This window comes from Melopsittacus undulatus, chromosome 9 (assembly GCF_012275295.1).
Source record: "Melopsittacus undulatus isolate bMelUnd1 chromosome 9, bMelUnd1.mat.Z, whole genome shotgun sequence".
Lineage (NCBI taxonomy): Eukaryota > Metazoa > Chordata > Aves > Psittaciformes > Psittaculidae > Melopsittacus > Melopsittacus undulatus.
Genome location: NC_047535.1, coordinates 33,753,842 through 33,898,020, shown reverse-complemented (window position 1 = coordinate 33,898,020; position 144,179 = coordinate 33,753,842).

The window sequence follows — 144,179 nt, the reverse complement described above, 5'->3', positions numbered from 1 at the left end:
CAAATACACCATTTGTACTTGACTTTGTTACTTCTAAGGCAGCAAGAGCAATATTGCAGCAGACAGTGTCCCAATGCAAGAGCATTTAGCATGATAGAGTGACTCCATACGGGACTCTGTCACTCATGCTTTAACTCCAAAATAATTGCTTTATTAGGCTTGATTAGCTGGTGTTGGTGATTAGAGAATACTCTGCAAGTATTGCTTAAATCTGGATGATCCAGTGACTGAAACAGAAGGAACGTGCCAAGGCAGGAGCTGATGCTGACAGGCATGGTGCAGATGAGATGCTGTGGGCAGTGGGACCTGGCAGTGATGGCACAACGCAACCAGAGGGAACACACAGTTGCCCAGAAAAGCAACATTCAAACTTCCCTGGGAAATTCTGAGCAATTGGCTTTTTTTTCTTTTTGGCATTCATATTTTATTACACTGAGCCACAGCCCCAGATACATGCACTGAAAACTGCATGCATCTATTATCTCTATTTATTACACAAAACCACAATGATGCTTTAACAGTCCCTTTCATTGCGCTTCCATTAGCAAAATACTGGCATGACTTCCTCTCCCACTCCCCCAATGACAATTATAAAATATACCCCCTAACTACTTCTGTTTTTCAAAAGTACATTTTCCTAATATTTAATTTATAAATCATTTCCCACATGTATTAGTAATAAATGTTTAAAGGCAGCAGACAGGAATACAACAGGAAAGCATAATGCTTGCTGTTTACTAGGATGCCTCATTAAAAAGGCATCAAGAGCAAGGAAAATAAAAACCTTGTGAAACTTTGTAATCGGTCTCAAAAGAAATGTCACACTGAAGACATCAAGGCAGAAATGTCCCAGCCCATTCTAGTGCCAGAGATTAGAAAAAAAAACCAAATCAGATCACTGTACCTTTTGCACTCCTCAGCTCTCACACTTCTTACCAGGCTCCCAGACACAGTTACAAAATGCTTCAGACGCCAGATTCTACACGAAAGTTGCAAAAACTTTACTCAGCCAAACCGTAGATCTGGTAAAGCTAAAATGCAACACGAAAAATCACCACCCTGTACTCAATTTGAAAGCACACGGATTAAATGAGTCTTTGCACTATTACTACTGAGCAACTCCATTCCATGTGAAAAAAAGCGTGGGTGCTTCTCCAGAACCTGTGTTCAGTGTAACACCCAAGATCTGGTGCTTGCATCATTTTTTCCAGTGAGCTGTGGCCAGCAGCTCCAAGAAGCAACCAAAGCCGAGTTTCAAGGATCTCTGTGAATGTTTTCAGGGAACATCCATCAAACGTATTATTACCATCACTGCCATCACAACCTAACTAAACTCAGTAAGAACAGTAGGCATGGCAGCAGGGATGTCTGTGCAACACATGCCCATACCCAGGGCCCCAGCATCTCTGAGCCCACAACAAGAACAGCACCTAGTGACTTTGCTTTGGTAGTCACTGAGTCAGCTGTATTAATATGAGCTGAGGCACAGCCATCCACTGTGTGATAGCATCCTCACACACAGCATAGGCATACCCTCGAAGCTGGACCACACATATACATATGTGTATGCACATTAGACTTTTCCACCCCCTCGTAGTTCTTGAAGGCATTCATTTTGGAAACGATAAGGCCACAGAGATGGCAGATGGCTGCCACACATGCATGACCCTAACAGAGCCATGCAATGGCAGCAGCTCCAAGCCACTCATAGCACAGACCTCATCTATCACCAGCTCGCCTCTTCTCCATGGTGTTAAAGCCCAGCAACTGCTATGGCATGTGAGAGGTGTCTGAACATATCTTAAATTCACAGCTCTTTGAGGGAAGAAAAAAATTGCACCCCTAAAAGCCCTGATGAGAAGCTGCCATCCAAATCTGTTTTCATCCATTTAAAAGCCTATAAACTTTAGTGTTGTTTATTGGCAGATCAGCCTGCTGCGAGCTAACACTTTGCTAAAGGCTGGCCGGCGCACATGTCGGTATGCTTTCACAGGGCGCTCCCACAGAGCCACACACAGCCCTGAGTAGGCTTCAACTGCATTTTAACAACCTTTTTGGCACATTCCTGGTTGGCTTTGCCATGCCATTTTTTGTGCAAACTATAGGTTCCAAGATTAAGAAATACATCTTCCACCTCCTACCTATCCTTCTCCTTCCTCCCCACCCACAAAGCACTTCTACAATTTCTTGCATGAGAGACCCCAGTTCTGGTAAGCACCCACGGCAGTGGGAGAACAGGCACAAGCACTGCTTTCCAGGTGAGCTGCTGCTTGCAAAGCATCCTCGCTCCCAGCCGCTGCAATGCCAGCCTGCAAGCTGCCTCTGCTGCAAACACCAGCTCCTCCTCTCCCACTCCCTGTGCTCTCTTATCCTGTTTTGCACAAACCTATGCTAGCTTAGAAATGGACATAGTGAAAATTGTTTAAATTAATCAGAAAGAATAATTCCTAATGGCCTTTGTCACATCAACTTGGGTAATCTGCTGCATACAAGCACAGCTCACCTGGAAGGACTGTGTAATTAATACAATCCCTCTCTCCACTGGCCAGAGATCAAGAAAGCGCCATAATTACTTTCACATGTTAGGTGTCATCAGAGCATGATCATGCAGTTAGTAACGAAGGAAAACCTATTTCCCATACCAAATGAAATAAACTCTGCTACCTCTTCTCCTCTGCTTTCCCAAGTAACCTCTTGCCCACAGCAGAAATGAGCTCCCATGACTCCCCCAAGCACCACAATTACCATCACAGCCCCTGGTCTAGACCTCCCCATAAGCTCAATAAATAGCTGTAAAAATTCACTAATTACCCTGAATAGGAAATTGGGACAGGAAAGTTGTAATAGATCAGCTCCCCACGCAAGCTCCGTCCTCACTCATGATTCTTTAGACCAAGTTATTAAATCTGCTGATGTGTGGGTGTATTTAGCTTAATAGAAACATGCAAGAGATATGGTTATTAACAATTTCTCACAGGAAATGTGTGGTTTTCATAGATATTGTACCCCCAAATCAGGTAAAATCTACAACAAAAGGGAGTAAGAAAATTAAAGGAAGATTACCAGCTTCATTTTGCAGTATCGCCTACCAATTTCTTCACCTTCGTCATTAAAAAAAGAGAACGGGGTAGGAACTTACATAATTCATTTGAATTTATGTAGACTAATTACTTTCCTGCAACCAATGTTGCACAGGCTCTTTGGCGCTGATGAACTGCTCTTTACTAACCCTGCCTGGTCTGTCTGCAGCAACAGATGGGAGCAAAATGGCTTCTGTAAATCAGAAACAAGTGACAGCAACTAGATTATTTCACAGTCCTGTGAAACAATCTCAGGTAAAACTCACATTAGAATGTCATTAGGATTTCTGCCTGAAATATTGTTTTACATAAATTTTGTAGTATAATGGTTATTAAAAACCTCAATACAAAAAAGAGACCTAATCAGTTCAGTAATACCCTCCCCTAATTTGCTTATAAGTTAAATCATATTTTTAAAAATAGATTATGATATATTGCAAGAGAGACTCCCTATTTTAATAACTTATCTTTAGATATGGAGAACAGCATTGCTAAAATACTAAAAATGTTAAAATGAAATTTCAGAATTATGAAAGCGCTGAAGTATTTCAATTTTCCATTACATGCACTTCAATTTTGCAAGATGGGTTTCAATTAAATCAGTCACTGCACTCAACTTTACAGCTGCCAAAGGCAAGTTATATCTGAGAAGGACAAAGTTTTAAAAAGAACCTTTAGGACTACACCAAATAAAGTCATTTAAGGAATAAAAATATCCTGGGTTTTTTTGGCCAGACCAGTTAAATCAGAAGACAACCTGAGGGTCCCCTAGTACTACTACTGGGACAGAAAATTAACACCAGACTTACAGAGTACCGCAGTATTAAACTGGAGAGCTACATTACCTAGGAAGGAAACCTTTACTTACAATACCAGATGCCCTTGTATTTGGTAAATGCTACCTTTTATCCATTTTAGCTTAATTTCAAGCCTCCGTGGAGTTATTCTTTTCTTCTAACCAATACAAGCGGCTAAAGCCTTTCCTTTTCAAGCATGCTCTGAGCTGCTGGTCTCCCTTGCAGTGATGCTTTACAAATGGAACAGCTTCAACATCTCCACCAGTCTAAACCCCTGAGAAATCCATGTGTATTCATTTCTTTGAAATTATTTCAGAAGAAAAAAAAAAGGCACTTCCTTACTTTGTGTTGTATTTCAGAAAGTTTAAATGGTCTAATATCCTATTCCTTTTCAACGTACCACAAAGTGCTAAATGGTAAGAATTACATTACTGCCACTGCTTAGATCTTGGCTGATAAGGTGAGCCTTTTACATTTATACTGACTTCTGAAAAAAGCTGTTGCTATACTGGTCTAATAATTAATAATTCATGGAGCCAAATTACAGCTCTAGGAGGATACAGCCATTTTTACTAGTTCTTTCACGTTCCTCTGATTTATGTATGACTAAGTAGGAGACTGAGCAAAGGGAAAAAAAAATAAAACTTAACATTTCAGGTTTAAAATTAAATTGCTATTCCATATTCAGAAAGGATGGATGGAGCGAGATATAACAATGCTTCTTTTGAGACAAGCACGTGCACAAGATCTCTGAACATACATTATTTTATATAAAAATAGCTCTTGCCACTACTAAAATTGTAGATATGTAAAACTGGAAATATTTATAATTAATGGGACTTCTAGTGTCATGGGAGTGCAACAGAACACACTAATATTTGTGATATTTTCACACCAGTCCTTCTTTTATATTGTTCTTGATGAATGGACTAATTTTTCTGCACCCTGTATCTATCCTCTCATTGTTAGACACATTTTTATTGATCCATGTAGAGAACAAGATCCTAAAAGACAAGAATCAGTAAAGGAATCAATTTTGTCATTTTATTTTTCTTCAGAAAAAAACCCAAACATGATTCTTAAAATAATTTCTTTCTCAAATCTACCAAGCACACCGTAGCTGACATTTTCAAAAGTGCCTAAAAGTGTTCTAGAGGGTAAGGACACAAACTATGATAAAAACAAAACAAACAAAAAAGAGTAGTCATCTAAAGACACGGGCATTTACTGGGGCTTTCAGAAGCTCTTAGTCCAATGCAGTTTTTTATTTACATGTTTTCCAACATTTCATCCTGAGACACTCACACTGAAGAAATGCTGTTTTGGATCTTGGGAGAACAAGACTTTTTTATGCAGATATACCAAGTTCATGTTAAAAGCATCCAAAGCAGCATCTACTTAGAATACCTATGTCGATCTTGGTCAAAACAGTATTTCAGCTTTGCTAAATAGGAAATTTTGAAGGGCTTTTTAAAGTTTTTATTATTACCAATTCAAAGATGAATTATTGTTACTTAATGGTTTGAGAAACTATTACCTCTACACAGCTACTACAGACTGTAGAAACACAACTCTGTTACAGAGATGGTCTAAAAGATCAGTATTGCCTCTCCAGCCCTCTGGTTCATTGCTTTATCCTCCTCAGCACACTTAGCCCTCAGGCTTTTTGATGGTTTATCTCAGTAGATGCAAATTCACAACAGAACCACTACTCTGATGCTCCCATGGCCGTTGTTGTGACACACAAGCTAACATTGAAGTCTTAAAAAGCTAAAGCTGCCTTCTTCATTTTGGCCAAGCTGCTGAAAGCCTGCAAGAAGCATCTGTTTTTATTAAAGCCTAAGGCCAAACTAATCCCATAAAGTTTCTGATTAGCACATGTTTTAGAGCTGCAAAATATGTTTGAACAATCATATATCTTCAATGGAAACAACTGGAAGTCCCCTTGTCTAAGGGATTCAGCTGAGATGCAATGCTTGGCAGTGCAGTGAGAAAACTTCTAATTTCTGAAATATGTCTCATTGTTCATTTGGGCTGCTGAATTCCTGGCTATTTGCTCAGCCTTTGGTTTCTGCATCACAAACAAAAATCTCAGAAAACTTAATTACTGCAGCTAGACTGTTTAACCTTTCCAACAAGAAAATAAATAATAATTTAAAAAAATGCCAAGAATAAAGAAACTTATTATCTTGTTTTCTCTGAAAATGTGTAAGGGCAAAATTTTCATAACTGTTGAAACAGTTAAGTCGTAATTTGATACTTAGCTTCCTAAAAGCCCAAGTTACTTTGAAAGTTGTTAATTCCATATCATACACGATAATCTAGCAGTTTTAAATTACCGCTATCTATTTATATCTTACTCATTTTGAGCTTCAGTATCTAGTGATATGAAGTTATTTAAGCAGAGAATACACAATTTTGGAGCTGCTGCCCATGTTTGGCCAAATTGCACAGAAGTATTTACATCCACAATTATGCTTTAATGTAAACAGCAGCAAAATAAGCTAGAAGGTATTGCAACAGATTGTTCTTCTGGAAAACAAAATGATCCAAAGTAACCCAAAACAAATCCTTCACCAACCCTTCAGAACAGAAATAATACTTATCTACCAGAGATAATTGCTAAATGTGTTAATTCTAACATTAATTTATTTAATTTTATACTAAAGATGAGAGCACAAGAACATTATTGTGAGCCCTTGTGTATCCCTTCAGAGATTGGCTAATTACTTCTGCTAGCCTGATTAAGAATTTTACTCACTGCACATTCACAGTAAAATACTGCAATGGGTTGTCCATAGAGTAGTGGAGTTCTTGGAGATGCTCAACACTCAAATAGTCAAATGGAAAAGTCCCTGAGCAACCTGACCTAACCAGACGTGCCTGGAACAGGCGGCTGAAGTAAATGACCGCTGGATCCCACCCAACCCACATTATTCTATGATTTTAACAGCAAAATAGACACAAAAACTCCCGGGTGTCAAGACACTGAAACTGGGAATGAGCAAAGAAAAACTGGATACACACAGGCACGCCTGTGTATTAAAAAAACCCCATCACACACCAATACTTATTGGGAGAAGTTCACTCAAAGAACTTGAGTTACTTATTAAATCTATTATTCTGATATAAAATTACTTGTTTTGTTACAAAGACTAAAAGATACATTTAAAATGAAAAGTGTTTGTTAACACCAACAGGAGTCAATGATGTTCAGCACATGGAAATATTCAGCACCCAGGGGCACTTTCCCAAATTTCAACGAAGCTTTTAAATTAAATCCTGACATTGTATTTGGCCAATAAGTGACTGATCTGATCATGCTAGAGAGCAACTAGAGTGGTGGTGGGTTAGCGTTAATTTACCACAATTCAGTTTTAAAATCAGTTCCGTTTACGTTAATTCCTGAGGAACCTGAAACCTTGTTTTTGTCTCCTGGAAAGGCTCAAAGTGCAATATAATCGAAGAGCCACCGTAGCTAATAGAGAAAAATAGCAGGAGATACCTCAGGGAAGTATTACATTGTTTTGTAAAGCAGAAACATCACAGAAAAACCTCTTAGGAGAAACAGTAACCTTATGCTCAAAGAATCTAATTCAAGGTGAATATAGATGCAGATTTTTATCAAATACTATTTCTTTTCACTAGCAATTTTGTTTATATCTTTCCCACCCCCTGACAGTTTTAACAACAGCCACTCCTCAATGTGAGCTGTATCTAGTATGTGCAGAGGGCAGCCTTGCTTCTCAGTTTATACATACCAATAATTAGAAGCTTTGCAACTGTACTTAGCTCCACTTACTGCAATGAAAGATGCAGATGTCTGTTTTAAGAGCCTCTGATAAGCACCCAATTTGATCTGCCTGTACAAATACCCTGCAACTTACACTGTGCAAAATTCCTTAAGCCACTATTCACATACAACTACACACTCCCAGCATTTAGACTTCTAAAGTGGGATTTTTAGCCCATGCAGAAGATCTGGGTGTACACCATAACCATCTCAGTAGCTAAAGCACATTTTCCAAAGCCATTTAGGGCCCCAGCAAGCTTCCAAGAAGAAACTCAAGTAGGCCAGCAATTGCTGACAGTAACCTACCTTGTGCTGAAGGACCTCTGAATACCTCTGCTGTTAATTTGTTTAAATTTATCCCAAAGTCCTAAAAGCCAGCATAAATGAGTTAGGCTCCCAACATGAAAAAAGTACATCCTAAATGTACATATACGATGTATGTAAGCTAGTCACCTGAAATAAGATAGTTGGCTTAAAGGTATTGCATCAATTACACCACCATTACAGTTGCAGATTTAAAAGCTATTAGAAGAGCTTTGTAGTTTCTGGAAGTGTTATGACAAATTTCTGATTATTTTAATAAGAATGATTATTTAAGCTTCCTTACATTGTTGAAAATCTTATACTGACAATGGAATTGTCTTTTGTATTGGCTAAATAAATCAGTGCAGTAAACAAGGGCAATAATATTTGGTTTTGGTCAGAAGATGAAAGTAAAGTCACAGTGGAGAAAACAGAAAATAATCACGGACATTTTAAAACACATATGTGTTCCCCAAACCAATTAAGCATGTGGTTTTGTCTTAGTTTTAAGCTGCTGCTGTAGTTTTCTAGCTATGAAACCATTGCAGTGGAGAAAACACTGGGAGGAGAGAAAAGAGCCCATACAGCTCATTAACCTTCACACACAACAAGTTTATACAAGTGCACAACAGGAACGTATTACCACCATCTCTGGTATCCTTATACACACATGTACTCATAACACTGGGAAAATTGTTTTCCACCACAAAGGTAAAGGACTAAGTCCACTCAGAACTGGGATAGCAGACATAGGGGTGCAGGAAATCAAGCATCCTTGTGATTAAACATATTTTAAGTTAGTCCAATGCATTCATTATGTTGGAAATGCCAAAGGATGCTCAGAGTATGTAAGTGTTCATTCATAAATTTCCACTGATGTGCAAGTTACATTTGACAGTAAAAGAATAAAAGAAGAAAGTCTCATGCTCAAATAAAGTTTATCCATTTTAGACTAAGGATGTGCAATGGGCACATCTACTAAAGTTATAGGGTAGGTCAGAGGTACAGCTGCACAGTTTTACCTTCTCTTCATAAACTCAAGTTTTTTGTATGGGCAAAAATCTTTCTTTTTTATTTCCTTTGATACAAGCCTAAGAAGAAAACTATAGAAACATCTCCAGTATCAACTCTAAAAGTCTAGGTAGAGCTGTCTGTCAGCTGACCATAATATCACTAAGAGAGCATTAGGCAGACTGGCAAAAAGCCACATCCAGTTTGAAATGTGTACTGAAAGTTTCCTTTGTCAGATGAATCTTTAATCTATTTATAATCTACCATGTTTCCTCTAAACAGCACTCCATGTCTTACCTTGTATCATTTTTCCACATAAATGCCATGCCACAAAGCTAAAACTTATGTCCAAATAGAAAAGTAGATTTTCTTTTTTTAAAGTGAAATGTTTAAGAGATTGACCTTATTATAATTTGATCTACAGCTATTATTACCAGAACAACTCAAAAGCAATTCCTGTCATCTTCCCTGCTGCAGTGTTTTAGAAGCCAAACCCCTGCTGCAATAGAAAAAAAAAAACCCAACAAAACGCAACCCAGTTATTTCCTTTTTACACGTCTTTTGATTTGAAAAAACAAAATACTGACAAAAACTATTGCATATCTTCTGACACATCTCTGCAGGAGTAAGGGTCTTCAAGCCATGCTCTTGTGAAATTTGTTTAGGTAATTAATCTCATATTTTGCCAGCTCTTCAGACAAGAAGAATTTATCTGAATCTAAAGAAGCCAGTTCTCATCTTCCTTTCTTGTGCCATTACAGATAGCCCTCTGTTCTGCTCCCCAGATTTCACCCTTCACTCAAGAGACAGAGGAACTGGAGCGTCATTGTCCGGTAAAGGGATTTTAGGTTATATGTCATAACAAGAGTAATAGTTAAAAGCTTTTTAGCATCAGGGGGAAGAAAATACACTGTTGTGGATGCAAATGTAAATATTAGGGCTATTCCCACTCACATACCTTGCTAACAGCCCACTAAAATAGCAGACACACAGAAATTAGGTTTCCTTGCATACACCTTCAGCATGTCTGGCTGTATAGAACAGAAGTAAATTAGCATCAAGCAAGTTACCAACTACAAAGAGCTTTTCAATTGCTATTTTACTCTTGCACTACAATTTGCACTGTACTTATTTTCCTTCAGAAGCTACGGAAACTAACAAAGAAAACTTGTGCTGAGGTTTCACTATCATTATTGATGACTTTTTTATGCATCTGATTACGCACCATTCACAGTAGCCAAATTTAAGCCAAGCTTCTTATGCTGCATGCTCATTCAGCAAAGAAATATGGTTTCAGCTCTCATCTCTCCGAGCTGCACATGATAGTAGCTAGCTTCTGGAGTTGAATTCTGAGTTGCTGGTAGCACTCACAAGTGTCACCTGAGACAGAGACCACCCACCCATGGCACTGCATGAACCACAGTCCTTGAACCAAAGCTTAGAACATAAGCTAAGAGAAATGAGAAAAAGTCCAGCTGTGACCAAGTCCCCACATGATGTACATTGTATGTTGAAAAGGGGTCTGGTTAAAAGATATTGATTGTACTATTCACTCATTAGACAAGAGTTTTTATCTCAAAACCTCAAAGGCCTGACCTTTCCTGGACACAAGGCATCCAGGTGAGGAGGAAAACTGCAGCTCCACACAGCATTACTACATAGGGAAGGCCATGGATATGGAGCATGACCAAGAGAAACAGACACTGCCTAGCATCCCATTAACGTCCTCTGCATTACAGCACAACCCGATACTGATGTCCCTGATATACAGATAGAGAGGACCCTGATCCATTTGGTGCCTATCAGATAGCAGGGATATCAGGGGAAATCTTTATCTGCTTTGTGTAATGTTGGTGGATAAAGTATATTTGGAATTCAAGCATTATGCTGGTACTTTTGCTATTTTAGTTACTCCGGTGATGCATCGGCCCTCTATCTGCATCTCACAGTTGAGAAACAGAGGAAGGCAGCAACTCAGCAGCTATGTAGGACAACAGTAGAGTGAGACATTTCATGCTGAAAACAGCAAACCAGGAAATGCAGCAATCCTGGCAACAACACTGTACATAAACTCACTCCAACAGTAAAAAGACTTTAGAGAGTCTGGTTATTTTAGTTGTATATACTTGAAATACTCATGTCTGAGACAACATGATGCTGAATATTTCCATTCACATCTGTGATAATTATGCCTGACTGATACAGTAATTATTTGTTATGATGCTGCTAAAACATTACATTTTACTGTGCATATTTAAGCAAGAACATCTTCACTACTTTTCTTATGATTGACAAAAACACACACTCATAAGAAAAAAAAATCACCCTCTCTCTTTATGCTTCTCTGGTTCAACCAAGTTTCAAACCAGTGCTATGATTCCTCAGATCTTCTGGAGTCAGACACCAGTAAGGAACAGAGGAAAGGATACAGTCCTTAGTTTTTGTTTCATTCCAAACTTTAAGACTACTTTTTCCTTGAAGTTCATAATTTTTAATCTCAGGTACAGATATGTGGATATTTCTTTAATATCTTCCTTTTTGTAAGTCATATTCACATAATATTTAAATATTTTCTCTAAAATATACTGAATGAGAGCTTATTACTGGACAGTTATTCAGATGTTTGGGGATCAGCGTGTCATGACACACAAACAGGCTGGCAGAGAAGATTGGCAAGGTACTGGGAGAGGGGAATTGTAGCTAGGTAGGACAAACTGCTCCTCTTCAACAGAAATACAAGCTAGATGAATATCTGGAACAAACTCAAAGCATGTAATTTGTCCAAGAAATTCAGTTATCCAAAAGAGATTTTTCTTTTGTTTTACAGTGTGTCATCTCATTTTATGACTTTGCAGAATTCAGATGACAACATCTTTTACAGTTTCACACTAGGAAAACTGTTAAATACTACTAGAAAGAAAAGTCAAGTAAAGAGAAAACCCTGCTGCTAGCAGCATAAGTTTTGATTCAGAGAGAAGTCTCTCTGATTGGCGGAGCCAGACACTGTTCCTGGAGCTTCTGGTTTACTCGTCGACAGGAATGCTTTGGACTTGGCGCTAAGCTCTTGGATAACAAGACAGCCATTCAAAATGAAGCAGTCGGCAGAACAATGCTAATTATGCCCTCCCTGTCCCTTCCCTCAATTTAATATCTTTTAAAGATTATAAAGTTTAGGACAATAAAGACTGTAAGGACTGAACTTTCCCTCACAGTCAGGAAAATCTGAGACCAGCAGGCTTGTCTGTAGGAAGCACAAGGGCAGCAGGGAGAACTACTCAAATATGAAAAAGAAACTAAAAGAAAAACTGATTTACTTCTCACTTTCATATTCTCATGGAGACACACAAATAGATCTCAATTTTTATAGCTCTTAAGGGCAACACATCATGAAACTTATTCTTTCAAACTGAGTTTAAAGTCATCCTTAAATTATAGAAAAAAGGTTTTTGTTCCCATAAGACAGCAATCAGAAACAGAGTCGACAAATGTGGCTGGTTTGAGTCTAGGCAATTTTACTTTCAATACAAAAGAAACCTCCTTACGCAAAGTCTTTGATTAATTATTATGCATGAGGAAGAATGAATATTTTTTTAATTGTACCAAAAAATTCTTTATTGATTGAAATGTCATTTAAAGGAAGACATCTGAAACCAAAATCATTTGTGTTCTTTCCAAATTAAGCATACAAAACTAAAATTTAAGTTGCACATAAAATGCCATGTATTGCATGAAATGAATTTCCAATAATAGTAACTACTTTATATTGGTACAAACAAACTTTGTCTTAATTAGATTGACCTTTAAAAAGCTTCTCAGGCATTTGAGGACTGTAAATACTTTAAGTATGTATGATTCAATCACATTTCTGTTTGTCCAGACAACTCTAAAAGCTTTGAAGCACAGAGCTGGGGCCAGTTCCACCCATCCTACAACACACCTGGGTCAGTCCAGCCAGGCCTGGATGAGTTTCAACCCTTCTGACTGTACAGATTTGGAGTGATTTCAACCTTGCCCCCACATCCACATGGATGCAAAATACAGTAGGAGCTGCAGTTACTTGTAAGATGAGCAAATGTTTCATAGGGTTGCAGATGAATTGGCTTTGCTGTACTCAAGAGGTACAGTTCAATTATTCACCTGCAGATAATGAACTTTCTTAAGACAGGTGCTTTTAAGCATGAGCATAGAGACTAGAGAATATAGACGTACATACACAAATGTCTCTTCCCATGGAGACAGTCCATATAGATTATCCCTCAGTTTATGTATGTTAACTCCTGAAACATCCCACATCCACATGGGTGACTTGCAGATTCCACCTCAGAGCAATTTTCTTTTATAGATACTGAGCTCATGCTTACTAGATTGAGGAAGTGAATTGGATATAAGGGAATTTATTTCACTAGTTTATGATGCTGTTTCACAGTGTGTGGACCCTACACATCAGAGGATAACAGAGCTCATGTTTCATCGCTCAGACTTGTCATCTCCCTCTTTCCACCTCTTCCTCTGATGGACCACTGCACAGACCTTGCAACCAGCATAATAGAAAATAATAGATTATCTTACTCAGTGAGTGAGGGCAGTAGAATTTGGAATAAGCCCAACAAATTTAGTAACAATCCCCAGACTTTACCCCAAATGGAGAACAGAGATGGATGTATATTTTACCAAGGTCTAAAAAAACTAGAGTCTGATCCTTAAAATTACTGTTTGTATACATAACTACATCAACTACAACCCTGCCCAGGCTGCCTGCAATGTATAGGTATGTGCAACCTTCCCTTCAAAGGCTGTTTGCATCCTAAGGATTCATCCCTGCCAGAAGAGCAAACATCAGCTGTTGCAACTCGCTTTTACCTGCATCCACAGAAAGCCTATTCCACCTCACCACTGCACACACACCCGATTGTTCACTTGAAACTGTCAATTTAAAACATTTCACTTACGAACTTTAGCTCTAACTAGACTAAAAAGACTGTGAGTATTCCTGGCAATAAGGGAAGATTAAGGCCGGAAAGGACAAGAAAGTATCATAAAAATAACAGTGTATAATTGGGTAGCCTGCCATAGCCAGTGAAGAGAAATGAACAGGTCAAGCAATTGAGAACCAGGAGAAATGACCTTAAAAAGTTCTGTCTGGGGACAGACTGCTGATGGTCTCATCAGCATTCAGCTCCACCGCCACAGTCTGGAGGAGGAAACATAATGCAGAAAATGGAAAGGTGGGAGATAGAAGAGGAGTGGGGAGAAAAACATCTTTCTTAATTCGGCCAGGGAGGAGATGGAAACCAGCTGTCTGCAGCCTCTTTTGTTCTTTATATGAGTCCTCTGGTCTGTGACCCACCCACTAATATATTTTCAGTATCACATATAATCTTTAATAACAAAGATTAGTGACTTACAAAGAAAACAGTTGGTAGAAAGGTGCTGCCAGACCTTTAACTGCATAGACCTATTTTTTCATGCAAAGCAAGAGGGGCTTTGGGAGGGATTTCCAACAATGCTCAGCAGATTGCGGTGCTCAGTGATTTTCAGCAAGAGCCAGACACCAATCTACCTTTTATGTCTTCGAAAATCTCCTTTTACTTGTAAGCTTTTCAAGATAGATTGTTGTTTTTCAGGTGTTTATATAGCTCCTTCAGCATCTGGGGGTTACAGCAACATAAAGTGATATTGAGAATTGGTTATTTTCTGTCATCTAGCTTTTCCATCAGCTCTTACAGCTTTTATAATGAAAAAGATTTTTTTTAAAAGACAATTTTGTAAATGAGTATATATATACAATTTTCATATGTGCTTGCAGATTAGCAGCAAGAAACTGAAAAACTCCAGATTTTTTTTGTTTTCTTCAGGAATCCATATTTCAACCATGATGCTTTTGCCTGAGTATTTTCAATGAGGAGTTATCTTTCTCAATTTTAGTTCTAAGCTTTTCCAACAACAGAGAAAATAAACTGCTGGCTTAACAAAGCAAGAAAAATCCCACCCAGCTAGCAGTCCCTACATACAGGGAGGATGGATGCTCTGAGATCGTGGATTGTACAGGAGCAGCTTCTTCGACATGAGCTGAAGTCCTGATGATACCCATTACACATACACGGCAGCTTACATTACCTAAAAGAGATTCAGGTGTAATTACACCTTCTAAAGCAGCATCTGCCCAGCAGCCACAGAGATTCCATTTCCAATTTCCCTTACCTCACTGCAATGAGTTCACCATTAGGCAATGATCTTAATCTGACTAAAGATAAAAGATAAGAACTTCCTCATAACTTTGTTCTCTGCACAAGGGGTGAACAGGGATGGAAACACTGGCAGAGCTGCTTGCCTTCAAACGTATTTAACTTTCTTATGCTCTGGCATGAGTTTTGATTCAAAACTTCAGATAACAAACAGTGTAGGCTTCCTGCACACACATAGTTATTAATACATTAAGATTTATTCCCCCTTCTGTTGCTTCACTGACATAAAAAATTATTCATTTTCAGCAGGGATAAGAACTCCTTTAAGAAAATGCCATCCCCAGATGAAATAAATATGCAAAAAGACAATCAAATATTCCCACCAAGCAGGTTCCCTTCTACTCTGCTCAGGTCAAACATGAAGACAAGCAGTAGGAGGTAAACCCATATCTGCTTTGCCATATGTCACCCTATCATACTTATCCTCAGACTAGGTATCTCTTTCAAATGTCATTAAAAATAACCATATTGAGAAACACCTTAAGATCACAGCATCTGTGGTGCTTCTGACCCATGGTATTTAGGTTTATAAAAGATTTTCACCACTATGCTATAAAAGAGCAGGTACACGCTCCATCCATAGATATGCACGACTTGGTCCTGCAAGGTGATGACAGCCCTCAGGTCTCATCAGCCTTAAAGCGATGAAGAAACTCAGCAACCCATAAGATCTGCCCTGCACTAAATAAAAAGTTACATGTTTAGCTCCAGATGCTGCACAAGTCTCTCCTACACAACTTGTCTAGCTTCTCGCTGCACCTAATGAAAATGTGAGACACATTACCACTGTAGACTTTTCATATTAATAAACAACAATTAAGTGAAGCATTCACAGTGCACTATAATTGCATTTATATTTTCACAGGGCTTTTAAACAAGTCTGTGGGCTGAAACCTGTGCAAAACCTAAAATTAAAACCAGCTGGGCTATTTCTTCTATGGAAAATTGCATGAAATCCATGCTGGACTTGCTGCTTCCTAAATCATCTTGAATTCACCTATCTCTGCTCCATGTGACGTATCTGCTATGGTGGGTACTTCATCTCACAGGTCCCTTACTTTGCAGGCCAGGAGCCTGGAGTTTTCCCTGAAAGGTCACCAAACCTCATCCTGACCTTTCTTTCCTTCCACCCCCACAGCTCACTGGTCTTCTGGAAGTTTGGCTGAGATTTACAAGGCATGAGATCTGAGGGGCTTTAGAAATGTGAGGAAATCCATGTGATCATTCTTATATAAGTTGATTATTCAGTGCTCATTTTCACATAGGGATTACTTCAGAAAGGACTAACAATCACATTAATAAATAGCTCTGGCATTTCTAAATTTCTAAATAACTCTAGCACCTTGAGTGTTTGACAAGTCTTCTTTTGCAAATGGAAACCAATAAATGTCAAGAAATATTGGTTTTGATGAAAGAATCATTGTATATTTCATATACATAATTCATTTTAGATATTATCAACTCCAATTAATAAGCATGATGCTGGGGGAGAGGCCACCAACTTGAGTGCATTACACTCCTGCAAATCACATCCTACAACTTCATGGTGCTCTAAAAGCAGTGTTTACAATTAAAACCTATATTCAGTTCATTCTAGTGAGGAAAACACTGAACACTGACAGAAAACCTGCCGCATCAGAGCAGCACAATGAAAAGTAGAGATGCTGGTAAGCTTATGGTTCATTTTAAGCATGCCAGCCCCTGCTCTGCATTACTGACAATGCCTCATGTAGACGATAAAACCATTGAGAGTGAGACATGGATGTTATGTTTATGGCAGAGATTTGTTCTCTGGATTTCCAGGGATACCCTCAGTCTCAGCCGGATGGCACAAGCTGGAGCCCATCTCCTTCAGCTACTGCTTCCCCACTGCACTGCCATCCACACACATCAATAGCTGCTGTCTGGGTGTTACACCAGATTTAGGAGATGACTGCCTAATGAAAACAACAAGATGAAGAGTTACATTCCCAAGAGGATTTGCCTATCTGCAGTGGAATTTAGGTGAAATGAATCAGTTTAAAATCCAGCACAATGCTGAAAATAGTTACAAAGACCATTCAGAGATTGTTTTCTATAAACTGTATAAAGCATCTCAGAACAGGTGTGGAATTTGGGTCTAGTTCCCTAAAGTGACTAATATTTCAAGTTCACCTTTTATGAAAATGAATGGTTCTTTATAAAGCATTTGCACCTGCCATCTCCAACCAAGGACTATGTTGTCATTATGTTCTAGACTACTAGATATGCTTGTACAAAATAACATGAGAATTTACCTCTGTTTAGTAATGTGCAAGAGGCACACTGTTGACAACAATCTCCTTGGGCTAACATGGAATGACAAAGACTGCTCCTACGCTCAGGTTCATACAGCCTAATTTAAAATAAGTCTAGGAATACTTCTGCAACAGACCTATTACAAAGCAGGAAGTTCGTTAATTTTTAAGTACTAGGGGAAAAAAAATACAATCTTTGTGCAATTTGTTATGTCTCCTTAAATCTTTAAAAAAATAATAATTCTGTAATGCTAGATTTAAGAGATATGAACAAAACTAGAAAGAAGGCATGCCATACAGATGCCCTCAGCTCCCCACAGCAGGAGTAGTTTTCATCTGCCCCACAGAATTTTGGCTAGAGGAGCTGTGTTCTTTTTCATCTACTGGAAAAGAGTTGCACTAAAAGTCTTTCTGCTTCTCTTGCAACTTGTACAAAGCATCATCTTGAGTATCTGCTTTGGCCTATACATTAGAAATGTGCACATCTCAATTACTTGTTTGCTCCAGAGACTTCTCCAAAGGGAATGTAAAGGCTGGCTGAACATTACCTCTCCAAGGGCCACGTAACTCATTCAAGCAATACACAGGGGCTCTACAACATGGGATGAATCCATAAGCCATCAGCTACACAAGAAGCATGGAGTGATGTAGTTCATTAGATCCATATCCTGCTGGATTATTACTGCTCCAAGAAATAATAATTCCTGCATATATTACTCACTTCAAAAAACCCAGATAAAGGGAATTGTCCAAGGAGAATAAAGAGTGACCTTTATTCTCCTCATCTCACTGGTCCTGAGGATAGTCCAGTGATCAGCTTCTAATACTCCAGCTCTTTAACTCTTTGCTCTTCCACTCTCCTGCTGCCAGAAGTAATTACACAGCAATATTTCCTCTAACAGGCTCTCCCCAAGGCTTCTATCAGCACAACTACAGGGACCTGCTGCTGAACGAATCCAGCTGGAAACAATCCAGCTACTTTATTCACATCTTTCTCCTAGCCACTCCATAATCCCAGTCCAGCAAGCACTTACACACATGATTTTTTTAGAGCATGTAGCAAGTACTCTTGAGTCTCATGGGACTACTCAGATACTTACTTGTGTTTTACAGTAAGATGTGGGAGGACAAAATTATTTTATTCTAAACTACTCACAACAAGGCAGTTGCTTTCTGTTGAGCAACATGACTACAACACTGGAATTTGAGCTGTTTCTTCTTTTCTGTACTGTACCCACTAGAATATTTTTACAAGGCAATACAAGAAATATACCGTGTGTTTTTAATGTTCTGGGAAATCACAGAATGGTTTGTGTTAAAGGGACATTTTACCATTCCTTTCTACCCCCCTGCCATGGCCAGGAACACCTTCTGCTAAACCAGATTACCTAAAATCCCATCCAACCTGGCCCTGAACACTGCCAGGGATGGGGCAGCCCCAGCTTCTCTGGGCAACTTGTCCCAGTGCCTCACCACCCTTACTATAAAGAATTTCTTCCCCATTTCTAATCTAAATTTGTGAGTTTAAAGCCATTCCCCTTTATCCTATCGCTACATGCCCTTGTAAAATGTTTTCATCTATACAGGTGGCGGGTTAAGTAGATATTTCTAAGGCTTCTCCATTTGCTCCTGAAGACCTCCAAACACCCTATCACTTTTTGGAAGAGCCCTAAGCTCAAATGGTTAGGGAAGCAGAACAGTTCTCTAAATTTAAAAAAAAAAATATGACATTGCCAAGCATGGAAAAAAAAACAAACGATTGCTTTATTTTAAATATGAAAACATTATGGTCTGAAAGGTTTTGTATTACTAAGTTCTGCTTCAGTTGTACCAAAAACATTAATTCAGGCTGGATTTTCAGCCAGTGCAAACAAGTAGGGGAAAGAAAAACTTAAACCACAAATAAGGCCAGATTTAACTCCTCATTGCCATGAAGTGAAGTCCACAGGTAAAATTCATACAATCTAAATGCATAACAAGATTATTCAAAACATGTCACATATACATAGTAGATTTTGTCCATAAGCTTTCTAGGGAGCTTGATAAGCAATATATGACACATAAAACATGCATGATTTTTAACTTTGGACCAGACTAAGAAAAAAGCCATAGTAAGTTCATTAGCATCCTCTTATCCCCACCAATACATAGTAGACACTTGACTCCATAGGTGGAACAGTAAAACTATCACCAGTGACCTTCCTAAATTCAGGCAGAAGAGACTACATTTCATCAGCATGCCTATTGAGACATTAGAGCCTTGCTTGCTGTAAATTACTGGTTATTACCAAATTAAATGGTACAGAACAGATTGCTTTTGTGTGCAGCATCAGACTTAACTCCACTGCTCAGCCTCACTCTCCTGCTTGTCAGGATGGGCTGCAATGAACTGATCACACAGTGCTGGAAATAATTAGTAAGTTGTGGCGTTACTGAGCTTGAAATATCAAAGACAGAAGTAAGAGCAAGTACATTTGCTGCTCCAAATGATGATGTTCATTGTGATGTGCTCACCATCAGTTCTGCTACTTCACTTTGACATGTTGAGCAAGCAGCACACAGCTGATGTCATTAATTATTGCTAATTGTTCTGGTCATCTTCCTATGGGAGAAGCTTGAACAGCTCTGCAAGAACAAAACTATGAGGTCAGGGGCATTGCTGCTTGCTGCTCAGGGCACTGTAACTCATGGAAGTTACAAACCAGAAGACTGGCAGACCAGGAAGCCATGATGAACCCTAGTCATGAAACCATAAAAATTAGAAACAAGTCAGGGGTTTTAGACCTAGAAAGCAAATACCCCTCCATGGATTGCAAAGGCAACCTACAAACTGCCAAGGTGGCTTGGTGAAAGTTGAGAGCTACAAGAGAACACCAAGTTAGGGGGATGATACTGTTAGACTCCTTATCTTACTCAATATTTTGTTTGAGCTGTGGACCTTCCAGTTTCACTTACGCTAATCACCTCAAAACAATTTGTCTGTGTGATACTCCCAAACACACTGCATGGCATTTCATGTTTGTTAACTCTCTATACATGACTCATGGCCATGGACCAGGACAAAGGGGAAAATCATCTCATCTTGTTAAGAATTCCCTGGATTTCCCATTCATCAAATTAAAAAAAGTAAAAAAAATACCACCAATCCCACCACAGTCCTGGTAAGTAAAACCTCCCTTTTCACACAGCAGATTTCAGAGGGGAACCATAGATGTTCGAATATTTTTACTGATAGCATTATTTCCCTCACTCACTTTTCCCTTCAGATACATTTTTTTTATCTAGTCTTGGTCCTTTATAATAGAATAAAGATTAATTTTGAATTTCTGCTGATTGTATGATCTTGGACTTCATGAACAAAAGCCTCTTTTATGGGAGACATTAATATTCACAGTCACAGCCTTGAACTTCCACTTTCAGAAAGGTTTAATAATTTTCTAAAACCTCTTGATTTTGTCACAATGAGCTGTATTCAGGCTACCTTTTCTACTTGTCTTGGGCTATGTCATTTACCTTGAGCCTTGTCTGGGTGTTAAGCACTAGTGAAGTCCCTTATTCATTATGTTACTAATTGCAATTTCCTTTCCTATTATTTATAACAGGTAATTTCTGTGCAGAGCAGAAACTTGGAAAAGAAGGGGTATGCAAGTACCTTTCCTTTTCAGGGACCGTCCATGCCTTTCCATGCCTTTCATACAAAAATGAACTTTAGAAGCAAAAAAGGTGAATTAGGAGCCTGTCATTCCAGACTTTTCCCATCTTGGGATTACACCCACTCCAGAGGCAGCCGGTTACTCCTCTGTAAATAGGGCATCAGTGATGGGGAATAAAACTCAGCTATGAGCATAAATCAAGTAGCTGCCTTTGAAATACGTTTCCTTTGCCAGAACAGAAGCTTCTTCCCCCCAGGAACCTGGGGGCAGGTTACCCCACTCCTAGAAAAGATTCCTCAAAGCAGGAGCCCAAGGTTAAAAATATTAGTAAGGAGCTTTAGATTAAAATGTCCCATTTAGCAGATCATAAGTTTTTGAAGGAAGATAAAAAGCCAATGAGAATACATATTTTTGAGATCACCCGGTGAATTTGGAAAAGATATTTTTGTTTTTCTTGAGCTGAAATAATCTGCACTGAAATACTTTTGATTAGAAAAAAAAAAATTAATTTGGGCTTGGAGAAAAAAAAACTTGCACATACCTGAAGTGTCCTATATTTAGTAACACTAGCTTAAAAATACGTATTTATTTGGCTGGCCTGCACCTTTATTGCATGATACAGAATTGGGATGAGGATCTCCTGCCTTGAGATAAAGTTAGTGGTGCATCCAGCCAGGGAAAACAGTATGAGCTGCAGCAGGAGGAGAGCACGGATCACCTGTGTGTTGTGCATCATCCAGCAGCTCTTCCCCAACTGATCCAAAAGGGTCATCTGGATAATGATACAAAGCTCCACAGACTACACCCAGTTCTTTTCCAAGCCATCTTTTTTTCTGGGTGTCTATCACATGCAATGAGCAGCAACAAAATTAAGCTCAGCTCCTCTCTAGATGACACACCACACTCTGAAACATCAAGTCTCAGACAATTCCATACTGATAAAAATGCTTTGAACACAGACTAAATATTTTGTTCCTTAAAATATTTAACAATCCACTCATTTACTATTCTGTACTGATAAAGAGATTTCAGAGAACCACACAGTAAATTTCTGTAACAAAGATGTTAGCACTGGGCACAGATAACTTTCAGCAGCGCTGTTCTGGTGGCTTTGATCTCCCTTTTTTTTTTTCATTGCCATTAGCAATACAGGCTCTCTCCCCCCTTCCTCCCTCATTTTTGCCCTGGTTGAGTATTGATGAGGTTAAAAGGATTATTCATTAGCTGCATCGTACCACCTGCTCTTCTGATCCTTGGCTTTCAGGGCTTTGAATACATTGTACACATACCTTGGGCTTAGTTAATACAAACACTGATAATTTTCTACTTCCTCAAGGCTTGTTTCTATCTTATTTGAAGACAGCTGTAATTAATAATCTCCTTTTAAGGTCTAATTTCTTTTTAGTCAAAGTCAACTTTCATCTCATTACTTATCTTCCTTTTATTTCAAAGGAAACTCTAAAATTAGAAAGTGAGCAATGACATCTGTAGGAAATAATGACATCTGTGAAAAAATATTTAATTGCATTTTTTTAGAGAAGTTTTAGTCTGACTTACAAATAACTATAGCTCTATTCTGATATTAATGCTCAGCAGACCCTTCATTCCTTCCCCATCATTTCTCTGTGCTTGCTAACAAGAAAACCACTATATCCTAGTACTGAAAGACTTTTTTCATATCTTTTTGCAGTTTTGTTTCACTTGGATTTTTTCCTACCACTCTCTCATATGCTGTTGCAGATCAATGACAGGTTCAGTCTGCAATATCTGTGGTATTGGAACAGGAACTTTTTGGCTGAATCTATGTTTGGAAGACAGTATCAGGTGGTAATTAATCTTCTATATTTGCAATAAAAGCCTCAATAAAATATCATTCCTCATGTCCACATCTAAATGAGATGTATTTAAAAAAGAAAAAAAAAAAGGATTTTAGTGCATTTGCGCTCTTTAAACAAAGAGCTTTCACATGGCAAATCAACTCAATTTATGGCCAAAGGGCATCCCTTCTGGCAACAGAAAACCTTCCCTATTCCTACTTTTTCATCTAGTTAAATTCTCTAGAGATGCAGTTGAGATTTGCTAGCTGCTTTTCTCCATCATGTTCTCTTTAATGTCTCTACATTATCTGGGTCCACCTTGGTGAAATAGGAAAATACCACATTTGCTCTCTTTTTCATATAGTGCAAATAATAAGCTATAGAATATATGCAGATTAACTACACCATATAAATATTATATATTTGTAAATCATAGAGATAATTCGATAATTTTAACTTAAAGAACAGATTGACTTTAAGAGGAGACTTACTGTGCAGACTCTTATTGTGTACACTGCCTAAACACCATTTTCCATCCCAAAAATTAATCCTTAGGAGCAAAGGTATGAAATAACAGTGTTAAAAGCAGTAAGAAAACCATCTGATCCACATACAGAGCAAGACAACTTGATAAACTAAAAATACAATATTCTATATTATGAAAGTCCTGGACTGAATTTCAAATCTCTCTTTCCCCTGTTCCACCGTCTTAGTGAAGCTGTATGATATTTCACCAGGAAGAGAGGCAGCAATCAGTTACTTGTGTAATTTCTTACATTTCAGTCTTCTGTAAGATTAAATGTGTCATACCAAGAATTGTCACTGACCTGAAGCTGACTGGTTATCTGCTATGAAGGTGGTATTTTAATTACCAAAGTTAATTACCATCTCCATGGAATGCAATTTCCTAACTTCATGCCATTGTAAAATAGGAAATGGAAAGTACAAGCGGTGCAGAATCCACAGAAGGTCTACACAAAGGCTTCTGTATGACTAATTGGTCTGAAATTTAATCAGTTAAATTTCTGTTTCATGTTCCTTTGATAAGATTATCTTAATTACATTTTACAGCATCTAAGTAGGAGGAATAAAGAAAAAAACAATCTGCTGAAGGGGAAAACTAATGCGTAAGTCTAAAGGGAGAAAAGAAAATAACGGGAGGGGGAATACACATCTGTACATCAGGCTACATAAAGCTCAAATTTCGTACTTCCAGCACTCCTTGTTTCCAAATAGTCATGAATATACTGAACTGTTCACAAACTTTAACTTAGACATGATCAACTTCCACAGTTTTTTTATTTAGTCTTCATCATCTCTAAAAGACTTCATGTGTAAACTGATGATATATAAATATGGCAAAATAAGCACAAGGAGCTCCAACATTGCCTTTGTGATGAACTAATATTGCTCTCACATTTTATATGGTGGCTATACCATAAAAAGAAAATATACATTACCTCTACCATATATACATTATCTCTATACATTATCTCTACCATAAAAAGAAAAATACAAAATTTGAGGCACAAAGATTTAAGATGGAGAGATTTTGTCTGTGCTATCAAAGGTCTCACAGGGACTAAATATCCCACTGGTGGAGAATCCAGGGGTACATTCATTTTTACCCTGTCTCAGCCTAAAACATGAGTCATGCTAAGGATGCCTACACTGCCAAAAGCCAAAGTCAAACCCAGACTAATCTCAGGAAATGTATTTTTGGATTTTTCTCAAAAAATTGTTTATATATTCAAAGTGTCACATCAATTCACATAATTCCAAAAAACAAGCAGCAAGAACAGAGCAGTGCCATGAAGCAGGGGTGCCGGAAGCCGCCATGGAGGCTACAGTCAGGGCTTCCAAGGCTGCGTGCAAGGTGAAGCCAAAACCATCCCTATGAACTGCTGCGCCAGTAATAACTCAATCACACTGCCCCATGGGGAACAGCAAGGACACGGATTTATTTTCACCTATCACTGCTAATATCTCTTCTCTTCATCATTTCCCCGCTCAGTACCAAGGTGACAGATTTGGGCTCCTCTGTCTTCATAATGCTCCTCAGAAAAAGGACAAACTCCCCAAGCACTCCTTACTCGATTCTCATGACATTCAGCTCAAAAGCAAGCCTGTGTGGCTCAAGGAGCAGAGCTTTACTTACACCTGGCCCTGGAAAGTCTCTGAGCAGGGGAACAGTCCAGGAAGTCCAGGTAAACATCTATTTATGTGAAACAAAAAATCCAAACCTACATTGAGAACAGTTTAGAGCTCACAGTCTTGAGCAACCTGTATTGTGAGCGTGTGTGTATAGAACCCACTGGATCAGGACTGGAGCTCTGCCCTGGCAGACCATCATAGTCTTCCTGCAGTAAAAGCCCTTGGATGGTATTCTGGGGGAAACCAACAAACATGATCTCATTTCATTATTTCAGTACTATTTTAGAAGAGACTTGGGATTGTTTCTTCAAACTCAACACAACAAACTGCAGAGTTGCTACTAGGACATGGTCTAAGCCAGGCACCAGTTCACTGTGCTCGTAGAAGACCTCTGCAGATTAAATTCCCCTCTCCTGAGAAATGTAACTGCTCTACAAGCTTCAGGTTTTAAAAACATGTTTTCTTCTCTATTCAGATATGAGCTCTTGTGTTGGAGCCAAATCAAGTTACTTATTGCTATGTAAAAGCTGTTATTTTTAATTTGATAGAAGAGGTTTAGTGTTTCCGAATGCAAGTTTTTGATAAATGTGATTTCCCTGAAATTAAAACAGAGTAAAATTAATGTCTGTACTTATTTTGTTTCAATTATGTCAACATTTCATTTGCATAAAATATTGTTTTCATTCCCCTTTAGTGCAATGCATAATAAAGCTTTGTATTTTTAATTTATCTAGATGAAAAAATATGAAAGTTCTGCAACAGTGTGGAGAATTTTAAGTAATTTCAGACAGAAGTCTGATTTTTTTCAGTTAACATGTTATTTTAAGTGTACCTTTTTACATAAACAGTCACTTTAAGTCTATCTATTCAATACTGTTTAAGGTCTCATCCTATTACTGTTTCATTTCTGCAGTAGAAATAATCCTTTAAACTATTAGCAGTAAGATACGTTTCCATTAAAAAAATTAGGCAAAAATAAAACCCCAAAGACACCTTATCAAATCCACTGAACTCAAAGGGCTGTTTTCATGTGTATTCATAGGTAATGAGCAAGCCCTCCCTTTCTGAAATTAAATGAAGACCCTGAATTAATTGAGGTTTAATTACACTGCAGATGTGTCCACAAGTGCAGACTAGAAATGACAAGAGATACTTTGCAATCCCAAACTTTTGCTCCTTCAGTCCTAGAAGTTATGATAAGAGACCTTTAAAATGTGACATTATAGTATTTATTTTAAAAAAAGAAATAAATAAACTGGGTCCTGGAGATGTTTAAGCTTTGTCATCCACATGGCATTTCTGGTTCCTGTCATAATTAACTAAGAGAGATGAACTTAAATGGAAGACACCTTTTTCATTGCTGTCCACATGCAATTTGTGAATAGGATAAAATCACTACAGCCAAATGCTTCAAAGTGGCAATCCACTGTTTTCTGGCACTGCTCTCAGCTATTTTGATTCTCTAGACACGTAAAAGACAGGAGTTATGCATTAATTATCATCCGATATTCTTAATCAACATCAACTATAAAATTTTCAGTCAAGCTCTTGATCACAAACTTAATCATGCCTAGCGCAAACTGATTCACCCTGCTAAGTGGGATTCATTAAAAAGGCTCTGCTATCACATCATCAGACACTTTTCGAATATGATACTTTTTTAGTGACAAACAACATTCAGTTGAAGCAACCACTATAGAGACAAAGACTGCATTTAATTAAATAGGATGGACATTTGGTTTTGCATGAGCTGAACAGCTGTACAAGAAGAAAATCTAATGGTCCAGCTCCATCATATGTGTATTATGAGCTATTTCTGAGGATCTTGGTGATAGCTACTGGTCTAGCAAAGAGCAGGAACCTGATGAAGGAGTAATGAAAAAAAAAAGTATATTTTTTGCAGTTGTAAAAGGTTAACAAGTCATTCTCAGGGTAAGCAATAACTGGAAAAGTAATTATAGCTCCCTTATAGTGTTTATGTACATCTCACTCCAGCTAGCATAAACACTAAGCTTCATCTGTAACACTTCTCATTTAGCTGAACAACAGCTTCCAGTAACAGTAAGGGTGGCTGGGATCTCCTGGGACAGCCCTCCACTGCCTACAAAGCTGTGATAATGTTTTCTGCTACTGGAATAGTCACTGGTCCTACTTTACATTGCTGTTGAACACCCTGGATCAAAATACGAGACTACCCATCACCCAGGATCAGTGGAATGTGCACAATCTAGAAGAATTTGCTAAGAAATAAGTTTTTGTCCCATTCCTCTCCCCCTCCCAAGTTTTATGTAGGCACAGGGAAAAGGACAGGAAGAAGCATTACTTTTAATCTCTTGGCATCTGACAGTATGAATTCAGTATTATTAATGTAAGGTCTATAAAAATGCACAGCTAGATAGTCAAAATACACATTGGAAGTAGGAAGAAAATCAGGCATTCTATCAAAAGTGATAGAATAAGTGAGATAAGTGAGTAGGTAAGTCTTCCTGATGGACAGTTTGGAAATCCAGATTGACTGTTCTGTAAATTGAGCCTATAAAACAGCACTAGAATAAAGTACCTATTATGACAAATAAATATTTAATAAAACTTTGAACTGTTTTTTTCTACATCTCAGGAAAAGACAAAGGAACCTGAAAAAAAAATCCCCATATGTTGACAACTGAAATTTCCGTTCATCCAACACAAGATATGTTCTAAATACAAGTGAATTCTTTGGACAATTATGAATGACTTGTTACTATCTGAGAAACAATCCCTTTAACATTCATTAAAAGATTTATGTCACTCAGAAGTTGTAGAACAAACGGAATTTGCAGTCTTTGAAAATTAAATGCAAGCTTGTACCTGATTTATTGCAGAGATGTTGTAATCAATAATAGAATTGAAGTTTAAAAGCACAAGGTCTCATCTGACAGTACAGCATCTTCTTCATCTGCCCTCCTTGCAGCAGCTAACGTCTGATCCAAGGCATCTTTGGTAATAAGAACCACTCTCTGCAAAAGAAGTGATACCTTTTCCTACCTTTTCTTGCTTTTTCATATCAAGTACCTAGGCAGATTTAATACTGCTCTTTCACCCTGTGTTGTATGTGCACAGAATTTAATCTCACTTTCCAAGATACCTTTTATCAAAACAAAATGGGTTACAGCTGGTACTCAGGAAGCGTTATCTTCAAAGATCATCGATTGGTTACCATGGTTAATTAACTAATGCATAACCTTTCTTTATCAACGACAAAGCCTGGTGACTTTGATCTTCAAGGTCCCAATAAGATGGATATTCACTATTTTTATCATTAAGGCTTCCTACTTGATAGGGCCTCATAGGATCTACAAGCTAAAATTCACTTTTCTTGGTATTAGGCCATTTGACTTGCCTGGTTGTGCTTTACTTCCACACCTTCCAGCACCAGCACAGGAGTTTCCTTTCCAGCACTGCACAGATATGTTTGCCTGCTACATCCTGTAAGCCTGTTTTCCACCTCATGCTCTCTACTATAACTCCGTGCAGTACAATAATGTTATCTGGAGCACAGGGTCTTCAAGCAGCAAGTCCCTGTCTCTGCGGGAATGTCCCCAGAGGAAGAAGTAGATGACGTTTTCCTATCGGATAACTAGGCAGGTTACATGTACAACATTTTCCACTTGTGAGCTGACCTTCAACAACGACTCAAGGGCCAGTTTTGTATCTCAGATCAATGACTCTGCAGGTACCATGCTGCATTAACGAAAAGGTCTGATTAACCACAAAAATGTTCCATGGAAGAGTTAACCTCTGCTTCCTGGACTATGTGACAAAAGCCACAGCTACCTTTCTGTCTAAAGATCTGGATATCAAACCTCATGTTAAAAGAAAAAGGAAGATGACATTTAAAATATAATACTTAAGGGGAGATTTTGAAACCATGCACAGAATGCTTCTTATGAAATGAGTATGAAAATTTTTCTTGGAGTAATGAGCAAAATTAAATTACTGCTGCACTTTTCTCCTTCAAAAGAAATTCTTTAACAGATAAGTCCTGTGATTGAAATGCCATTATTTCAGTCATTTGTATTGTTTAAATACACCTCATACCTACTGTAGGGTTAACCTTTGTCTTGCCTCTACACATTATATCTATATAGAATCATAGAATAGTTAGGATTGGAAAGGACCTCAAGATCATCTAGTTCCAACCCCCCTGCCATGGACAGGGACACCTCACACTAAACCATATCACCCAAGGCTCTGTCCAAACTGGTCTTGAGCACTGCCAGGGATGGAGCACTCACAACCTCCCTGGGCAACCCATTCCAGTACCTCACCACCCTAACAGTAAAGAATTTCTTCTTTATATCCAGTCTAAACCTCTGCTGTTTAAGTTTCAACCTGTTGCCCCTTGTCCTATCACTACAGTCCCGAATGAACAGTCCCTCCCCAGCATCCCTATAGGCCCCCTTCAGACACTGGAAGGCTGCTATGAGGTCTCCACGCAGCCTTCTCTTCTCCAGGTTGAACAGCCCCAACTTCCTCAGCCTGTCTTCATATGGGAGGTGCTCCAGTCCCCTGATCATCCTCGTGGCCTCCTCTGGACTTGTTCTAACAGTACCATGTCCTTTTTATGTTGAGGACACCAGAACTTGCAGTATTGCACACAATACTCCAAGTGAGGTCTCACAAGAGCAGAGTAGAGGGGCAGGATCACCTCCTTCGACCTGCTGGTCATGCTCCTTTTGATGCAGCCCAGGATACGGTTGGCTTTCTGGTCTGTGAGTGCACACTGCTGGCTCATGTTCATTTTCTCATTGACTAACACCCCCAAGTCCTTCTCCGCAGGACTACCATGACAGAACAGATATATACGAGAATCTCACACATTGAAACTTTCTGCACTAAAACCTCACTGACAACCCTCCAAACCCAAGCAGTACATTAGCATACGATGTATTAGTCTGCAGCACTAGCATATTTATTGTTATTCAAAAGCAGCCATAATATACTGTATCAATACAACAGTGCTGCTTTCTATACATTTCTAGATATACAGGTATACACACTGCATTTTATGCTTAACCAGGAAGCTTACTTTTACTAATAACTACAGAAATTTGAGAACTTTTCATATCTTTTTTTCCCAAAAAATACTTTGACCTTCCTCCATATCTCCAAAATACACCCATATTTTTACACTGCTAGCCACTGTGTTCTTGTGTTCTGCCAAGAACTGTGCATCATTGCTGCTGTGCAATCGTGTGGTTGGACACTGGTTCCCATGATAGGCAGGATGGCTCACCAGGAGCATGTTGGCTCCTCTGCTCCAGATGGACACCCACCTCCACCACAACCCCTTGGGAACTCTAAGACTGGACCAAAAATAGGGCAAGGTTTTCTTTCAGTACAGCTTTCTCAGGTGGTTGGCAGCTCAAGTAATAGGGTAACAAAGCATACAATTAAAAACAGCAATAGGAAGCTGGGTTAATTTCTCATTCCCTGTAAATTCAGTTCATACAAAAGCAGAATTGACCTCACATAATTGAGTGTGCCAGCAAATACAGTGCCTAGAAAGGTATTTCTAAAATAAGAACTATTCTTTCAAGGATTTTTAAAGTTAAAACTCGGCGACGCTCAAACTTAACTCATTAATAACAAAACTGAAAAGAAAAAGAATTTGCTAGAGTAATTAAGAGACTGCCATTAGTCACAACCTTCTTAGTGACACCTATATTTTCTTAAAGATACCTGGAAATGCAATTAGTTACTTAGACAGTAGCACTTACCAGATCCTCAGCAATGCCAGACCTGACAAGTATTGCATTATAACAGCAGGATAAGACACATGCTCAAGATCTCTTTCTACAAAGTTTTTTACAAAATGTGAACACATGAACCTTTTTCTTCTATAGTTCTTAGAACCCCCTGACTGATGGAATGCCCGTGCAGCAGATTAGAAGCCTAGGACACTGAAAAGACCTGCACAGTACAACAGTAAAAGAGAGTAGAATAAATTTCTCTCTGCTTAGAAATACAAGCAGAAGGAGAAGCCATTTGAATACATTCACTTTTCTTCAATACCTAGTTTAATATGTTTTGGACTTCAATCTGTGTGCCTGATACCAGCAAACAAATGGTCACTTTATTCCTATCATTACTGCAATGAATAAAATCAATCTGAGAAACTACAAATGCTTTCTCCACTGTAAGTAAACAACAAAGCTTAAAAGCCTAGAGAGATATCAGGAGATAATCGCATCTTTGGGATATTTAACAGGCATGATAAGTACCGCTGCCAGAATATGATTATCTTCTGATAACAAGAAACCCTGGAGTTTTCACACTGCTGCAGAAAACTCATTACTGGGCTGAAACCCTGTATTTATGGTTCCTGAATATGGAGCTGGCAGCCGAGAGCTATGCACAGCAGTTGCAGCAGAGTGGTTCATTTTGCTGCACGAGCTCTTGAGGTGACTAACCAGACACTGAATTGACCCCCTTGATTATCCTGAGCTGCGACTGCACAGGACACAGAGAATTGAGCTTGCACAGCATTTAATTTCCTCCCATGAGTTCCACTGATTGATATGCATCCACTTCCAGGGAGAATAAAGTTGTATCTGACCATCAAAAAAAAATCCACAGTCATTATAAAAATATAGGATGGCCTTGTGGATAAGAGGGAAGAAAAAAAAAAGAAATCCTCATAAATTCTATCACTATATTTGCCCCAGAGATATTTGGAAGTGTCATTTCTCAACCTTCTTAGAGCAAGGATTTAAATAATAAGCCTGTATTTGGAAAAGGGTCTCCTCTCCTGCCAGTGCAGCCTTAGTTCCAGAATAAGCCCAACTCCTGCCATGCACCCTCTGCTCCAAAAATAAAATGTCTGGTTTGGGACAACCTCCTCCTCTAGGAAACTTTCTGCAAGTGAATGAAGGTCATCTGCTCCAGAACAGCCATTCCATAGATGCTTTAAACTACATTAAAGTAGGTTTTAGTATTGATTAACTTTAAAAACACTTGGCATGGATGGTATTTCTGTGATGCCTCATCCCCCATGCTCAGTTCTGGGTCCCCAGTACCGGAGGGACAGATACAGAAGCAAGTTGAGCAAAGGGCCATGAAGACAGATGCGGGTTTGGAGCATTTCGTATGAGGAGAGGTTGAGAGAGTTGGATCTGTTCTCTTCAGACTTATTTTTCTGAATGAAAACCAAAATGTATGTTTGCGCATGAGGGAGGAAAGTAGGTTTGATGGATATGTTTTTTTTCAATTAAAAAAAACTGTCAAAGAATTGCCAATCACAGACATTTAAGCATAGCTTGAGGAATTCAGACAGGGCTTCTCTTTCCTGCTACTTGCTACCAAGCTCACCACATACAGACACAGACAAAAGGATGACCTAATTCAGTGCCTTTAGTTTTTTGCAAGAATCAAAATCAAATTTAAGGACTTGTTAACTTCCGCATAGACAGTACTGTTTTGTCCTACCAACTGTATTTCATTCAGCAAAATGTGAAGTGTATATATCTGGACAAGAGGTTTTTGCAACATGATTTTCTCTCATAAGTATGTGGAAGCACTCAGACTCCCAACTCCCTGTGCACTAAAGGCATGAATTTGCTCACAGAGAAATGCCTACTCTCCTCTTCTCTTTGAGGATGTTATCCCCTTCCTAGAATATGACTGAAGTGGTTTTATTTTTAAGGCTATATTTTATTTGTATTTGGGTTTTCCAATAGTAAACTCATCAATCTGAAAGACACCCCCTTTGCAGCTGCAGGGAATGAGCTTTTCTCCTAAAACCAGAGAAGAAATAAAAGCAAACCAGGCTTCATACACCAGGAGGGCAGAATGCCTCTAGTAAGTCCCCATCAGTACACATCCTATTTTCTTCCACACCTTTGTGTCACACCACTGTTTTCTGAGGCATTGCTTCACACAATATGGAGATACTGCAAGTTGGGATCATTGTTAATTCCATAGGTACGTACCTGCTCTCTCACATAACAAAGATCCAGCTTGAATCTCCCCCAGGTAACAAGTAAATTTAGGTAAAGCCCAAATTTCTTGTAAGGACCACCAGCCAGATTATCATTCTGAACAAGATAATTCAGTCCTCCATTATTACAGGTTACTTCTTTTACTCAAATTTATACTTGCACAGATTAAGTCCTAAAAACCCAAACCAAGGGATTTGGTAAACAAATCCAATAAAACTTTAAGATTCTTTTTTTCCTTCTTTTCCTGACCCAAGAGCAATGCTTTTCTCATCCTAGAACTTCATCTACAGCAGTTCCACCACTCAAAAAAACAAAGTACGGTGTGCTGTTCTGGTGTCCTCAACATAAGAATGACATGGACCTGGTGCAGCAAGTCCAGAGCAGGGCCACAAGAATGATCACGGGGATGGAGCACCTTTCATATGAAGACAGGCTGAGAAAGGTGGGATTGCTCAGTCTGGAAAAGAGAAGGCTGCATGGAGACCTCATGGAAGCCTTCCAGTACCTGAAGGGGGCCTACAAAGGTGTCAGAGAGGAACTCTTCATCAGAGACTGTAGTTATAAGACATGGGGTTGGAAATAGATGATCTTAAGGTCCTTTCTAACCCTAACTATTCTATGACTCTATGTTTTAGAATTGGGACATTATTTACATTTCAGGCATGATTAGCCAGAACATTTCTATAAATTCATATGATATACAAAATGGACTTGACACTCTTTATACAGAAGGTACACTGTCTACTAAAGCTTCCTTCCTGATTGCTAGAACAAGCAGCCCAATTTCTGTCATGCTACGTATTATATTCAAGACATTACTGCCGATATTATAGTCTAGACCATGTTGAAAATATGCCCACCATGTATGAACCTTGGCAACTCAATTAGGAGAACATAAAATACTCTTCAGAACCAGCAAATGACAAAAAGCTCTAGTTAAGATTTGAGATACATCCATGTGGGACAGTGATTTCAAGAGCAGAAGTGGAAGAAGTTGGATTGTTCACTATTCTTGCAAAATGTTTTTCTGATTCCAAGTGAATTACTGCTAATTACTGCCATGAAGAACACAGATAGGCAGATCTCTCTGCCTATGTTTACAGAAAGCTCACTGCACTAATCCAAATGACAAATGAAAGTTTTCCACAATATTTTAGAAAGATAATTGTGCCATCTGGGAAGCTGTGTTGCAGCTGTATGAGAGTGAACAGGCCCCAAGATGTGTAACAACTCCTTCTGTGATGAATTAATTTCAGCTAATGTATTAATCTTGGAGTTTTTTCAATTTATTTTTTTTGTGGAGAGAATATCTTGGGACTTGTAGCATTTTAACAGGGCTGTCTGAATGCATATCAAATGAATCCTCTCAAACAGGAAGACACAAACATAGACTCATAGAATAGTTAGGGTTGGAAAGGACCTTAAGATCATCTAGTTCCAACCCCCCTGCCATGTCCAGGGACACCCCACACTAAACTGTATCACCCAAGGCTCTGTCCAACCTGGCCTTGAACACCACCAGGGATGGAGCATTCACAACTTCCTTGAGCAACCCATTCCAGTGCCTCACCACCTTAACAGGAAAGAATTTCTTCCTTATATCCAATCTAAACTTCCCCTGTTTAAGTTTTAACTCATCACCCCTTGTGCTATCACTACAGCCCCTAATGAAGAGCCCATCCTCAGCATCCCCTGTAGGCCCCCTTCAGATACTGGAAGGCTGCTATGAGGTCTCCATGCAGCCTTCTCTTCTCCAGGTTGAGCAGCCCCAACTTTCTCAGCCTGTCTTCATATGGGAGGTGCTCCAGTCCCCTAATCATCCTTGTGGCCCTCCTCTGGACTTGTTCTAACAGTTCCATGTCCTTTTTATGTTGAAGACACCAGAACTGCACACAATACTCCAAGTGAGGTCTCACTTGGTCCCTCTGGATGGCATTCCTTCCCTTCAGCGTATCAACGGAACCACACAGCTTGGTGTCATCGGCAAACTTGCTGAGGGTGCACTCAATCCCACTGTCCATGTCACCATCAAAGATCTTGAACAAGACCACTTAAGGGACACCACTCGTTACTGGTCTCCAGCTGGACCACAACTCTTTGCATGAGGCCATCCAGCCAGTTCTTTATCCACCGAGTGGTCCATCTATCAAATTGATGTCTCTCCAATTTAGACACAAGGATGTCGTGTGGGACAGTGTTGAATGCTTTGCACAAGTCCAGGTAGATGATGTCAACTGCTCTACCCCTGTCCCTCAGTTGCATAGCCTCATCACAGAAGGCCACCACATTGGCCAGGCAGGCTTTCCCCTTAGTAAAGCCATGCTGGCTGTCACCAAGCACCTTGTTGTTTTTCATGTGCCTCAGCATGCCTTCCAGGAGAATCTGCTCCCAGATTTTGCCAGGCACAGAGGTGAGACTGACTGGTCTGTAATTCCCCGGGTCATCCATTTTCCCCTTCTTAAAAATGGGGGTTATATTTCCCTTTTTCCGGTCATCAGGAGCTTCACCTGTCTGCCATGATTTTTCAAATATGATGGCCAGTGGCTTAGCAACTTCATTTGCCAGCTCCTTCAGGACCCATGGATGGATTTCATCAGGTCCCATGGACTTATGCATGTTCAAGTTCTTAAGATGGTCTTGAACCAGATCCTTTCCTAACATGATTTCTATAAGCACAAATGTCCGTAACATGCATTTGTATGCACTATTTGGGAAACTGAAAAAAGAATCAACTGATTGACAAAAGAAACACAGCAGGGAAGGATCTCCTTAATACTGTGGTCAGGTGATTTTTTTTGAATTTTTTTATAGATACTATACCATAAGTAAATCTGTGTGTCTTCACAAGCTCATTATCAGAGACTACAAATAAAACTCATCAGTAGAAGTTTCTTTATTCCTGCAGCCCCATGCAATTCTTTTGTTGCTTTATAACACTGGGATAAGAAGAGAACTGAAGAACATACAGCATTTTCCAAATATATGGACTGTAGGTAGGGACAGCTATATTATCAAAAGAAATGCAGATTCTCACTGATACGTTTGGATAGACCTCAAAAAATGCACTAATTTTCTCCAGTTTATTCAAGTGTACAGTAGTCACCAGAGAGCCCAAGTAGACTCTATGCTGAGCTTTTATTTTTAATTTCTTTTCTGGTAATTCCCCTACTTTAATATCTTTATCATTGACTACAACTATCACTCTATCTGAATATACTCCTTTTTAATGCCTGCATGCCTGCATTTTCAGCCCCAGCACCAGCAAAAACACCTGCTTCTTCTCAGAGCACTTCTTAAGGTCCAAACACCTGAATATCTTTCTAACTGAACATTAATAGCTTCCACAATCACCACTGTGATTTTTTTTTATTATTTTCAAATAGCATCAGATATCCTCCAAATGTAAAGCTGCGAATAAAATAAATAGGAAGAAATGCTGGAAGACACTGACTTTAACATGGACATCACTGCCTGAATCTGCAAAGTCAGCTACAAAAAATATTAGTCAAAGAAATCTTGTCAGAATGTGCTCCTGGATCAACAAACCAATCTAGTGCCATATTGAAAGGGTAGAGTGAGCTTCATACAGCCAGTGTTTATCCAAGGGAGATGGGAGAAATGGGAAACAAACCATTTTGATTCATATAACTCATATGAGAGATACCTTCCAAATGAGGAAGGACTCCAAGGCAGAACGAAACGCATAGCATGTCTACAGCTATCTTCATTATACCTGTATCTGGCAAATTCAGACACTTGCAACACTGTCATAAATGTTAGAGCTATCAGATCCAATACTCTCTAAAAGCTGGATGACAGACTGCAGCAGCAGATTTGTTTTTATGAAAAGAAATATACAAAGATTATTGAAGTTAATTACTTTTCCACTTACACAGTTTCAGCTTATGTTCTAGAAACGAAAGTTCCTATTTGCAAGCCATGATTAATCTAAAAGTCTCATAACGGATTATAAACCACAATTTATTTCTGAAAGATTCCAGGCATTAGCACAAGATTAAGTAGTGAACATTATCCAGACAATGGCAAGGTATAGAGAGCAATACCAACCTCAAAAAGGCTTTTGCAAAAATCAGTGGAGCCATAAATAGTGCTCTTGGCACAACCTGCACCTGGATTTTCTCCCACAGAAAATACATTGAGAAGATTTCTCAATCTGTGGCACAGAAGCAGCTTAAAATCTAACTAGACCAGCCTTAAAATGGAATCAAGGAATTATATCCAACCAGTCGCTCTTGGCTATTCAGAATTTGGCAGAAAGTCTTAGTGGAAAAGCTTAAAGGGGCCTTTCCCCAAGAGCTGTGGCTCATCATCATGGGTTCTTATTGAAAAAGAGGGAAAGCCCCAGAGCTATTAAAAACCATCAAGAAAGTAGTATTCCATTAAAAGCTACAATGCACAAAAAGCTTCAATGATGCAAGGATCTGATCAGCAGCATTCTGTATAGGAGCTTCTAAGAAACTGGGACCTGAATGTACAAACAGTATAAACTACTATAAGGAGCTTCCCATCTACATCAAGTTATTAGGACAAACCCACAGCAGCTGGGACAAATCAGTACACAACAACAATTTAGTACACATGGGTGTAGGAGGATTCCATGTTGTTCGAGGACCGTGAAATTCCCATAATGGGTCCTTCAGACTTCCTTTTCTACAGCTGTAGTTCATATCGCAACACTCATTTTAATCCATTTTTCGCACAGTGAAATACCAGAGCTATGGCTCCAAAAGACCTTTTAACCCTCAAGCCATTTGATCCTAGCAGGCCAAGTCATCAGAGCACGGTGATCCCTGGAGCCAGCCTTTTACTACCCTCCCACAGCCACCCATGGAAACCCTCACAAATTTTTGAGGTAAATGCTCAAAGGGAACACTGGACAGAAACAGCAGAATCCCTTCACATCTCCTTAGTTACGCTGAGTAACTCATCAGTGTAATGAGACATCACAAGCAGCCTGATTCAGACAGGCTTTATTTGCTTCTGTGCTCATTTTTCCTCTGCATACCCAGATTTGGGGCCAAGCTAGTGCTCATGGGTTTAGTTTCACAGGAATAATCAGAATTCGATGTGTGCTCAGGAAATCAAAAATGGAAAGACTGATTTCTTTGGCACACGCCTGCTTTTTTTTTTGACAAGCACTCAGGCTTCCTGCAAGAGCTGCCTTGACCAGTAATAACATCACAACTCATCCACCCCAGGCTCCCACACTCTGGGCAGCCATGTGGCAGCTCCTGACCTGCACAGCAGCGATAGGAGGTGAACCTCAGCAAGACCCAGTGACCCGACACACTCCCCAGCTTTCAGCCTTACTGCCTCCTTTGATTTTAGCACTCTCGCCCAACTCTGCGCCCCTTAAACCAGGTGCAAATAAAATGTGTTGAAACACAAGCAGAATAAAGAAATGTGATGGCTTAGAGGCTTTCTGTCATTGAATTTTTATTGTTTTAAATACAAGTGTACTGAAATACCATCCAAGAAGTGTATTTCTTTTTTTAAAACCACATAGCCATGAAGAGCCGTCACACTTTCCTGCTAAAGCACTTTGCACTTCCATAGCAGAATCGTTTTTGGTTCACTGAGTTTTCTGCAGAAAAAGACCAAGAGATATTCAACCCATTATTGTGAACAGAACAGGCAAAAGAGACACATCAACTAATATACTCCCTACAGGGCTTCTTAATCATGAGGGCTTCAGGAAAAATTGTGGGCTTCCAAAAAAGGCTGGAGTCTAAAAAGTTGGGGTTCAGGACTTTATTCTCAAAAGACGGTGAATATTCGGACTTTCATTTATAACACATACATCAGTGTATCTCATTCTATACTTAAATACCCCTACAGGAAGCCAGACGTGATTACTAGGATAAGACTAAAAACTATCTTTAGACTATATATGGAATATAGAGTATTATATTACAAAAAGGCTCTACCAAAAATAACTGAAATGGTGGCAAAGCCAGATGAAAGAAAATATTTTGGTGAAGTTTTTATACTATCCTTCCCCTAAAGGAGGATATTTCAACTTAGAAAAATAAACTATCATTTCTTATTGCAAAAGCTATCATTAAAAGTAAAGAATGCTCTTCAAGTAAGTCTCGGAGCACACAGTTTCCTCTTAAATGTTAAAGTGACAAATAAGTGAAATTTTCACCCTGTTCTCTTGAACTATTGCAGAAACAAATGAGAATAGTAGAACTAAACAAACAATTATTACACACTACCGTCTTCAAGCACATGTTCAGCCAACTAGCACTGAAAACACCACACACCTCAGTTTTCCCACTTTTTACAATTTCAGCTGCCTGGATATCAGGTCCAAGAGGTGGAAGAGATGCTACACTCCAACAATAAGGAAAGAGAAATATTTTGTTCAAAGCAGTATAGCTATAATACTAAAACACCCAGACAAGTCCATTTTAAGAGCAGTTTCTAGGAAAGCAGTATAGAATTCTCTAGCAGGCAGACCTTGCACTGGGAATACCCTCTTATTTTATGGAGTTTTCCATACCACTGTGAGCAATTCAGAGTATTGTTAAATTCTAAGAACTTCTTTCACTTGCTATGTTTTTGAGATACAAGATGTGAACAGAGGCAACTGCATCCAGTTCATTATATTTAATAGTTACAGACACTGAGAGGCTTTTTTTACAGTAGCTGAATTTACAGTGACTTTACAGGCAGCTTTACAGGCAACCTTTTTACCTTCATGGATGCTGACAGCCTATGCCCACTGCTGTCTGGCCACCAGTATTAGCACTGTGAATCTGAAATCCTCACTGCTAATCTGTTATGAAATCCCTTCAGAATCATGGAACAAAGTGGTTTCTTACCACAGAGCATTTGTTATTACTCGTAAATATTGTAAGGACTAGATCTGAATAAAGAGTTTTTCAAAGACAAATTAGTGCAGTTGCATTTGAGGCTGTGAATGCAGCATTCATACAGAGAGGTTTAACGTACATTATCACAGCCAAATCAGACCAGGTAGAAAAGAGGGAGTCATTAGAAACAAGAAACTGGGTGAAAGCTTCCAAACACTGCAGAGTTTATTTAATAGGCACCACCAACACATAGAAACAAATGAAAATGAGGCATTTAAACAATGCAGTCCTCTTCCATAAGACATGATGACAGCTCCCCAGGATAGGGAATTGCAGTGCTGGAACATCAGCGATTTTAAAGAAATTACTGGCATGCTGTGTGTTGTTTACTGTCTCCAACCTTGCATTTTATAAACTGTATCAAAGCACATAGTATAACGGCTCCAATTTCTTTCACAGCAGCTACACCATGTGAGAAAAATTGACAGATTAAATAGAATGTAACTGCCAAAGCAACTGTGAACTATGGCTGCCCAAGAGAAGAAAATGATGCTCCTGAATATCATGTTAAGAAGCACTTTTGTGATCAAATGCAGCAAGAGTCCATTTCATTATAACAGTCTTGTCAGGGCAGAAGAAAGAAAGAAAGAAGAAAGCAACTCGTCCTTCACCCTCTCAATAGGCACAAAACACTACTGTTGCTCATGTAACCCTCCTGTCTTCTCATTGGAAGAGACTGTCGAGTAGAAGTGCCACATTCAGAAAAGATATTGAATTTTTTGGCTATGTGCACTTTTATTTTGATGAATTCTCAAGTCTGACCTGCTTCAAGTAAGAGGAAAAAAAATAACTACTCCTAACAGAAATTGATGATGCTGTGTTAAATGAACCCCCCAGTTGCTTCACTGATGAGTGGAGTGCTAATCTAGTCAAAACACTGGAAGTTCACTGCTTTAACAACGCTGACATGCACATGCCTAAGTGCCAGTGACATATGCATACATGCATTATTTATCTCGCTCTGCATTCATTAAATGGACAAATTGATATTTTGAACATTTTAAACTCATGCTGTCTTCTCAAAGTATTACGGGCTCAGCAGAACGGGCCACTGCTGCTTCTGAAGCCAGATGTGTTGTTTGCCTTATTGGATAGACAAGATATGAAAAGATAAAGACATTTTATGATACTTTTTATAAAAAAAATACCAGATGATACCCCAACATCAGGGCACCACCCAAATGGGCCACTTCATTCTGTATTATATTGAAGATGAAAAGGGGTGTTTTGGGGATGGTTTTGTTTGTTTTTTAATAGCTCATAATTTAGCTACTGGGATAAAACTTGCAATAATCCATTTCTAGGTCACATTCTTGTTAAATTTACCAATGAGCATGCTTTCTTCAGCCCTTACTTCATAAAGAATGAAGCAAGTAAAGCAGTGGTCTTTTTGGAGCTCTGGAAGAGGCAAGCAAGAAAAAGTTTTAATGTTCTCTGGAGCTGGGTGGAATGAGCCCAGCTCCAGAGCCATTCCACAAACCTGCCTATGCAACACAGCTATGCACTGGCATGCCAGTCTCTAAAAGAAGGAAAAAATGGGTATGATAATGATGCATCTGCTTTTCTAGAATTTCCACCTGAGCCCAGGAATAGCCTTAGTTACTCATGGACTTCTAAATAGACTATCGTCCTTCACTGGCAAAGCAAAATGCTGAAGAGTCAAACTACGTCATTTGTAAGGGAAATAGGTGCTCTAAATCCCTTGGTGATTTGCCATATAGTTGACTTTTACTAGACTGCAGAAAGCAGTAAAACCATCCAAACGTTAGCCACCCAAGCCAGTGGCCAACCTCACCTTCAGATCAGATGCTTTCCTCCCATGCTGCCTCCTGTATTGCTCTGTAGCTTTATATCCATGCGACATAATCTGAATTTGAAACTGAAATCCAACAACTGACTCTCAAGGTTCCCTGTTTTGCCAGGATTTTTTAGATTTCTAACTAATTAGTTTTCTTCATTGTGAATAAAATTCAACTGGCCAGGGTATTAAGCAAAACAGCATTAGGAGGTTAACTAGCATGCTGCATATGCACAGCAACTAGAGGAATGTTAAAATACTTGAATTACACGTTAAGTAGAGCACGCCAGCCAGTACAAACCGAATACTGAAAATAATATTAAGCAGTTGATTTATACATTAGAAGAGCCAGAGTACTTCAAATCAAAACAGACAATTCATCATTAACAAAGCCGTCTGTATCTCTCTCTTCAAGCTACAACAGGGTATGTTTGGAACAGTGTGAAAGCTAGAAGAAATGCCTTGTTTTCATCAATTCCAGTCGGACTTTAATGTTGTTATAAGGGAGGCTTGCTTTCACTCTTAAAATTCAGTACCTTCTCCCGTCTTCAGTTCTCACTATGTCACTGTTCTACATCCCTTCAATACAAACCCTCATATCAGAAGCTGGTCACTCCCCCATGGTCACAGTACCACCAAGTCCCAAACCTGAAGAGCAGGGAGACAATACAGCAACTCCATTTATCCAGACAGTGTTTTAAGAAGTCCTTTGGAGGACTGTAGCAATTATGCAACATCTTTACATGTATTACCTGCTCAACTTCAAACCACCTTATGTCTAATGTCATTCACAACCAAAGTGATTTACAAAGGAGAATAGTAAGTGTACCTGTATGTATTAAATCAAGTCGGATATAAAGCATTCAAATTGCCTGTGTACTAGTCAATAATTTCTGGAAAACCCTATTAAGAGAATGCTGTAATTTGTATTTGTCATCATTTCCTGCTGCATTCAGCTACAGTGCTAACAAACAAATGAAATGGAAGATCAACCAGCTTGCACTGGGCCCAGCATTCAAACCAACAGTGCTACTAATTAGGCTGCAGCTCAATAAATGTTCTATGGATTTAAGGACTAAAGTAACAGCTGTACACTTGTACTCATCTTGGTACAAATTATCTGTTTCAAAACAAATAATTACAGACTGGGGGAGTAGAGAAAGAAGATGTAAGAGCATGATGAATGCTAGAAAAAAATACCAGGAAAGCAATTATTTCTAGCCAAAGTATTTTGGATTAGTCCGAAACATTTTGAAGTATCTGACAGAAGCTAAAAGTTCTAGTATTTATGCACTCAGCTGGTCTGCATAGTAGGATCATGTACTGCAGTCTTCCATAGGTATGCTGGGATCTCTGCCCTCACTAGAGAGATGGGTACACAACTTCATTCCTCCACTTAGTTCGGCTTCCAGTAACAGGTAGTCCAGATAAGCAGCTCACTTTATAGAACGGAAATGATTTAGGATAACAGTTGATCAATGATAAAAAACAGTGACCCAGGGATACAAAGCTACAGTTGATAAAATGCCATCATAGATTATCAGACTTAGAGTACTTCCATTTCAGTTGTTTTGACCTTCAAGTTGAGATTATTTTTTTTCCTTAAGCCCTTTACATCTTGTATTGAAAATACCATGGTGTTGAATGCCATCCTGCAGCAGCATTTACAAGGCTTTGCTCCCTCATAGCTTTAATGCGGGTTAGGCATTGGGATTTCTTCTGCTACACACAGGTATTGAGTTCAGAGTCAAAAGGACTATTTTAAAATAATCTCCAGAGCATCTCATTTCAAGACTAGCATATGCATAGATAAAGTAAGCTTTATTCACACTGGCTCTGCTTTATCTTCCCTTTGAATAAGTACTGGAATATGTAAATGCTCTTAAAATACACTGCTGTTCAGTAAAGTAAGGCCAATGAGTGTCAAGAGAAAGACAAACAGAATGGAAAATGTTAGGTAGGTCTTGCCAGTCATTACTCTGAAAAATAAAACAATAAAAATCAGAGCATGACAAGAAAATGCAGCTGGCATTTGGTTTCTGGGCAATGCAGTAAGCAAGTGGTCAGTGCCAGCTCTTTCACTGAGATAAATGCCCACATAAAAGCATTTTAAATCATAGTGGGCATTACTCACAGTAATACTGAATGATGGACGTTTTACGTTATGACAGAAATGAAGGTTATTTCTTTGCTGAACTAGCCTACTGAGAAGCATAAGAGCTTAAACCAAAAATAAGCTTAGTACAACACTTCCAAGAAGAAATATAAAATAAGACAAGATAAAACATATTTTAGGTTAAGTTCATGTGTGCTCACCAGAAACCAAGGTGACAGATGTGTGTCTCCAGCCAACCTCCTCTTCACACAAAAACATTCCAGGAATAAAACATACATAAACACACCAGTGTTGTTTTCCTGTCACTCCTTACTGCTTACATATTTACAAAAATAATCCATGTTCCAAATGAAACAGTCTTAAGAGTAACCTGTAGCTGATGTATCTGTATGAAATAGGCTGCAAACAGCTTTGACTCCAAGGAAGTTACAGCCCTAAAATAAAGGGTGGGGGGTTGTCTACATTGCTCAGGAAGAAAGCAGTCTCATTACTATCTACACACAGTGCAACTAAGTGGCAATATTATTTGATCACCATCTTAGATCACCCCAAAGCCATACCTTCTGTTTTCACGCTTTCATACCCACACATATGTAACATGAATTTCTTCTGCATTTACTAATATGTAGGTGATTGCTGAAATGTTATCAGATAACAGTTAATTACAAACAGTTATCTGTTTGTAATTAATTTGTAATTTGTATAATTTGTAATTAATACAAATATTAAGAACACGAAACTTTGTATAGTTTACTTTGTATAGTATAAACTTTCGTGTTAAGAACACGAAAATTTGTATAATTTGTAATTAATACAAATATTAAGAACACGAAACTTCTTAATATTTGTTTTTACAAGCTATCTACACAAGATATTGAAAGTACGTGAGCCCTACCACTACTAAACCAAATCTGGCATGGTGGCAGTGTATCACCAACTCCAAGCCTGCAGCAACCCTACAGTCCTTCTGGTCCCCTCCAAAATGTGGGCCAGCGCTGGCTGTGCTCCACCTCCATCATGAGCTCCTTTGCTGTAACAACCACAAAATCATCTTAGACATTTCTGGAAGCTACACAAAGACTTCATATTTTCCATATTATCATGTAAATGCCCTAAATTAGTGTGAAACATTCCTTGAGAAAGGTGTCAGTATTGAGAGCTCTGTACATTTCTAAATAATGGTCTTTATCCAAAGCTGATCTCCAAACACAAACCCTCTCAAGTAGTATTCCACTACAGATTTCTATGCAGTACACATCAAGGTGTCACATGATGTATCATTTTATGGGTCAGGTAATACAACATGCCTGGATTCACCATCTCATTTTTCCTGATTGCTAGGGCCACCCATGCAAGATTTAAATTATGTTGTAATCTGAAGCAATACAAAGTTATTTCCACCCACTTACCCCACCTTGCATTTCAATTAAAATGTAGATAGTTAAAGTACTTAATGCAAGTTAAACTATATCTGTTATTCCCCAGTTTCCACCAAATAGCCTGATGGAATCCCAGACACATTCCTCTTCCAGGACAGAAGATAGTAGCAATATCAATGGCAGCAAGTAAGTGCATCGTTTCTTTCCGATCTGTGGGTACACACGTAATGGATAAGGAAGCATTTATAAATGAATGAGGTGGTCAGTGGCTCCTCAAATGAGGCCTCTAAGTCAATAGAAACAAACGATATGGCCTTTCCCCGATTATGCACTCCAGAGACAGTAAAATAAATAAATAAACAAAATAGATGAAGACATTTTTATTCCAAGACCTTGACTCACATCTTTCTGCCTCCTTAATTGCCTGCAGCTTATACTTGTAACATGCTTTTAAACCAATGGAGTTGTGCTGGTTTATACCAAAATAGCTGCTGCTCCTTGCCATGCCCCAGTCACTAGAGATACCTGTTCTGCCCTGGGGTCTACTTCAATTTTATAGCACACCACCAGGAATGGATTTTACACTAATAACCTCTTAAAGTTTTCACTCTCCACATGTTGGGCCCCACATCATGAGTTCACTTAAATACTTAATTTCAGCCTTATATCTCTTGAGCAGATGCTTGAAGCTAATCTGGTGCTTCAGTAGTACCCTGAGGCTGAGCCATCTCACAGTTTCCATTCCTAACTAGCAGGAACAACGCGTATTTGCTAACTAAACCTGAAAATGCTGCCACTGGAGAGCACATTTATGACATGCAGCTAAGTTTCTGCTCTCAGCTATAGAAAACTCTCCAACTTTATCAGACTGACCCAGAGGTAGGTATTTTGCCCATGTAGCTAGTCCCAAAGAATGATCATGGAACAAAGACATTAATCCAGAATTAAATCAGTGTCTTTACCCAGGAAGATGCTCCACTAATTTTAACTTCAGCTCGGTACTTCATTAGGTACTATAAAGATGAAGTGGTTTTCTGAAATAATGAGGTTCTTCATTAACTGAGAAAAAAAATTAACTGAGTTCATAACAAAAAACACACTGTGAAAAGTCCAGCTTTTCCTTTCTCATACACAAATGATGAGAAAAAAGTTTAAGGAAGTGAACATTACCACTAGCAGCCAAAGGCACACCAGACACGTAAACAAATAGTACAAACTTAATCTTGCAAAGGACCCATAAAAAGCATAATACATAGGAAAAAATGAACTTTTATATAGGCACCTCCAGCAACCAAAGAGCAAACCAGAAATACTTACCTAGTAAAATTTGTTTTGGTGCATCCACCTTACATAGTTCAAATTATGTACTTTATTCTGCAAATGAAGGGGAAAGTTCTCATCTGGAAGAAATTTACCTTTTGGAATCAGATTCAAATACACATTTTGGGAAGCCTAGTACCTATTTTGTGGTTGTGGTTGCAGCCTCAAAAATAGAAGATTCACAACCCAAAGAACAGAACGAAAAGATTTTGTATGCCTTCTGCAAGGTGTCTGTGAAATCAAGGTGGTTACAACTTTGTCCATCATCCTTCAAGCTCTCTACCTTGCAATATGGGAAGGTATTGTGTACCATCCCTTAAATTGCTTCCCTTCTCTTGCTGGGACTGTGACAAGTGCTCAAGGCAGATAATCAAGTTTCTACAGAATTCAAAAGAGTAAGACATAGGTGAAGCTGCTAAAAACCAGCCACCAACAAAAAGGTCAGGGCTTTTGGCAACAAAGGAAAAAGAAATTACTCCTGTAGTCTTCAAACAGATTTATTCTTGATATAAAGCAGGACCATTTACAGCTCAGCAAAATTTTAAAACTGGTAGTAAAGCACATTACAAGCTTTCTTAATTCAATTTTCTCTGGCATTTATTGTGGTTAATAAAATACCTAAATGTCATTGTGACTTATAAAAACGTATTTATAGGTTAATAAATGCATAAATTGGATTATTCACAAAAACAGCTTACAGAAAGCCCAGCATCCTAAATTGATACAGATTTCGGTTTTGTTCCCTGTCAGAGGAATAATTAGTGCTTATTTACAAAGATTTTACTTTACAGCGCTGTAAAGATGCATCTGCTTACTGCCACTGTTTTCAGAGTTCACGCTCAGCTTCACAGGATCTAGGTTATCTTAGCTATGAACTTTTATTCACCTAGATAAGAAAAAAATAAAGGCTCCTCAAAATATCCTTTGTAGCTGATTCTTTCAGGAATACAACCCTACTACCCACCAAAATAGAGGCACACTAAATACCTAAACAGAGGATGAAGATTTGCCTACTCTGGAGTGGCAATAAATAGCTGCTTATTTAGGGCAACGGTCTTTGTTTTGATTTTAAGAAAATAACTTTAAACAAGAAAAAAACCCCACACATTTAAGAGTGATGGAACTAAGAGGAAGCGCTGATGGGAGTGACAGTCTTAGCTTCCACATTACTATAAAGTATTTACAGTAAGTAGCTACTAAGTATTTCTCTCAAGATGCACACAAAACTTAAACTGTTACTTTAGATAGTTCAGGGTGTAGTTTGTGTAGGTGTATATATATATGTTTCTATATATATGTGTGTACATATATTTATACATATATATATATATATGCACACACACACACAAACCAGAATTATTTCTTTTCCTCACCTCGTAAATGGAAATGAAGGCAAACACACTAGTTTGTAAACATTCCTCACTATTCAAACAAAATTGCACTGGAAGATTCTACAAATTCTAAGAGTATAGAGAAAAATAAAATACAAACCTAGACACAACATAATCATCACAAAGATTTTGTCCTTATTGACTCACTTTCTAACTCAGTAGAGACACCTTCCTGAAAAAGTTCCATCCAACATTTAGATTTAGGGTTTTTTCTTTCTCTTTATTCTGAGGATTGTAAGTTCAGCCCTGTCATTTCTGTTCTCAGATATCTTTTTTACCTTGAGTCAGAACTTTCTTGCAATAAATTTTAATGTTCTTTAATAATATTCAAGCTAATGATGATGACTGGGAATGGTCTGGGTTTAACAAGTACTTGAACATTTAGCGTAACCAAAGCTTTTATATGTAATTAGTGCGCTGAGCTGAATTCTGGTACAATACCATTTATATCCAAATTATTTTTAATGAACATTTGGATGCACCAGACTGGAGGACTACAGGTTTAAAAGAAACTATATTAATATTTTATCTTAAAACCATTTAAAACACATTTCTGTAACTAATAAAAACAAAAAAAAAAGCAATTGCTAAGATAATTGACTAAAAATATTGTCTATCTTATGAAGCACTGTACAAAGTTTCTTGCTTATTAATTCACAACAGCAAGATTGACTGATGAATGCAAAGACAGACTTTCAGGAAGAGACCAGGGATGCATATATACAAATAGCATAAAACACATTCCTAACTTATGGGTGCATGCTGAACCTTTTAAGCACTGAAAGGACATTTCAAATGCACTCATCCTTTCTAAAAGGTATTTAATATAATCTAAGAGCATCACATTTCCCAGGAGGCTTTTATGTACAGGTCATCTTTTCTTATACAAATGTTTCCTGAGCCCTCACAAATACAGCAAGTTATAAAAAGTCTTGATAATACATTTCTTGTCCCAGAAGCTGCCATTTTTGAATTGACAATTCTACATTACAGAAATAAAGGGCAGTCCTTCTGGTCCCCCTCTTTTTTATTCTAAATACCCTGCATTTCCCTTGAAACATATCAGAGAATTACAGACATTTCCAGGCATTAGTGTTAAAAGACATTAGCAAAGAAACATTTCAGTCCCTTAATGCCACAAGTTTTAGCAGACATTAAGGTCTGCAAAGCCAAAGTAAAACTCAAAATGGCTAAAAATGTCCTGTATTAACATTAAAACCAAAGCAAACAGTAAAACTAGACCTGTTGGAAATTTTGCTTGTTTTAGCAAATACTCTAGTCCATTAAATCAGCCCAAAACTATCATCAAGGGAAATATTTGTAGTCCTGTGGAGCCCAGCACCATTTCCCAGTAGATAAAAACTTCACCTCATACATAAGAAATTTTTCTTAATGATGGAAAAAGTTGCAGCAAGGATTTTCTAATATTCAAAAAATCTTGACTATTATGGGGATTTACTAGTGTTTAATCAATGTGCAATTACGTTTATTTAATAAAATCTCCAGATATTTAAATATTGAAAAATATTAGACCTTGTTTTTTTTCCATAAAACAAAGGATTAAAGTGACTTCTAAATGCTTCTAAAAAGTAGTAAATGTGTAATGACTGAAAGAACTGATAAAAATCACATCAAGAACTTTGAAAACCAGTCAAATTACAATTCTGTTCTACTACCAGTGGTAAAAAAAATGCAAAAATATACTTGTGTCCCATAATTTACACCTTGGGTGTTGTTGCATTATAAACAACACTTCATAATTTGTCATCCTATTAAGTACCTAAACAAAGACATATGGTACAAATCCCACTGCCCTTTCATCGACTTTGGGATTGTTCCAAACCTCAAAGTTATTTGTTTTCACTAACTCTAAGCAATTTTAAGGAATGCACCATTACTGAATCAAGATTTAACCAAACAGTGCAAACAATAAAGGTGAAAAGGAAAAACTGTAAGATATCAAGCATGCAAACCTGTGTTTTTGCAATTAGGTATCATGTTCTGAATGCTTCTATATCTTTGCAAAACCAGTAAACACCTAGATTCATTAATTTTGTTTCTTCTAGCATCAGTTTATACTATGGGGTTTTTTATTATATGCTTTTTTTTGTGTTTAGCCAATAGTCTGCCAACGCAAGTGCCTCTATTCAACTTGCATAACCTTTCCTTTGGAGAAAACTGATTAACAACTGGTTATTAGTAACACCCTTTGCTATCAGAGCTCAGTATTTCAGTTTCTCATTCACTGATCCTTTGTACTGTGGCACAGTTCTTCAATGAATTTGTGTCAAACTAATTACAGTCTGCCACCATTCGCAATCCAGCTACAACGAATGCAAAACCTATTTCAAATTCCACCACTTATATCCAGCAAATTTCAAATTACAGGACTGATGGCCCATTTTTCAGGATAAACAGCACCTGACAACTTAAAAACCAGAAGTTTTGTGTCTTACTGGAATTCCATCAAGTTAAGAAAAGTTACTTTGATTTTCTATTCCATTTAATCTTAAATTGTGCAGCTCCATGATAAAGTTGCTGCTTCTACTCAATTTGATGGTAAAAGTGTTTAGCAAAATCTATTTTATTATTACATAAACATCTGTTCAGGACTGGAAAAAGCTTCACTTCATTTAAAAAACCTTGCAAGATAGAGTGCATCTCAGCAGTGTCAAGTTTTCCTTTTTCAAGCTAAGAGAGAGCCTGCGGTTACATACAATTACCACCATTACCACATTTCCTAACACAATATTATAATTAGCTACACCCTCCACCTCTGTACCACAGATGCAGGGATGAGAGAGCTCCAGTGGTCACTCCAGCACATCAGCAGACCTTAAACTTTACTGAGGTCACAAGCTACACAAAAAGCTAATTTTTTTTTAGCTTTCTTGATCTCCTCCATCTGTATTCCCAATCTCCAATTAGCTTTAATATAATTCGCATCATGAGCATTTCGTATCTTTTCTCTGGGTGTTCACCCTTCTCTTGAGGAATACACTGCTTTAGTGATAACTAACAAAACAATAAAGATGCATAGATTTGCTCCAGAATAGCTCCCAGAAAATTTGCAGATCTGTCAAAAAAAGGTTACATTTTATTCCAAGCCTTTCTGATACAAAGAAAAACCAAAAACAAAACAGGAAAAAAAAGAGACTGGAGATTCCACAGACTTTTCTTGGCAGTTTCCGGGCCATCTCCCTTTCTGTGTAACATTTTGCCACCAGACTGAATGAGGAACAGCTGAGCACACTGCAAACTGTAGTTTTTTTGAATGGCTTTCAAGGTGTTTTTAGATTGTCTAAGTAACCCAACCATAGCATGGCTATCCTAATTAACCCTGCATGCTCCAAAGCTGTTTGTACATCTGACATGCAGTAGAGCTGGATGCAAAGATATATTTATCTTAAGAAAACTTGGAACACGAAGTTTCATGTCTCCATCCGAAGCCCATTTGGCCCAGTGGAAAAATACCACCATCTTTGAATGAGGTTCTAAGAGCAATTTTTATTATTTTTAGGAAAGATTATCTTAGAACAAAGATTCTGAAACACTCTTCAGAAGTCTGAAGTACCACTCAAGCCCCAGTCACAAAAGCTTTATACAGACAAAATTCTCATTGCAATCAGCAGGGGTTTGCTTTCATAATGAATATTTGAGTCAGCTGATTGGAGTGCTCAATGTCTGAGATGGCTGGTGCACAAGATATTCTTGACTGTGTCCTTTATCTGTAATACACAGCACTGATTTCTTAGAAACAAGCAATTGTGACAGGGCTGAAAGGGGTGCAAACGGGTACAGTTATATCCAAAGTAGCTTGCTTAACTGTTCGGTATTACTTCTCAAAGTTCAAATTGTTAATACTTAGATTATACTATTCAAAGTTCCCATCAAGTGAATGATCCAACTATTGTACCTCGTTGAAGCAGTATAGTTGGGTTGGAATTCTCACCCTCTTGTGCAAATAAATTTTGAGAAAAAGAATTTAAGGAGTAAATCTAAGTTAGTTCACAGGCTGATAACGATGCAAACTGTCACATACACAGCAGCAATAAAAGGGAGTTGACTTACAGTTTGTAATAAACAAATTCCATACTGGAAGTTCTTAACAGTTCATATCACTCTCAATGGATCATAACATCCATCTACCAATTTTAATGAGCTAAGAGCAAATTCCAACTGTCCAATAAAAGCATTTCTAAAATCATGAGTTCATATGTTCATATTTGGCCACCTAAAATCCTCAGCATATAAACCAGTTGCACAGAATGTTACTGCAATTAATTTTATTGGTTGCAATAAACCACTGAACTGTTTTAGGATGATTTTAGAAGCCGATTATGTTTGCATATGAACACCCACCAAAGCTTTTAGGCATGTGCACTTTACCAGTATGACTCCATATAAGGCCATTTACTCCCGTGGAGTTAGAGCAGCGTAAAGCATCAGGATCAAACTCCAGAGGTTCTTAACTATTTTTACACACCACAGATCCCTGTCTGGACCCATGAGGGATACTCTGTGAGTACTCCTCCGAGTTGCTGCTTAACTGTTTCTAGCCCTGACACTCTGAAACTGGCCACCTCTCAACACAAGATTGACATAGTGCTGGAGGAGTTTCTCTGTGGGGTACTGTGAGTGGTACAGAGTTGTTTATTAATTCCACATGGTCATAGAATGGGGGACTTAGTTCATGGAGGAGAAGACACCCTTTTTTGAATCAAGCCTCTAATGCTTCTCCTGTTGACACAGCAAGTGTGGCACTGCCCAGTCACAACCTTGCCAGTGTGGAATGTGAAAGAAGATGTAAACTACTTCTGGCAATAACAACAGAGATAAGACTTACAGAAAAGTAAACCTTCACAGTCCACTCAACTAGCATAGAAAACACTCAGCCGCATTAAGAATAATAAATGTATCAAGGAGGATCATGCTGTATCACAGGTAGTTCCTCTCCTCTTCCTAGACAACAACTTCCTTCTTCTCCTTATAAGTCAAGATTCCTTTCCAGCCCACCCTTCTTTACCTGAGTTTCATAAGCCAGTTTTGCCACCAAATCCACATATTTGATTTCTCTGCCCCATTTCATTCTTCTCCCCATGCTCCAATTTATATCCTGTTTTCCTATAGCTTCCTTGCTGGGCTGTTTCAGCAACCGGATCACAGAAAACAGCATTTTGGCAATTATTTTTAGTTTAGTTTTACTTACTTAAATAGGTTGCTTCACTAGAAAGGTTCCATACTCTCATCTCCTCCACTTTTTCCCGTGGAATGGAAAATATTCCTAGCACATTCTTATATTTAAACAAGGACAGTAGATTAATTAATGAATTTAGTCTCTGGAAAGCTTGTAAATTCTGTCTAGCAGAAAGTGGCTGTGAAGTTTTCTATTTTTTCCATAATTAGACATAATAATTAGCACAATAATGTCCTTCTTAACATTCCTAATTGCATGCAACTAGTACATCAATACCTCCTAGAAAGGAGCCAGTTACCTTTCCCTGTCTCATTTGGGACAGTCTGCATCCCCACATGCACACCAAACCAGCATCCTGCTTACTGAGCAAGGACAGACTGCAGGAACCAGTCTGACATGCAAATCAAAATGGAAAGCTCTTTACTCTAAAACAGACCTAACATAAAGCATACTTATAGAAAAAGTCATAAACCAGTTCCCAGGCAGGCAAAACTTGTTCAATAACCCAAATGCATCAAAAGCACCACCAGGTTCCCTAGTGCTTAAGTTTTGCCACTTGTTCATTTGGACTAGACCTACTCATTAATCAGCTCTAGTACTGGCTGTGGGTTCTGCCTTGGGTCTGACAACATCAGCTCAGGGACCACTTACATTTTTACTGCATATTGCCATGTCACCAAGCTGTTCGGATTAGCTCTTCTGGGAGGCTGTCTCATTCCAGGAATAGAAATTAATTAATCAGAATATTTTCCGCCCCCGTGCCAGGAAAAACATCTCTGATTAAAATGGTGTACTGAAGTTTTTTTTGCAATCACTGCCGGCATGACTATTGATTAAATGGAAAACTTACTCATTTTATAGGTGTATTTATTTCATTCCTCTCAAGCTCCTTTGTTTTAATTAAGGGATATATTCTAGACACAGCATGATTATTATATACTGAGAACACCTTTGTAAACCTAAGGCATCTACTTCTCGAAAGATATTCCATGCATGATGGAAGTACTTAACTCACTAGTTTAGATTCTTAAAACTTCAAGTCTAATGAAGAGCTTACCTTGGAGGTAAATAACCAAAACTTAGTGCTGAAGCTCCAAATACATCTACAACATTGCTTCTAGGCAGAAAAACTGCTTCACATATCACTATGCTCAAGAGCTGGTGCATTCAGAACTAAATCCCATTGAGAGTGCAGACTTGGCAGTGTTTGCATCTTGCTTGGACTGAGCTCCAATTTTCAGGAAGTTTCTAACCAGTAAAGGTTCTTTTAGGTGAACAATGATCACTATTGTCTGCCTTCAAAGATGTTGGCAGGAAAACCATGCTAGCTGAGACTTTATAAAGTCGAGATGGTAAATCACCCAACAAGCTCAGGTGACCCTAAGCCCTTCTGCTCCAAAGGCATTACTGCCCCTACTAGCACACTACAGAGGAATGTCCAGTATTAAATTATTCCATTCCTTCCTGCTGCTGTGACCCAATCAGGCTTCAAGTAAGAAGTTAACTGGTCTGGATCACATACTACTGCCAGGCTACAGCACTTGCTGCCACTGCAATGTCATCAGACCACTCTCCTGAGAACTTGCAAGCTTGGGTTTCCAGTTTGGCTATATTATCTAATATTTTAATGCATATGGAACAGTACATAGAGCTGAGAATAGATACCTAGCTCCCAGAAAGAGACTGCAGCTTGCTTTAAAGGCACCAGACCCCTCTCAAGATTGAAAAAAATTAGAATATCCAAAAGCAACATTTCATACCATTTAAATTGAAATAAAGAAATCTTTTGGCCCCAGTCTCCATTAACACAATCTTTATCACACACATAGTACACTTAAATTCCATGTCATGATTTCTCTACTACAATGCATCTCTGACTGAAACTGAGTCAAGTTGTAAGCACTTCTCAGCCGATTTCTCCATACAGCCCGCTGCCAGAGATGCCATTCCTTCAGAACACAGTCTTGCTCTTGTAAAGTGCTACAGGTGCCATAAAAAGGCAGGAACTTAGATCTCCATTACAAATGCCTGTTATGAAGGCATTCTTGACAGTGACTAACCACCCTGTGCTCAATCCAAAGATAAAGACACGTATATCCTCATGCAGCTAAAGCCTTACCTTATATACATTTATACCTGCATGCTAAACTCTAAGGCCTTCTGCATTTCTAGTGGATCAGAGGTCTAGAAAACACCAACTTTCTCTATTACAGAATGCTACTAACTGATACATGTACTTTGTTAAAATAATATACTAAGCTTGCAATATTTGCCAATCCCTTTGTCACATCTCTGCTTCTTACTTATGAAAGTATGAACTGCGGTTTCTTATCCTGGCTTGTTGCAGAAATGAGCTACTGACCTTCCATCTCTTCTCATGTTTCAGGATTCCAGAATCATTGGATACTCATTTAATTTCAGTGAAGACAAAAGGCTTCTGTGTAACTCAGGGACCATTTCCCCATTATTATAATTAGAAAAAAAAATACGACACAACACTTGCCCATACCTTTTCATGTGTTGGCACTTTCCTCCATATCTTCATGGAGACAAATGTTCACTGATTCATTTGAAAATTGAAGGTATTAATCATGACACATTCTGTTATAAGGAAATCATGCTAAATTAACCCAATAATTACAAGTTGTGAATTATCTGGTCAGGTCTGATAAATGTGTCTTACATACATTATCTATTGCACAACAGCACATGTATGTTTTGGGAGGAAAATTCATATACATTCTTTAGCCATTTTGCATTTTTTTAACTTACTAAAACTGCACATCTTTCCTAAAGATGCCTAGAACATTGTCAAACCTCAGTGTGCATAAATTAGTGGCTCTGCATAAGGCATCCCTAATTTATGCACTCACTACAGACCCAATTAGTTCTTCTGCAACAGAATGCCAAACAGATTTTCTTAATAAAGCAGAATATATCACATCTAATATTTATATTAAATGCAGAGTTTTAACTCTGTCACTTCATATTACTAACCCCAGTCTTTGAGAAGGGAATTCTGCAATTGACTTTTTTTCTCCCCCTCAACACCACTGGGAGAACATGGGGCAGATGATCAGTTTGGACAGATCAGCGTCATTCCAGCACAGCTAATAGTGTGACATGGATTTACATCAGCTGAATGCACAGTATGTCTGCATGATGCACAACAGCTCAGGGAGGTCCCCTGAACCTTGTGAGACAGGAGCAGGCAGAAGCCCATGGTGGGGGCTCTGTGAGCTTACCCCCTCCTACATGGAACAGCCCACTTCACCTCTGCCAGCATGAGGTTATACTTTCATGAGCAGCAGACAGCTGTCAGAGACTCTATATCTTCATTATACTTTTATTAATATTTTAATCTCTTCCAGCCCAGATGGCTTAATTCTTTGGTTAAGGCTAAGACATGCCTGAGTGCTTGCAAGTTGAGGCTCTATCAAGAAAAGTGAGAAGCGACATAGTGAACTGGGAGAAAAAAATGCACAAGACAAGTAGTGATCACATTTATGCCTCTGATATTTCTCACTGAAGTTAGGAACCAGAAATCCTGCCAATCTGTGTGCTGTGTTGATTCTGCATCAACCTATCTGCATCTGTAAACTACTTCAGGTATTTCCCACATATTTTGTCACTTTGAGTTTTGGCTGCCCCCAGTGCAGAGGGCACCACAGAGTGCACAGTGTACAGCATCACACTGGCCAAACTCTGGGCTAAATTATTAGAAGGGGACCCTGGTTTGCACAGTTAAAACTAAACAAAAATATTTATGGGATAAACCCACTGCTATGTAGATAATCTACAAGATCAGTGTCAAACAGGTTTTGTCTATGAAGTGGGTCACAAGCTGAAAGGAAACAAGTCAAGTGAAATGGGGGACTGCTTCTCTACATGATCTCTGAAAATGGTAAAGATACTGCTGTCCCACATGAAATATACTTACAAGTGGCTACAACAAAAAACAACATGCCTGATTGACAGTGGCAGAATCAAGTGCACTAAGTCTCTTCAAATAACAAGCAAGTATTTTTTTATATTCGTATTTCAAGCAGTGAATCAAAATGAGCCACTTTGATTTTCACTGATAGGTAAATTAGCCTCATTCTTTCACCTAACAACCTCTCTAGGCAAGACTCTCATATAAAAAAACCCCTAAAAATTACATAAACATTTTAGAGCAGAACAACAAAAAACTTCACATTATCTTTATAGCCACAAGAATCCCACAACACCAGATGGGTAACAGGATCCACCTGCAATATAGCTGATCTAGTCAGTGCTCACATTTTGCATCCCACAAATACCAAGCATCTAGTCTTCCAAATTAAAATGATCCAAAATCTTGGATAAAAAAACACACACTTTTAGTTCAGGTATATTTTGTTTAAAGTATACAACTAGGCAATGAAGTTTGGAATTCTTTAAGCAGAGGGCAGTATTACATTAGCAAATGGTTATTAAAGTTACCTAATCTACAGTAAGTGAAATAACATTTCTGCAACCTAAGAACACATATTCCAGGTAACTATATAGAGATTAAGTTTCAGAAGCTACAAATATATTCAACTACTGTTGAAAATTATAAATAGGAAAGCATTCCAGTCTCTTCCTCTTCCTCTCCCTCTCTCCACCCAACCCCAACCTGGCTAAGAAAAAAGTCTTCTTGTCAATGTATTGCTTTTCCTTCAGGGAAGTCATTTTCCTCAAATCCTTTCTCAAACTTAATCCCAAATTTATTCTTCTTTCCTCATTGTATGTCACAATTACCAGTTCATTAAATACAAATGTAAGAGCTACTCTTGTCCGTTAAACCCACACATTCTCCTGCTTCTCATGGACCTGGCACTGCAATCCACTAACAAGAATAACTGAGTTTGCCTTTGATTCCGTGATGCTTTGTCCCTTCTGGCTCCTGTAACCCTCTGAGCACTCCGCTGAGGCTGCCCCTCTTAATGGAAGAGTTGGAGCTGGAAAACCTGCTGGGAGATAACATTCACTAGCAAAGTCTCAGCCCTAAAACTTTCCGAGAGCTTTGACATTTCTGTAACTTTCAGAAGCCACTTGCTCACACAGAGACGTTATTCTCTACCAGCGAAGCACTTCGGATGGAAAGCATTATCTATTCCAAACTGACATCTTCTACTAAATGGAACATTTAATTAACTTGGTCCTAGGCCAGTCTGATCTGTTTTGTTTGCATGAAGACAAACACAACTTGTAACTCTTTGGCAGTGTTTCTTTTCCTCCTCCTCCCCCTTAAAAGGGACTTTAGTTGTTTACAGAATAGATACAAGAGAATCCTAGCTGGTACAGGGACACATCATTAGTTAAAAATACACCACAGCATAAAAAGCTTTAGAACCGAGAGAGCATTGGAATGCGGAATTACATTAAAATGGCTTAAGAAGGAAAATGAAAGTCATCTGGAATCTGATGATTTTTTTCTGCTGTGGGCTCTAGAAGAACAAAAAGACTGCAACCACTTTGTGTATTACTACAGAAAGTGAACTTCGTACAATTAACTGAGTTGAAAATACAGTTTAAGGGGTTATAAAAACACTTGAAATGTATCATTAAAATGCAGATGGTAAACACAGGGTATAAGAGGGGAAAAAAGATCTCAAAGGATAAAAAGCAAACCCAAACCTGCAAGAGCATAAGAACTGCATATCCCTGACCTGAGCCAGATTTGCATAACCACCAAAACAATGTGATGTGCAACTTGCAGTAAGCTGCAGAAACCACTACTGACAAAGAAATGAAAATGCAGCAGAGATGACAGCATCTCCTTGGGAGAGTCACTGTACAAAAAACAAAGTTACTTAGCATGTGTGTTACATGTATTGTCTGGCAAATGTACATATAATGAGCTCTGACAGTAACAAAGAGACAGCATAAAATGGGTCTGCTCAGACTTAGTCCAGATCTACAGTTGTCTGAAAACCAAAACAACTTTCAGATCCAAGCAACACTACTGGAGAAAGAAGTAGTGCATCCCTTGTCTGAAGTTATTTGGAATGCTGCACAATGACTTTGAGCTGCTGCAGGCACTGTTTGCAGCTGGAAAAGCAAGTTGAGGTCCATGTTTCTGAGAAGGCAAATATGACCAGAAGTCCTCATAAAAAAGATCCTTTATACCTTGTTTAAAAATACAAAGTTCAGTCTAATTCAATTAACTGTGAAAACCAGCAGATTAATTTTAATAAGACAACACCCATTTGCACTACATGCGCCACAGGCAAAAGCCCGTCTGCTTTAATACGCAATATCATACATATAGTCCAGGATTCTCTCCATATGTGCAGCTGAGACTCCATTTAAGTACATCCATCCCCAATGTGTGTGAAAATTAAGTGGCAACTATATCACAGAATGGTTTTGGTTGGATGGGACCTTAAAGCTCATCCAGTTCCAACCCTCTGCTATGAGCAGGGATACCTTCCATTGGACCAGGTTGCTCAGAATCCCATCCAACCTGACCTTTAACACTTTCAGGGATGGGGCAGCCACAGCTTCTCCAGGCAACCTGTGTCAGTGTCTCACCATCCTCACAGGGAAGAACTTCTTCCTAATACCTAATCTAAATCTCCCCTCTGTCAGTTTAAAGCCATTCCCCCTTGTCTTGTAGCTGGCTATAAAATGGTATGCAATGAAGTACAACCAAAGTCAATGATAAGGCAAAAACAATAATAGAGAAAACTAGGATGGGTATTCATATGTGCTGGTGGGAACAAGAACACATTTACTGATCTCAGAGCAAGGTTGTGTTGGGTCAGAACTAGCTCACATCTGTTCTAAGAGCATGCAAGCCATTTAGGATGCTTGAATGTTAAAGATCAGAAAGTTTAAATCTTCACGTATAAAAATAAATTACGAACAATACATTCTTGTAGCAATATCAAAAAGAATTACTACTATGAGATTGTCAGCAGTGAAAGCTAAAGCTCATATTCAAGTGGCATAACCTAACACACAGCCTACTGCAGCTACAGTACTGCATACCTGTCGAAAGAAGTCATCAAGAAAAAGCTAAAAAGATGCTACAGTGACATTCTGCAGAGGGAAAAGAGAGGTAGCTGTAATCATCAGCCTCTCAAGGGGTGCTTTAATTCTAGGATAACAGACTGTGGCAAAACCTAAGCAAAAAAACAAAGAAAATGTTCAGCATGAAAACAGTTTTTCCTTCTGCTTCCTGTGGAAGCAGAGAAGACTTCAAGGACTGTGCTGAAGATAACCTCTCATGTATCAAAGCAGGAGATATAGTAGAACTGTGATAATTCTTGTGGAATGAGAGGAACAAAGATTAAAACAAGGAAATAAGAGATATTTGAACTACTTTGAAGTAGGGCACTACAAAACTGATCCAAATGCCCGTTAACTTTAGTAGTGTGTGAAATACAGTTTACTAGCTGTACAGCTCCATATTCAGGAAAGACTAATATTGAGCAGTTAGCCTACTGAAATAAGTATATTACAGTAATCAGCAACTAACATACATTGTGGCATGCTCCTAACTGGTAATCAGGCAAAAGTACAAAGGAAAATACAGACCTAATAGTAAGAGTACTACAGGAAAGAACTGATGGAAAGGAGTTGTTTTATGTGGCTGTGAGACTAAAGCAGTAATTTCTAAAGCACTTAAAAGTGGCAAAGGGAACCAAGTAATGAAAAAAGACCAGAAGGAACTACATACTAAAGCCAAGAAATTATTCTGATTCCTTCTTTATGACACATGGTCTATTGAGGACAGCTGCCACTCAGTAAGTACTGAAATAACATTTTATTGGAAGACTGAGCAGGGCAGTTGCACTACAGCTTCTCTACAGATCCTTTCTAAACTCAACTACTCTAAGAAAGCAAAATGTGCAACAACTTACACAAGTTTTCTTATTTAAAAAGAGAAAGATTATAAGAAATTTAAAAAAATACCTGTTGCCAAGTAAGGAGGCAAAGATGTTCTTCCTAAAATGGCATAAGGAAGTACAAAGGTCAGGTTCAACAAATTAAGCAAAAAGATCTTATTTTCCTTCTCAGTAAGTACTAACTGCAACTGTGATCCTAAGTAAAAGAAACAAAAAAATCAAAATTCAAAATAAACTTCATAATTTGCACCAAGAATATGAGCAAAGAACTCTAGCACACTGGTGCAGTATCAAAACTGGTATCAATAATTTCATATTTCATCATTTCAGGACCAAAACACACCTCAAGTCTGCCAACGGCAGCATTTTTTGCCTTATGAATATTTGAGTTAAGGGGCACATGAGATGACAAGTTGGTACACCTCACTTACATTTCTAAAGTAAATGTTTAATATTCCAGTAGTCTGAAATTAATTTCCTAAATGTTAATTGATGCTATCAAAAATTGCTAAGGGCATATTCAAGGTATTTCAAATGATTAACACAAGATTTGATAGCAAAGAAGGCATTTTAGTAATGGTCAAAACCATTGCTGTACCTTGTGCTCTATCTGTGGGAATGTTTACCTTTCTACGTCACTGAAAACCAAGCGAAACTGGTGCAATTCAATCTGACTAAAATTGATACTCATTTCAAACCTGATTTCTTCTCTTTCACTTGAGGACAGAGCTCCTTTTATGAGTGTTTCAGGCATTTTCCATCTTGTACCATAGGTGTCACTCATGACACAAGTCCCTTATCACTTATCCCCCCCCCCCATGTCAGAAGCATTACTTTTAATTATTAAATATTAAAAATATTTGATTTGCAGCTCCCAAATTCTAAAGGTCCATAGCCCAAGCAGTGAAAAGCAGCCAGGTATGACTTCACTGACCAAGTTTTGGGTTGTAAGCTCCCAGACACATGGTTCTCAAGCTGAGCATCCCTGATTTCAATCAGATTTCCTTTCTGTAAACCTATTTAATTCTTGTTACACGTGCTGTCATTGTGCTACAGCTTGGGATGGAAGGCTCAGTACAGCCACCTTGCTAAAGTTGTGGGTTTCCTTCTCAGGTAACAACTTTGGTTCTTTTTTGCCAAATATCTTCAGGTTGGCTGCCTCCAACTGCCCTCTCTCTTATATTAAAGTCCAAGAGAATAACTTTCAATATTTATAATTACAAAAATCCCAAGGATTCTGCTTTTAGCTTTGTCACATCACACAGGGCATTTCCATGTTTTGAGACTTCTCTGTCTTCCTGTTATGGCTTAACTCCAGCCAGCAACCAAGCACCACAAAACTGCCAGTTTACTCCCCCCCAGAAGGGTGTGTGAGAGAATTGGATGACTCAGACTTGTGGGTTGAGATAAAGACAGTTTAATGGGACAGAGAAGGAATAATAATAGAATTGGAATATACAAAACAAGGGATGCACAACGATGCACAACGCAATGGTTCACTACTTGTTGAACAATGCCCAGCCTGGCCCCAAGCAGCAGCCCCCAGCCAGTTTTCCCTCCAGTTTATATGATGAGCATGACACCCTATGGCATGGAATATGCCTTGGGTCAACTGGGGTCAGCTTCCCCAGCTGTGTCCCTGCACAGTTTCTTATGCCCTCCAGCCTCCTTGCTGGCAGGGAATAAGAAGCTGAAAAGTCCTTGACTTAATATCAGCACTGCTTAGCAACTACTGAAAACAGTGTGTTATCGATGCTGTTCTCACACTAAATCCAAACTATACCAGCTACTAGGAAGAAAATTAATACTGCCAAAACCAGGACACTTCCATACCTGAGGAAATGCATGTTCATTTTGATGCTGGGCTCTGATCAATATGCTTGAGCAGAAGAAAATCTCTCTCTGAAAAGGACTTTGTAGGTTATCAACACCTTTTGCCTTGGTTAACTATGAAACATCGAATACAGTGACAGGGAGAGTCTGAAATTTACTTTTCATGGTAAGATTATAGAATGAATTTATAGTTCCTCAATTTCAAGAAGGATGACATGCTTTTTCAAATAACTCAAACTGGCACAGGTACTGCAGGGAGTCTTTAAAACCCATGTGTTCTAGCAAAGTGAGCAACTGTTCTAGCTTAAATTGGTTCCTAAAAAGAAATTCTGAAAAGGGTAAAATGTTGCTTTTCAGAAGTCCAGCCTAAATCAACAATACTTGTATAATGCTAAATAAGTATCACTGGATTTAAGTATCCTCAACATTATCTTGTTAACAATTGATTATTTATCTGCAAGAAAGCATATGTTCTGCTTCCAGTCTGTAGGACAAACTACAACTCTCAGTTCAGATTAACAATCTACTAAAAACTGTCAAATGCATGAAGACCAAGCAGCAGTCCAAACTCGATAGGTGTGTCGGGGAAAATTCATCTGTCTATGAGTAAATGGAGAATCGTGTCATTCCAGAACTGTCACTCCAGCATTCTTCCAGGAACTCTACACTCACTTAAGTACCCCTTGAGGCACCAGCACCAGGAGATACAGGATGACAGATGTACCATTTCAAATGGCAAATCCTACTGTGATTTTAATTGAATTACAGGAGCCATTTTATTTTTTGCAGAGCCTCTAGACTCTGTATTGCTTGCTTGTTTCCAGTGATTCAGCAGTTTATTTCTCAGTACACTAATCCCTCCATAAGAGTTTCTCATTCCTTTTAAGCAGTGCTTCTGACAGCAGCTACCTGTATCTTTGTTGTTTAATGTTCTCCCTTTTTTATTAAATAGAAATAGTTTAATCTCAGACATATTCCTTTTGCTTTCAGACTCTACCACTTTTACATCCACCAGAAGGCTCCATTGTTTAGCAGTTCGGGTGTTCTCACAATATCCTCTTCCTCTACACCTTTAAGTTCACCTGACCTCAGTGGAACAGAAATTAAAAAACCAGGAGACAGAAGAAAGGAAATCTCAAGCCCAGAGGGCAAGAAGCAGCCAGTGACACCCACCTATAAGCATAAGGCAGCTGTGAAATGCTCTTCACAATATCAGGAAAAGACATGTTTATTCTGCTATTTACAGGAGACTCCAATAAAACTGCCAGCTGGCACCTTCACCTAAAGGGTGCAGAAAGTTCAGTTAATAGGAGAAAAAAAAAAAGGCAAAACAGGCAAAAGAAATTGCCAGAGCAGGCAGTGAAGTGTCAGCAATTCTAACACTCAATAATGCCTTTGAATCAAGGCTGATGCATCTTGACCTCACTACTTTAGCAATGGCTCAAAACTTACTAAGTTTAGTGACACTTTATTGTAGTAATGAACAGTATACCATAATAATTGCTTTTGACCATAATCATCCAACAGCCATTAGCTGTTTATCTCAGAAAATTAATCCTCAAAGGGTGACCCTCATGTCCAAAATATGCTCTCAGTCATGAAAAATGACAGATAAATTATTCCAAGCTAGTCTACAGAACCACTTTTAGTGGCATTTTATCATCAAAGTTACTTTCCCCTTAATCAAAGGCTAATGCAATATGCAATCCTTAAATATGTGCTGCACTATAAGATAAAGTTAGCAAACTTGAAAACGCTGGAAAACAGCAATTTGCACACAACCAAACACAAGATTTAGAACTACTATCATAACCTGCATCATCAATCACAAGCAACAGTGCCTTTAATAAGACACTTTCCAGAGTACATTAAACTTCATGACATCTTAACCCTCTTGTAAGGCCACGATAATCTCTTTACAATATGAAACAAGTGCAGAAGGGCAGATTTGCTTCATGTAGAAATATTTTTTGCCTCAGATTTAGTGAATAACGGCATTGCTGCCTTTCCAGACATGCACTGCTCCTATTTTCAGTCCCATGTACCCACTCGGGGAACACAGATAACACATTTTGAAAGACAATACAGCCTGAAAGTTCTGCACATTTGTAAGAGAAAGCTGTCACTGGAATGATGTATATCAGGTAACAGATCATCTTCCAAAACCTTCTCGCAAGGAAGAGATCCAGGCAGGTGCCCAGGGCATTTAATATAGCTTCACTGTAAGTTTTGCTCAAGTACCTGATTGGTGATTTGTATTGATCATGTTCTTATGATGAAGAGTCAAGTCCTGAGTACTCCATCATAAATATTACTGTTACATAAGGAAAAAAATCTCAAGCAAGATGCTTCCCCTGCAACAATTAATTATAATCCAAGTTATATCTATCAAAATTGTCATTTTATTCTGCTGTAAAATTAGCAAGCTATCTCTGAGGTGCACCTTCAAGGAGAGCAGAATCAGCTCATGCTGCTTTAAAAGACTTCACCTAAATCCACCCTAAAATCCCAATTTTGGTAATTCAGTTTTTCAGATTACTATAGAACAATTAATTCAGTTTTAATTGTTTGGGGTTTCCATGCAGAGGGGAGCACTGGTGGCATGAGAAACCCAGCTAACATAGGAGATGGAAGTAACCAAGGAGAGGGCTGGGAAAGAGGCACAGAAGGTGAGGAAGGGGAGAAAGGAACCAGGATGGGAGGAAACCAGGAGATAATAAAAGAGAAAAGGACAAAGCAAATCTTCAGAGGAGAATTAGGGAAAAAGTAAGAGGACATGATGGTAGACACAGCTGGCAATAAATAGCCTGGAGAGGAGGACAACTATTTTGTATGGATTTTGAGAAGCAGTGGGACACCAGGAGATCAGGGACAACGCCTGTCTTTGAAGAAGTGATCTAAAAGTCACTTGCAGTAAACACATATCCAAATAATCCTCTTACACACAGACTCATGCAGTTCCAACTGAGCACATTTCCACCTGGAACAAGTGGCAGTGCTCCAGATTCAAGTACCCAACAGCTAAAGACACAAACATTCACACATCAAGCAAACAGGAAGCTACCACTTTGGTACTGGATGCTAGTAGAGCAAGAAAGGCCCTACAGCTTCAAACCATGATGCAATTAACTCCTGTTCAGACTGTAAGGCAGAAAACATATTCATTATAATTTCCTTTCCTAAAGCTACTACCCAGCACACTCAGTATTCCTATGCAGGCAAGGACATTTCTTCTTTGCAGCTGCACACTGTCTCTGCTGGTAGTATTTATACTTAAAATTACACTGTAAGCCTGGCTGTTGAATACAACGCACAGATGCTACAAGCCAAGATGACTGTTAGCCTATAGCTGTTTTAATTAGCTTGACAGGTAATAAAGTAGAATTCTGTAATTATATTAATGCAATGCACAAATGCTTCTTTTTAAATCTATAGTTACTGAATCACTTAGATAAACAACAGCTAGTTTCTCTTCATCAGACCAGAAGCAAAGCCCCAAACTCTGCTTCCTCTGTGCCTTGCTTATGGCTTAGGAAGGACCACATGCTTCCTAGTAATGTGCTTGGCAAATCCTTCCCTCCCATTATGCAGAAATGTGTGTAAACCCAGAATGTGCAGTATCCATAAGTGCACTTCTTTTAAGTATAACATGTATGACCCTTCACTTCCCTAAAGTGTGCTTCCCATAACACTCCCCCTCCCCCCCCCCCATTCCCATACACCACAAGAACAGGATTCTGGCTTCTGGTGCTGTTATCAGACCTAAACACTACATATCTCTTCACTGAACTTTTAAGCACTCATATTCACTAAATACTTATCCACATTTAGCTTTTCTTTTTTAAATACCACTTTAATACAAGTGCCACATAGGTTATATCACAGAATTGAGGCATTTAACACAAATTCTGATCACATTCTTGCTAATGAAAAGTGTTTACCAAATAGTTATCCTGTTTTGTAAACAGAAAGCAATTTCCATTCTTCTGCCTGCAGTGGTGTCAGCATTTGCAAGCCATTATGAGTATGCATATAGCTGTCTAGTCACACTTGGTATCAAACTGGTGTTTTAGGATTTGGAATGCAGAACACAAACCTGCAGCATAAAAATAATATCCTGAGATTTGATCCTGCACTTCTTATTCAGGTTCAATTAATCAAGGTTGCCTAACCCTTCAGAAGTAGTTTTCATCAGCAGCCTGAAAACACTTTCCAAATGAAATGGGTATCAGTGTCTCCTTTTCACTATGGGGAACCTGAAAATGAGATTTCACCTCAGAAAGAGCTTTAAGGCTAATTTAGGAACACTGTCCAAAGGGATGAAGAGTCCATTATTCAAAGTTATCTTTCATATTAAGAAATAAGCTTTTCCTTTCAGACCACTACAAAGTGATATATCACAAAATTTATCATACTTTCTTTGAAAAACCTCACACAAAGATAGCTTTGCAACCTTCAGAAAGGCTAAGCTGAATGAGAATAGTTTGTTTGATCTACAGCAGCAATTCTGTTTTCATTGTAAACACCACCCAGGACTAAGGGGAAACTTTTGAATTACTTGAAGGAAAAGAAGAATTAAGAAATTAAAAAATTTGATCAGAAAGCATCAGCAATCTCTCTGAACAGAGAGGGCAACAATGTCTAAAACTAAGAAGGAAGACTATATTTTTTCTGATATCCCAGTGTAAGCTCTGAAAAGGTTTTCTTCTCCTTTGGAGATAAAATAACTTAAAAGCATGTTGTTCTTTGCCAGCAATTTTAACCATGGATCCTGGCTATGTGGAAGCCAAGCTTGTAGGGCTGCTTTGAGGTAAGGCAAAAGCAACACAGTGAAGAAACAACCCACGAAAGAAACATCAAAAAAAGCAAACCACCCAACAACAACAAAAAAAAAAAAGCACAAAAACCAACAGATATGAATTTCAGGTTATATCAGTCAAAACCCACCTCTCAAACAACAACATTGATTCTTTTGGACATTCAAGCTAAGATGCTATTACGAAAGTTTGAGTTTCAGAAGTGCCACAGTTTTGTCTGGCTAATTCAACTGTGGAGTCAATTACTCAATGATTAAACGTGAATACTGAAAACCTCTTGACAGGAAAAATAAGAGCCTAACCAGAAAAATGCCTCACTATTGATAACAACATCAATATCCTTTTATAAAAGGTTCATTCTTTAAGTTATATACATTCTTTTAAACAATGGTACATTTTCTGAGGGCAAGCTGTTCTGTTTTCTATAAACCTTTCAGTGTAAAACTGCACAAAGGTGGTATATTCACCATGAGAACTTACATGCAGACTTCAGACATATTCTTTGAAAAAAGGCAAACAAAGCCCGCTGTCAGTGTACGGAGAAACTAAGGAGCAGATTCCTTAGTGTAAGGAACAAACAATGCAAAGATTCTGACATTTAACACAATGATGTTATAAATCAAAATTAGTATTAAAGAATTGTTACCTTCTCTGATGCATGATACACAGGCTTCAGTCAAATTTCCAATACCTGAAAGTAGAAATCCATATGAAAAATCAGTTATACTGATATTTTCAGTCAGAAGTTCATTCTTATCCGCATTATTTTGCAAAGAAAGAGGCTGTCTTTGAAGACAGCAAACTAAAAATAAATTATCACAATGCAAAAAGCAGTAAATTGATCAGACACTCCACAGATTTTACACTGCTTGATTCAGTTTCCCCCACTCCACTCAGGCTATGGGATACATAAAATATACATTAGATGTAGAAGATTCATTTATGAAACTAGAATTGGGTGAGCACCATAATGCAGCAAGCATACTAAGAAATATAAGATTTTTTTGCACTATCATCACATCCGAGATAGGAGAGGCACAAGAAGAGCCTGAAATTTTGGCCTAAGGATAAGCATTAGTCAGAACTGCCTAACTGAAGGGCGGTAGGTTGTATTACAGCTCAAGATGAAGAAGTCACAACCAGAGGACTGCCCCATGCTTCTATTCAAGTCTGTAATACAGTTGCTGCTGAAGTCTCCAAGAATATAAGAGGCTTCTGTACCACATGCTGTTATCATTTTTGTTACAGGAGATTTTGTGCCAAGAAAATACATTGCTGGTAGTCTACAGGCATATTACTGCTTCATTTAACGAGTAATCAACAGCTCTTAGTAAGGAGTTGGTATGATATTTCTCAGCCTGGACTTCAAAGTTACACTCATGAAGCAAAAGGAGTCACAGACTGGCTCATGTGTGAGTTTGCAGAGCAATACTTCCACCCAGATTTGCTGGAGGGCAGAGCTTCCTCTCAGTTCAAGAGATCTGATGGAAAACAACTGGGATCCAGCACCAGCTCTGAGTATGGGCAAGCTCCTTCGTAGAAGAACAAGCTCCAAGGAAGGCAGAGCCAGATGGAGTCCCACTGAAGTGAACACAACACTGGGTAAAGCAGCTAAATATTTGACATTCAGAGCTACTCTAATTAGACATCAAGAAGAAATAAAAGGTTTCATACCAATCATAATATTACTCTATTTACTGTAACTGTTCAACTTACCACTACAGTCATAGAAAGTTTAGGAGAACAACTTGCGCAAGTTAAGAAACACTCTAACACCAACACTGCTATATGTTTTTTAGACACCCACGAATCCATCTCTTGCAGCTGAAAACAAAGAAAACCTCCAGTTTTTCACTTTGAAAATTCTGATCTTGTCTATGCTTCTCAAAAGTATCCCTGAACTTCTGTGGGCACACAGGGCAGAGCGCCAAGGCAGAAGAGAGTTTTCTTACAAAACGCCTGTCACACAACCTTTGGAACTGCATTTGTTTTGGGCTTGTTGTGTTTTTCAAATCCCTGTCATGCTTGTGTGCAGAACTGAGCTAGGGTGGGTTTTTTGACACTCATGTGGGAGATTCTGGATAAGTCTCTGTTCTATTTTTTTTTAACTCTTCCCCCACAATCCCAGCAAATACACTTACAACTAAGCCTATTACTGCTTTCTTCTGCTGGAGCTGCTCACATTGGTTACATATTCGCTCAAACAGGACATCTCCCATATGCCCATCACGTGCTTTGGATCCTGAATAATTCTGGCGTAGAAGGAACAGGCAACTGGTTAAAAACAGCCTCTGCAGTAGGACTTCTACTTAGCAGATCAAGCCAGCAGCATGTACCTACTCAAATCCTTCAGAAATTTCAGCTTGTAACAGAAACACTTGTGTGGACAATTTCTTAAAACACTTTTCACTGGAAGAGAGCTCTTGACTCAAACCAGGGAATAGGCAAATTCAGAATGCTTTACTTTCATAAAATCACAGAATAGTTAGGGTTGCAAAGGACCTTAAGATCATCCAGTTCCAACCCCCCTGCCATGGCCAGGGACACCTCACAATAAACCATGACACCCAAGGCTCTGTCCAACCTGGCCTTGAACACCACCAGGGATGGTGCATTCACAACTTCCCTGGGCAACCCATTCCAGTACCTCACCACTCTTACAGTAAAGAATTTCTTCCTTATATGCAATCTAAGCTTCCCCTGTTTAAGTTTTAACCTGTTATCCCTTGTGCTATCACTACAGTCCCTAATGAAGAGTCCATCCCCAGCATCCCTAATAGGCTCTCTTCAGATACTGGAAGGCTGCTATGAGGTCTCCACGCAGCCTTCTCTTGTCCAGGCTGAACAGCCCCAACTTTCTCAGCCTGTCTTCATACAGGAGGTGCTCCAGTCCCCTGATCATCCTTGTAGCCCTCCTCTGGACTTGTTCTAACAGTTCCATGTCCTTTTTATGTTGAGGACACCAGAACTGCACACAATACTCCAAGTGAGGTCTCACAAGAGCAGAGTAGAGGGGCAGAGTCACCTCCTTTGATCTGCTGGTCACGCTTCTTTTGATGTAGCCCAGGATATGGTTGGCTTTCTGGGCTGTGAGTGCACACATTCATTTTCTCATCGACCAACACCCCCAGGTCCTCCTCCATAGGGCTGCTCTGAATCTCTTCTCTGCCCAAACTGCAGCTGTGCCTGGGATTGCTGTGACCCAGGTGTAGGACCTTGCACTTGGCATGGTTAAACTTCATAAGATTGGCATCAGCCCACCTCACAAGCGTGTCAAGGTCCCTCTGGATGGCATTCCTTCCCTCTAGCGTATTAACAGAACCACACAGCTTGGTGTCATCAACAAAGTGACTGAGGATTAGCAATGCTGACTTCTAGAATCAGAATAGTTAGGGTTGGAAAGGACCTTAAGATAATCTAGTTCCAACCCCCTTGCCATGGCCAGGGACACCTCACACTAAACCATATCACCCAAGGCTTCGTCCAACCTGGCCTTGAACACCACCAGGGATGGAGCATTCACAACCTCCCTGAGCAACCCCTTCCAGTACCTCACCACCCTAACAGTAAAGAATATCTCCTTTATGTCCAATCTAAACTTCCCCTGTTTAATTTTTAACCCATTACCCCTTGTCCTATCACTACAGTCCTTAATGAAGAGTTCATTCCCAGCATCCCTATAGGCTCCCTTCAGATACTGGAAAGCTGCTATGACGTCTTCACTTCAGCATAGTATTTCATCCCACAGTCATGCGCTTGAGATGGTGATTAAAGTAATTGTACATTAGCCTCACAAGCAGCACTGAACCTGGACTTCCAGGCTTGAAAACCAAATGTATTTGAATTGTTATCCCCAAACATCCATCAATGCCCAAGCAGTTTTGCTAAATACCTCCCATAGCCTGAAGGGTTTGGCCATAGCTTCCCATCAAACACATTCCTTCATCGCAAGTGAAGAACAGACTGGAAAGAGATACTGAGGGAAACAGTCAGTGCTCTCCCCTGTGTGACACTATGGAAGACAGCACACTAAAATCTGAATTTAGCAGGTTCAGTATTTTCTGCTTCCCTTGTCAACAGAAGGCTTTGAAAAAACTTCAGAACACAGATGTGAAGTTGTCTCCAAAGGAAAAGGCAACAACACTCTTTTAATGTGGCTCCCCAGTCAGCACTCCAGTTGTTCTCAAAGCTATAACTTCCAAGAAAGCTAAAAAAGAAATGCAGTTTTGCGCAATCTTCATTTCATGTAAAGAAACAGCAGATACTTCAAGGAAAAAAAAAATCATTCAAGGATAGAGAATAAAAATAGAAACACAACACTTCATTCCACAGAAATACTGTATAATTGCACAAACACACAGATCTACTTTTCAGGTGGAGGCAGCTCTTTGGGAGATGGCAACAGGGAGCACTGATGAGAGCTGGGAGTGCTGATCTCTCATCTGCTGCCAGCAGAAATCCATACATTACACTCCAAGTTTATATTGACACACAAATGCAGACTGAGCTGAAAGCAGCTATTCCAGAGAAAGCAGAGGTGCATCTCCCACCTGGAAGTTTATTAGCATAATATGCAAATACTGACATTCCTAACACATCTTTCCTCAGAATACTTATGTGAGATATGACTGCAAAGTAAGGCTGATGGTATTTCTCTATGGGAGCTAAAAAAGCCTGGTGGATGGCAGGAACATCAGGCTCTGAACCCCGAAACCAAAATTCTCCCTTGGTCACTTCAAATATGTAAAAACCATTTGCTAATATTTTTTCATCTTTTTACTGTCTCTAGGTTTATTCCAGTCTTAGGTTTATCGAACTAGCTTACTCCATCACTACTTCATATTGGCTGCCAAACCATAGACTAGCCTCATCCTAGCTTCCAAATTCACCACTTTTAACTTAAACAATGAAACTATGAGACCTCGCATCTCTGCTTCACTCCAGTCTCAAACTAGACACTCCTGAAGCCCCCAAACGACAGGTTTTTTATCTGAAACCCCCTATATACTAAGAGTTTTCCCTGCTTCTGTTTTCTAATACATTTGATATCCTTTAAATCTTTCACTTTCTATAAAATGCAATATTCTTAACAGCAGGCTAAAGAAATGAGAGAATTACAAGCCTGTGAGCCGATGGGCTTATTAAAACAGGTTATTAGATAACAAGTGCATCTGAATCTGCTCTTGCTCATTTTTTTTCCAGCAGTACTACCAGCCCTCTTGAAGAAAGGGTTCTTGAAGCCCTCCCTACAATTGCTCCTATTACTGTCCATATTCCTGCTCCTTGAGGGCATTTCTCAGAGCAAAGTCCATGCTTACCCACCCTTGCCCTAGACCAGCCTCTGCTACCTTCTCAAAAACAAAGCCAGAGGATACTAACCCTGTAGTATCACCCAGGTTTACTACATACATCAACAGCAGTCCAACAAAGATGGTATCAAGCTTCAGCCATGTCATTTCCTTCCAGAGGCACCCATCTTTCACAACAGGAACCCGCACTTCCAGCACTATCTACCAGCTGCATCTGCGACATGCATGGTACAGCCCTTCAGTAGCATTTAAATCCTTGGCTTGCCTCCTGTTCATGAATTGAAACATTGCTATTAACACAATAGATTGATTATGAGAGCTAAACGGAAAGAACACAGTTTTCTGAAGCTGAAATATAAATCCAGTATACATTTGTCACAGAAGCATTTCCTGTGCATTTAAACATTGTTTAGTGAGTCAGCCAAAAGCATTTTGCAAGTGTAATCTATCTCATGGAGGAAAGACTCAAAAACCCTAATCACCATCATAACTCTCCCAGGGTTGGTAAGTTTAACTTCAAAGTAAAACAGTGTTAAAATAGAGATCCCATGTGGTTTATTGTAAAAAAAAATAAAAAAGAAAGTGAAAATTAAATATTCCAAATTGTTACTCTGAGGTAGCAAAATACCTTGGTCTCATCAAGTGGAGATGAGCATTACACACTTTCATTGGATTTTTAGGCTTTACAATGCTATGTTTGATGTCATTTGCTTCACAAATGAAAAGAACATTGACCTGCATGACTGCATATTGATAATGAATCTTTCAGACACCAGAATTCTTTAGCAAGATTGACAAAGAAATCTCAAAGTGATTCACTAGCTGCTTCATAAATTGAACCTGTAAGCTACATAACCCTTAAAATTCTCTTCTATTACTTAAAATGTGCTTCCCTGCTCCACAGGAATAGGCTAAGAACAACTGACTGTACACAGAGAAGAGGCATCTGTTTGAAATGTGCTCTCTCAAAGCTATTTTCCCATAAAGATACAGGTGACAAGTCCATATGTCAGTAAAAAGCCCAGAATAACTGCAGGAGACTGCACTCAGAGAGACTGATGTGTTCATCACCTTTCCACTTTAAATGCAAAGTAATGAAATGCATTAAGTTGTTTTGCATTGTCTCTGAGTGAGATTCCAGTCTCTCTGAACTGCTGATTAAGAGATCCTTTGTTCGTTTGCATACAGCACATCAACCCAAGCACTTTCTAAAGGTTATTTTAACTGAACATGTCAGGCTTTGATGACACAAAGCGAAAATTCACTTCAGATACAGTCAGACTTTTTGCATGTGTTTTTTTTTTCGTTACTAAGATATAATCACATCTTTGTAGTCCACTATACCTCATTTTCCAAGCAATAGGAGGGCATGGGTTGTACCAGCTCCTCACTAAGAAAACAATCATATTTTATTCACCATCACTGTAAGATGCAGATTACAACCCTCTTAATTTTTAATGAGACATCAAGAGCCTGTGTAGTAGTTCTAATATTGTACAAGACCCAAGTTTAACTCCTCCTCCACAGGGAACAGAGGTTGCATGAACTCTCCAAACCACCGTCAGCCCATGAGCCACTCTGCTTGCTGGTGACTGTTTTCAGAGTCCACTGCAGCTTTATAAAAAGAGATGGGATCTTCCAATGCTTCTGTATTTCTGCACTTTATTTTCAAGTTTCTAGCTGGCCCAAAGCCTGCCTCAGCTGAAGGACATGGCGCAAAGGATATCGCTCAATGTCACATCCGAGTGATTCTTTGCATGAAAAAGCAAGCAGACATTAACAGGCTATACCTACCACGGAAGGGAGGGGACCATTAGTTCCTCTTCATTTCTTGTTCTTATCACTCTGTAATATTAAATCTTTCCTTACTGGGATTGGAGTGCCAGAAGCAAAAATTATAAGCGTTCAGAAATCTCTCTAATCACTTGTAACTGATTACAAAATATCAAACAAGAAAGGTCAGTGATAAAAAAGATAAATCAGGTAATGCCTACCCAGCTCGTAGTAATTAGCAATCTTGTTGGTTAATTTTGTACCTTTTACCATTCAGACTTTGAGGTGACAATTTAGTGCTTATTTGCAAGCTAAAGGTATGTATTCATAAAGTCCCCTGATTGCTGTAAACAAAGCCCTTAAATATTTACTGCTAATAAAACATTTTAAACTCTCAGTAATCTTCCAATACTCAGCAGTGAGATTTTTATGACCTTCTGCATTGAGGAATAATCTGCAACAAGCTAAAATGGATGTACGCCCACAGTCTATCCTTGCTAGAGCTGCAGCTCCATCACCATTAAGTTGTTTTTCTCCTTTTTAATTTGTTCCTTGTCCTTGCAAACCAGAAGACATTTCAGATCGCCCACATACTCCCTCAACACCATCTTCTCCAAAAAAAACCCCAAGGTCTTCTGCTTTTTAAGTTGGTTTCTTTTAAAAATTGCTAACTTACATAACCAGGTCACACAGTGCAGTTACATGAAGTCTGAAGAGGGTTGTGAAGTTAAACATGTCCATATCAACCACAAGATAGACACCTTCCAGTGCCCACCTGCATTCTTTTACATAAAAAGCAAGTGTGGATAAGACAGCTAACTTTATATCTACCCAACCAACACAGATCAAGGTTAGATGAACAAAAGACATTACAGTGACACCATAAAAAAAAACCTATAAACAATCAAGCCTGCAACATTGGACAAAAAGCCCCCATTGTCTTCACAGGCTGCACCAGGAACACAAACAGGGCGCTTGGTGCACGAAGCACCCAGCCAGGGTGAGCCTGCTCATCTCAAGGGTGCTCAATATAACAAGGAGCATTTTGGAAACTTTTTTAACCCACTGCTCTCTGAAGTGGCACTCAGTGGAAAGGCAGTGGTACCCAAGGAAAAACCTCTACTTCTGCCTTGATAAAGCCTCTGGTGTTTAAAAATGCTGAATTGTAACTAAACAGAACTGTTGCATAATCAGCCTTTAAGACAATCAATTTAGCAAGTCCTGATGCCAACAGGCAACGGTAGACGCAATATCCACAAAAGCCACCTTGACCTTAGCCACTAGCTTAAAAAGGTGCTTATATACAGTATTTTGATAATAGGAAACAGATACATGAACTGCCAACAGTCTGGAATCTTAATTTTCAGCAGAGATCCAAAATTTTTCTTTTTAACTTCAGTCTGCTGTAAGCAGTGCACAGCAAGGAAAGCAAGTAAGTATAACACAATTGCTTGTACACACAGCAACAGCCAAAGCCTCACAAAAAACTTCCCAAGAGCAGAAGAATGGCATTAGCAACTGGGATACAATAGATCTCACTTTTCTGGAAATTTCTTGTTCAAGGGAATTCCATCACCAATCAGAAACCAGTGTTACTAAACTATCACTCAGTCAGAGGTTTTATCCAAAGAATTCATAAGATACCCAAGAATAATGAAGAACCTATAACAAAATGGAATCTTTAGTTTTCTACAAGTTCCTTCTAAATTATCACTTTTTAGACAAAGCTAATTGATACTTCCAAGATGTATTTAGTAGCAGCAGACAGCAAATAAAGGTGAATACAACCTGAAAACCTATGAGCAGGAACAAAACCAGAAAGGCTGATGGAAGTGACATAGAAAAAACTTCATATCGAAAATAAACTGAAAGACTATCTGCCATGAAGTGCCAGCGACAAGACTGTCTCCCATCCATGACAACTGAAAGCAATACACAGAGACAGAAGTCCAGAAGATCCATTTATTTAGTTTGGAGCCACATATTTGATACACAAGCTACATACATTTTTCCTTTTTTTTAAAAAGAAAGCATAAAAATAAGCAAGTCCTGAACAACGAGATTAGAATATTTTGAAGCAAGAGACTTAAGCGAAGGCTACAGACACGTATCACCTACAACCAGTGCACACTCTAAATATGAACTGTAAAATCAGAGAAGCTTGATGTACACTAGCAAATTGTTTCTTTCAGATTCCAACTAAATTTGTAACTGGCTTTCCTAAACATAAATAGAGATACTAACACCATCAGCAGGCAGGCTACCTCTGTTTCTTTCCCTTTAACTTCCCACTCTTGCAGCAACACCTTGAGAAGGAACTAGGGAATATTTTATCAATTTATTCTCTCAGAGTCATTAAGTTATGACTAAGAAAAAAAAAATGAATCTATTGCAATGTAATCTCTCTGCATTCAGAAGCGCAGAAAGCTATTAGTCTGCATCCTAGTGATACCAAGCTCTTTTCATACCAACAGCAGAACAAGCTAAGCTACCCAGCCTTGACATCTGTCAAAACAGAGCAGGTCTCAAGTAGTAATTTATATGGGTATCTTTTTCCCTCCTTTCCTTCCAGTAGTTCAATTATTGCAGCAGCATCATGAATAAGTGGCATTATTTTCAGGGAAAATTAAAGAAAAAATAATAAGCATAGGACTTGCCAAAATACCTTTTTATATGTATGAATTACTCTCCTTCCCATCGTTGTATTCTACTTCTGTGATCAGTTCAGTAATTTCCCCTTTTAAGATTCATCGCTTTTGCCGTGATGTCCTCTTTGTTATTGAGTCCTGTTTATCTTAATCATGCAATTAGTCTGACTACATTAGAAGATGTACAGGATGAAGAAAAACCCCAAATATACAGTCTTGATCCTTACACTTACACCCTGGATAATCTAAAAATATTAGTGGTTTTAGCTATAAAAATTAGTATATTGGCACTAGGTTGTGTCATTGTTAACCTACAGAAGCACAATCATGCCTTCAGGCTATGTTTTTACATGCAGATAATTTGTGTTATCATAACAAGCAGGCCAGTTTACACAGCCAGTGTAATAGCATCAGCCAAGCACAACAGTATCTTCCATGGGTACTAAAAGCTAGTGCAGAGGGAAAGAAGGCTGAAAAGCTCTTTGATCATTTTGGTAACAGTACAATCTTAAACAACAGTGAATATAAAACCCAGAGTCTTAATTCTCACAGCTTAGTTCTTTACTGTTCTTAGTAACAGGTACTCCTGCCTTGATCCTTTGGCAATCGACACGAAAACTCAAGCAAGAGCTAAGGCCATACTTCAGTAGAAAGAGCACATTAACAGTGTCATGCTTTTCAAAGGCTAATACTCCCAGCAGCTTCATTTTGATGGGGTGACAGTCTCTTAAGCTGATACAGCCCACAGGGTAGAGGAAGGAGATCAAAGGAAAGGAGTAGGGCTGGAAGCCACAGACAGACCCACTCAAGGATAACAAATAACCCCACAAGAGAAGACAAAATCCTGTTCGTGAAGGTCAAAACTGGAACTTTGCAACACAAATCCTGTGAACTGGGATAAAAAGACTCACCCAACCACACCATATTTTCAGCTGCATGGGCAAGACACCTAGAAAGAGCAAACCTGATCTAAGCGCAGTGAAATATCACTGGATCACATTTTGACCTCCCTGATATCCAGGGGATCTGAACTGGCTGCAGGAGAGTTACATTACAGTGCTGTCAATAAGGGCAAACCAACCAGGACCTGAAAAAAAGAAAAATGGGGGGAAAAAAAAAAAATAGAAAAAAAATTGTTTGGTTCTAACTTCAAATGAACTTCAAAAATACTGATGTCTTAGTGGAGAGGTGGAAAAAAGAAAGTACAAATTTGTAACTTCTTCCTAAGAAATAGGAGGCAGCTTTGACCCATTAGAGATGAGTGAAAATAACACTGCAGTATGGCTGGTGTTAACAGCAAGCGCCAGCATTCACAGTTGGCCAAGACACCAAGATGCATGCAGAGAGCTCAAAAGAAACAAAAACCCAGAAACTTTTGGGGATTATTTTCTAAACCTGCACGCTTGTTTTCTATTCCATCATTATGCAGCTGAAACCTCTGAAATGATGGTACCTTTTTCCAGCTTGCACTCTGGTACAGCATTACGTTAATAGACATACCACAACAGTGGTGCAGAAAGCAGCATGAGGGGTCTGCACTCACAAGCAGCAGCAATATCCAAGGCTCCTGGATGCCACTCTGACAGCCTGGCTCCCGACAGCTTATGCTTAGGAAGCTTGTAGAGTTTGGAGCAGGATTTGATCCCCATCCCCAGCAGCTCCACTTCCTTAACTGCAGCTTCCACAGCAAAATAGCCAGTTGGTTAATTACATTGTTCCACCAAACATTTATTATTCGTAAAGCAGATTTGTTGTGGCTGCCAGGCCACAACTGATGATGTGAAAATATGTTCTGAAAGCCAAAAGGCGAGTACCAACTTTTCCATAAAATGGAAAAATCTGAAAACAAGATGTTCATAGCACTTAATAAAAAATGTTAATATTCAAGGTATGCACAGAAAGCATAAAGTTATTTACGTATACATTTAAGTAAACATGCTTCTTCATAAAAATTATAAGTATTCTGTAACACGGTATAAACATATTTTGTACATCTCACAAGAAGGTATAAATATACTGCCTATATCCTTTTATGTATTTCCAACATGAAACATGCTGAAAATCTTAGCTCTATCAAGATAAACACACACTTGAAACTTTCAGAAACTGAAAGTTTGTTCCTTTATGCATGCATTGCCATTATCTTTTATATAATGTATTTCGCTAAAACCTCAGGTCAAGTGCAGCTTAGAGGTAAAGAAACAAGAAACAAACCAGTTTTGCTACACCTAGGTAAACCAGACTTGTAGCTGAAGTCTCTGTTATTCCTGTAACAAAGTTGGCCCACAAGCTTTCAAGGGAAATTAAATCAAGACAGTTCAATTTTTTTGCTATAAATGTCTTAAGGAATATGGACTTTTTATAGAATACTTTTGATTTCATCAAGTATATTGATTTTTCCTGAAAAAAATAAAGGGTTTATGGGTTTTTTTCTTAAAAGAATACATCAAGAAAGCCCATTTTTCTAGGTTCCTTGTTTTCTAGCCAGCTCTACTAAAACTGCACTTAAAATTCATATCAGTGTCAAGATCAATCCCACTGCTTACTTTTAATTCCACTCAAATGTACTGCTCCAACATGGCATGTATCATTAGGGATCTTGCTATGATCCAGCTGGAATCAAGTCCAGCTGATACGTTTCCCCTCCCCACCCCTCCTGAAAGAGTTAAGTCCAATATCTCCATCTCCCAAGATATTATTCTACCACTACACTGAATAATTTAGTAGGCAGCTGTTTGACTTGACATTTTTATACAGGTCATAAACTCACTAATACACTGAAACCTATGCCTTAACTAGTATTTCCGTGGGGTAAGGGTGCTCAGGGACTAAGCCACAGGTATGCAGCTTGAAATTATATACCACAGAGCTGCCCAAGTTTCACCTAGCTTTGCAAGACATTTTATGCATGTTTTGATGAGCAAAACCAACTCCCTCCTACAGAAGCCATGCAAATGTGTAAATAGCAATGCATATGAACACTGATAACATGAACTTTATCATATCTGTACAACATTAAGGATATTAGTTAATCCTTGAAGGCTAAGCAGCTTATGGTTACCACTGGACTATCTCAAAAGTAGGAGGGAGGAGTGTCAAGGGTTTCTTTGGGGCAAAGAGTTCTGTCTGTTCATCCCCAGAGCTCTGAGCGAGTGATCAAATCACAAGGAAATTGACCAAGTATTAAAAGAAGTTGTTATTTAAGAGAGATGAGGGGAGAGAAAGTTATATAGCAGCTTATTTACTAGACAAGCTGTGCCTATTTCTTTTTGGTATTCCTTTCATATGCTTACAAAGATGCAGGGAAATATGCCTAAATGAAGGAAGGAATGAGTAAATGCAATGGAAAAGAGAGCCAGAAACAACAAAATGCAGAAATCACCAATGCAAAAGCTCCAGTGAAAAACACCATAAAGCTATGTCACATAGAGTAAATCCTCCTTACATACTGCTACTACAGCTCAGAAGTGAGAAATACTCATATCATAGTACTTTTCTATAGTTTGAGGAGTTAAATATAACATTCTCTAAGATTTTGACCAGCTTTAAACCCCAACTGACCACTATATACTGTGTACAGCTTGCAACCCAATCAGGCAAACAAATATCAGGTACACTGATAAAGTGGACCCCAATAATTCAATGAGAACCCAGCTCCTAGAATGTTTCTGAATACAAATTAATCCTTATTTACATCCATGAGAAAGACAGTAGATATTAAGAGACTACCTTGCAGCGGTCAAAAGCATACCAAAATGTTTCACAGGAGTCTCGTTGGCTGCAAGGCTTCTCCAACTAACATAACAGTAACTACTACTACCAATACACCTGGAGACCTCTCAGTGCTTTGTGCTTGTTAATTCTTCTATTCACATCAGCCCTCCAGCACACGCAGCAGAATTTATGTTTCTTATATATAAATGAAGATGGCTTGTGTGCAGGACACAAAGCAGCCAGTCAGTCATTAACTCCAGGTATATGCTCTCATCTTTATGAAACCAAAGTATTATCTACATAACAACATCAGTTTTACCAAGGGAGATGTGTAGGAGACAGCAGGATAAAAAAAAAAAAAAGTTCTGAGAAATAGCTCAACAGAGACCCAAACAAACACTGAACTAAAGCAATTTACCCAATCCTGCACATAATCCTTAGAAAGAAATACACTTCCTTCAAACAAAAATCTTATTCCACCATCTTCTTCAACTCCTAAAGCCTTTTGACAGCACAAGTCTTCCCTGAGTAGGACAACAGGATCTTCTGCTGTAGGACTCACCCTAACCCTCCACCAACTCACCTGGACAGACCCTGGGGAGCCCCTGCCCTTTTGCTTTTCTGTGCAGGGCTAGCACACAGCCTACTGTTGCCCCAGTCAAAGCCTGATGCTCACCACCAGCCACATTCTCTAATAAGTTCCCACAGAGCTCCATCTCCTCCCACCCACCTTCAGGTGTGCTTTTACCCTCCCAGCTGGGTGCAGCTGGACAGGAGAAGGCAGGGGCATGGGCAAACCTGTTCAGCACACAAGAACTGGCTGGAAGCCTTGCCAAATAGGTACATGGTGTGTTACCATTAACAAATGTTATTTATAGAATCACAGAATCACAGAATAGTTAGGGTTGGAAAGGACCTCAAGATCATCCAGTTCCAACGTCCCTGCCATGGCCAGGGACACCTCACACTAAACCATGACACCCAATGCTTCATCCAACCCGGCCTTGAACACTGCCTAATTCACAACCTCCCTGGGCAACCCATTCCAGTGCCTCACCACCCTAACAGTAAAGAACTTCTTCCTTATATCCAATCTAAACTTCCCCCGTTTAAATTTGAACCTGTTACCCCTTGTCCTATCACTCCTGTCCCTAATGAATAGTCCCTCCCCAGCATCCCTATAGCCCCCCTTCAGATACTGGAAGGCTGCTATGAGGTCTCCACGCAGCCTTCTCTTATCCAGGCTGTACAGTCCTAACTTTCTCATCTTCATATGGGAGGTGCTCCAGTCCCCTGACCATCCTCTGGACTTGTTCCACAGGACCTGTGTGAAAATGTGAGGAGATATTAAATGAGGAAGAAGACGGAGCTGAATTTTGGCTTTGATGTCACCTACCATTCACTCAGACAGAATAGGAGAGGCACCTCTCAGAGGTGCCTCATCAGCCCCTACAATGAGATGATTGCTTCAGCACAACATTTCTGGACAACACGAATCTGACAATGGCATAGGTGGGAACTATTTTGTTGAGTGCAGCAATGAGAAGTGAAAAGATACTCTCCCTTGAGCAGATGTGAAATTCTTTACTAAACTCAGGGGTCTAACCAGCAATGCAAATTAAAACCCCTTGGCTACCAAGGCACCCAGCAGCTCCAGCCCAAGAGCAGACACAGACTATCCCACAGGAAAATACCATCTTTTGGGCCATTCAATGCTGTTTTGTCAATCCAAAATATTTTCCCAGATATTTAGATTAGAGAAACACAAATGCTAATGAACTGGCCTTGAACTGGCAGCAGCAAGGGGCATCTCACTCCTCCATCACCACCCTTCCCAGCAGACAGCTTGCAAGGGCACGTAACGATGCAAAGGCTTTTCCCAGAGCTGTTAGAAACCCAAAGTACGCTTTCTGCTATGTGTCAAGGGGGACAAAAGCCCCTAACTGGGTCTCAGAGATCATCTGTTACGGTAATGCTCAGAAAACACTACATTTCTCTAGAAAAGGATATGTGCTGTAGGATGAGACAGCAAGAAACAGGCTGCGACTGTAAAGTCTGGCACCAGAGTGACTCTAAGTGGGGCAGTGGAGGACTGAAGGAGTGAGGATACCAGAAAGAAGAATAAAATTACCATTACTAGTACTGGACATGAAAACAACCATTGCCCTTGATGGCATTCACATAGTATATCTTTAGTAGGTATTACTATAATAAGGTAATATTTTTTGTTAGAGCTGCTACACGGGAAGTATTCATCCATGCCAAGAACAGAGGTCACTGTCTCACCACTTCCACGCTGGCTGCACTAGGATTTATACCCAAGACACCAGAACTCTCTCCTATTACAAACTCTTTTTAAGGAGGAGGAGCAGGTTACTATTAGGTGACAGAGAAAATATTTTAAACCAACAAATTAATACAGGCTAAAAGCAAAACGCAATTCTGCATACCTAAGCTTGCAAAAAGCTAACCTAGCCCTTCCAAAGGAGACCCAACTTTGTCTTGACAACACCAATTTTAGCCATAGAAACTGTTCCACACATTGAAAAGGAAGAAAACTCAGAAGATTTGCCCTCAACTGCAATTATTTTAACTACATACAAATACATCACTTTCTTTACAAGGTAGAAATAACTATATGCAATTACATGTTAATTACTTACAATTAAATTGCAGTGTAAATATAGCAACGCACAAAGATAATCAGATGGTTACTTGTACAACATAAATTAATTGATAACAGGAGATTTACAACTGCAAATTAGAGAGATTACATTTTGAATACTATGTTAGGTATTACACACAGATAATCACTGAGCTTCCCCCTCCCCAACAGGGTAACATTATGCAGTACACTTGGCAGTGGGTACCCCACTCTGGGATGACAAAAGGAGGAAGTAGGTGACAATTTTCTGAGTCAGCACACACCCCCCTTTGCTGTTATTTCTGACATAATTATCCTACATAATTTCCATCGCTGTTATCCGAAGCATTGCTGCTGGCAATAGGATACTTAGTTCTGATTAGCTTTGAGAGAGAAATTTCTACCACCTTATCTTTCACATGCATTTCTGATTCCCTTTCCTCTTAGCTCCATCCGGCACTCCATTTAGATTCACTTGTATGGCCATCTACAGCTACAAACATAAATTGTCTGCAATTTTACGCCTCCAAAATCCTGGCATTTTTTTCATTAGTTCACCAACAGGCAGAAGGCAAATCTACCTTCTATTCATAAAATAATAGCAGTGGGTGGTTCTGCTGCTTACTGGAATGTGGTTGTCCTTTTCTGAAAGGTTGTGTTTGCCACTATGTGTATCTGTGTTACTCCAGAGCAGCTGCCCTTTGTCCTTGGTTCGTGCTAGAAAAGGAATGTCTGCGGTAGCTGTTAGCTGATTTTCTATTGACTTCTGTTTGAGGCTGAAGGTGTTTCTCATTACTTTCTTATAATACAGTGAGGATACCAATTTAGCTACATTGACCTTGTAATGATGTTTATTTCTTTTTATATTAGTGCCTGCATTGAGCATAGGTTTTATTATTATTTATTTATTTATTATTTATTCTGTGTCTGGGCTTTGCCGATTTGGGATTACTTGAAGCAGTTAGTAGGCTGGGTGCACCAGCCTGCACATGGTCAGTAATCTTGAATCAAGTCTTGGTCTTAGCCCTGTTGCAACAACTTCCAAGATTCCAAGATGCAGTTTGGTTGATGGAACAGTTTTGCGTAAATGCACCTGACCTAAAAGTCAAAACTCCAGCAGATAATCTAACACTTAATCAACGCTGAATTAGGAAATACAGTGTGGGAAGAGAACAGTAACCTCTTTATGGTATAAACACTCAGAGCATCACGGGCAACGGCACCTGTTTAAAGGAACTTCCAACTTAAGTTTGCAAGAGTTGTGATTCTTTTGCCATCTGGTTTACAACCCTTTCTTTTTTTGTTTTACAATTAAACTTTTCAAACTTCATTCTGCAAGTAGTGAGGAATGTATTTCAAGTGAAAGAGGAAAGTACAGTATGCTGTGCCAACAGAAATAATGAATTCCTCTTAGAGTTGTTAAGGCACGTACTTATTAAAACTACAACTGCACATTGCAAAAAAGAGGACAGTTTGGTAGTCTAAATGGCTGAACTTTTATTATTTCCTCAATTAAGATAAAAATGGTGCCAGAAGGATTATGAAAAACTGAAATCTCAATTCTCTCTGAATGAGGTTTTTGCATGCCACAATGGCATACATAAGCTTCACATATTTGGAACATGAATAGCTCCAATGGGAAATGTGTAACACCGGACAATCTGAAGGAATCTCTTGCTTAAGCAGCACTGAGTGCATCCATAAAGGAGGTCTTCAGGATTTTAAGGGTGTTTGGAGATTGTCAGTTTCAAATAGAATGGTAATTTTCTGACTACTTTTTCCCTCCTCATGGTCACGAAGATGCAGAATTATAGCAGGCTCACGTAACATGTCATTTTCTTATGAGAAAAGTTGTTATTTTTGAATTATAACCATGTAACTCTTCTTTTAGCAATTTATAAATCCAAACAAAATTCTCCAACAGCTTTGAAAATACTTTCTAGCACATGAACAACTTTCCCATGCCACAGGTTTTGCACCACAACTTTCCACACCAAAAGCCTGGCATATCTTGGGGCCACAGATAAGAACTGTGCTACAACCAAATGCCAAAGTCTGAAAAACAGCAGAGGGGAGGAAGAAGGGGGCTCGCATGTGTTTCTCTCCACAGATACCTGCAGCAGCATACTGTCAGCATTCAGTGAGATCTTGCATGTTCATGAGCCCAAGAATGGAGAAAGTTGAGAAGAAAGCCATTGCAAGCAGCACGTCAGGTCATGCAGGGCTTGTTTTTGCTTAATAGGGGAAGAAAAGACTCTCAAGCAGATTGTGCTTCTGGTGTCAGCTCCTAGAGGGGTCAGGTAGAAGACCAAAGCATGTTGATCCAGATTACAAATGCTTTACTCCAGTTTGGTTCATAACTAGGTAGGAACCTGAACACCTAAGAGAGAACAATTCAACAGGAAATCTCTATTATTTTTTGCTTACAAATAGAAAAGTGTCAGCTCTATGATCTGTAGGTCACACAGCTAGGCAGGCCATGTAACCTGCAGGTTAAACATGCATGATTATATATGGCTTGTTAGAAGTATGGCTGAACTAATTGATAGAAAAATCATACGGCACCCAGTTGACCTTATTATTGTTCAGATTAAGGGAAGGTCCTTGCAGAGCAATAACAGCCAGTGCTTCAAGAGTGTTTCCAAATCTAATGCAGTATTTTACCAACACACAGATATTTCACACTGCAGTCACCCCTAACAGCATCCTGTATTAGACAACAGAAAAGAATTTGCTACCATGACAGGCAGACTGCATAGTAATCCTCCAAGAGATGCTGTACTGGCAGGATCATTAAAATGCTTGACATACAGTCTGGCTGCTATCAGATCAGCAGTGCATGGGAATATGATGTCTATAATAGGGGAGCATACTAGCTCCAACCTTCGTATTCATTTGGGATACCTTTCCTACATTGGCATTGGATGGACTTATTTCATAAAGGAGAATGGGCTTTATGTACAGGTCTCCAGCTGGCAAGCGTCATGAGGAAAGGAAACACAGAAAGCATACAAGGAGATTCTTACAACAGCAAGTCCAGCTGAGAATGAGGTTATGATTTCCAGTTAGCAAATTATTAGTGTACACATGGGTAAGAATATAAAGGTTCCCTTACAAAAGGGAGAGAGAGAAACAGTGCACATTTTACTTATTCTTCAGCTCTATTATACTTTCTCTGTAGGAGGTGAAAACTGGCAATTACTCTTGAAGATGCACAGGTAGGAAGATAGAACATAAATCAAAATAAAAAGAATATGAATGCATTCTCCAGTTATTCAATGGATATTTATTCAACCAAGGTGCTTTTGAAAACCTGCTATATTGAACCCCACGGTACATTACAAGAAGTTTCTCCGATCTGCTGGATGTTACTTGGCAATCAGAAGAAAAGGAGACGAAGAGATGTGATGATATTGTGTGGAGCACAGAATCCAAATAAAGCCATTTGAAAAGAAAAGGTCTGTACTGGTAGGGTTGACATGAATAGTATTTCTATAATATGCAAGTAGTTCATAATAAATACAGAGACGAATTTTGGGAACACTTAAAACAGTTCTATTCTTGCATTCTAAGGGGATTTTAAGGGAAGAGGTGAGGACATTGATGTGGACAGCACATAATTTTAAGCACTACATTCTTGCTTTTAAAAAAGCTTCTGTGTATTTGAAGGTCAGACTTCAGATGAATTTGCTGGAATTCATATTCATCAGGAGAAATAAAGTCAGTCCTGGGAAGCCCATTAAAAAATATAATGTGCTTTTTCCTCAGGAATTACTCTGAAATTGGGTGTCATGTATCTGACTTAATGCTCTAATGGTAGGACTTGAACACTAGGGGAGGATTTACATGAAATATCTGTTCCTTATCTGATTATAGAAGGAAACCAAAGTCTCACAGTCTGACACTCCAAGGTGGCTTGCTGTCAGCCTAAACCTCCAAAATTAACTATTTATCATTGGACTGAAACAGAGCTCAGATCAGCCACATTACTCAAGCTCAAACACTATCGGACACCAAAGGAATATACACAGTAAAAAAAAGCCAGGCAGAAAAATACCAAGGCACAGGGAAAAAAATGAGGTGACCTGCCCACTATTTCACAGCAAGAAACACAATGCCAGCCCCTCAAGCCAGAACCTATGGACACCACCGTTTTCCAAGTTAAAGGCTGGAAAATGTGACAAATGAATCTTGGTGGCAGTTGTTACCAGAACAAAACACCTTAAAGAACAATTTCTGTATAAGAAATGATTCGGGAGATTGCCAGCTATCAGAAAATCATTCAAAGAAAATCTTTTTGGAAAGCGTCTCCTAATGGAAAATGCAGAAGCTCATCACGAGAGCCTCACTTTACAAAAAGAGCAGCACAGAGGTTTTGTCAAAGCTGGAGCTTTGCAGATGTGATTTCATCTTAAAAGCAGGTCCTTGAAAACAACTGGGAGCAGGCCAAGGAGGCACACAAGCACTTCAGGGATCTTGAAAAGATATCACAGTATATAGCAGGAGACAAATTATGAGAGCTGTTAGGCACGGGGAATGCAGGAGCTGATGCAGCACCTAACAAATCCCCATATCTGGAACAAACCCCTGGCAGGGGCTGTGCTGGATCTGTACATCTCCCAGCCTCTATACCTTGCTCCAGACCTCCTAGAAATCCCATGAGCTATTGCTGAGAGTAATCCAAAGGATTTATGCCCCAGTTCCTATGCTTGTTTGGATTATATCTGATGAAATTAATATAACGGTTGCATTTGATGATCTTAAAGGTTTTTTCCAACCTAGTTGATTCTATGATTCTACATTATTATTACATATTGTAAAATTCTGCTACTATATATTTTAATTATAATCAATGAAATGTCAAGGTCAGGTTGGGCAGGAAAACCAGAGAAAATCACAAGACAGTGGGACTTTGCATTACAAACTTCAGCAGCACACTTAGCGTAGTAGTAGAGCAGTAAAGTAGGAAGGCTGAAGTTTTAAAAGCTGGTGTTAATTTAAAAGAAAGAAAAAATGAAAGAAGAAGAAAGATAAACTGAAAGTGGCTTCTGAGTATAACTGTATTGTCTAAAACTGCAGACCCTTGAGCAGTGCAGCAATGCCTGCAGGCAGGAGGCAGCTGCAGGCGCAGGCGGGGTGACAAGAACACAGGAGAGAAGCAAGGAAGAAAATAATAGATGTTTTCAAGCATGTGTAGCTTCTCTGACAAGATATTTCTAATGCAAATGTCTGGTAGACTGGGGACAGAAGCTAGGGTTTTTTTAGCAGCAGGATAACTAAAATGAGATTATTTATGCATGAATGGAATATTACAGTGCCAAAAAAGCTAACAGCGAATTAATTCCCCTGCTTACTGATTTAAAGGACTGGGTCACAGCCTTGTCAGATGCTTTTGCATGTCAGAATGGTCTGCAGGAGCCCAGCACTGCTGCTCCTTGGGTTTTGTGTCATGCAACCAGTATAACAGACAGCTCACAGACAGGTAAAGATCAAAACTCTGCCATGACTTCCCCTTGGACCCACTGACCTGGTCTGAAGAATGCACTTCCCCATGCCCCATAGAAAAGGCACCCACAACATAAGCTTCACATTTGCAGGACACTTGAAACCATTGAAATCATCTGACCCTTCTTCATCTGTATTGAGGAATTCACATAATCTAGTACTCAAAGCTTATCTATCATTAGCACTAGACTTCAGAATGCTTTGTTACATACCCTACAACTATCAAATAATATCTAACACACCATATGCACAATACTTGCACAAGGGGGGGGAAGCAAAATCACAATGCATCAGGACTTAGTAGCTGCCGTATCACTTTAAAAGAGGTACAAGGTGCTGCTTTTAGATAATCTTAATTGTTGGGCTTTTTCACCTTTATTCAAAGAGTAGGAGGCACTCCATCTTAAATACAGGAGTAATGCATCTTTGCCCAAAACAATATGCAGCATGAAGGAAATTCAAGCTGACACAATTTCAAGACAGCAAGGACAAACTGATTTAGCAACCCTGACAGGCATTTATAAACAAAATGTGAATCTAGTTTCAGCCTACCATACTGAAATAATATGCAACATGTTTTGATGCCATAACATGAATATTTCATATATGAACAGCATCTTGTTTGGTAGCGAGACACTTCCAGACACCTGTGAAAGGAGGTCCTAGGAGACAGGGAAGGCTTAATTGCTATTTCTCAATGTGCAACCTCCCAATACAGTAACTTTTAGATCCTTATTGACTTCTTAACTGTTTTGCCAGATGTCAATACGTAAAAGTTTAGAAGTAAAAATCATGGCTGAACCCTTCTAATTAATGGATGTATTGATCAGCTAGGCTTTCCTCTTGACTCATGTCACAAGACCACTGAATTTAAGAAGGGTCCCTCCCAAAGCGGTATTTATACTTATGGCTTGCCAGTAAAAAAAGCAAAGACTGAAATCTCCAGCATGCTAAATAGCATCGCTTTTTAAAACTCCATTGATAATGAACAGCCCAGAGAATTAGGGCAAAGTTGAGTATTTACAGTCTCAAGAGCATTTTGCTTTGAGTTTCAAGGTTCAGCCATTTAAAAGCCAGCATGGCCATATTTTCATTTCCTTCATTTCAAATTTAGGAAAGAAAAACATCACAAGATTACATCTCAAACAAAAAAATCAATCTCAAATTCCACCTGACAATTAAACAATGTATACAGAAAATATAGCCCAGCTACTGCTGAAGTTTTACTAAATTCTGTAAAGAAACATTTGTACAACCCATGAAGTCGATCAGTATCTTCTAGCCTAAAAATACAAGCAATGAAAATAATGTACATAATTTAAATTACACTGAATATTCAATAGCAGTAATGACTTCAATATTAGAAGCTCTTCAGTGTGTATTCCTAGGGAAACTGCATTTGTCCTTGACCTTTGCTTACGCCTTATTTTGTCCTCACATAATTAACACATTCATAATATCATATAAATGCCACTTATTGATACTGTCCCAAGGGCAACTAGTTATCTAGCAAGAACACGGACACATTAACATTTACTAACTCATTTAGCTTCTCTTCCACATTAAACTGAAGAAACCCATTTATCAAATTACACAGAAATGTATATTAAACAGGCAGTACTTAACACAGTGATATTTTAAATGTTGTCCGACAACAGTGACACTCATTTCAGATTATACATAGAGGTTGTAAATAGATATAATTTACTTTCTTATTTTTATACATTTTTCCTTGTTTAGCAACAGAAAGTTGCTATGTATACTGGATAAAAGCTTCAAATTCATCCTCAGTGCATCTAGTCAAGAGGGTAGCATTGCCCCCAAGGCACCAACTCAACAAGGTTTGAGGTCATGCGTAAGTTCAGGTATTTAATCATATCATACTGTATCTCTTCACTTACAGATTTCACTGCTTTGCAAGATATCGAGTATCTCCTGCACTAAGGCCAAAACCAATATTCTGGCAAAGCGATTTAAGGAAAATTAATAATAATCTTGCATCCTTTTTCTCTGGAACACATTCTCCATTATTCATCAACACAACTAAAAATTCAGGGCCACTTAAGATTATTTGAAGCATTTTGTTCACTGCACTTGACTTTTATCTGGGAATTATTTTGAATTACTTTCATATGAAATATCTGGTAAAACACATGTCAGTACTTTGGCAGGGCTGGCAAATTCTTACTGAGCTCAAGTTAAATTTACAATGGAAATTGGACTAATTAATTACTGAAGATGGAACAAGAGCAGGATTTCAGCATACAACTAAAATGAAACAATGCAAAAAAGCAACAACTGAAGCGATTCCAGTGAGAACAAGTGCAGGAAACACTTCCCAGTGAGTGGGAACAGGAAGGAGCAGGCAGAATCACACTCCCCAGGCTTCAGCATCCTGTGACTGATACAGAAATGACCTGGAGAAAGGCACAGAGGAGTAATAAGCTCTCATGATGACACCGTGACATTTTCTCTCCTATGGGAGTGAAAATAATAAGATGTCAAGCAGAGAACGGGTGGATGCTGGCAGGCCCATCCCCAGTGCTTTAGGTATGAAGTCATGGGGATCAGAGCTGCAGAACTAGAACTAAGGGCTCACTGGCCATGGTGAAGTGTCCGTGTGTCACTTATGGAGGACATAAAGAGCCAGGCTGCAGCAAGAGCTGCTTTGCATGGGAAAGATGAATGACACCAGAAATCCATCTGCATCACAAACGCATCATTTAGCCCACTAGTACAGCTCTGAATAATCTGTATTACTGCTTTCAAACCAGAATCATTCTCTTCAAGGAAAAGAAAGAGGAGAAAGTGAAAGAGGAGAAAGTAAACAGGCATGGAATGTTCTCCATGAGGCTCCATCAAGAGAATAAAAAAAAAAAAAAAGAATACAGCAATAAACTGCTACCAGGTTTTAATTTTGCACTTTTGCAATGAAAGGAACAGAAATGTAATATAATCTAAGTAAGAAACAGGTGACCTAAGGAGTCAATACCCAAAGTTATCAAATAAGCAAAGCTGTCTGCTATAAGAGACCTTTCTGACAGATCCCACTGGAGGATATCCTGAGCATTTCAACAGTAAAAAAATAAAAACTCATAAGCAGCCCCAGGCAAATCATGGATTTTTCCCTGCTAATGCTGATTTAAAATATGTAAATGTATTCTCCAGCTAGAAGGTGTGGATAATAACTGTTAAACGTGCAGAACAGTGACCAGTGGAAAAAAACTAGCAGCAAATACACAAAAGAAAGCAGTTTTCCAATTTGATTTTTCTCTGTTCACCATGGAAACATCTTTCTAAGTATTATTATCAAGTTCAGCTGAAGAAATACAACAGGAAAAGTTTCACCCTCCTTTTTATTTGTGCAGTGGAGGGCAGAGTTTTCCCTTACATGTTTTGTCAAAACAGTTTGAAATGGGAGCGTTTGTCTACCCGTAGAAATAAACCCACAGGCTCCTCACAAATCAGAAATTACCAATCACAAATTCTCAGGTTCTCTTGTGAGGGAAAGCAGTGAAAATCTGAAGATAAAGCAGAGCAAAAACGGATTAAGCCTGTTATTTGTCCAGCTCTCTCTGCACAATATCCTCTCTTCTGGCAGGACCTTCACAGAAAGTATATTTGGAAGTGTCCAGAGTCTCTGACAAGTTACTGACAGTTGATGGATGGATCAAATCCAATATCTGGAATACAAAATGATAAGGTTCAGAAATGAAGGGGATGAGTGACAGTGGCTGAGGAGATGAACGGATGGGGGAACCTTCACAGCAGAAAGCTGAATCTCCTTTTTCTTCATGAAGAAGATAATGAATGTGTTGACAACAGCAGGAATTCATTTTCAGCTACGAATATTGGTCATAGAAAAACTTCTCAGTGCTTTCATATTTGTGTTAGCAGTGTTGCTACCATGTGGAAGGTATTTAAGAATTTATGAAACTTAACTGTGACCAATGATAACGTGTGTCTGTGCCACTGTGCCCCCACAGCTGAGGGCTGGACACGCTCTCCCAAATCAACAGTCCAGGCCACTCATCCTACCAACACACCATCACTTTACTCCCTTCCCAAAGCCACGAAGTCACCTCAAAGGCTGTTTTACGATACATAAACATGTTCAGACTCAGAAAAAAGTATAAGAAGGAGACACATAATATGACACATAATATGATCCAAAGAGTGAAATGATTAAAAAAAAGACAGAAAAAACCCCCAGCATTTTGGATCAAAACTTATTTTCTGCTATGAATTTGTCCAATGTAGCTTTCAGAATTTTTAATAATTTGGTATGCTGTGTCATTAGTAAAAAAAAAGCAGTTATAAATTAATTCTCAGGAGTTCTTATTACATTCACATTTTCCACTGGAGAAAAAAATTGCTCAAAGTGAAGTTTCCAAAAAGCAATGCTTCTCTGGACTACTACACATCCTTTTTTCTGCTGCAGCTTCCTTCCCCTGAAGCCCAGTGTAACTCTACTATTTCTGCCACACTTCTGTTTTCTGCTAATATACTTAGCCATTTGCAAAAGTGGAATATGAGGAGCCATCCAAAACAGACAGACATTTCCTGCTTGCTTTTCAATAAACTAATTCTACTTCATCCCATATCCTGCTGTACAAATGACATCCTTCCTATAAATTAGTCTACAAGACCACAGTACTATTTAGCAATCAAAACATAGATGCTCATTAGCTACTTCTCTTTCATTATTTGCTTTTGTGGCCTCCACTCACCTTTTCTTCTAAACCTACACAATACTTGCGTCAGTAACTTCCAATTCATTTGCGCTGTCTCACACACACTGGGAGGCAGTAGAGGAAATGCACCTATTCTAGTTGTATTATTAATTTATAAATATTTACCAAAATTACACATACACTTTTCAAAATCAAAATACCTTTGGGATAGTCATTTATGAACTTTAGTTCATAAATATTAATGGCAATTTTTTTCCCCTCCCCCTTTCAGATTATATATTCACTTTAAGAGATTTTTTTTTTCCTACAAAAAATCTGAACAGAAAAAAAGGGGGATGGGGGGGGCAAAAAAAAAAAAAAAAGCTGTTTGGTTAGAAAGAAGGAAATAAGGATGAGGCTGAAGAAGTTATTTTTTCCTGGTCCCAAGTTAATCCTGTGGGAAATCAGTGCAATTCAAAAGGCTTTTTTTTTCCCCCCAACTAAACATCTAAGTCAGCTCATGTTTATCTGAAACCCAGTTTACTTTGGAAAGGCTAAAGAAATAAAGCAGTCCATCAATTATTTAAAGCGTTTGGCCCTGATTCTGCAGAGGCTTGGGTACACACTTAATTCCATCACTCTTAAAGCTGGAGTCTTCCACAGCCAGAGGCTCAGTCTGTGAAGTGGCTGGAAAAGAAAATGCATGAATTGGCTTTTTCAGTGAAAAGAGTTGTTTCGGTTGTGAATGAAGGATGCTCTGAGCAGCCAGGATTAATCCAGAGCCAGTTGCGCAGGGTATGGTCCCTGCCACCCTGGTGGGCCTCTGGGCTCAGACCTCCATCAGCAGCTATCACACTGATGGGTCACAGCTGGACAGCAGTGTGTAGATGTGGGATAATGAGTGCTGAGGGAAGGGAGACAGTCTCCCCCAGCTTCATAGCCATAAGCCAGACTTGAGGGCGGCTGAGCCTCAGCCCCTGCTCACATTCAGCCTGCATCACCCAGGGTCCCTGACTCATTTTCAGCAAAGATGCTGAAATGCAGATGTAGAAATTCAGAAGACTCAGGTATATAGCTAATATGTATGCAAAAATATACTACATTATGTAAAAATAGAAGTATAGATAATACACAATCTTCATCCTTACACAAAGTGGATTGCAGTGGAGGAATGCATTCTTCTGTGGCATGGAATTTAATTAGTTACTAAATTTAGATACTGTCAGTATAGTTATAGAGGATTCACTGCAGCTGGATTTAAACATTGCATGATATTTTACATTTTGTACAATACTAATGGATGACACTACATTAGTACAGATATTGTGAAGTATTTCTATGTGAATGCTTCTGTCTATCCAGTGGTTTAGACAGCTAAATCATACTTGATTGCATTTGCAAAAATATACTGTAAGTCCTAGGTATTAGTTTTAAAGAAAGCATTCAGAGACCCCAAATCCCGTGCAGTTGGGAAGGACTGATCCAAAGCAAAAACACAGGTGCAAAAATGATTAAATCTGCTTTAAGCATAAGACAGAGTTATGATGCAGTCTATGGGGGATAAGAAGCCAGTGTTGAAGTTTCTTGTCGGCCATAAACTTATTATCTGTAACACATCCGTACCTTAAAATTCAAAGAATTTGGGTAAAGCTTACTAGAAACTGAAGTGCCTAAATATCGCTGTACCTCTCACCATGTGCATCTCAGTTCTTCATCTCCGATAAAATAACACAGGAGAATTCCACAAGGCTAATTAAAGACATGAAATTTTAAGTCCATTCAGAGACTACAGTAACAAAGATCAAATAAGTTCTCAAGTTTGATTCAAACTGCTTCTACTTCAAACTGCAGAACTTCACAAAGTATTTTCCCCTGCAAACATTGGGCTTAGCTATAGTCTGGCCTAAATTTCAGAGTCTTACTCAAAAGGCGTTGAGACAGACAGTAGGGGCCATTTCAGACTGGTGCAATGTGTGAAGGGGTTTATAAATCCTTGAAGCACATTCCAGCCCAAACTACTTTTCAGTATCTGTGCCATAGTAATGCAGGAGGCTGACATCCCAGGTCTGCCAGAGCTGGACGCTAGATGATCCACAGCTACAAATGCCTTTTAAAATGTGACCCTGAAGAGTATTTTTGACAGATGGGATTTCCCAGGTATAGAACTGTGCTATCTCCATAATCTCTGAACTCAATTTAAGTTTCATATATAAGATTATTTTCATTTCAACCCCTTTGGTCACTTGTGACAACAATATTTCCCTTCTCCCTACACAAATCTAATTTGCTCTTGCACTGCAACTCTGCTTAGAAAGCTGTTTAGTGGCAATGTTTCAGAAATACAAATCAAATTTTCTTGAGTGAAATAAAATTAGCTATCCAGGAAAGGAAAATCCACTTTTCTAGGGGCACTGATTCCATATTGTAGGCAATGGTTCTAAAATACAATAATAATCATAATAATAAAATGGGTTTGAGATGCAGTGCATGCTGATAGCAAGAAGGCTATCAGAGGTAGCCCTGCTGTCCCTGAATACACTGGGAATGACTGGAAGTATTGGTTGGTCCACAAAACAGTACCCCTTACACCACAAATCCCACAATTTCCTGACATGTTAAAATAAAGGGAAAAGACAGCAGCGTAACAGATGAGGATTTGGTCCCAGGGTTGGCTTAGATTTGGTGACCAGTCCAGTGCCAGGACAAATGCTTTTAAAATAGGATTTGCAGGATCTTCCTCCTGGACCAAAACAGAGACAGCTGTGCTAGAGGTCTTCTTCAGGCAGAAGGGGTGAACTAATCCCTTGGCAGCCAGGAGAGAGGTCCCTGGGGACAGAGGAACAGGATGGTCCAATAACCACTGTTAATCCCTCCTCTGCTGAATCAAGAGAGCCCTTTTCACAGCAGACCCACCAGAGGCAGGTTTTTTGTCAAGTCTTCCTAAGCTTGTGCTGGCAGAGGAGAAGAATCCATACCTCAGTTTTCTATGGGACATCATTCTTCCTGCTATGTGCATGAGCAACATTGCATAAGCCACCATGTGAATGCAGCCACCAAAGCACTAAATGACAGAAGTCTGAATAAAGGAAAAAGGAAGAATCAAAAGGAAGGATATTTTCCCAGCCTTTTGCAGTTTTCTTGCCATGCTCCCTACTCTTCACCCTTTTCCACCTCCTCTCTAACTCCCATGCCTTTCCTCTGCCAAGCAAATAGGTGACAAAGCCTGTTGCTGTCCCAGTTTCTTTAAGGACTTTCCATCCCCTTCACTCCTGCTCAGCACAGATGAGTCAGGAGGAGGCAGAGGCTCAGAGGCACAGCTGTGCAGGCAAGTGTGTACAGCAAAGCAAATCTAAAGTAATTAAATAAACAGTAATACAAACATTGTACTTCTGTCCATTTATTCTAGCTATTGCAGAGTGGGCTCCTCCATATAATGTTTGCACAAGAGCTGTGATGTATCACTTAATCTACTGTAAGGACTTTATTCATACCACCTGAGGCTGCTCCTCTGCAAGCTCCCACTTACACAAGATTGAACAAAACAGAAGAAGGTGTTACTGAGCTATTACTGGCTTCGTTTGCCACATGCTGTCAATTTTCTAGCTTCGGTGGTCCAGAAGACTGAAGTAGAAAAGCCTGAGACAGTACAATCACGCAGTACAGTTGGACTTTATACCTACACTGTCTGACCTTGACACCTGCTCTTCAAAGCAAATAATCAAGACTGAAACCAAACCAAAATCAACCCAGACCCTACACCACTCACCCACAAACCAACCCACCCCAAAACAAAGGTAACAGAGGAGCAGCAACCAAACCCACTCGACCCATGTTGTTAGCAAAGCTCTGTAATGGCGTAACCCCGACATACGCAGAACATACCAGGACACAACAATTTCAGTGACAGTTTCAAGCATGCATCATGCACTTTGCTTTTTAAAAGACCATATTAGTCATGATGTTTAGTTTTCTGAAGAAGGGCATCTCCAGCTCATATATAAACCTGCGGTAAGAGCTGGTTACCTGGTTTCTGGTGTTTCCCACACACACTTCAAGGAATAAATGTAGGTGTACTGAATTGCTTAGTGCTCTGAAAAGGTGCTCTGGACAGCTGACCAGTCTGCCAAAACAACACAGTCTTCCTGAGCTTCAGAAGTACAAGTTCAGAACTCACAAAACTGTGTGATATAGACAAAACCATGCAATGGCAGTATTTAGCAGCTACCTGACTCTGCACATTTTCTGAAAACCTTTTGGTGCAACCCAGCTGCAGTTTCAAACCACTTTGCACCTCCATCCATTCCCCTCTCTATCCCTCTTGTCTATTTGCTATCTCAGGCATCACTGCATGTTTAATTTCTAAGCCCTTAAGGGTGATCAAGCCAATTACCAAATGTACAGTCAGCTCTCCGCGATGAAGTGCTCAACAATTCCAGTTCACATCCAAGTTTCAGGAGCTGCTGACGATTGAAAACAGGCTGATCCCACCCTGCCTAAAAAACACACCAACAAAATTGTCAGTTCAGAGCATCATCTCTCCTCATCCCATATTTCTGAGCTATGCCCTCCCTGCATTTCAGCACACCCAGTAATTTAAGAACTAAAAGAGGGTGGAAACCATTTCATGAGGAGGGTTCATCTACTTGTAAATGTAGTAGAACTAGAAAAAATGGTAAACAAATCAGGGCCAGGAACATGAGGGCTGCAGTCCTCCTATGGCCAGCAGTCTAAAACATAAGTATTGCTGAGGATGCCGGAGAGATTTCTGGTTTAAAACAGCCTGCATGGGATTTAGAGCAGCCTATGGACAAAGCTCTCTGTCAGCCCAGCCCAGACTGCAAGAACTTGTCATTTGACAATGACCAAATATCTCCTTGCAATGCACATACCTTTCCAGGAGCAAAAATTATCAGTAGTGGGATGTGGCCTGTAAGTGTTACTGGACACAATTCTCATAGGTTCATGTTTTCTGCAGTATGACATGATAAAGAGTATATTAAGCCTTCTCAATCAAATCAATTTTTTCCAATAGATGCCCACTAAAATAGTTCTGTTAAAACAACTCCATCATCCTCCCCTAACAGCTAACAAGCTGGGTTGCTTTCCCCCCCTTCAAGTCATCCATACTGAAGTACCTTCAGGAGTGAAAAATGCCAGCCACAGCCAGTTGGCAGCAGGGCAATGCTTTAATATCAGCTCCAAGGATGAAAGACATAGCAGATCCTAACCCACATACTGGCTGCAGAAAGCCCTCAGCCGGTGAGACCACACCATGCCCAGCTCCCATTTAAGCTGAGCAAGCAAAGCTGGGAGCCCATTAATTTGCTGTGTGAGTTATGGTTCCCTGCAGCACCTTTTGTTCACTGTCAAGGTTCTGCAACAATGACGAATGCAGCTACATTCAGCCCAAAACTCCAGAATTTGATATACTAAATCATTCTAGATATTAAATGTCTCAGCGATAAGCCTAGCAAATGAATTCCTCTGGAGCAAACACTTTTTGCTGTACATGAGGCAGGAGGGACTCCACATATACTCCCCCATTGTTTCACGGAGAATTATGCAGTTTGGTTGCAGTGTTGCTCCCAGGAAAGAAACTAGAATCCCAGGAAAATTCACACAACTTCCAGTGGCTACTAAGAGAAGCTGCAAATCTGCCTGAATAACTGAGGCAGCAGAAGGCAGTTTGGGGCATTAGGAGCTCACCAGTTATTCCTATTTTAATAGCAGTACACACTTCTAAAGTTTCCACTTACCTCAGTAAATAAACAGAAAAGACTGCTGCAATGGACAAACAGGGGAACACAGTCAGAATGCTTAAGCAGCAAGAGACAGGCAGGTTTTCAGTATTACTATTATCAACCTCACAATTAATCATTTTTTGTTTAAAATGATCTCCTTCCTCCAGCCACAGAACACTGCAGTCACAAGAAACGCGTAAATCTCATCTCAACTAATTTGTAAAGAATAGATGACTTTTCAAAGGAACCCTAAACCAAAACAGATTAAGGCATGAAGAGGGTGGAACAATTGCTACTTCATTTTTAATTTCTCAAAATCACCATCAAATATATCACAGTGGTTAACTCCGGAAAGATTTTGCAAGCTTCATAAACAATAGAGGTATTACCCATTATCACACAAGTACAAATTAGTTTGACCTTTCCAGCTTTCTCATACTAGGCTTCCTTTTTTTCCACTTGACTAGAGAAAATATCGAGTCAATCCATGTTCTGTGCTCTTCATTCTCAGATGTATTTGACTAGTGCTTTTTTCCTCTACATCTGCAATTATCAGAGACTCATCAAACACTGAATTCACCCCAGTAATTCTTTGATTTAAGCCAGTGCATAACTAGTGCTCCCTAGGAAAGACCCAGCCTTATGCTCAGCATTGTTCCCTATCTGCTTTTCCCACCTCTGCCTCCCCAGTAAAACAAGTGTGATATGTTCATTTAATATTCCTTGTAGGAAGTGTTGGCAAACAATGTGAAAATAAGGGCAGCAGAAATCAGAGAGAGAAGGATGCTCAGTGCTTTCCATCTAGCCTGCCTAACCTTCCTGCCCACAGAGCTTTCCCTGCCCAACAACAGACGCCTCCTTGATGCCTGAAAATGGAGCTGGCAAAGCAGCCAACAAATCTCTCCTGCCATGTGGATTTCTGGACTAACACCCAGCTATCCTTAACAGTTATATGTACATCCCCAGAAAGCCTTCGCACAAAGCATGAAGTAGAAGAAGTGCACACAGACAAACTATCCTGTGTGTCATGCACCTTTCACATCAACTTCCATGCACAAACTGCACTTTCCGCCGGTGGACACTGATTTCTGCAAAGTCTAAAATCATTCTTCATGAGTAATTGGTGCTTTCTATCAGGAAGTCTGACTGTGCTGGATCCAACAGAGGAATCTCTTGTTTTCTTGATAATCTTTTGCTGGAACCAAAGGACGTGGGGAGGAGCAAAGAGAGGGTAATGCTGAGCAAGCCACAAAAAATCTTTAACTGTCAGCCAAAACATAAGAGGACCTGCTGCATCAGGGTGTTTCAGTAAAGACGTATAATACTGAGTACAGCAGCAGTTGGGGAAACTGAGGGGTAAATTAAGAAGCAGAACAGCTTTGTGGGTTAACAGAGAATCACAGCACCAGTGAAAGAAATGTGTCAAGGAGAAAAATTATGCATTTGTGTACTGGTTCCTCAGAATTAGGAATCCTGAGACAATTACACCATAGAAATTGTGATTAGGGTTATAGATATAAAATTCAATATGCATTTAAAAACCTGCAAGCCAGCACTGGCTCTTTCCCCAGCCCATGTGGAAGGGTGTACTCCTGTAATTCCAGGGCTGGCTGAAGGTGGTCCCCGGCTACGTTCTGCTCTGGGCCGGAAAGATGTGCTGTGCGATGCCCCACTGGCTGCCTGAGCGCAAGCCAGGAGCTGAAGTTGCTCTAGCAGCAGCCGGAGCAGTGCAGATGATGCGGGTTGAGTGCTGCCACCCTGTGGGATTGTGTCACTCGTCTCTACGCATTGTCACACTGCTGTGTACTCCCGACGCTCAGCTCCACACCTGTATCTGGGAAATCATGAGGGGCTCCAGAGCCCACACAAGCAGTTTTCAGAGAAGTGTAATACACTGAAACATGTTTGAACATTAATTCGGGAGTTGGAAATGTTTATAAATATGATTTGGAACAAAAAGGTTACTGAACTCTGGCCAGAATAAGAACAATACTATAATTCAAAATAATTAGCATGTCATAGGTAGCAGTCTGATGTATTTACACAATTTATATTTACTCCCATATATCAAGGCCTGGATTGAAATCCTGGTTTGTACATTGCTAGGAGCCGATTCTGTTTGAAATTACTCTTCTGCTGTACTTCATATTTCATTCATTTCCACTTCCAGCTATACACGCACAATAGAGGGCATTATACATCTCCCTAATTGAACAATACAGATCAATTAAATATGAGAAGTCATTCTTGGACTAAAACCCTCTTAGGCAAATGTTCTGCTCTTACGCTAAAGTAGCTCTTTTGAAAAAGCTAGGAGTTGAGTGCTGTTCAGAGGCTTCTGTTTTTATTTTTTTTCTCTTTCCTAAAGATGAGAAGACAAAGACCAAGAATATTCATCCATTCATTCATGACAAGAGGACACAGAGCTTTTGCCTCCATTTCACAAGCGCAGGGTAGTAGTAATACAAGAAATTTTACTTGATGAAAGCTGTTCAGTGCTCTGTGCAGGAGGTGAAGAACCCTCCTCTGCTCAGCGCTGAGCATGACTTTCAAACACCTCTCGTGGGTCACACCATTAACACAAACCACAGTGTTATCAAATGGTATCACGGAAAAAGAAATATGAAATGAGTCTATGCACCACTGCTGGCCCACCAACTACAGACTCTTCACACATACGCTATATAAAACATTGAAGTCCCACTGAGCATCGAAGTGTAGAACATTAAAGCACATCAGCCCAGTAATCGGTTCACATCTGGTGGTGTCAGAAACCAAGGTGGCCATGATAGCCTAGGATTCCCTGAATGAAGCTCAGTACTGTAGCAGTCAGCAAGGATGTGTTTTGCCATTGATTCACCAATGCAAGTTCTTTGCTAATATACAACCTGTTCTATAAAAGATTGACAAATCTACAGCGAAGTTAACAGAAGAATCTGACTCAGATATAAGCCTAGCTCTATCAGTCCCAGGAGGGGAAATCTGCCTGACAGCAGCCTGGGCAGCTTGTGGTCTTTCTCCAACCCCTAGGTCAGCTGTTAGTCCACAGGTAGCAAGTGGTCTGTGACTTCCTAAAGGCATAGAACAGACCACAGTGCAGGCACAAGACCGGAATGGAGGAAGGTGGGACTAAATCCAGCGGAGGGCTTTGAGCAGAATTCATTTTCTTCTGCTGAGCACTGAGCATTCATTAAGAGGGCCCAGAAGGGGGACATCACCCAAACCATGGCTATGGATCAAACTGCAGGAAAGTGTCTGCTCAAGGGTTTATAGCTATAGCTAGAAAGATGTAAAAATGGAAGATCAGAACCATTAACATGGAGGCAAGGAGCAAGGAAAGAATGTATGTTGAATATCCTCAGCAATCCTGGGGACTGTCACAGATGGCTAGCTGGGTTTTCACACTCCTATTACTGGAAGCATAGAGATGGAAATGTGTTTAATTGTTTGAGTATGACTTGTTTGTAAGTCTTCCCAAATAAAGCTGTTATCTGCATAAAACGAGTTTAATAAACCATGCACTCACAGCTCTGTTAAAAAAAAAACACTGAGAGGTTATTGCCATTCACTACTATTCAGATTAAATTACCATTTGTAATACAGGTTTTCCATTACAAATACCAAGTACACTGTTTATTCCCTTTCTTAGTCTTCTAATTGATGAAAATGACCTGCTAAATCTTATGTAGATTGCATTTAAATGCCACATCTCTTCATTGGCTAAACATTTATATAAATAAATTATAAACACAGATTTTGTCTGAGGCTGCCTAAGACCTTATACTGATAGATCTTATAGAAGAATAAATCAATCCAGAGTTAGGAGCTCAGGTCTCACTTGTCACCTGAACAGCTACCAAATGCCAACAGCTCTTGGAAACTCTCTCAGGTCCTTCAGCCCTGGCCACATTCCCTTGGCCATCTCTGTCTCTCATGTTTCCCCCCACCAGTCACATCAGAAGGATGATAACTCAGGAAATCCCAGGAGATACAAGTGGTGACCAGGTCAGAAATTAAACTACTCTGAAGGTCTGTGGGAGGTGCAGGGACACTGAAGGAGGAGTCCTCTGGACCATGCTACTTTTGAACAAGGGCTGCAAAGGAAGATGAACCATCACAGCAGGGAGTACTGTCACATTGTGCTCCTGGGTTAAATAGTCTGGAGAAAGCCAAGCTGAACAGTTGATCATTTAACCACATCTTGCTCTGCAAACAAGAATGGGGAAAGCGGGAAAGCCCATGTGAGATGGTTAATGATTGTGTCCACTGAGTCTCACTTAAATTCAGGTTCAAAATCTCTGGAAAAACAAAGAGGTGCTGAAGTACCATTGTGATGCTTTCAATCTTCAGTATAATGCATCTTAGGAGAGCTTGGTACTGCATATATCAAAACTTTAATTCACTAATGAAGAGATCTGGCCAGATCTGTGACAGCTCCAGCAAACCTTCAAATAATGGAGCATCAATAGCTGACCAGCTGGAAGATGCAGAAGAATTGATAGAAAAAACAAATGTGGTAGAAACTCATTTTTGAAACCTAGAGGTGTTTAACAAAATTTAAGGGGGAAAAAAAGAAAATCCCTGTAAAGGTAATTTTAAAAAGGTAATGGTTGTAGATTACTTTCTTGAGTCCCTAAAACAATTTGTTTTAAGTAGAATAAAAATGCAGTAAGTGTCATCACTTACCTTACCTGCTGAATCTTGCATGCTGTAATTGCATACCTGAGCAAAAATCCCAATTTACATTATAGAGTTAAAACTTACTCCTTATGCTCTAGCTTCTTAGATTTGAGTGCATATGACAAAGTAACTAGATAACTGTTTTCAAAACACTTTGATCCTGTTGGTCCTGAGAGTTCAACTTTAATTGCTGGGTTAAATCACTGGAAAAACAAACAAACAAAAACACCCACAAACCAATCAACAAATCTTTCTTCTTCTTGGGGTCCTGTTGAAAGAGATTTTTATCCTGCAGATTAAGATAAAAAGTGACTGCTTGTATCTAGAGAAAAGCAAAGAATGAAGTTATTTCCAAAGTACAACACATGCAATACTGGAAACCCCTGCTTAGTGTAGAAAATACTGTTGCTTCAGTTCATGTGAACCTCATTTATGCCAAGATGGCAAGCAGATTTGACACAGCAGTTTTTGTTTTAATATCACCAATTTTGGTGGATGATGCTAGGGAACAGGGAATAGTTGTGCACTCACATGAAACAGTAAATCAGTTGGATGTCATCATTATATGTTTGCTTTGCTAATGATAAAAAGAATTAATCACCACTGTCACGATATTCATATTTCAGTAACCACTGTAGCAGATAACAGTAAAGATGCGTGCAAGTTTAAACCTGGCAGCAAGCCTAGATTAGAGCTTCGGAGCTGACATTTGTGGATTTGGTGTGATTCATGTTACTTTTCTGTGTTTGTGATTACCTTCCTGTCAGGGGCTGCACATCACTCACGCACCAAGCAGCAGGCTTCCAGTTTCTGCATGTGGAGGAAAATTCCCAACTGTTGCACGGAAACCCTCTCCTAATGGAGCCCCATCTTCTGAATAACAATGGAGCTGAACAAGGCACCAGCAAAAGAAGCACGTAAACAGCTTTTACAGGGACGTTATCAGGTCATTTTAGGCCACAGATGAGAGGTGTGGGAAGAAACCCCAGACTTGATCTAATCTAACATGGCTAAAAATAGACCTGTGATGATTTATGAACTTTCAAACACAGCAGAGCTTTTTTTTTTAAGCAACAGCATCTTCCCTGGCACCACCTGCAGCACAAGAGCTGCCTGCTCAGTCTGATGGAGCACCTTACTGATGGATACCAACCATGGGCAGCTGGTACCTCCATCATCCTTCACCAGATGCAATTCAGAAAGGCCATGAGAACATTAAAAAGCAATGACTGAGCTATCTTGTGGTTAATATCCTTTCTTCAGCCTGCCATGTCTTCACCTTGATTGTGGAGGTTTTTTAATCAAGTTAACTCCACAGAACTGTCAGACAAAAGCCAACTCTCTAAACCAAGGGAAATAAGTTGACAACAATGCCTACAAAATCATTCTCAAGTTTACACCTGGGGTAGAAGTTGTACAGATGCTTTACACCCATTTTCTCAGCAGTGCCTGATGGGATAACACAGGAACTTATTTTAAATGAAAGAAACGTTAAACCTAGTACATATAAAGACCTGAATATTAACAAGAAACACTTTCATGCATGAGGAGGTGCAAGTTTGGGAACCAAGGTGGGCTCTCTCACCAGCTGCTTGCCGTCTTGCAATGCTGTTTTGTTTCTCTCTGAAATAAACACTCCTCATCTGATGGTTAAAGCTCAGCACCCAGGAAACAAGTGATGAAGGGATAATACTGGAAATACAGTAAAGTCCACCCCCAGAGAAGAATGGCTGTGGTCTCTCACACCAAAGGCATCCTTGTGGCCCAGAGAAGGGGCCCCACTGCAGGTAACGCCCCTTTCAGCACCCGAAGCACACTGAGGGCATATTTGCCCCCTTCAGACATCCACAGTGACCTCAGGGGAGGGTCTAAATTGCTCCAGACACCACCGTTAAGGCACGTACAGTTAGGGTTTGAAGGCATTATCAAAGAATCATGTTTACTGTTTACATGCTACAGGAGAAGTGAGCCTTCTAGCAAAGGTAACCTTTTTTTCTGCTGTCATCAGATTCAAAACATGTATTTTGACATCCTATAGAACAGCACAAGCTTAGAATTTCAGGAACACTTCACGGGCTACAAGAGAGAACAACTCCACTGCAGAGATAAGGACGGGAAAATTTCCAAGTCGCCACACTTTTGCCAGAATCATTCAACTCCAACTACCTGCGGGTGCACCCAGTTCTAGCCCAGTCCTCACCGTCCAAGCACTGCCTCCAGGCAAGCTAAATAAAGCATGGGCACATGGGGCAGGAGACCCCCCTGAGCCTCCGAGTAGACAGACACAGATACATACAAGTAAAAGGCTCTGGTGTGCTTCCTGCAAAGGGACTAGTTCACTGAATGGGATGGGATTAAATACCTCCTGAAACCAAGTAAAATCTTGTCAGGTGTAGTCCGTTCTGCCCAGAGTTCAGCAGAGGAAGGAGAGGTTGCTGCACACCATCAGAAGCCATTGTCTAAAGCAGGCTGCTTTGGGAAAATTATCAGCGCGCACACCTCTAAAGGAGGCTGTACAGCAAGTAAAAGAGGGATTAGCCATGTAAACTAAGTCCTTTCGGTATTAAAGAGGGGAGGTGACTTTGTAGGATTACACAAGAGCCATTTAAGCAGTTTTCAGGGACTTAGAAACGCAGAGTAAAAATGCAAGCTCCCAGGTCCAGAAAAGGGGGAAAAACAAGAAAACAGTGTTCTGGCCAGGAAAGCAGAAGAAAAGGCTTCTGAAGAGTCCCAAGCGCAGGGCCCCATCACCCTGCTTCTCACGCTGAGCACTGGCCATCGTGCCCCACGACAGCAGCATGGGGAGGTGGGAGGGGGCTGAGAGCACCCGCACCCGGGAAGAAGCAAGGGAAACGAGGGAAGAGGCTTCGTAAACTGCGGTGCTGCTGGTACCTGCCACGGGCTGTAGCAACCCCACAGCGGCTGTGCTGGGAGGGAGTGCGGTAGAGACCCTGTGTCAGAAAGAATCTTCGGAGTAGCGTGAGCATTCGCCTAGGAAGATTACACCAGTCCCTGCTCTCCTCTCAATGATTTATCGGCTAGAATGCAGGTCCTGAACTGAGCCACATAAACAGGAGAATGTGCAAGCACAAACACAAAACCTGACTTCTTTCTATAGCCAAACGTTACCGTTCTTCCCTGAACCTCAGGGTGCTAATCAACATGCTGGTTCCTAATCCTTTGCCCATATTAATCCAGCAAGGGAAAATGAATGCGTTGCTGCAAGACATCAGACTGTTCTATCGAACCCTCCTTGCAAGAAATCCCCCCGCTTTTGCTTAGGGTAAAACGTGATGGATAATTGGTATGTAAGATACAAACTATTTCCACTTGTTATGCAAGCTGCATCGTTTAATTTGTAGTTTAGAGAGCGAGTCACTCTTGTCTGGGATAAATAAAACAACACGCTGCATTATGTTGCTCACGACACGGAAGCAACATTAGCCTGAGGAAAGCAAAAGGAGCTGAAACTCGAGCGAGCAACGCCGGCTGGATCAAGCAAAAAGTTATGCATGCATTTCTGCCAGCTTGCGAGGGAGCATCCCTCTGCCAGAGACACGCACACACACACCACACACAGCCCCATTCCCGCGCTCTCCTCCGCTGCTCCTCTCCCCGTGCCCAGGGCGCAGCGCTGACCCCCTGCCCACGGTTACTACTGCCGGACCCGGACCCGTTCCGCAGCTCAGCTCCGGACGAGGGGGAGCCCGGCCCAGCACCTCGCTGCGGAGCTACGGGGCCGCGCCGCGCTCCGCGGGGAGCCCCAGCAACAGCGGGAGCCGCGCCCCGGGCTCCGCGCCCCCTCCACTCCGCATCTCCCTTTCCTGGGAGCCGTCCGCTCCGCGGCACCCAGCGCTCCGCACCCCGCAGCCGAGCCGCGCTCCACGGCGCCCGCTGCGCGCCGCCCCGCGCAGTCCGGCTCCGCTCTCCTTTCCAGCAGCCGCTCTCCCGATTTATTCCTATTTTATTGGTTCTTGGGTTTTTGGCTATTCAAATCCGCTCCCTTCTCCCGGTTCAAAGCCGCGCTTACCTGGGCACGGCGGGGGGACGCGGGTCTCCGCGGGCGCTGCCTGCCCGCCGTGCGCGGCAGTCCCGAGGTGCGCGCCTCCGCAGCTGCCCGCGGCCGCAGCATTGAGCGGCAGCGGCCGGGAGCCGGGCGAGCGCTGCGCAAACCCCTCCTCCCAAACCTGCGCCGTGCGCGGGGGGCGGGCGGAGGAGCCGCGGAACCGCGGACGCCTTTAACCCTTCTGCTGTCCCGCAGCGCGGGCGCTGCCCCTGCGCGCAGAGGGAGCGCAGCGCAGCCCTCAGTACAACAGTTGCTGTTCTGCGGGGTCTGTACAGCGGCTCAGCCCTGAGCTGGGGGGTAATTCCCCTGCCCGGCGCCTGAATCCCTTCTGTGTTAGCCCAGGCGTGGCTCCTCCCGGCGGACACTGAACCCGTCCGGCTCGGTGGTTTCCCGGCCCGTGCTTTTCCCCCATCGTCGACCAGTCCCAGGAGTCCCAAATTACAGATGGGGGCATTTTCTTTTTTCCTCTCTTCGATGGCCTCCGGCAGTCATCTCAGATTTGCCGTAATTGTTTTCACTCTTCAAAAGCTGTCCCCTTCCTTCATTCCCCTACTCCATCAGTCTGTCACTCAGCCCTTTGCACTAGTCCACCCTCGCCTTTCATCCCCTTTTTGACCCTTCTTGTCCGAGAAATGAGTGTGGGGACATGAGAGAAGCCAGAGAGGAGAATGCACACAGGGTGCCAACTGCATCCCTGCTGCTTTCAGCCCTTCTAGCACCCCAGCACCCAGCATCTCTCCTGCACCCGGGGCTTCCTCTGGATCATCCACAAGGGTCCCTACCTGCCACTGCAAAGAACATTATGAGCCACAAACTGCTTTGAAAGTCAGTTCAGGCTTCATAAGCAGAGCAATTGAAAGGCATGAAGAAAAGGGGAATAAAAGTGTATTCAGAAGAGACGGTGGGACCTACCTTTCCCTGTCCTGGAACCTTGTACCAGGAAGTGCTCTTAAATGGCTGTGCTAAAAAAGCTGTGCAAAGAGGGTATTCAGTCTTAACTGTGCTTCCCTTGGGTTTTGAGGGATTAAGTGAAACCCTTATTATGTTTAATTATCTCTAGAGTTGCTCTCAGTGCTTGCTGCCTTGGTTTATGGTTTAATAAACTGCACATCGATATAAACTGAATGACAATTAACATTCGTGCAGGTTGGATTTGCGTTTATTGCTGCTTACAGGTTTGAGCTCGACATGCCTTTGCTCAGATGTTTCATTGCCATCAGCACTTCTTTCTTAGCATGGCTGCCAGCTCCAAAAGGCAGTTGGGATGTGCCCTGAGCAGTCTGGGGCAGTGGCTGTCCCAGCAGAATGCTGTGATCCAGAGCACAGCCCTATGTGGAGCTGGTCTGTATGGAGCCAGTGGGTTCGTGCAGCACTGCAAAGAGCAGCAAAGCAGCACACTGGGATTTCTCTGGTGCCCACAGCCAACTGAGCATCTTCAATGAGCCCCATCCTGAACAGGCACTAAGTACCACTGCCCACAGTGCCTTTAGGAATGCTCAGCTTCCTTGTAATGGAGGATGGCCCAAAACATTAGCTCCTAGAGAGGGCAGGAGGGGCCAGTGCTGTCTTTCCTGAATCCTAGTGAAGGCTTAAGGTAGGACCCAATAACAAAACAGTTTGGAGGAGGCAGACGGTGCTTGAGCTGTGTGTGAAAGAATCCCCTCATGTTATGAAATGTTGTATAAATGTTACATATTATTTGTGTAATCCCATTCTGATTTAAACTATAGTGGAGACTGCTCAGTAATCCAAACTAAAGTGTAGCACCAAGAGTTTTCCATTTGGGAGTGCCTGTGTCTCCAAGGTCACCTCATAAATCCTGGGACTGTGGCACGGTGCTGGCAATCCGTGTGGGGTGGAATCACTCTTGAGGGAAATCAGTGCTGAAAGTGCTTCCTAATTGTTCAAAAGGAACATGCATAGAATCATCATCATAACCCATCTGAGCATGCAGCATCCTTACAAGCACCAAAGGAAAACATCATCCACCCTCAGCCGGGTGGCAACCAAAAGCAAGCAAGATCTGAAAGATAAACCCATGGAAGCAGTGTGTGCAGGCAGATGGCTTTGTGAAAAGCCTTTTGGTTGTGCCACCTTCTCTGCATACAAGTCACCACTGAGTGAACAAGAAAACCAGGCCACCTGCCTTGTTTTCTTCTCTTTTTTTCCAAACAAACACACAAATAAGGCCAAAGGTAGAAAAGTCAGAAATCAAAGACTCTGGTTTAAATTCAGATGTATTTTTTGTAGCAAATAGTTAAAAATACTTCATAAATCTGGCAAGAAAAACTGCCTTGCAGGTTTTTAAGATCACTTGTAACAGTAAAGCTGACACTTTGAATAAAGCCTTACAGCACGACCTTCAGAAGAGCGCTGCTGCACAACTATGTCCATGATTGGCAATTGTGATATTCATGCCAGAGCATCACTACCATATTTAGCACAGTAATATTAATTACGTAAACCCAAACTATTTTTAATTCCTGTGAAGGTTGTCATACAAGCATGCAAACAAAGCCAAGCAGAATACAAAACTGGCACCATCCCTCATGTATCCACAATGTCCTGCCTGGTGAGTGTGTCTTGGAGGGGTCCAAGGTCCCAGGCTGGCAATACGTCCCATGTGCTACCCGCAGCCAACACAGAGGAGCAAGCAAAGCAGTGCACAGCCCTGCAGCCTTTCCACAGCAATGTATGGGGGTAAATCAGATGTAGGGTCTGACTGTGGTCTATGGATGATGAACTCACATCCTGAACTTGGCAGAGGCTTCTTTGTTTAGGTTGTAGTTTGTGTAAAACTTAGAAAGGGTTTGGGCATCATCTTACTAATACAATAAGGTTTTGTTAAGAAACTCTGCTTTAAATGACTGCTACAAAACATCTCCAAGGTTTACACTGTAGTTTTCTCTGACCTTTAATTAAAATACCAAGACCATCTTTACCAGGTGATGGCTATCCATAAAATCCTTTGAGGGGTTGTATAAGTCTAGGGCTGCTTACATCTCAGTGATACAGAGAGCAGTACAGCTTACAAGGAATTTTGGAGAAATTTGCCTTTCTTTTTAACCATCCCCAGCCTGACATCAAAGAGTTTCATTTTAGGACAATGCATCAAATACATCATTTTAAAGGAGATACAGTGAGAAAAGAGTAATCAGCATCTGGTGAGAATTATTTGTGATGTGATCTGCAAGTATTCTCAAGTCCACAGATGCACGACAACACAGATGGTGATATATGTAGGAGAATAAATCTTTTATACAAAGTTGAAGTGATTTTAGTGCTTTGGAAAGGTTGGAAATAGATGGCCTTGGAGGCTGATCTCCTACTGGGGAGCAAGGAAGAAACTGGAGCAAAACCTTGGTGTTTTGCCAGCATAACCCGGTGCTTGTTTCAGAAACCATTGCTCCGGGGTGCAAAGCAGTTTGCTCCAAACTGGTGAGGTCCTTACCAAAGATGCCAGCTAGTGCCAATTTCAATAAACTATTTTGAAAATGTGGCTATTTATCACTAACAAAATGGCTGACAACCAAAGGTCAAAACCTACAAACCTAATGTCATCAAGTAACCTTCAGATGGTAGCTTCAAAAACTTCACTGCCCAAAGATAAAATAAAGCTTTTAAGGCATAGATTTCTAAAGAAGTCTGAATTTCTTTAGTTTAATCCACAGTCTTTAGGTCTGTAAAGACAACAGCAGTTCTGTTTGAATTAAAGAGCTAAGGAAAGGACCTCAAAATTATAGCTGAGAAAGTCTTTTGCAGTTTAAAAAGCTCAGCTTAAATAGCAGCTGAGTCCAGAGTCTTTGTGTGCTTTTCATTGGATTTTCTGTACCCAAACTCTCCCTGAGCCTTTATAAAAATCCTTAAGGCTCACACTTCCTAATAATATTTGATAATAAAGCACAGTTTTATGACCAAATTGTGAAATTCAAGATTTTTGAATTAAAATTATGGAATTCTCAAATGGTAGAACTATAATTTATAATTTGAAATTAATGCCTTAGGTTGCTAAGCAAACAAGTTTAACATTAAAAAAAAAAAGCAGAATGGAAAAACTCTGAAGCTTCTTGGTCTAATAATTATCAATTATTTTTGTCATGATTAAGATTTCAAGGTGACACCCATTGTTACATTTTAGTAGTTCAAGAAACACAATATAAACCTATCTGCAGTGATTTTTTTAGACTAGATTTAAAATGTAATAATTTAATAACTTCAGAAATCAGAATAAAAGCTCAGCATATTTTTAAATCACTGCAAAAAGGGAAGTTTCAAATGACACAACCTTAATACACACGTTACAAATGTTAAAAATAAATACTTTAAAAAAATACCTAAAATTCAGAGTGTGTTGCCACGATAAGGTGCTGACATTTATAAATGCCATGTGATTAGCATGTGAAGAAGAGATATGCATTCATTGTATGCTAAGACCTATTAATCATCCATCACCTGCTAAACATACAGCATAATGCCCTCCACATTGTATTTCGAGGTCCTACCAAAGATGGCTGTTGACACTGATAATGCAAACTCTTCTTCGGATCCGTTAGTTAGGACTTCTGATAGCAATAACTTTGTGTACCTGCTGTGTACAGCTGGGATCTTGCTAAAGAATACAATGACCTTAATGACTCAAAATTAAAGACTGGATGAAAGAAGGAGCATCAAGCAATTAACTCATCAACCATGGCACTGTGATTCTCCTTCCAAAGGTCGTTGAGACTTACAGGCACTCTTGTGCATTTTCTGTCATAAATGTTCTACTGCAAACTTTGGTATTTGGCTTCCAGGGAATGAATCTGTACTTCAAGCTTTAAGAATGAAACCCTCTAGCTTCAATCAGTTCCGCTGATTCCAACATACCACTGCATGATCCTCCATGAGACAAGCTACGTGATCCAGGGAAAAATGACAGCTTTCTTTTCCAGGGAAGCCTGTAGAGACAGGCTTTCTAGGCCAGATAAAATTCCAAGTACCCAGAGAAAAGTCAACTCAAGGCGCTTCGTCATTAATGTCATAGGACAAGAATTATCAAATCAGACATGGTCTGTCTTATCTAACATCTTGCCTCAAATCATGGTTGTCATGAGTTATTCCAAGGAAAGGAGTGAGATGTGCCTCCTTCTTCTAGGATACAGAACAAACGGATATCCTAAAGCATGATGTTCACTACTTCCGTGTCATCAGACATCCCACTCATGAATCTGATTGCCATCAGCATCATTATTACACCGAAGAATGTAAGAACTCTTGAGAACAACTGCCAATGGGAAACTTTTTGCAACGTACACATTGTATGAATACTACCAAATGCAGGAACTGCAATGAATATTTCTGTAATGGCACTTCAGCTTTTAACCTATATCTCCCAGAAACACATGCAGACCCTTTCACTGCAATTGCATAGCAGTGTCATGGGCCTGATGTCCTCACACATGCCACACATGGAGTTTTCACTGATTTACAGGCTTGATGGCATAGGTAGTTAACTAAAACCTCTTCAAAATAGGAACCACTCTTCTCAGTAACAAGAATTGGAAGGCCTCTAAGACTTCTTCAAGAATAGGAACCACGGAGACAATTCTGAGCCAGACATAGTCTATTGTTAATGTACAGATAAGGAAGAACAAAAATAGAACTGTATTAATTTTCAGCACAAAAATACAAGGGAAAATGTATTTGTGCCAAGGAAAAAGAAAGTAATATAAATTTATATTTGAAAGGTTTCTTTAGAGACCATTAAAAACAACAGAGAGGAGGGGAAAGGAGTAAGGGAAAACATCTCTCTGCAGCTTATGAATAACTTTATTCCAGTAATGATAGGGTACAGTTTTATTTGAAGAGTAGTAGCCTGACAGGAATAAAGACAAATACTTCCACAACTGTTAGAAGAATAAAAGCAAAGCTCTTTTTTTTTTAATTGAAACAATTATTTTTTCCCATGGACAGTTGGGCACATTTGACAGAAAAGTTATTAACTGTCACTTTTGAATTTTAGCTTTGTAGAGCACTTACCAAGACACTGATTCTGCATATGTAATTTCCTAAAAGGGATCATATTATTATGGAAGTCATGTTAGCAGTATGTGAACATGCATCTTCCTGTTTAAGTCATTATCTGAAAATAATATCTTGAATTAGATACATCCTGTGGGAGAAAACAAAACCAAACAGCTTTGGCCCAAATGTACTGAATGATATTTAAGGAAACACAGGAGAGATTTAACATATATAATGAAACCAGAGGGTTCAAATGCTATACTACCCAGATCATGAGACATTAAATGGATGCTAAGCTTAATTTTACTAATCCACATATCTATATCTTCCACACTTGCAAATACCACTGCAAATGATTTATCATCACTCTGGAAACTACATTGTAGAGCTGCTGTATAAACCCAAATCAGATCATATTATTAGCATTTTCTGTTGCAGTTGCCTGATGGCAGGTAGATACTATCTGAAAGGTTGAAATTTATTTTGTGACTAGTTGCAAAAATAAGTAGCTCTGTAATCACAGATCTCATAAAGATTAATTCCTATGCTGCCCCACAAGAAGTTTACTATGTAAGTAGAAGTAACACGTAAAAGTCGATGTAAGAAAAGAGAGATCCAAAACCATGAAATGCTTTGTCCTATACAGAAAAACAACCAGCTGCTGAATCTTCCTGTTCTTACCTCAGCATCTCAGGAACAAGACCCTGCTTGAAGTTCACTTGTTCCTGCTGTTCTCTGGAAGTGATAGACAATAATCTAGAGCTTTTAAATGCCCTATTTAGGCCTTCACTTCAAAAAGCAGCCCAATACAGAGAGATCACTGAACCTCTACACAGCCTCATGCATGTCCCCAGAGTTCAGGATCACCAAACTCAAGTGAGCTACAGGGGCTTCAGCCATCAAGTTGCCAATGCCACCATTTCTGTAGTAGGTAACTCAAGTGTTTCCAAGAATTCTCATTTCTAGAGGTCAATACAAGTTTGTGGTGTGGTTGATTTCACTTGACTGTTTGTAAGATGAAGCTTTGCTACTGAAATTAAGACTTCCAGGATGTCTTCAGGAGAAGGAAGCTCATAGAAGCAAAATCTCTTTGTAGCAGGATCAGGGAGTGCATTAAGTGTTGACTGTTTCATGTAATGGTCCTGAATTTGGCTTTTGTGTATTCTGCAAGCTTTATGGACATTCCTGTAGTGACAGAGTGGCTGATCACTCATGAAAAGGAAAACCAAGAAAAGAATGGTTGAAATCTTTGAAAAGCTAAGTTTGCTTTTGGTTTTGGTTGTTTTTTGGTTTTATTTTTCTGAAGAACAGATATAGCTCTTTCAAAGGAAAGGCGAGTGAAGCATTTTAAACCCTAAAGAAATGCTTACTCCTTCCTTTGCAATGCTGGGATGTTCCACTAAGGCTTACATTATTAAGAGTCTTCCAATGGATTTATGAACAGAAGATTACATTCTTAATGCTGCTTCTCAGAAATTGAGTGAATAATTCAAGGCACACCAATATACTACAAAAACCAGAAAAGTATCTCACAGCTTGGTACCTTACAAAAAAAGTGAGCCTCAAGCTCAGTCAAGCTATTAAATGTGATATATGTAGCATAAAGACCACTGCATATGAGGCAGCAGCATGAAGTGAGGTGGTATAAAGCACTGAGGTGGGAGCTACAGCATATGTAAACAATTGCTAGCAATAATGCACATGTATAAGGTAAGATTGATAGCTCTACCCATCAAAAACATAGTAGTTGTACCATTAATAAGATCCTTTTGTGCTTCCTATTGACAGATTTAGAGCATCTGCTCATCAGAAGTCAAAGAAATAAGAGCGATAGCCCAGGGCAATGAGTCAGCTACCAAAGGAAGTTCATCTTCATGTCAAGAGGAGAAAGGAGCAGCAGTCAGAAGCTGTGTCTTTAAATACCTGCACTGTACTCTTTCAGCAATGGTCTGTTGGTTGGGCTTGGTTTTCTTTCTGTTTTTTGGGTTTTTTAAGAATGCTCATGGCAAATAAGAATAGCCTTTCATCAGATCTAGCAGGGTAGAAAGAAGCTGCAATACATATCTGGGGTATTAGAGCAGGGAATGGTGATATTCTGCCAGAGCTTATAATAAAGAGCTGATAACATGGAGGTGGTATGGGAAGACTCAAAATGGGAATGGTTTGATGCTTACTGTACATGGCCCAAATTTCTTCTGAAGTAAGCAGAAAATCGGTCATCCTACATTACTTCCTGCAGAGGTGTGAGAAGAGCCTTATACCCAATGATTGGTGCAGGCAGATACCATTGTGGACCTAAGCTAAGACATTAAAAGAGAGAAAAGCATACAATCATCAAGCCACTGTATTGAGGTATTCAAGGAAATACCTCTTCCATTCTCTTTCCTAACCAGAAGCTGGCATCATTATCCTTTCTGCTCCATCTCAGAGGCTGACAACAGACCTTCATCTCTATGTGGAGAAACAGTGCAACCACACGATCCCAAATCTGTGCTGATCCCTGGAAGTGCACTGGGAGGCAAACAGTTGACCAAGGGCTGGTGTGAGTAGTGCCCTTCCTGGAGGCTTAAACAGTGACGTGAGAGCTGGATTGGAAAGGAGCTGATGCAAGGATGTGATAAGGAAGCAAAGCCATCTCTGGGGAAACATCTTGTCAAATGTTGTCTGTTTAATTGTGAAGTGGGAACTGGTGTTGATTTCCACATCTGTCTCCTATGATCACTTCTTCTTCCCCAAGGAGTCAGTGTCCCTGAGCATTAACCTGATGGCTTTTCCATCAGAGTAATTATCTACCAAAACTCTCCTCAAAATACTTTCATGTCTGCTCAGCTGATCATTTGAGAAATGAACAGGAGACAACACACCTGGGATGCCACAAGCTTTCTGCAAAGCATACCCCATGAGAGCTGAAGTTGCTAGGTGTGTACGAGGGAGTAGGTTGCACTTTCCAGGGCAAGGAAAAAGAGTTATCAGAGTGCTGATAACGAGCTTTCTGATTCAGAGATGTGGTGCTTATGGGACTCAGTGCTTAAATAGTCCTTCCAGAAAGGTCCCTTGCTAGGTTTTACACCAGTTAGAGCCTGCCTGAGAAAAAAAGGCACTCTCCACCTTTAATATAAACTCTGCAGGAAGACAAAAGATGGCATAGAAGAGCTGATCCAAGCCATCTTTATCAGAGACGAGTTTTCCCCTTCTCAAACATGCACATCTTGACACCTGACTATATATGACAGTTAAAATTGATCCCTGTGTGATGTCTCAAAGGCAATAAGGGTGAAAAATGTGTGTCCTTTACTGCTTTTGGGCTACCTGATTTCTTATCTTTATGTGAAATTACAGATGATAAATAAAGAGAAAGAAAGAGCAAAAGAAGACTGTAAGAACAAAGGACTGTAGGCTTTTTCTGTCCTGCGGAGTGATCCAGCTGATTTAACTATGTAGAAATGTTTGATGCCTGCTGCAAGTTACTTTGCTGTGTGCTCTGTTTAGCTGTGTGTGGCTTGTCTCTCTACTGTCTTGCTTTCTGGAATATTTTTAGATCTGAAAAATGTTCAGCAATTAGCTGCTTTCTTACTGTGGTTGTTCTTTATCAGGCAGGTTGTCTTTCTTGCTGGAAGCAAAACAGTAGCTGCAGAATGGCTTGGCTTGTCTTGTGCCATGCAGTCAACGGTATGGGGCAAAAGCATTCAATTATCGACCTGTCTGCCAGCATTAGCCTCCTGCACATGTTTGGGTAATTTGAACATGTTAATTTTATATTACATACAGGTGCTGTACTGTCTAGGTACCCCACAAGTACAATAATGGTTCTCTTTAAAAATTATCATTTGCTATTTTGTGGTGTTAGTGTGTATAAATAAAGTAACAATGACTTTGCTACCATCAAGTAGAAGAACAAGTAGAGGTAAAAATTATACCTGAATATTAATTCAGTGCTATTTGACATGGGGATAATTTTTCTTTAGTTGCACAATCCCATCCTTCTGAGCTTTCTGAAAGTCTCAGAATATCTGCCCATGCAACATTCATCTGATGCACTTTACATGTAGCACGTGTACATCGAAGCACATCCACGGAGATTTCAGACAAAGCAAGTAGCTGGATGTTTGTTTAATGCTTTGGCAATATTTATGACATTCTTATTTAAAGTCAACTTTCTTTTGTTTTTACAGGCAATTATGGCTCAGTTAAGGCTATCATACAAGCCTGACTTCCCTTCCTCCCTCCTTCCTTCCCTTTTTATTCCTGCATGTTAATCTGTTGGAAATCTGTGTCAAAACCTGTTTACACTCATTCCCTGCTACTGCTTACATGGGCACTTTAATGATGTGCCTTTGCTGTAAGCACATCAGAGGGGCTGTGTTTCATGTGGAGAGAGAGAGAGACCACAAATGAGTAGAGAAAAAAACCCATATTGCATTATTTGGAAATAATCTTTCCCATTCAAAAAGCCAATGAAGGACCATGTACTATTTTTGCCCTACTTGAGCTTTAGGCTGTGAAGCTGATGCAGTGAAAGGTCTCCAAGCTAACTCTTGGCAGAGAGTTTAGTTTTGTTTTCCTTAGAATTAGTTGAATCACAAATATTATTATTTCCCATCAGAAAGAAGGGACGATGAGGATGGGTGACAATATCCTTTTGGACAGTATCTGCTAAGACCCCTACAAAACTATTTTACATCTTTAAACATGCAAAACCACATTGTCTCAGAAAGCAGAAATTTTAGAGCAATGCACTATTACACAGCAATACTTAGGCCCAGTACTTGAGAATGGTAGCTTATTAGAATGATTAATTTTGTTTTAAAATACAAAGATATCTCAGTTGAAACTTAGGTCGTTTCCCCATCATTGGCAGGTGTACTGTGCACTACTTGCTTAGTGTATTTTATGTGGCAACTAAACAGCACCAGCTCCTCAGCGAAGAAATGCTCTCTTTCTACTTGGTTATGAAACACTATGTACACTGAATGCTTATGGGTAGTAAACAGTAGAAGAAATAAAATAAACCAGATTCTTTTAAATGAAGGCAACATCCTTTCTGGAAAAGAAGTCAATTAGCACAGTCCTAGACAACAACCGTCAGCTGTGCCCTGGTTAGACAGGGAAGCTGTGCGTGTACATGCAGACATATGCACTCACCCTAGTCTTTTTAAGCAGCATGGATTTATAAAATAGAGCAGGACAGGAGGGGCTGGAAAAAAAAAGTAACACTGCTTGCTAACAACATATTGTACATTTTCACTTCCACCCCCACATCTTAAGCCTGTGGAGACTTTACAGTCTTGGAAAGTGCATCTTTTTATGTGCTCATATTTGCTGGGCAACACTCCTGCTCAGGTGAGATTAGGGGCTGTCCCAGGCTGACCAGTGTGCTGTGCTAGGATTTCACCTCCAGATGCTCACAGCAAACTGCAGTCCATTGCACTGCAGACAAGCTGGATAGAGGGGGAATGTTTCTCTGCTGGCACAGTACTGCATTGCAAAATTAAATCCGCAGAGGGGGAGATGTAACCCACACGTGATGGCAATCACAGAACCCACTCCCTGGAGGAATCAGCTTCTCCCAGCAAAACAGGGCAGGGGCTGTGGGAGAGGAGGGTGCCCTGCTGGCTGCTGCTGCTGCTTCCAGCCCCTGCCAAAACCACAAGAAGTAGAAAGTGGTGGCGGCAGCAAGGCTGAGCCTTGCATTTATGTGTATTCAGTCCTTCCATCTATGTGTCTACAGAGTTTGTTTGCCAAACACCACTTGCTTGTCTCTTGCTAATAGAGGGGAGGTCAGTGAGGCTGATCTGGGTCATCTCCATTTATGCTTCCTCCATGTATTCCCTAAGACTATGTAAGGAAGAGCAATCCTGTGAGAAGTCTTATTTCACCCAGTCTTGTATCTCCGCTGTTGTGACTCAACAATAACCTCCCACAAGTAAAAGTGAACCCATCTCATCCAAAGCTAAATAAGAAAACCATGTCAGTCTCTCGTATTACCTGCTTTTATAGTCTGATATTCACAATCAGATTTTAACAGCTTGGATATTTTCTGTCATTTTGCCCAGCACACACTCTAAATAGCAGTAGAATTTAAACTACTATCTGTAATATTTTTATTGAAAACTGTATATGAAGAAGGATATCTTGCTGAAATAAGCACCTTAGCCATATTTCAGGGGGTTTCATTTTTGATGACACACACTGTATATGAACCTTCATGACATACTGGCTAGGTAGTGGAAAGGAAGCAAAGTTCCATGCAGCCAAAGGTGAATTCTAACATTGCTGATATTCATAATTATATTAAGAAAGCAGATGAAGAAAACTTTTCATCTCTAACCTTCCTGACACATCAGCTGAGTCTTGGGTGACCTTCATGAATGAGCATTTTGCAGTAGCTTTTCTGAATCTATAGGCTGGCATCATCAGTATCATAAGTATTATCAACAATATGCATGGACACCTTTCACTTTATTTTGTTAGTCAAAGACTTATTTCAAGTTTAAAGTAGGTTTTCTGGAAACCTCACCTAATGCATTTGCTGATGGGGAAACTCTTACCTCTGTTGATGGGAGTCTTGCTTTCCAGTTTCGGTTCCAACATTAAAAGCTGTAACTAGGTCTCCCCCCTAGATCTGCCCAAAACAATGGTCGTGCAGAGATATCTTAAATATATGGAAAAATTTAAGTCTCAGTTGTGCTTTTAAAAACCTAGTACCAACGCATATTCACTAATTTCTGAGTTAAGAGAACTTGATTACTATGCAAAATGCATTCTTCATTTATCTCTTTTCTTTTCTGCTTGTTGTTAGTGTTTACTTTATAAATAGGCAGCATCTCTCAACATACATTTGCTCTACTTTATGTTTTCAATGGAGCATACAGGAGTAAGGGGAAAAGATACAATATAAATAGGAAGGCTGTATTCCTTTGGGAATTATGTTTTGTTTATTTTACATTTCCTAAGATACCTTTTAGGTTCCTGAACTAATACCTTTCCAACTTCTACGCTTCAGCTCATTGAACCAACTTTCCACTGTCACACCATCAACAAGAAATGAGAAATTCTGAGGGTCAGTGAACACAGCAAATTCTTCCACTGCTGCAAGGGAGACTATTGAATTCTGGATTATTTGTATCTGTGATGCAGTGTGCTAGTACACTAAGATGCTCCAGCAACAGCACTTCCAAAACGCAGTTTACCTGCACTGGCATTGGCGTATGGATTCCTGTTATAGAAAAATCATAGCTCAAAACCTGAGAGAGAATATTTTTCCTTTCAGTGGCTGCTGTTTTGCTTGATAATGTCTATTGGTCTTTTTGACTTTGATAAAAAATAACACCCATAGGTACCACAAAAATAAAACTCAAAAGTTAAATCAGCATAGCTTTCCAAGCTGACCTCTCCACCAGTCTGTAGCTGTGCAAGTACATCCAAGCCTCACAAGGGCAGAGTAAGTGAAACAAGATTTACTCTACTGTTCAAGCAGCAACACTTCTGTTTTGGCAAATCTTTCAAGAGTTTTGGTTTTGCCCTGCACTGGAACAAATATCCCCCTGCCTCTAAAATCAAGGAAACCAATGCATCTTTGTCAAAAGTCAAATGTGTCGGGATTACCTGTCTGGGTTGAGAACAGTCTATTATAGCATTTATAAGTCCCTCAATCTATCATCAGAACGTTTAAAAAAATATATGCAAAGTTTTGGCTGTACAAGTAAAACCACTAAAAATCAGAACAATCATAAGTACTCCATAGAGTGTAAGGAGTCTAGAAAGCTGGTACGTAAGTCACCTGGTCAACAGAGGACACATGCCATTATTCTAAGTTAGGTACTAGTCCTTTAATCTTCTCTTAGTGGTACTGTTCACTATTTACTTTGTGCATGGGCAACCATAAAATTAGATCCTGCAGGCCTTCCAATTCACATGTTTGGTATACCAAGAATGTATTAGCATGTGCATTTTTGTGCATAAAATACTGATTCTGTTTTGAAACAAAAATGAAAATGTAATGAAAATACAGACTAAAATACCAAAATGGCAGACTAAACATCTCCATAGCAATCGTTTACACAACCAGAAAATGCAACACCTTGGAAACAGCAGTCAACAGATCTCTTCCTACCCATCACCTGTCTTGGAAGTCCCAACTGAATAACTAAATTTATACTAAATGCTCATGCAGTGCTCATATTTCTTCTAAAACCAAACATACAGCATAAGTACATGATAGCGGGCCCTGTGTTACTGTTTCTGATGCTATACTCAAGCTTGGTGTGTTCTCCTTTTCTTTTTAATACTACTGCAGAAAAACCTGAGATGACATGGGCATTACACCCAGCAGAGTGTGGCCCTGCTACGGTACCTCCAGCCCAGCACATGGGGAGGACTTCAGCATCACTGTCACCACTTTCTTGGGTCTTCATGTTGGCAGGGGGGATCTGGTTATTACTGCTTGCCTCTCCTCAGCTCATTATATGTCTTCTTTTCTTTTGCTCTTTATGTTTCTCTCACAGAAAAAAAAAATGCATTTGAAACATAATACTGGCCTTCTATTAAAAAAGACAGTAATAAAGGGTAACCCAGGAATGTTACAGAGAAAGGTTACCTTGAGCTATGGGAACTGTCAACATATCAAAGACATATAACTAAGCTTTTGTTTTGATTCTCCTTTACATTTTAGGCTGAATTTTTGCTCTTTTTTTCAATGCCTCCTTAATAAATTCCCTCAAGTTAGTAAATTTTGCTTGATTTCTTTATAAAACTAGAAGACCCATAGAATGACAATTTGGTTCAGTCTAAGTAGAAACTTGATTGACATCAATACTGTGACAATCCTCTAATGAAATTTTCCCAATTCAGATTTAAACAGAAAAACATATGTTGTGAGTAACAAATAATTCTCATCATCCTCAAAAGCCTTGCCCCCAAACACAAGTAAAGAAAACAAATGGCTCCAGTAATTAAATTCTACATAACTATGGTTTATTGGTGGTGATTAATAAAATAATGGCAATATGTAGCTCTTGAGGGCTGACACAACAGTTAGTTACTGGCACCGTTTTGCTGAAGTCAGTTGTATTGCAGCCTGAGACTATAGTCCAAACAATGCCACTAAATTAGATGCCATTAAAAAGTAACTGCTAGCACTTTTACTATTTCAGTCTTCATTATCCTTTTTTAATTTGGATGTTCTCCTCATGTAGCCCCAAGGGCTTAAAATGTTGCACGCATTGTCGTAGAAATGCTATTTTGTAGTACAGGTAGTTCAGTAACAGATGACACTCTAGGCAGGTATTTTGAGATAGAGTGCTTACTTGAAGAATATCCATCCTAGTGAGTTATTTTTTTTATGTGCCTGTGAATAACTAGAAACAAAATTAATGAGAACTTTCTGAAAAACTGAGAGACCCATTCAAAATGTCCCATATGGTCCAGGCCTCTGTGAAGGCACCCACAGCAAGATTTTTGCCTTTCTGTCATTCTACATTCAGGGACTTGTTACAGCCTGTATAATGGCTCCATGAATAAGGAAGGAGACTGTTGAATTTCCTCTATCACTCTTCTCCAGCTGGGTCTCTGTTTCTCCTTTCCAAGAAGACCATTAACTTCTATCACCAAGATTGTAACATTCAAAATCTCTCTCACACTTGGGAAAGCCAGTGCCTTGGCTTCTCATTAACCCTTCCCCAGCCCCATGTGTCTCTCCCTCTCTGTGCTTGCTTTTGAGCCCTTGGGGAACAATGGTGCATGGCCAAGCCTTTGGACCTGCACCTCCTGCAGCTTGTTAGCTTCAATTACTGCAGTAACCACATCACACCAGGGTTTTCCTCAATGCCTCCATCTGGAAAACAGTTGGATCTCACTATGCCTTCTCTTCCAATTGACAGATTGTGCCAGAACCCTGTTCCTACAATGCGTAGATGCCTTCTAATTTCCATGCTGATTCCATTGCTAACAAATCCAGATCCATTTTTTTTTTTTGTATAATACTCTGGCTTAGAAACATTTACCCTCTGGAGTGTTTAGAGAAAGCAGCCATACCACCTCCCACCTGTGTGTATCCAACCTTTGCTTAGCTATCCAACCACACTTTGCTCTCTTAGTTTCCACTTCCACGGTCCATCATCCAGTGCCCACATCCCTGAAAGCAGCTCTCCTCTACACCTGCTTCAGTGGGAATTCTTCCTTCTTGAAGGTGTGACCAGAACTGTAAAACTCAGGTAGGGAAAGAGCAAAACTTCAATATAAATGGGGTGCATCTGCTCCAAACTCCTTTAATTTGCTTGACCAGAACTTGCTCAGCAAATAACCAAAGGTCTGCATGACCTTGGTTGAGCCAGAGGGTTTGTAATGTCATGTAGACAGACACTCTGCAATAGTTTTGTCACAGGACCAGCTACAGCACCTGACAGCAGCATGTCACTATGTTACTTGCACAACTTATTACCCTATCCTCGAGACAGTGAAGGAAGTGTTACAATCCCATCTTTTATTTTAACATCAGGTATATGCTTTTAGAAGGCAACTTATTCTACCAGTACAACTCTGCTTTCAGCCTCCTACTGAAGTGTTGATTTGGCCACACGTGCGCTTTGCGAGGGGAAGGTTGTGCTCATTTGGAAAGCTCAGGTGATGGGAGAGTTCAAACAACAATCTCTCTAATGCTCTTTTAATATTTCTAAAATGAATTGAAGGTGATCTTTTCACTCCCTGTCCTAATTAGACTAATAAAATACTTCTGGGGAAAGCACTGCATAAAAAGAGAAGTGATTATTGAAAGTCTGTTCCTCAAAAGTATCCTAACTATAAGAAGGACCTGCCATTATACTGCTTTGGTTTATGTTTACTCAAATACTTTTTATGTTATAAAAGTGAAAGCAGTGAAACCCAACACTGTTGCATCTAATATTTGGTTTGCATGGATTTAGCCTTACAACACTTGTTTCATCATAAGTTAGTAACAGTAAATTATGGAAACACAAAGACTAGAAATAGCTGAAAATAATTTGGAAACTACTAAACAGAGGATATATCATTTTGTTACAGCAATCTGGAGCAGATTTGCATCAAGTGACACTAGCTTGTGCTGCGTACAGCATTAGCCTGTGTTGGTGCTGTACCTACCAGCAGCCTGCAGACTTAAGGTGAGTTACTGAGCTTCAGCACTTGGGTAACACGGCCTCAGTTTGCACATCCAGAAATTGACTGAGCAATTTGGGAGTTGCATTTTCAGCCTAGTAATTTCTACTGGCATGAAAATGTCCAAACACACACCAATCTTGAATAGACTTACTTTCTTCCTATACCTATGGACAAGGAGTAATTATGCCCAGTTTACAGATGGGGAAACCAACACAAACAGCTTAAATAATTTGCAAAGATTAGGCTGGCAGGTGGAGGGGAAGGCAGGAACATATACCTGTTCCTGAAGCCTCTGCTGTCTGCTGATGGGTAAGGCAGCCCATGAGCTCCACCCCAGCTCCAGGGCAAGGGGCTCTGTGAGCAATGCTGGAAAGGAGGGAGCACGTGGGGGGCCAGCCTAAGGCGGTACATGAGCCTGATCTACGGAAGTGGGCAGAGAGTAAAGGAATGAATGTTGTAAATAGTTCCCTCAACAGCAGTAGGCACTCGGGCACAAGTACATCCAAAGTACATCTTGGTTTTGACACACTGAGCCTGGTCTTTGGGGATATTCCTACAGCTGCCTTGGCCTGGCATGCTTGTGGGTGATAAAACAGTGCAGTAGGAGCTCCCCAGACAACCACCTCACTTTTCATTAAATATTCCCCAGTAGCTGCTTCCCTCTGAGCTGTCAGCTCCTGGTGACACGCAGCATGACATCACACAGGTGCAGCCATAGCCAGAGGATTATTTATCCCTCTTTACTCTGCTTCATGTAGGAGACACATTATGACAACAGCACCGATTGCATCTGCCTGATTTACTCCTTGTGCATATGCCGTGTTTACAAGAACAGATTTCATTCTTCCACATGTGATTTATATTTAACTGTAAAAGAATTCCACGGGAGATCTATCAAAAGTAATAGGAGGCATAATATTTTCTAAGAAGATAACATTTTCTGTTTGCACCAGTGAATAGGTCTTTAACAGGTTAGTGCAGAGCACTGCTGTACACACAGCTGTACTCAGCAGAGCACAAAGAATTGCTCAGGCAATGAGGAAGGTTCCATGCCCCAGTGTGCACACTGACTCCAGGTGCCCACATTTTCCCTGCTCTCAGAATCTTTTAACTCTGCTAATTTATAATTATTTACTGAACTTCATGCCCCAGGACTGCTTTTGGAGGCAAATCATGTAAGGAGAAATTTTGCTGGATTTCAGAGAGAAGGATGGAAAACCTTCTCCTCTGTTTGAACTGTTCACAGAGAAATAGAGATGTAGGGCTTGAACCCCAGTTACATTTGAATATTTACATATCTTTGGACTCAATCTTCTTTAGATTTCCTCTTGGAGTAATTTACATGTTAATGAACCCTAGAAATAATTCACGAATAAAAACACATTTCCCATACAAAAAACATACGGACCTTGACACAGAGCTGTGCGGCAGCCTCTGATTCAAACACTTTAAAGTTGAAAGGGATCAACCTCATTTGTCTCTTTTAGCTTTTACTTATTTTCTTGGGGTCTATTTTGAACAAACTCATTTCATAAAGTCATGGGGTTAAAAAACAACAAAAAAGGCACTTCAGATAACAACAGTAAATATCTGGCATATGGGGACTGTGGCTTATTGGATTGAGAACCTTATGCAGCATACTACAGGTGCTGTATTCACCTGTTCTATATTTCTTGCCATACACTGTGGTTGAACACTCTCATGGAACACTTGTTTTCTTTCACTGAGATTTGACATTTTACGGAAGATATAAAACAAGGACCACCAACATATGTAGGAAACTGATTTTGAAAAGCAAACTCCATGAGCCATTATGTCAAGGCTCTTTGCGGTTTGTGCCAAATTAGACTTAATATGGAAAAAAAAAATATGCACATGAAAACTGAAACAAATTGAACTTAAAAGTTCAGCTGCCTTAGCTACTGAAAACTTCAGAACAGGTGGTAGAGACTACAGACTCCCAAAGCACTGGAATAGTGTTTCCCTCTGCCCAGGAGTTGTTAATCTGTGGGTGGGACAGGGAGACATGGCCTTCACCTTCAGCCCCTCAGCTCTGCCCTCTCTAGTTTCAAACATCAGGTTTAAATTTAGCAGATGCAAACAAACATCCTGACAGCAGAAAGTTGGATTTTGAACATAAGAGCAGAAGGGTGAGGGAGACCATTTCCCACCATGATGAGCAAGGGAGCCATTGACACAAATTGGCTACAGAATACATAAAGGTGAGACCCTTCTTACAGGGGTAGTCAGTGTCTTGCTGTATGGGATATTATGCTCCATTGGTTTGTTCTGCAGAAGGAATGTGTGAAACTAAATGAAAAGTAGCAGTAAGGACAGAGAAGAGCCTGAGTGTGTTGCTGTGGCGGAGGTGAGCTCACCAGCAGGTCTGGGCTTTGCTCTATTCCTGGGAAAAGCTTCTTCAGGCAGATCTGGGACTGGATCATGTCACCAGCTTCAATTGCCTCTGAATATTCAGGTGAGAACCCCCATGATTTTTGACTTACATTTTCACAGTGAAGGATGACTATTTGTGATGACAATTTGTCTTCTCTGTGACAAGCATTAGAGGTTTGGAGGTTTTTTTTTGCATGCTGGTATCTCAGTTGTGTTAGATTTAGCTTGTGAGCAGCATCACAGAGGAGATGTAGCCAAATATCTCTATATGAGCGTAACTTCCATGCAGCCCCAAGGCTGTATTACAGCTCCTCTTCTGTCTCACACAGTAAAAAAAGTGCATACTTTGTGTGTGCCAGTTTGGCTTTAGCTTCCATCATGGTCCCAGGGAGACCTTTTCCAGCAGCTGAGCTAGCTCCTGGTGTGTCTCTATGCAAAAGTTTGACAAATCTGGACTCGATGATGCAAAATCATCCTCCCTCCTGATGTCTTCCTGCTGAATCTTTTCTTTGACTCTTCTCATCAGGCAGACCTTGAGGAAGGTACTTGGTCCTAGCATGGAATATTTTCTGGGCACATTTTGGCTAGCAAACCAACTGCCCTTCACTTTTACCCACCTGAGTTTGGAGATGTCCTCCCACATGGGGGACTGAGGCACTGGATTTCCAGTCTGACCTTCAGCTCTCTCCATCCATTGCTATGATGGCACTAAGCCTCCATGGAGACACCTATATTCAAGTTTTTCCCCACTGGTAAAACTCCTATTAGTAAAAATTTCAGGAGAGTTTTGTGTCTGTAGGATGGAGCATGTCCCCTTTTTTACTACAGCACAATAACTTTCACTCTGACTCACACCCCACAACAGTCAAGACCTCTGTGGTTTTCTTGATGTTATAGCGGTTGACTCATGAGTATCCAGGTTAAAGTCAGACTGTGGTGGGGAAACCTTCAGCTCACTGCCAAGCTGCTGTGGCCCTCATGGAGTAGAGAGCTAGTCCTGGGGCAACTTCTATGCTTAGTGTGTTGGGAACTGTGTCTTGTTTGCCAAGTTTGGGCATGGCACTGACAAGCCTAAATTCAATGGTATGGGGTTTGCTGACACCTACGCCCATGAAAATATTAAATTTCTGTGCTCAAATTCCTGCTGATGAGCTGCTTATCTCTAGAAAAGATGGTTCTGTTTTGAGATATCCTCATAATGATATCATAAATAATTGCTTCATTTCTCTGTATTCTCTTTCTTGACATTGGCAAGAAATTATTAGAATAAGCTTTAAATAAGATGATCTAAAATAACTGAAAAGGCTAAAAAAGAAACCAAATCCAGCGGATTCTTTTCTTGACTTTGCTTGCTTTTTCAACATCCTGCTTTTTGGTCTAAAATCTGAAATATATTCACTGGAAAATAATTTTTTCCCCTCATTTTCATTCTGCAAACTACCAGGAAAAAAAGAGCAAGAAAAGAATAATTTCTAAAGGACAAATGTAAGGTCATCTCTGATGCAGGATACCCAGTGCTAAGGAAAGGTGAAGAGTGCTCCTGCTTAAGACATTATGCAGATGTATCACTGGGTGTGAGGAGAAAGAAGTTTACTCAGGCTTTCCTTACATGGACATGAACACAGAAAGGGCAAGCACATGTAGGAAAAATATAAGCTTACACAGGGCATGATTTATCTTAGTCATGTATCCATGGAACTGGCCTTTATTTGAAAAGCAGCCTAATTACTGAAATTACTGCTGCTGAAGTCCTGCAGCACAGTAAAGGAATCTATATGCTCTCTGACATTAGAAAGTTTCACAATTTTCATGTGAGTTTCAAACAGCAATATTGATCAGGCAATTACCAGACTAAAAACAGCAGCAAAGCCTATGAAAGAAAGTGGAGTTTCTCTCTGCATTCAGAAACATCTGAAACGCATTTTGTGTGTGTGTTTCATGTAGTTGAAAATTTAACCAAATCACATCTTGTGTTCCAGCAGGTTTATTTTTCAAATAGGGGGAAGAAAAATTCTTGAAAAGAGAACAAGCTGCCCTGATGCTGTCCAAAAGGCTTGAGGCAGTTTCTACCCCATTTACTTGTTTGGATTTTTCTCAGCCCCATCTGTTTATTTTGTATCGAGCAATCATAGTAGAGCAGATAGCCAGGCTATAAAGATATGAGAGCAGGTGGGATTGGGAGATAATTTGTGAGGCACAATGCTATGTTCTCTGAATACAGCACTGCTGATTTGATGACTTGAGTGGTAACCTAATTTGTATGCTTTTATTTATTCATCTTAAAACCATACACTTTTTGTGTCAGGAAAACATGCATTTGTGGCTAAATGTGGAAGGGGGATCACACAGATGATGTGGCTGATTCTGCCAATTTATCTGCCTTTCAAAGGAACGCATCTCATAATTCTGAGCAGAAGCCAACAGCAACCTTAAGACTCTTCTGCCCCCCCTGCAACCACATGTTAAGTGCTGTTTGTGCACGGCACATTATTCCATGAATTGGCAGGGTTTGGGAAAGATGTTGTTTGACCACCTTCTGAGACCTGTCAGAGGCAGAATCCCCCATCTCCAAGGGCTGAAATAGGTACACATGTTCAGATGTATAGGTCTGCATATAAATACATACATATAAATTTAAAATGTGTTAAAGTGCTGAATAACGGGGTTTTCAGTTCTATCAAGTCCTAGGTTTTTTTAGACAGTTTCTTTATTAAATTTTCAAAGTGAAAAAACACTAAGCACTCCTCATCTTTAGATTCTAATAAAATTGGCATCTTAATTACATTAACCTGATCAATATACTAATAGAGCAGCTATGGCTTTTTTTGCCTTTACGAGAGCTATTGGGCTGATGGTGTGCAATGAAAATTTAATGCTCCTGTGTCTTCTACCTTAATTATGCCTAATGAGCTACTTGCCTTAATAAACAAGCAAATTCCAGCTTCCTGTCAATATTTTTCCCAGCAAGACAATATAATGTTAGATGAAACTGTCTTTCTTAATAATTGAAAGAGTTTCGGAATACTAAGTAATATGATCTATAAGGGTGCCTATGTGATATAAGCTGGTTCCCTCCATGGGTACTGATGAAGAGATTTAATTTAGTCATTTATTTATTAACAAATATTTCTCCCTTAGGCAAAGCTGGTCCCAATTAAGAGTCAAATTTTCAAATTATAAAAGTAAGTATTCTAATAAAGACACTAATTGGCAAGTACATCCTTTAAATATAGTCGTAAATTAGAATATGTCATGGCAAATGATGCCACTTCTATTAGCATCTCTCCAATTCAGGACCAAAATTTCCCTATTAACCAGGTTCACATTTTACCATGTTAAGAATGCCAAATGCAAATACTGTCCCGAACATCAGTAAAGCAGCCATACTTATGAAGCAATGGGTGGCTAGAGGCAGAATGTAATTGCTAATGTTTCTGAATCCACAGCTAAAAGCCAACAGGCAAGCTAAATAAACCCTGATAACCCAAAAAGTTATTGAGAGATCAAGCACAAGCCAAAAAATAACAGAGTTGGGACTGGCAGGAAAGCTTCCTACAGAATGAATTTTAAAGATGAGTAAAGAAGAGTAAGGATGAGACAAAAGTGATAAAATGGGGGGAAAGGGTTTTAGAGCAAGCGAGAGCTAACAATAGAAAAAATAAGCCTCAGTCACACTCCTTCAGGAAGACAGACACAGTGAGCTTTTTATATGCAGATCTGGAAAAGCTCCTTATAATTTTACAGAACAAGTAACCAATGAAACTGAAGACCATGAAAAGAAAAAGCTGATTGATGGAGTTATTTCAACAGCTGAAAATCTCCCCACAGTGTCATAGGGCTTACTCTGCAGGGTACACTGCCCTCCAGGTCCAAGATAGCAGCATGGCTGAGCGTGGATGCTGATTTCCAACAGCCCTCTCAGTGCCTCTGCTTGCGTACAGATAACAAACTAAGTGTTCTGGATCAGAGCTGAACAACTCATGGTGAACATTTTCAGAACAGTAGTAGAAGTACCTGTGAACATTTGAATTCATGATAATCAATGTTGTCATCCCTTTATATGTGCATTTCTAGGCAAAGAGGCACAGAGATCAGTGACAAGTAAGAGTTAAGCACGAGTTCTGCAGGACTGAGGCAGCTGCACAAATTGTATTATATGTAGCAAGGTGTGATTTTCTTTCATTCATGTGTAAACAGTTGCTCTTGCTTTATTACAACTTCATTTTACTTAAGCATTCAACGGTCTAATAATGATCTATATCCATTCCTCTTTATCCTTTATAGCTGCCTAACCAAGAAAGAAATCCTAAGAGACTGGCTTCGTGCAATGTGTTTTTTTGCAAATAACACTTTTTGCATCTCTTATTCAGTCTGGCAGCACTCTGTTTTCATTGTTCACTTGAGATATAAGAGATACACAAAGATATAAATTACACTGAATTTAACAAAGATGGGGGAAATTTTGTGATTGATGGAGGATCATCCACTGAGAATTAGATGCAGTGCTGATGTCACAGGGGGAGAAGATTTTACTTTCTTATGTAAGGCATAAATGTAACCTCTACGTGTCATACACATCATACCAGTTTGTAAGCAGGTTGTGTCTTAGCAGAGCAAAGATGAGAAGGATCACAGCTTGACCGAGGGGGAAAAGAGGAAATGGCATACACTTAAAATCTATCCATCCCTACAGCTATTGCCTGAGGGTCTGTCTTGCCCAGCACTGGCTGATTAAGAAAAACTGCAGGTAAAGAAGGAGCAAATACAAATGAAATACAGAAAGCTGGAAACACCTGGATGTGCTTCTTTAGTAGGGTACAGCAGGCTTAGTAAATACTTCAGGATTCACTGTTTCCCGGAAGTCTGCTTCAGACAAGCTTTTATGGAGGCAAGTAAAATAAGAAGTGTTTCAAGTCCTGACTTTTGCTGGTGATGTTAGAAGAGGAGACAGATTTTCTTCCCTCTGATTAAAAAGATATTGCTTGTCAAGTCAGTTGTGATAGTGAGTGTGCTTGCACGCAGTACCTAGCAGGAATACCACTACTGATGCAGTCTGGCATCTCAAGTGAAACAGATAGCTGTGGGATGTGTAGCCATCTTGAAAACATTTGAGACGGTACATTAAGAAGTGATCTGTCAATAGACGCTCATTTAATACATCAAATTGGTGAAATCTCTATTTGGAATTCAGAGTCTTATAATGCAGTACATAATTAGCATTTATATGCTGGAAGTCTTTGTAAATGAAAACACAAGTCTGTGTTTATCTGCTCAGTTGTCACATTTTCTACTCTCCCATCTCATTTCTATATTGTCTAAGTACATCCCTGTATTGAGAGATGCATTACTTAGCTTTATTTAATACTTTCATCAATCTCAAAATGCTTCACAAGGCACAGTGAGCCTCAGATTGTTTCAAACATGTGGTCATACTTTAGTTACAAAATAGCCTCAAAAAGGAACCTTGCTGCATTTCCCAGGTGTTTTTCCCCTCCAGAGTCCACCCATTGGCCAGCCCAGAGAACACCCTGGGCCAGCCAAGTTGCTTCCTTCCATTGCTAGCAATCTAGGGTGCTGTGCCACAGATGTGGACGTATGCTCCCAGCCCTTGCTGCTCTGTGATATGGGAGCTCTTAGGGAGAAGATGAAGCAATGTGGTGTATCACAGAATGCAAGTAAAAAGGCTTTTTTTGTGACTATGGTACCATCTTCTTCCCTTTGCTTATAGAGAAGCGAGAGAGATTGCCACAGAGAATTTTATAAGCCACAGGGGCCTTATAAACAGTGGAATGAGGAAGTAATTTTCTGGGATTCTCATTCATCCCTTTATACAATTTACACATTTTCATTTACACACCCCAAGATAAAATGTTACCCAGAATAGAATAATTTCAAATATGGAGAAATACTAGATGTTAACGAATATTTAAAGGGAATAGAATAACTGCAGGGAACAGTTCATAAACAAGCCATGAATGGGCAGACTTTTACTATGAGGGTTTGATGCTCATCTATATTCCTTTCTCACCAGTAGCAATCCACATTTCAGTGGATTGACTTTTCATTTTTATAGCATTGAAATCAGAGTTGAACACGCAGTGCATAGATGTGCACCAGTGATTTGGAAGTTGCTTGAATGATGCAAGGCAACAAAATTGTTTTGGCTGTTCTCAGTTTCTAGGTTACTTATGGTTGTAAATGAGATCAGGCTTAATAGGAAGTAAAGAAGTTGCAGGTTATTATCTGCTATATGGGAAAGTTTTCAGTACTTTTTAACTGGAAAACAACAAAAAGAGCCAAAAAGAATGAGTAATATTGATACTGCAGGTACCAAGTACACAGGGTTTATAATGAACAATATGCAGGATTACAGCAGGTTAACTGTATTAATGAAACTGTGTATGATAGAAACAGTGTATACTTGGAATGAAATTCTACCCCTCCAACCTTACACGCATGTATTCTCACAGCCTTCCTAATCAATTATAACATTAGCCTGTAAACATTGCTTACAGGAAAAGAAGTTACAAATTATTATCTAAGTGCATTTGGTTTTCTTACTGGGGAGCACTGAAAATTTTTATCTTTGTTTCATTTCTGCCTATCCTATTCTGATACCCAGATACTACCTGAGAGGTGCTGATAATCTCTCAATCATGGGACATTCACTATGATGCTGCTCTGGCCTTTTAATTTGAATAATTTATCAATTTAAGGAAAAAACAAACAAACAAACCAAATCAAATAAAAAAGGCACTAAACTAACTAAACACCAAGTATATAACCTTGAAACATGGATGTAGACCACAGTGTTGTGGATTGTGGTTACTTGGATTTTTTACAGTTCCTTTTTCTTTTCCCCCAAAACCTTTTTATGTACATATTTATAAAGCATAATATGAAAAGGGTTAGATTAATCTTGTCTTTAATGGCAAATTTCATGGCTGTCGATTCCTGAAAGCCAGAGCCAAGTTACAAGACAGACCAGTGATCTTTACCAAGTTGTGGAGCAGTTAGTTATATGTAATCACTGTCAATGAGACATTGCAGGGTTGTGTTACACTTTGATACAGATGAATGACCTGTAGTGATACAGAATTTGTGATGATCTGGCTTTAATTAACCTCTTTTGCAAGTGAAGCTGAACAAGTAAGAATACGGTCCTTTTTATAAAAGAATATTTTTAGCCATTAAATCCACATTAATACTTTTCATAATATATAATTTTGCGGGTGACACGGGCACTATTTCTACAGCTGTTCTTTAGAGAAAGAATGTTTTGTCATTAAAGACTAATAAGTGACATTACATTTAAGTGCTTGCATTAGATATGCTTCTTTGAATTTAATGATGGGGCAATGAGGCCTTTAATTAAATAGTCAAAAATTTCTACTGGGAGAAACAAAAACAAATTTATCTACAGGTTTTCTTCTCAATACAAAAATAAAATAGAACCCATCTGGTAGATAATCAATGCTTTTATCCCTAAAACTAAGTCTCACACAATTTTGTCTTTAAAAATTCATTTCTTGTTTCTGAAATCCATACAATGGGAAGAAAAAACTCATCTCCTTGGCAGCTATAGAGCTCTGTTCATTAATGCCTGTCTTGTGTCTCTGCAGAAAGTTCTTCTGGGAAGAGGTGGCAAAAGTAGTTATCTATTTTTTATGCACATACAATGTTTTCTACTGTAGATCACTGATTTATAATAAACAGTATTCTTGAATCTTTTCTGGCTTTCTGGAAGTATTTTTTCATTTATGTAATCATTTAGATCCCCTGTAGATATTATAGACAATAGGCATTACCAGACTGGCGAAAGGAGCTAAAACCTGCCCAGAGTACCATGTTATCATAGTCACCTGTGCTGGACTTAGTACTTGAAATAAAAATCAAGTTAGGTGAATTTCATTAATTTTTTCTGATAATTTTTTTCAGGTTTAATATAAAATTAACAAAACTTCCTATGCTCATCTATAAGAAAAGAAAAAGTAGTACCAAATGGAAAACCTAATTGTGACAGCTGATAAAGTCTGCAGAGGAAGCTCTTCTCCTGGACAAAAATGGTGATATGAATCATTCACTTCCTTCATCCTACTGTCTAGTTACCTTAACCAAAATGGGATCCAACTGTTTGTGCTTTTTTATCACTTTAAAATGTATTTGATGAAAATGCAGCTCCCTTTTGCAGTGTGGCAAGTCAGTTGCAGTACTAATCCCCCTATTAATTTCTGTATCGATTAGTCAAATAACACTAGCTTTTGAGTAGCAGCCAGCACATTTGTCATGTTATTTTCCCCGTGCTGTATCCTCTCACCCACAGACATGAGACTTTACATAAATACATACAGTTATGAACATTCAAACAGGAATGCATGGATATTTCCCTTTAACAAGAAAATTGACAGAACATCCCTTAAGGTGAGGTCCCCTGCCTTAATTTTTCTACATGGTTGGAGGCATAATATATATCATGCTTTTATACTAAATGAAAATATGAGTTTTGCTAACTATTGAGCAGGCAAAGACATTCACTGAAATAGCCTTGCACCTGAGAATCCAATATTTCCCTGCACTTGTCCCCAGGTACTGCTTAGCCTGCCTCTGAGCTTGAAATTCTCCAAACATACCAAAGTCCTTATTCTTCCAGCCTGAGCATTGTTTAATGAGATAATGAAGAAACAAAGGAACAGCATCAGCCAGAACCAAAGCATATTATCATGTGGAAAAGCATTCACAGCTCACAGCTCCATCTGCTCTACCAGTGAACATTAAATATTTTTCAAAAATGCTAAGCAATTAGAAAAAAATTATGAATGTAGATGGTGGCTAAGGCATCATTTAATTTTTAACATCATACTTTAAATGGATTCCAATTACTGTAACACCCAGAAAGCTAAAAATAGTATGCAAACAGTAAAGACATGCTGAAAATCTGATTAATCTAGGAAAGAATTACACATGCATAAACATATTTGCACAGAAGCAGTTGCAAACTTATAGGTTCCACCTTGAAAATGCATATAACAGTATTGAATTTTAAGTTCTTGGAGGGTGACCATTTTAATGCATTGCCTTGTGGTAATAATCACTCGCACACATATATTTCTTAGGCACATGGCTGAAGCCCTTCATGAATTAGATGTCAAATGATTACCCATATCCCAAAGCTCTGGGACATAACTGCTCCACATGAAGACTGATTTTCTGTAATAACTGGAAATTCACCAGTATTCTGACAACTGCTAGCCAAAACTGTAACACAAATGCATTATTATCAAGAGCTACTGTCACACTATCAAAATATTGTGTAGACGTGCAGCTATTGTATGTTGGTGTAGCCTTGTGTATTGTGCAGCTATCAGTCCTAGAGGCATTCAGCCATGCAACTTGACAGCTCTGAAAAGAGAATTAGCCATACTTAAAACAAAATTTAAAATGTCATCTATTATAAGTAAATTGAATTAAAATACTCAGAGATTGTGGGTGTTTGGTATTGGTTCTAAAGACACAGTAGTAAAAAGAAATGCACAGATTATAGTGAAAGAAGGAACCACAAAATAAAGGGCTTTTTAATTGTAACAAAGCATCATCAGATCTGTAGTTCTCTGCTTCTCAGCTGGGTTATATATGGGTGTGATTAATCTATGCATGGGAACCTAATGACTGCAGTTGCATTTTGGGATTTCTAAGATTTTTAAAGGACATGCTTTGAAATGCTAAGAGTAAAAATAAAATCAGAAACACAAAGCAAGTAGAATGAGTGCATTTTCAGAAAACCCAAAAAAAATACTCCAAGAATTCTTAATATGGAATACACAACATATTGGAAACTAGAAATTTTATTTCTACATGAAAACACAACATATATCTCCAACATAATAAGGTAACACCTGTAGTTCTATGCTGAACATATTCTCCCATGAGAGCTGACTATGTCTTATGCTAAATATACTTGCAGTGCTGCAGGTGTGGACAAGACAGCTGCTTTCATGATTTTAGGAATGTCTAATTTATAGAGCTTCCCTTCTTAAAGGTTGGGCTACTGCTTCATTGCCAGAGTGAGCATTTCTTTCTCTAACACTTCAGGATGCTGAAAGCTACTGCTGGACCTGCAGTGTTAAAAAAAACCTGAATTGAAAACTACTGAACAAATTGACAAGAGATGAAAAGTATAGTTAGTGTTTGGGGGTATGGAGAACTCTTCTGAATGAATAAGAAAATTGGGATGGCTCATATGAGACTTTCTTCTGTCTACTGGCTTTACAAAACCACTGATAATACTCCATGGAGTTTCCTTGCTAAAGAAGAGTTGAGTGTTTATCCAATCTGAAGCCAATGGCCTCTGCTCTGGCTACTGTTTTTAAACACTTCAAGTCATTCTCCTGCTTATTGCTCTTGCCAACTCATTTTCTGATTAGAAGATACTGTTATGTTTACACTCTGTCATTATCTTTTAGTAGCAAATGTTGTCCAACGGGATGTTCCCTGCTAAGTTAATGCTGTACTCACAGATCATCTTGGCTATAGAAACATCTCAGACCTCTGTTTAAATCAACACTAACAGAAAATCTATTGCACTTTTCACTGTAAATTTGATCCAGTTCTTAGTTTTAGAGATGTTAGCAACATTAGTGAGAATAAATAAGACCAGAGCGTGCATGCAAAGAAAACAATGTCTGAGCTACATAATCCATACAAAACATCGTGCGTGAAAAGATATTAAAGGCATGATATAGCAAAATGTTCAAGATCCAGTGACCTCCCTATAACTCTTTCCACCTTCCCAATCAGGATTTTTGTATTGTCATCTAACTATCTAGCTTTTTATTTGCCTCTCCAACTTCCCATCATGGAGGAGTCAATTGAGAGACTACCACAAAACGCAAAGTAAGGATCTCATTAATTTTATTGGTGCAGATACATATCTCTCTCTGTGCACTTAATTCTGTATTTGTTTATGTACTGTATCTTTATCTTTCTGGTCTTGTTTTCCTGTTTTATTTGAAATGTAAAGAGCTACTCTGTTATCCTGTGTCTTTGCATGGTATCTAAATCAATGGTGCCTTGATGTGTTACTGCCTCTCACACTGCAATACAAATAATAACAATACTGATCGTATCTTCTTGGCTCTGCCTCGAATAGAAGAGGACACTTAGAAGCCAGTTGCATAATAGCAATAAACACAAAGTATCATATAATAGATCTTCAAAGATACATCTATAATATATTTCAAATCACTGCTGCTTGTGCAATGTTACTGCAAGGGAAACTGCTGGGGAAGAGGAATGTTCTGAAAATATCCATCATCTTTTACTATCTGTGTAAATGTTTTGAAGATGGGCTGTAAAACTGCATTAAGTTTACAATAAACTTAGAGGCTCCTAACCTGTTACAAAGTGCCAAATGTCAGTGTTCATCCACTGAGGCACCAGGCTGCTGTTTCTATAAAGCTTTTATGCTTGCTATCCCAAAGAGCAGCATTGCATTTCACTTTATTTCATTTTATTTTGCGATTTGCAGGCCAGTTTAGGCGAAGTAGGAAAGTCAGAACCAACAACACCGCAGGAGAAGCTGCAGCGACCAAGTGGAGTGGGTGAAATAACATTTTGGGTTCTAAGTTGTATCCAAGAAAATAACTAGATATTTGGTTGTTTGTGTGTGTGTGTGTGTGCAGTCTATGTGATTCTTTCCATATGGAGATTTGGAGATGCTATATCAGAGATTATATGAGTTCCTTAGAAGTGGGTGAAATGCAGACATGTACCTCATTGAGAATATAAGTCCTCTCTTATTGCTGATCTTTTAGTAGTTAAGCTTTGCAAGGCTTTACCATGTTGTGCCATAGAAAGCCAAGAAAATCACCTAGATAATACTGTAACAGGCTTTTTCCCTCTGGAGGACTAGGTTCGCAGGATAAGCTGCAGGCTAGCTTTATGCTCACCAACCCCAGTAGTCCCTAATTGTTTTTTTAAGGGAGAGAACACTGTGCACTCAATATCCTGGTTTCTTTAGTGTTCTCCATCACCCACATTAGAGCAATTTCTGTCTCTGGGAAGGATGAACACAAAATGTAGAACTTATTATTTCTGCTAATAAACATATATTCCCTTGAAAGCCTCATACTGAGAAAGCACACTGAGAAGAGCTCTTCTCCACAACATGGGCAGGGCAGACAGAGAACTGCTGAGCATGGGGAGCTCACAAGCCATGGAAAGCCAGCAGGGGTAGAGAACCATCTTTAGTGTAACTGTGTCTTTTATTCTTAATTTTCATGTCATTTTTCTAAACCTTAACAGACACTGTGCTCTTTTGTAAATATGGGTAAGCATACACAGATAGCTAATTAAAAGTAAACAGCTCCATATTTATGGAAGTTTAATCTAATGGACACTTAAATCAGTTTTCATAATATTGTCACTTGAAGGTTATGCCGTTTAGAGTGGGTAAGTATTGAATCCTAGTTACAGTGGGGATGGTGCTTAAAAATGTAACTATCAGCTTTATGGAGAACTATAATTATCATATGTAAGAAAAATATGATTCAAGTGCTTACATGTACACCAGAAGTGTGATTCACTGTTGGATAATTGACCATTCTGTACATTTTGTCATTCAGTGACCTCCTGTTTTAATTTGTGGCTTAAACCTGTAGAGAGCAGATATCCCAAGGTTAAAGGGTGAGCTTAGAAAATGCAAATTAGGCATTTGCTTATGAAAGCATTTTGCTGCCCTCTAAACTTTCATTGAAATCTCAGTTCATTTAGGAGGTCCAAGATCTCATTATCTTGGCTGTGCAAGGGGAAACAAGTTGATGTAAAGCACCAGACTTGCTGGACTGCAAACAGGTTAGCTTATCTGGGAATACAAGTGGCTGATAAATCATTGAAAGCACCTAATAATTCTTTGTTGCTGTTCTTGACGGAGAGGACTAAATCCAGCCTCTCATGCCCTATCCAGTTTGGTACTATCCAACTGGCAGAGATATTCCATGAGCTTTCTCTCATCTGATGCTGATAAATGAGGTCTTTTACCAGTGAAAGATAATGTCAGAACTTGTCTTTACTGCAAGTCATTTTTACCCAGCTTTCTCAGAACATTCCTCTAAATCTCTGGTTTCTTAGAGACTAGACTTTTCAGAACAGTGTCTGCATGCTTGCCACATGTGAATTGTGAGAAGTGTGAATGACTGAGCCCAAGAAGTAGTTCTCCAATTCTTTTCCTTAAACTAGGCCAGAACACACCAGACCAGATCATTGTATGAAAATCTTTTGTCCTCCAGCATATTGTCAGACAGGTGACCCCAGATCTGTGTGCTTGGGTGCAGCTACCTCCCACCCTAGATCTCTACTGGCCTCAGCAACTTGCAATTTTCAGGGCAACTTTGTCACCAGCCCTTCTCTCTTCCCTATTGAAAAAAATCAAGGATGTTTGCCACAATGGGTTAAGTTTGGTCCAAGCACTGCTTTACCTTACTGCATGTATCAACCATCACTGCCAAGCCCAAAATTCTTGATACCATCTCTGGTATCAAGAATTCAGATGCTGCTTCCAGATAGTGGAAGGAGAATCACATACCAGATCAACAGAACCTGTCTAATAGCTGCTGAAATAGCGCCAGCACTGACAACGTGGCTTGTTGGAGTGGAGGTGTCTGGTGGTAGAGAGTCCAAATCTGTGGTAACCTTCCTTAACCAAGGGGAGAATCACCTGAAGACAAATAACTCCTCAACAGTTTTGTCAGCTGGGCTGTATTTAATTTCATGCTTTAGTTACAACTCAGTTACATATAATTAAATCTTTGTCTGCATAACACACTCTAAAAATAAGCATAGATGCAGTCACTGAGAGATACGTTTAATTTACACTTGAGCTACTCTTTTTGATGTCATTACTGACTTAGTGTTGCTCAAACCTCCAAAACGTGGGTTAGTATCTTTTTATCAAAGAGTGATAGCCTTCATTAATAAAGCCATCTTGACCCTTATTTTACCTGATACCAACTTTGTGGTGATGAATAACACTGTCCCAATATTTGCAATGAATCAGAAAATCATAGAATGATAGAATAGTTAGGATTGGAAAGGACATTAAAATCATTCAGTTCCACCCCCTGCCATGGGTAGGGATGCCTCACACTAAACCATATCACCCAAGGCTTCATCCAACTTATCCTTGAACACTGCCAGGGATGGAGCATTCACAACTTCCCTGGGCAACCCATTCCAATGCCTCACAGCCTCACAGTAAAGAACTTCCTCCTTATATCTAGTCTAAACTTCCCCTGTTTAAGTTTTAACCCGTTGTCCTATCACTGCACTGCCCAATGAATAGTCCCTCCCCAGCATCCCTATAGCCCCCCTTCAGATACTGGAAGGCTGCTATGAGGTCTCCACGCAGCCTTCTCTTCTCCAGGCTCAACAGCCCCAACTTTCTCAGCCTGTCTTCATACAGGAGGTGCTCCAGTCCCCTGATCATCCTCGTGGCCTCCTCTGCACTTGTTCTAACAGTTCCATGTCCTTTTTATAAAAGATGCATGTAACAAATTGTCATGAGTTCTTTTGAATGGTTTTAAAGAATGTAACAAATGACCAACACTTTGTTTTCTTAAGATAACTAAATAAATATTCAAGTGACACAGGTGTTCTCACTATTTACAATGGCCAAAGATTATTTTTTTAACAAAGCAAGGAAATAGAAGGGGATAAAGGAATATTACAAGTGCTAGAACTGAATATCTTTTTTGATCAAATTCACTTTCTCTAAGATTGTTTACTGTGTTTTATTTCCTTTTTTTTAACCCTGTGAATTATATTTCAGGCATACACACCTAAACATATTGTTGCTAAAGGTTTCTGGTTTTATCTTAATTATCACACAAATGTTGTTGCTCTGTAGCTCAAATATGAAGTAATTGGTTTTCATTTAGATGACTGAATGGATAATATTTCTGTAGAGTGGTGTTTAGAAGGAGCTTTCAGAATAATTGGCAGCTTAAAACTGGATCAGAGCTCTATAATCTAATGGGAGGCTCGTTTTTACCTTTTTCTAGGTAGTATTGAGGTTTGTAATGATTAAATTGTATTTCTTTAATTCTGTTCGTAGGACATGGTTAGAATGAACTTCTGGTGGATATCGGTATATCAATCTGTGTCCCACAGTGCAGTTTGGATTCAAAGATTTACTGGAAAACCAGGGGAGAATGAAAGCCATAATTCACAGTAAAAGATTTTAACAAGTGTATGTTAGATTGGTACCGAGATTCAGTCATAAGCCTGTTAGAATTATGCATATATAACTTGGTCTTTCTAATGCATTAGAAATACTCAATGATGAGGAATCATGTACACTCCCATATTCACCTCCAGAAACTACTAAATGTGTCTTGCGAAATGTATTTACTTTCTGGACTTCACTAAGGTGAAATCAGCTGAAAATAAGACTTCTCCTGCTACAAATAAAAAAGAAATAAAAATTCAATGGACCAGTTCATGCCTACTCTGAAGTTATTTTAGTGGTGGATAGGGAAACAGTTATTCACACTGTAAAGAAGCTATTCATTTAGGGAGTCCTAACCAAAGATGAGCTAGGCACACCTCAGTTGCTACAGCTGATGGGATGCCACCGCTGTGCTTCCCAGCACACCTTGGGAGCAAGCTCATCCAAGAGCTTCAAACCTGGAGTTTTGCTGCTTTTCACATAAACCACAATTGGTTTAGAAACTAATGTCTGAAGCAGAGAATAAAAGTCGTCCTGGTGACAAAAGATTCACTAAAACATCAACACCAAATAAAAAAACCATTTGAGAAGAGGTGCTGGGAAACATTTTTATCAAGTAAAATAATGAGAACTTCAGTTTCATTGGAGAGTGTGTGTATGCTTTCGTATTATCCTCATATTATTCATTAAAAACCTTCCCAAGGCAGAATTTTTGGTGGAAATTGAAGCTATCATAAACATTTCAAGTTAATCAAATGGCTTATTTTGTGCTTATACCTCTTTTTTAAAATTGCTGTTAAAAAAAAAAGATCAAAGTAATTTAATGAAATGAAACAATGGAGTTATTGATCACTTATTTGCATTCAGATTATTTAACTTTTAGAGTCAAATTAGATATTAAAACATGTTTTGGTATAAAGTTACTTTATAAGCTGCTTGTCAATTGACTGTGAAAAACT